The 132,375-nt window shown below is 32.8% G+C and overlaps 9 protein-coding genes and 2 long non-coding RNA genes across 28 annotated transcripts; 4 read left to right on the plus strand and 7 right to left on the minus strand.

Annotated features, from left to right (window-relative positions):
- Positions 1-9,808: 9,808 nt before the first annotated feature.
- LOC123916728 (putative receptor protein kinase ZmPK1) lies at positions 9,809-12,693 on the plus strand. The gene has a single exon (XM_045968249.1). The coding sequence runs from the start codon at positions 9,923-9,925 to the stop codon at positions 12,377-12,379; it is 2,457 nt and encodes an 818-aa protein (XP_045824205.1). The 5' UTR covers positions 9,809-9,922; the 3' UTR covers positions 12,380-12,693.
- A 900-nt stretch (positions 12,694-13,593) lies between these two features.
- Positions 13,594-39,597, minus strand: LOC123916725. Of its 3 annotated transcripts, XM_045968243.1 has the most exons (15): positions 39,236-39,510; positions 37,599-37,665; positions 22,031-24,671; positions 21,903-21,949; positions 17,086-17,577; positions 16,211-16,946; positions 15,854-16,039; positions 15,689-15,747; positions 15,506-15,574; positions 15,271-15,375; positions 15,023-15,121; positions 14,839-14,934; positions 14,620-14,724; positions 14,477-14,519; positions 13,594-14,367 (listed from the first exon to the last, which is right to left on the minus strand). In XM_045968243.1, exons 3-15 carry the CDS (start codon positions 24,669-24,671, stop codon positions 13,673-13,675), a joined length of 5,373 nt encoding a protein of 1,790 aa, XP_045824199.1. In that variant the 5' UTR covers positions 37,599-37,665; positions 39,236-39,510; the 3' UTR covers positions 13,594-13,672. The 3 variants fall into 3 exon arrangements, with proteins under 3 accessions (XP_045824199.1, XP_045824197.1, XP_045824198.1); XM_045968241.1 differs by having other exon boundaries at positions 21,903-24,671; positions 39,236-39,597; XM_045968242.1 differs by having other exon boundaries at positions 15,689-15,744; positions 21,903-24,671.
- LOC123915103 lies at positions 36,503-37,088 on the plus strand. Its single transcript, XM_045966253.1, has 2 exons — positions 36,503-36,851; positions 36,955-37,088. Exons 1-2 carry the CDS (start codon positions 36,503-36,505, stop codon positions 37,086-37,088), a joined length of 483 nt encoding a protein of 160 aa, XP_045822209.1.
- A 2,917-nt stretch (positions 39,598-42,514) lies between the features above and the next one.
- Positions 42,515-102,447, minus strand: LOC123916726. 3 transcript variants are annotated; one of them, XM_045968244.1, is made up of 20 exons: positions 101,937-102,447; positions 91,894-92,388; positions 91,015-91,750; positions 90,655-90,840; positions 90,468-90,526; positions 90,285-90,353; positions 90,050-90,154; positions 89,800-89,898; positions 89,616-89,711; positions 89,398-89,502; positions 89,227-89,298; positions 46,029-46,097; positions 45,814-45,921; positions 45,600-45,713; positions 45,247-45,367; positions 45,086-45,160; positions 44,973-44,998; positions 43,620-43,686; positions 43,399-43,524; positions 42,515-43,317 (listed from the first exon to the last, which is right to left on the minus strand). In XM_045968244.1, the coding sequence occupies exons 1-20, from the start codon at positions 102,354-102,356 to the stop codon at positions 42,788-42,790; spliced, it is 3,678 nt and encodes a 1,225-aa protein (XP_045824200.1). In that variant the 5' UTR covers positions 102,357-102,447; the 3' UTR covers positions 42,515-42,787. The 3 variants fall into 3 exon arrangements, with proteins under 3 accessions (XP_045824200.1, XP_045824202.1, XP_045824201.1); XM_045968245.1 differs by lacking the exons at positions 42,515-43,317; positions 43,399-43,524; positions 43,620-43,686; ... (4 more) ...; positions 45,814-45,921; positions 46,029-46,097 and adding exons at positions 87,922-88,910; positions 89,010-89,112; XM_045968246.1 differs by lacking the exons at positions 42,515-43,317; positions 43,399-43,524; positions 43,620-43,686; ... (5 more) ...; positions 46,029-46,097; positions 90,285-90,353 and adding exons at positions 87,921-88,910; positions 89,010-89,112.
- On the minus strand, positions 46,790-48,273 carry LOC123916729. The gene is made up of 2 exons (XM_045968251.1): positions 47,785-48,273; positions 46,790-47,641 (listed from the first exon to the last, which is right to left on the minus strand). The coding sequence occupies exons 1-2, from the start codon at positions 48,244-48,246 to the stop codon at positions 46,901-46,903; spliced, it is 1,203 nt and encodes a 400-aa protein (XP_045824207.1). The 5' UTR covers positions 48,247-48,273; the 3' UTR covers positions 46,790-46,900.
- On the minus strand, positions 53,351-69,700 carry LOC123916727 (disease resistance protein At4g27190-like). 2 transcript variants are annotated; one of them, XM_045968247.1, is made up of 4 exons: positions 69,425-69,700; positions 67,788-67,854; positions 60,873-60,947; positions 53,351-56,615 (listed from the first exon to the last, which is right to left on the minus strand). In XM_045968247.1, the coding sequence occupies exon 4, from the start codon at positions 56,613-56,615 to the stop codon at positions 53,637-53,639; it is 2,979 nt and encodes a 992-aa protein (XP_045824203.1). In that variant the 5' UTR covers positions 60,873-60,947; positions 67,788-67,854; positions 69,425-69,700; the 3' UTR covers positions 53,351-53,636. The 2 variants fall into 2 exon arrangements, with proteins under 2 accessions (XP_045824203.1, XP_045824204.1); XM_045968248.1 differs by lacking the exon at positions 69,425-69,700 and adding an exon at positions 68,336-68,738 and having other exon boundaries at positions 53,543-56,615.
- LOC123916732 lies at positions 78,011-81,173 on the minus strand. 12 transcript variants are annotated; one of them, XR_006812249.1, is made up of 7 exons: positions 80,869-81,112; positions 80,214-80,284; positions 79,742-79,880; positions 79,299-79,595; positions 78,873-79,047; positions 78,735-78,789; positions 78,011-78,174 (listed from the first exon to the last, which is right to left on the minus strand). It is a non-coding gene; the product is annotated as an uncharacterized LOC123916732 (long non-coding RNA). The 12 variants fall into 12 exon arrangements; XR_006812247.1 differs by lacking the exon at positions 80,869-81,112 and adding an exon at positions 80,436-80,840 and having other exon boundaries at positions 79,742-80,378; XR_006812250.1 differs by lacking the exon at positions 80,869-81,112 and having other exon boundaries at positions 79,299-79,417; positions 79,527-79,585; positions 79,742-80,838.
- Positions 93,567-97,803, plus strand: LOC123916734. Of its 2 annotated transcripts, none has more exons than XR_006812253.1 (7): positions 93,567-93,877; positions 95,204-95,272; positions 95,468-95,978; positions 96,812-96,933; positions 97,052-97,180; positions 97,269-97,389; positions 97,521-97,803. It is a non-coding gene; the product is annotated as an uncharacterized LOC123916734 (long non-coding RNA). The 2 variants fall into 2 exon arrangements; XR_006812254.1 differs by having other exon boundaries at positions 95,468-95,607.
- On the minus strand, positions 102,376-104,662 carry LOC123915104 (disease resistance protein SUMM2-like). Its single transcript, XM_045966254.1, has 2 exons — positions 102,500-104,662; positions 102,376-102,399 (listed from the first exon to the last, which is right to left on the minus strand). The coding sequence occupies exons 1-2, from the start codon at positions 104,660-104,662 to the stop codon at positions 102,376-102,378; spliced, it is 2,187 nt and encodes a 728-aa protein (XP_045822210.1).
- A 4,137-nt stretch (positions 104,663-108,799) lies between these two features.
- Positions 108,800-109,387, plus strand: LOC123915105. The gene is made up of 2 exons (XM_045966255.1): positions 108,800-109,148; positions 109,254-109,387. Exons 1-2 carry the CDS (start codon positions 108,800-108,802, stop codon positions 109,385-109,387), a joined length of 483 nt encoding a protein of 160 aa, XP_045822211.1.
- Positions 109,388-114,620: 5,233 nt separating this feature from the next.
- Positions 114,621-119,219, minus strand: LOC123915106. The gene is made up of 12 exons (XM_045966257.1): positions 118,685-119,219; positions 118,146-118,354; positions 117,998-118,058; positions 117,820-117,878; positions 117,661-117,729; positions 117,446-117,553; positions 117,232-117,345; positions 116,925-116,997; positions 116,769-116,794; positions 115,453-115,516; positions 115,232-115,357; positions 114,621-115,150 (listed from the first exon to the last, which is right to left on the minus strand). The coding sequence occupies exons 1-12, from the start codon at positions 119,217-119,219 to the stop codon at positions 114,621-114,623; spliced, it is 1,974 nt and encodes a 657-aa protein (XP_045822213.1).
- Positions 119,220-132,375: the final 13,156 nt, after the last annotated feature.

Below are 132,375 nucleotides of genomic sequence, written 5' to 3' on the forward strand. Positions count from 1 at the left end.
CATATTCAACTTCGGATTTCGGCTTCAGATTTTCATATTGTGAGTATTCCCTCACCGGATTCAAATATTCAGTTTGTGAGTATTCCCTCACCAGACAGATTGCGAGCTTTCGCTCACCAGATAGATTGTGAGTATTCCCTCACCGGATTCAGATTGTGAGTATTCCCTCACCAGATTCAAATTGTGAGTATTCCCTCATCGGATTCAGATTGTGAGTATTCCCTCACCGGATTCAGATTTTCAGATTGCGAGTATTTCCTCGCCGGATTCAGATTGTGAGTATTCTCTCACCAGATTCAACAGATTCAATGTGAGTATTCCCTCACCGGATTTAGATTGCGAGCTTTTGCTCACCAGACAGATTGCGAGCTTGTGAGTACTAAAACTATCATAACTCACCGGACATAACCAAATCAATTGGAATCAAATCAAATCAAATCAAACGAAACTAAACTAAACTAAACCGATGAAACCAAAACGATGAAACCAGACCAAACAGAACCAAACAAAATAAAATCAAAGAAACACAAGAGCAGCAACCGTACCTTCAAAATTCAAAGCAATCCACCTTAGCATAAAAATACCAATTTTACCTTTATACAATGCTAACTAATTAACCAAAGAAACCAATAATAGCTAGAAATAGTTTCAGTGTGAAACACAAATTGCCTTGCAAAGTCATAAAACTCAAGGCGTTTCACCTTCTCTTTTTTGTTTTTGGCATACAAGACTAGACGACATCATCAACACATCAACGGAACAGATTACAATCCAGAGACACAAGACTCAAAAGCACAGCAGCACGGACTCAACAAAACAAATTCATTCCCAAAGTTTTGGGAATTCAACAACGGAAGTGTTGAATAGTTCAAGGTGGATCGAAGATACCATGTTAAAGTTTAGAGAGAAACACAAAGTGACGGTTAGGATTTCAATAATATCAGAATGATATTGCTTAACAAAATAAGGATTACAATAGAATTTATAATAATTCCTAATGGACTACTATACTACTAACACATAAAGCTCATTACTTAAAGCATTAATAATACTATTATTTAACAGGCAAAATTACACGGCAGGTCCTTTATCTTATTTATTTGTAACATTTTGATTTTTTTTTTTTTTTAATATTTTAGTCCTTTATCTTTTAAAACATGTCCAAATTCATCATTTTGTCATTTTTTATTAAAAAATTGCTGACATATTGATGATTTGGCAGAAATGGACCGGTAGTAATGGACCGATAATGATGCTGTAAGAGTGCATTTAGATACAGTATCCGGTCAATAATTTTATGTTGAATTAAAATAAAAAGTATTTAAAGATCTGAATTGTCTAGTCTTAATTGAACATTAATTGAACAGTGCTGAGATACTGATTGCACCCATTCTGACCGAAAATGAATTGGGCACAGTTTACGTCTACATTGAATCATGGTCCATTCCGACCGCATGTAATCTAATTATGGTTGTGTGATAATTCCAAAAAGATGATCAGAATTTAGTGCAATCGATCACAAGTTAGTGACTGTATGCAGCCGAGAATCTCTTGACAATATGCAGTCACAACTTCTTTATATTAATCTTCATATTGATTTGCCTCTGCTACAAAATCAAAGTCATTTGTCACAATATTTTAAAACCTGGACCGGTGATCGACTCGGTCAAGGCACTGGGTCACTGGTTTACTGGTCTGACCAGTGGGTCATTGGTCAGACCGCACGACTATTGACCCGACTTATATAAAAAATTTAAAATATTAACTTAAATTTCATAACAATAAAATTTAATGAAAAAAAATTCCCTTCAAACTTTTTTTAATAAAATTTCATATATTTAAAAGAAAAACCACAAAAGCGTCTCATTTTATCGTTATTTATATTTTGATTCACATATCCAACCATATAATATTATAATTTAGTCAATAAAATTATTATTATATCATAATATTTAATTAGAACAACATTATTTAATATATTACATTAAAATAAAACAATGAATTAAATTAAATAATAAGAAAAAAAAATTATTAATGTATTTATTAATATATGCCATGGTGTTTTTTTTAAGGAATGTCATGGTTGTTTATAACTAGTGTAATAATATTAAATATATTTTAGTAATAATGGATATCACATAAATTCAAGTGGTCTAGTGGTGATTGTGATGTTGAAGTATAGAAAGGACCTGTGTTCGATTCCTATATCCAACATAATATGATTTTTTTGAATTAATTCATTTCCTCTCCAAACCGGTCCGGTTCGCGCGCGGGTTTACCCGGTTCCCGGTTCAACCATCGACCCGGCCGGTTCACAGCAGTTTTCGGCGGTTTAAAAGCAGAACCAGTTCTGCATGCTAACCGAGCCGGCCACCCCACCGGTTCCCGGACCGACCAGTCCGACCGGCCGGTCCGGTCCGGTTTTTAAAACATTGATTTGTCATCATACCCTCTCCTCCCCAAATTCCCTTTTAATCAGGTTTAACATAGTTTGTATCTGTTTGTCAAAAAAACATAGTTTGTATCTAAGTTTGTTACCTTCCCAACATAGAAGTTGCGGTGTACTCCCTCCGTCCCAAATTATAAGGGAAAATAAAAAAATCACACTTATTAAGAAAAAGTAAAACATGAGAATTTGAAGTATGATTTTGTGGGTTTTCCTTGGAATAAGTTGCATAGGAAGATGTAAAAATAATTTTTATTGGTTGTTGTTTATTGAGAAAATGAGAGAGAGAAGAAATTAAATGCAATTTGCATTTAATTTTATGAAAATAAGGAAAAAACATTCTTGAAAATGATTTTTTCTCTTATAATTTGGGACAAAAAAAATGGCCTTTTTTCCCTTATAATTTGAGACGGAGGAAGTAGTTCTTAAAATTAGGATAGGGGATCGATTTGGTCAAAGTATTGAGTTATTAGCCCTTTTTTTTACCAACAAAGTATAATATATATTAGATGACAAAAAAAATATAAAATAGTACTACGACCACAATTTGGGATTAAGTACAATGCGTACTAGGTCCAAGCCCCACAAGGAGAAAAAAGAAAGAAAAACCCAAGAATGAACTTAGAACAACAATCAGCCCTATACCGGCCACTTGGGTTTGGTCTGGTGGTATTAGCTTGGAACTTGAGAGTGTGCTCCTCCTTAAGGTTCTAGGTTTGATTCTCTCTGGTGCTAATTTGGGTGGGTTAATTTAGCTTCTTAAAAAAAAAAAACAATCGGCACTATCTAAATATACGATCCATTGGATTAATGTTCCATTCATAATAGATGCAAGTCCCTTTTTTTTTCCCCCACCAACCACTTCCAAGAATTCCTTTTAATGTTATTGGACTACAGGTTGGATCAGTGGGTCATTGATCTGATCATATGATCGTTGACCAAATCTGTATAAAAAAAGTTAAAGAATAATCATGATTTAAATTTGATGACTATAAAATTTGATGACATTTAGAAAATTTTGTCCCCCTGTTTTGATTAAATCGGAATTTTATCTCCTGTTTTAAAATGCGAACTTTTGCCCCCCTGTTTTATAATTTTTTGGATTTTGCCCCCAACCAAAATTCTGCACAATATCTGCTTTCGAGTCCCAATTTCAAATTTAGTGGGGTTTGATTCTGTGGAAAGCTAACTCGATTACGGTCATTTCAGTATCAGTTTGGTGAATTTTTTATCCAAATTAAGTTGTGTGAGAAGCATTGAAGTTGTGACTCGAAAGCCGATTTTGTGCAGAATTTTGAGGGACGTACCTTCACTAAAATGGTAATTAATCTCTCTTTGTAACTCCAAATTTAGTAGAGTTTGATTCTGTGGAAATCTAACTCGATTAAGGTCATTTTAGTATCAGTTTGGTGAATTATTGATTCAAATTGAGTTATGTGCGAAGCTCTGAAGTTGAGACCCGAAAGCAGAATTTTAGGGGGGGCAAAATCCAAAAAATTATAAAATGGGGGATAAAAGTCCGCATTTTAAAACAGGAGGGTAAAATTACGATTTAATCAAAACAAGGGGGTAAAACTGCATTTAAGCCAAAAAACATTCATATATTTAAAATAAAACACAAAAACTTCTCATTTCATTATTATTTTGATTTTGATTCAAATATTTATTACAAGTTTTTTTAAGCAACACAGTCACTCCCTCTAATATATAAGTGGACATTAAATTCCTTTAATTCTCGATCTAAATGAGGGAGGAGTTGTCACATTGATCGAGAATTAAAGGAGTTTAGTGTTCACTTACGTATTAGAGGGAGTGTCTGCGTTGCTTAAAAAAACTTGGGTAAATAGTGTTATACCCCCTGCAAAATAGGCGAGTTTTGCGTTACCCCCCTGCAAAATATTTTTTTGAGATTACCCCCCTGCAATGTCAAGATTCTTTGCGTTACCCCCCTGGCTCAACAAGTGGGCATATGACATGGAAGAATCTTGACGTGGCATGACACGTGGAAATTAATTTATTTTTTATTTATTTTTAATTGCCAACTCATTAATTAATGTGGGTTTTTAATTAAAAAAATGAAAAAAAACTTAAAAGTTGTTATATTTTTATGAACTTACTTAAAAGAATTTTTTTTTTTTTTGACTAAAAGTTGTTATTATATATATATAAAAAAATTCTTATATATATATAATAATTAATAATAGAGTAACCAAAAAAAAACGAAGATAAAAAAAACTAATAATAATAATAATAATAATAATAACTAATAATAATAGAGTAACCAAAAAAAAAAACTGCAATCACATAGTAACGCAAGAACAATCGCTTTGCCCTAACCCCCAAATTGAAATTGAAAACGAATAACAATCGCTGCATATGAACGGAACGAAAAAAAAAGTTTCTTTAAATAAAAAAATTTCTTTAAATAAAAAAGTTTCTTTAAAAAAAAGTTTTTTTTTTAAAAAAAAAGTTTCTTTAAAAAAAAAAGATTTCTTTAAAAATAAAGTTACCGTAAAAAAAAAGTTTTTTTCATTTTTTTTTAATTAAAAAATAAATAATTACTAAGTTGCCAATTAAAAATAAATAAAAAATAAATTAATTTCCACGTGTCATGCCACGTCAAGATTCGCCCATGTCATATGCCCACTTGTTGAGCCAGGGGGGTAACGCAAGGAATCTTGACATTGCAGGGGGGTAATCTCAAAAAAATATTTTGCAGGGGGTAACGCAAAACTCGCCTATTTTGCAGGGGGATATGACACTATTTACCCAAAAAACTTTAATAAATATTGTATAGGCTTAATTAGTAAAATGGTCCCTTAAAGACATTTTTGGTTTCAGATTGGTTCCTTAAAGAAAAAAAGGTCCAAATAGGTCCCTTAAAAAAAAAAAAAAAGTCCGAATAGGTCCCTTAAAAACATCTCCGTTAATCAGTTTGGTCCTATTTAAACCTCTTTTAGGTCAAACATTTTCAAACTTGTTTAATTATAAATTGTATTATAAAATGTGGATTATCTATTGTATTGAAAATATTTGCACCATCACTTGAAATCATTCAAGTAGACCTAAATAAAATTCACCTATGTTACCAAATGTGAGGATGTTTTCGCTTGATAATTTTTTTAGTAGACCTGATGAATTATATTATGAATATTGATTTGACAATAAAATCCGTTTTTAGCTGATATAAAGGATTCTGTTTTGATTTGTTTCAAAACTACATCCATTAAGAGATAAAATTTGTTTTAAATCTTCAAATAATTAGATTTGATCTTATTTAATTCTCCAAATAAATCTAGCTTATGAGGTAATCACCTCATATTCAAACGAATACAATCAAATGGATTATTACACCAGTCATGAAAAGCCACAAAATCATTGCTCCCTAAACGGCCTATAAACCAAAACCAAGCTCCTCTAAATAAAATATTATTACGCGTGCGCCAAATACTCCATGTCGTCGCCAACCAAATAATGTGCCGAAAACTCTTGCTATTATTACCAAATATTGAGTCTCCAAATAAATTAAAATGACATGAAGTACTAGTATCAATGAACAGAATCATCTTTTGGTTCCTATCCAATTGAAGACAATATTCCATACTTGTTTTGTGACGTCACATTTGAAGAAAATATAATGGGTATCTTTCACTTCCTTGAAACAAAACACACAACCTCTCTCATGGATGTTTGTGATGATGCCTTTGTTATATAGGGTCTCCCTAGTTGGTAATTTATCCAACAACAATCTCCACCCAAAAATGCTTACCTTCGATGGAACATTATTCAACCAAAGATTCTTCAACGCTTTCGTCGTGTTGAACTCTAAATCATTTGACCCAAACTTGTTTTGCAAGGCCATATACATTGTTTTAACAGTAAAAAGACCAGCAGTATGTGAAATCCATTTTCTCGTATCTAGCTTATGACGTGTTAACCTCTGCCTATTAGGTTTGATCTTAATTATATGCAAGTATTTTTGTTTTTTTGTTTATTGAACTGATGTATCCGGGTATAGATCACATGCATAAGTTTTTTTTTTATTTTTTTTTTTTATAGAATGGAGGGGCTAAGCCCCGAAAAAAAATTACAGATAAACTAATCTGGACACAGTAGTTCCAGCTGCATCCAATACAAATAAATGTCGAATTTGAGTCGGACACGAGTCATCTATTACTAATATATTAAAATCGATTACCACCAAAGTTACTAATTTATCCTTATTACTTTTAACCACGTTGCAAGTTTTATATACTTCATTGTAATTTCACTACAAAAAAATATAGAAAGATGATATTCTTAAAAATATGAACAAAACAGATTATAGATGAGAACAAAACAGAATAATCTATACATATAGGGAGGGAATAAAAAACAATTAAAAAACTTTAGAAATTTTAGTCGATAAAAAAATTATTGAAAGAATATAGAAAAAATAAGAAAAAATCGCCTAAAAATAAGAATATAGAACAAAAATACTATAAAAAAAAACATAAAAAATATTTTTCATCTAAAAAAGAAAATGAACATAAACAATTTTTTTTATAAACGAAACATAAAGAATATTACTACAAAGTTTACTACTAACCATTAATAATAATATAATAAACTTAATTAATATCAAACTTACTAAATTATTATAAATATTTCTAATAAAATTTATAGTTTTTGATTAAAAATATATACGGGACCATTATTTGTTCCTGAAACATAAAAAATTGAATAAATAAGTTTACAAGAAATAATTAACAAAATAATTCCACTTATATTTTAACAATATTATATAAAAAATTTAAATATTTAACTTTAAATACATTTTCTACATTAATATAGTGACAAACATAAATATCGAATAAAAGTCAATACCCGTGCGAATGCACGGGTCTTAAAACTAGTAAAAATCATAGTATCACCTAGTCCACACCCAATATTGGCAAGAAAATATGCGCACAAATTACCTCCCGATATGTATGTCGAATCTTTACTTCCCAATCGAATTGCAGAATTCTCCAAATTTTCTTGCATAAACTCCAACCTTCTGGATGCCCTCATTTCTTCTTAACCATCATATTCACTACCACCACAAAATCTAAATGAAGCTCAAAATGCCGAAAACCCAAACTCCAATTATATTGTACTTCCCCCATCCCAAATTATAACAGAAAAAACCTCATTTTTTTGTCTCAAATTATAAGAGAAAAACCATTTTAAAAAATGTTTTTTTTGCTTAATCTCATAAAATTAAATGCAAATTGCATTTTAGGACTCTTCAATTTATCAAAAAAAATAAAATTCAAATTACATTTAATTTTCTCTCTCTCATCTTTTCTCAATAAACAACAATCAATAAAAATTATTTTTACATCTTCACCTGCAACTTATTCTAAAAAAAACTCATAAAAACATAGTTCAAATTATCATGTTTTACTTTTTTTAATAAATGTAATTTTTGTTTGTTCCTTATAAATTGGGACGGAGAGAGTAAACCTTCCGTTGTTTAATAAATCTAAAAATAAAATATTTATTTATAATTAAATAAATAAATATAGACAACGGAAAGGAGTACTATTTTTCTATAATGTCAAAGTCTTTGTAGCTATCCAAATAATGTTGATATAGACAACGGTAGGGCTCTTGCTGACTTGCTTTTGAGGAAAAGCTTCCATTAAAAAATGTCAATTATTATGGAAAAATGAGATAGTAAAGGGAAAAATGGCTACTTGAGAAACCGAAATTCCATTTTCTAGTTTCTAGGAAAAAACTCAAAACTCTTTTTTGTAATGGGAAAACACTTTAACGGGCACTAGCTTCGATGTAGCCGTAGGTTAGGTGGAGAAGACAGACAGCTGCTAAAATTGACCACTAGAGTTGACACATATGATCAAAAACCAACGTGGGAAGGGAACAAAACAAACGAGAATGCTTCTAATTTTGACACAGTGTTCACAATTACATAATCAAATCAAGATTTATGAAGAAAAAAAAAACCTTAAAAAAATACTACTGTATGCATGTTGGACACAATTTTGGTTTTCAAATGATATATATTGAATTATAAACACGTGTAGACGTGATAATTGTTTGTTTACACTTTAAGTAACCTCTATTTTTTAAGTATTGCATTCACACATGAATAAATAAGAATAACATTAACCAAATACTTCTCCAATGTCAAAAAACAGCTCACATCTTGCAATTTGCATGGGATCTAGATTCTCTTCTTATTGTTTTTATTTTATTTTGTGTCTTATATTTATCTAAACCATTCATCAATTATATATAGTGTTCTAGATATTTATTAGGCAAATGCTAAATAGTGCCCCCGAGGCACTCTTTAAGCCCTTAAATAGTAAGCTTTTTATAGAATTTTTATCGGAATGCGTAAAGTCAACGCATTGAAAATTGTAGTGTTTAACTTTTTGAATAAAAAGTTTCTTTAAATGAAATGCTTAAAAAGTGCCCCGGGGGCACTAGTTAGCAAGACCCTATTTATTAATATCTAAAACCAAGATTTAATGTCTGTTTGAATTGAATTATTTTTAGTTTATACAAAATATTTTATACAAATAAATAAATTTTATATATTATCATAAACTTTTTAAATTAGTTTATAAAAAAACAACTTATAAAGTTTTCGTGAGTTTAGTTCAGTTAGTAGGGATATCGCACTTTATGTGTAGGAGTCCGGGTTCGAACCCAGGATACTCAACTTATTCACCATTGAGGTAGATTTTCTAGTTACTAGACTACTTGAAAAAAAAAACTTATAAAATATAATTTTTATTAGTGAAAATTTATATATTAACACAAAAAATTATTTATTTGTATAAACTATTTTCATAAACTTTATGGTCCATCTCTAGTAGTACTATTTGGTGGTGGGAGAAGATTGAAACCTCTTTGAATAGTAAATACATTATATAAGAGTATTTTAGTAAAATTATTATTATTATTATTATTATTTTTGACTAAATCATTCTCTATTATTTATACAAATATTTTAGAGTTAATATTAACTTATGTCTTAAGGACCACCTCATTTTAAAGATTTTATAAATAATAATTATGTCTTATTTATATTTTGAAAAATAAAATGTAATATAAAAATTCCTATTTTTAATATACTAATAAATATTTAAAAACAGATATTAATATTTTTTTATCAAGACAAATATTAATATTTTACTAAATAACTAATTTATCTGATATATAATAATAATAATATAATATAAAAAATAAAAATAAAATATAATTATTCAATAAATCAAAAAATAATTTTTTTATAAGATAAAATAACAATAATAATCTCATATAACTATAAAATATAAATAGTAATTAGAACACTTAAAATCTTTTAGAACCACAGTGTATTTATCCAACAATATAACACCCAAACAAATTCAACAATTAGACAAATTCAACAATTAGCACCAATCTTCTTCCCTCATCATCATCATCCACCATAGCACTCCAACAATGTCCTCTTCACCATCACCAATCTTCATCATCCTCATCACCATCCTCATCCATTTCCACCCCTCTTCCTCCACCTCATCATTCTCCCTCTCAGTAGAAAACCCAAAACAAAACACCATACTCTCACCCAACCAAACATTCACAGCAGGTTTTTACCCAGTAGGCCAAAATGCTTACACCTTTGCTATTTGGTTCACACATAAACACAAACACCTTAACAGCAACATCACAACCACCATTATTTGGATGGCGAATCGCGATGAACCGGTTAACGGTAAACACTCAACACTTTCCCTTCTTAAAACTGGTAACCTTGTCTTAACAGATGCAGCTCAATCCATTGTTTGGCAAACAAACACTGTCTCATCAAAACCATTAAAATTACTTTTACATGAAACTGGTAACCTTGTTCTTCAAGAACAAAACACAAACAGTTCAATCAATAACAATGTTATTATTCTTTGGCAAAGCTTTGATTTTCCAACAGATACACTTTTACCAGACCAACCCTTAACAAGATTCACCAATCTTGTTTCTTCAAGAAGCGAAACAAATTTTTCGTCGGGTTTTTATAAACTTTTCTTTGATAATGATAACATTTTGAGACTTCTTTATGAAGGTCCAAGTGTTTCAAGTATTTATTGGCCAGATCCTTGGACTACTAGCAATGGTGCTGTTGGTAGTGGTACAAGATCAACTTTCAACAGTAGTAGAATTGCTTTGTTGGATTCATTTGGTAGATTTAGTTCTTCTGATAATTTTGTTTATAATAATTCTGATTATGGAAGTTTTTTGCAACGTTTAATTAGACTTGATCATGATGGTAATGTTCGCATTTATAGTCGAAAAGATGAGGAACAAAGTTGGTTTGTTTCGGGTCAATTTCGTCAACAACCTTGTTTCATTCATGGGATTTGTGGACCCAATAGTACTTGTAGTAATGATCCATTAAATGGTAGAAAGTGTTCTTGTCTACCTGGTTATGTTTGGATTAATGATAAAGATAATAGTCAAGGTTGTAGACCCAATTTTCAGCTTTCTTGTAGTAACAAGAGTCATGATGAGTCAAGGTTTTTGGCTTTACCTCATGTTGATTTTTATGGATATGATTATGGATTCTTTCCTAATAAAACTTACAAAGAATGTGAGGATTTGTGCTTGAGTTTGTGTGGTTGTGCAGGATTTCAGTTTACTTTTAATGCTGATTATGGTGGTAATTTTTGGTGTTACCCGAAAATTCAGTTACTTAATGGCCATCATTCTCAGAGTTTTGTTGGATCATTCTACTTGAAATTGCCGAAAAGTAGTGGTTTTGTTGATGAGATTAGGATTCAAGAAAATGGAATGGGAATGGTTTGTGAGAGGAATGGAGTGGTAAAGCTTGAAAGAGATTACATGAAAAAGAAAGAAAATGGTTCATTGAAGTTCATGCTTTGGTTTGCTGGTGGTTTCGGAGGTGTTGAGCTTTTGGGATTTTTTCTGGTTTGGTTTTTCTTGTTTAGGAGTAGCAAAAATTCTGGTGAAGATCATCATGATTATGTTCTAGCAGCAACAGGGTTTAGGAAATTCAGTTACTCTGAATTGAAACAAGCTACAAAAGGTTTTAGTCAAGAGATTGGAAGGGGTGCTGGAGGATCTGTGTATAAGGGTGTTTTATCTGATAATCGAATCGCTGCGATAAAGCGTTTGCATGAAGCAAATCAAGGAGAGAGTGAGAGTGAGTTTCTTGCTGAAGTTAGCATCATTGGAAGGCTTAACCACATGAATTTGATTGGTATGTGGGGTTATTGTGCAGAAGGAAAGCATAGATTGTTGGTTTATGAGTACATGGAAAAGGGTACTTTAGCCGATAATCTCTCATCAAACGAACTTGATTGGGGTAAGAGGTATAACATTGCTATGGGAACCGCAAAGGGACTTGCTTATTTACACGAAGAGTGTTTGGAATGGATTTTGCACTGCGATATAAAACCTCAAAACATACTTGTTGACTCTGATTACCAACCCAAGGTAGCGGATTTTGGTCTCTCTAAACTGTTGAATAGGGATGACCTTGATAATTCAAATTTCTCAAGGATAAGAGGGACAAGAGGTTACATGGCACCGGAATGGGTTTTCAACTTGCAAATCACTTCTAAAGTCGATGTTTATAGTTACGGAGTTGTGGTGTTGGAGATGATTACTGGAAAGAGTCCAACAACAGGTATCCAAATCAAAGAAGAGTTGTGTCATGAGAGATTGGTAACATGGGTTAGGGAGAAAAAGAGAAAAGGATTAGAAGTTGGTTGTTGGGTGGAACAAATTGTTGATCCTAAACTGGGATCAAATTATGATGTAAAGAAAATGGAGACTCTGGCAAATGTGGCTTTGGATTGTGTAGCAGATGATAAAGATGTTAGACCCACCATGAGTCAAGTTGTTGAGAGGCTATTAAGTGATGAGCATAATTATTATTGATGGTTTCCACAATAAATAGTCATATCTCATGGGTATAAATTATTCCACTGTTCTAATTCCTGTTTTCTCTGTTATGTACTTCTACATGTAATTTGATTCATGAATTTATTTTGATTAGGATAATCTTTTCTTTTTTCAAGAGTTAAATTTGTACCACAATTTTGGTGGTTACATTTACATAATTTAGTGTGTTTAAAATGTGATCATAACTCATATCTGGGTCTAGTGCCAGTGGTTAATGTGCAGTGTGTGAGTGTTGTATACAATAGGGTACCAATTAAACTATATGAAATAAGATTTCTTAGTTTCTGATATCATGTTGCTCAAGAGTTTTGCTCAAATTTATATTTTTAAGGGAAAGCAGCCAGTACGAGAAGACTGATCATCTCCAGAAAACCATTTATGTTCAGAACACTCCATGTATATATCTTTACATTCATTTGAACCTATGACTTGATTAACAATCAGTTTCAGGATCTAACTGGCGAACATATGAACATATGCTCGGTGTAGTAATTTGCTTCTCATATCAATTATCAACTTGTTCCCCATTAATATACGATTCTCTATCACCTTCTCACTTTCACTCGTAGAAATTGCTTGAGTTCCAGCTGCAACTTTGCTCTGGTTCAAAGTGATTTGTTCTTCACCATGTGTGAAAGTGAAACTTGTACACTGGTGACTCATGATGGGATGTTTCTCTTTTCTTGTAGAAGCTACACTATGATCCTAGTTCTCCTCAGAACAAAATTTTAAGTCAGAAGGATGTACCATGCAGCACATGATTAATGAAATAGGACATCCACAATGCAGTTGGGCGAGCGGAAAGAGAAGGACGTTGACATACCGTGGAGTCAACTATATCCAATTTAGGTTAAATAATTAATGTGTGTGTATGAATTAATTAGGAACCTGTCATCATCCTGTTAAAAGCTACAGGTGGTTATATCATAGGATGTTATGAAGCAGGTGATTTTTCTTCTGCTAAAAACTGTATTATTGAGTAAGCCATGCTTTTAATCTTCAACTATGTATATGAGTTGAGAGTTTAGGGGACTAGACCAAAACTCAAACCAAGGAAATTATTCAATATCTGCCTCATTAAAAACCTTTTTAGGAGAACCCAACGGGATCAAACCTGACAAGGAAAAAAGAGTACAGAGCAACCAACAACAAAGATATGAAAAAATCGAGGAAATATGACAAACGTATCCTTCCACACAAAGTTCAAACTAAAAGATATTATTACATGCAACACACACATAAGAAAATATTGCAAGTTATTATTCCTTCCTAAAGTCTAGGAAATGATGATTTTAAATTTGCAAAGCCTTCTTTTGCCAAATTCCTCGCACGTTCAGCTTCTCTTATGTTGACCTCCAATGAAGCAAGTGCAGAAAGTAATTCTTTACTTTGTTGGGCCAACTCTGAGCATTCCGCTTTCAACTTCATCTTTTGAACATCGCGTGTGTTCGCCACCGACTTCAAACCCTCTATTTGATTCTCAAGATCTGCCAACTTTTTTCTAAGTTCATCAGTTTGTAAAGAGAGCTCATGTATCTGAGCATTGGTTGTTGAAGTTTCCCTATCAATGTCAGTTTGTGCACTCTTTGCACTCCTAAGCTTGTTCATGAGATCGGTTTTCGAATCAAGAACTTGGTTGTACTTCTTGAGTAATTGTTGAGAAGTGGTGTGTTTGATAATGTTGTCATTGAAGAAGTTCTGAACTTTCTCAACAAAGTCCTTCTCGTCCGAAGTTAACATCCCTTGGTGCTGATTCAATTGATGCAAAAGAGAAATCAATTTCGATTTAGACTCTTGATTAGACACAAGATGGTCAAGGTCTGATGATGAGTCCATCAAAGTCTTCAATTCTTGAAGTAAAACTCGAACAGAGGAAATCGAGACTTGTCCTGTAAGAAGATTCTCAAGTGCAACAAGTGCGAGAAGTGGGTCTTCTTCCATCAGATTGTTAATATCTTCCATAGCTACAAGAGTTAATTTATTTTCACTTGTATTCAGCATTATCAATGTAAGAAACTAAACACAAGGTGGGAGGAGAAACCTTCAAATTTAAAGAAGAAAAATAAAACTCACCAATAGTCAATGTAGTTCCTTCTTCAACACTTATCTCGATATCCTGCTTAAATTTAAGGATGTTTAAGATTGTATTATAATTCAATTCAATTCCTACATTGAAAAAAAATCAAAAAATAATACAAGCGAAATAGGGGAAATGCCTTTTGTTTAAGAGCAATATCTAAATGTATAGGTGGCTCATTCTTTGTTCTTGAACTGGTGAACAAAGTTCCTGCCGCTGTTTTTTCTGGCGTAGAACCCTCCAACTAATTTCATAGCATGAAAATGTAAATTAGTTGCAGCATATTTTTAAGTATAAGTTATTTATTTTAATATTTTATTTTTAGATTTATATGCACAATGAGGTGGTACTGTATTACATTATTTTCTAGAGAATGTTTGGCTGTAATATCGATTTCTGCATCTGACTGTTGTGTCTTCATTTGTTGATCCATTGATTGTTCATTCATTAATACCTGTAATAAGAACAATCACATTAGTGGTATGAAGCTATTAATTACACCCATTACTAACTAAAAGAATTTGACATGGTCTGCAAATTACTTTTGAGTCTGTTGGTAATATTGCTACTGGTGGTATCTCTAAATCAGGAACCTTTTCGACAAATTCATGCTTTGCCTCTGCTTCTTGTTTCATTTTTATCTACAAAATATCATGTGTTTGATTCATCGTCATGGTTATTGTATATTTGTGTTCATGTGTTATTAGCTAGAATAAATAAAGTTAAAAATTCAATTCAATTTCTGCAATGAAAAAAGTTAAAAAACAATAGAAGCAAAGTAGGGGAATGCCTTTTGTTTAGGAGCAATATCTATTTGTATAGTTGGCTCATTCTTTTTTCCTGAAATGGCAGGCAAAGTTCCTGCTGCTGTTTCTCCGGACGTTGAACCCTCCAACTAATTGCATATCACATAAATGTAAATCAGTTGCAGCATATTTTTAAGTACAGTAGTAGCCTAAGTAAAATTTATTGTCTTTAATATTTCTTTTTAGCTTTATATGCACAACGAGGTGGTACTATATTACATTATTTTCATGAGAAGGTTTGACATTAGTATCGATTTCTGCAACTGGCTGTTTTGGATTCATCAACTCCTGTAACAAGAACAAACACATTAGTAGTAATATGAAACAAATAACGTGTTTGATTCATTGACATAGAGATTATATTCAGGTGTGGTTAGCTTTAATAAATAGATTGATATTGACCTGTGTAGAAGTCAACTCGTGCCTTGATGTTGATTCAGACTCTTCTTTAGAAGGCTCTGCTGAAAGTATAAGATTGAATAAATATTTAAGCTTACTTTCATGAAAACATCGTCATTTAGAAAACCTAAACAACATGTGTACATTAAAAATCCAAAAATTATTCACCTTTATTATTAGTCTGAGTTTTTTCTTGAGAGCCACCATGATCAACATCTTCAATGGCATTTTCATTTCCAGATGTTGATGATTGAATCACAGTGCCATTTAGATTTCCGCCACTTGTATCTTCGGCTTTAAAATGTTCTTCTAATTCTTTCTTCACACTCCGCATATATCTTCCCAATTCATAATCTAAATAGCAAAAAGTTATAAATTAACATTTAACAACACCCATTAGGTAGTAACAAAACATAATTTTTATAGTGAATGTTATCAAACAAATAAAAAGAACATTAGTAATACATATATAGTTCCTCTCATATTTCCTTCAATAACAGCATGACATGCATTATTAATTTATACCTAATTCATGTTCATAAAAAGTCCCCATCAGAGTTGATAAAACGTCAGTTGATGTTGAAGTTGAATTCAAAGAGAGCTTTTGACAATTGTGTACAAGACGATGTTTTACAGTTTGAAATTGGATTCCCTGAAAAAAGCTTGGTAGTTCGACAAATACTACAATACGTAGGTTTGGAATCCCAACTTTTTGATCATTTTCTTCACTTCCTCCAAATATTTTCTGTAGCTTACATGCTTCTTGTATTACGAGAAACAGTAGCTCAGGTAGCTCTGTACAAATGGAGGCTGGAAATACATAGTTCAACTTGTTACACTTCCTGACAACAAGTGTTTTCAGTTTTGGAAAACATGTCCTAATTGGAAACATATGATCATTTGATATTTCTTTATTCTCCACATGATCTTCTTCAATGATATATTGCAACTCATCACATTCATCTATCATTAGATGAAGCAACTGTGGTAGACATTTTAAAACACATGTTGAGAATATCATTTCCAATTTTTCACATTGGACAATTTTTATCTTCAATAAGTTTTGGAGGGAAAAACAATTTTTGGGACCCACAAAAAGGTATGTCATCTGAGCCAAATTATCCAAGTCAATCTCTTTCAATCCTAAGTTCCTTTGTTGTCCATTTATTTCATCGAGATAAAAGAAGCATTGAAATTTAGAGTTTTTTGCCGTGAGTTGTTGCAAAGCAAGATGAGGTTCCAAGTCATATCCACTCAAATCCTACAATATATGAGAATTAGGAAATTATATCAAAGCATAAATAAATTTTATATATAATTCTTTATTCTAATGATATTCTTAAGATTGATTAATGATTTGACAAGCAATAAAATATATGGATGGAAAGAGGGGTACCTACCTTAATGGTTGTACTGTCCTGAGATTTTGACATTGAATAAACAAAATCACCAATAATAGATTCAACCTTGGGGCATCCATAGAGTCTAATTACCGCCAAGTGTGACAATATTGTGTGATAGTTTTTGGTACCCATGCCAATTAAACTTGGAAGATTGTTAAGATAGAGAGATCTCAAAGCTGGAAGATGAAGGTAGTTATGAAGATCACTAGCATTAATGTTTCCAAATATGTATTCCAATTTCTTACAGTTATTAACACAGAGCTCTTCTAATTTTGGGAAGACAATATTGACCCCAGTACTACTGCCATCTCCATTATCTACTACTATGTGCTCCATTTCATCACAACTATATATAGTCAAGCTCTCCAACAACAACATTTTTGATGCAACAGACAACGTAAACACTGATTTTATCCTTGGAATATTCCCCAGTGCTATCTCTTTAATATTGCACATGACATGTGATAGCCTTAAAAGACAATACGATTCCTGTAGTGTAATCCAAATATAATAAAGGAGTTAATTTAAATCAAACCAAACAATCCCTTTACGTGGGTGCATGGATTATTGACTTTTATTCGATATTTAAGTTTGTCATTATATTATGATACAAAATTTATTTAAAATAAAATATTTAAAACTTTGTTTTACAATATTGTTAAAATATAAGTGAAACTATTGTGCTATTTTTTGTAAAACTTATTAAATGGATAAATTTGATTATAATTATCAATAATAAAGTTATCCAAATTTTTATGTATCTGTCACAAATAATAGTCCCGTGTATATTTTTTAATAAAAAAAATTAGAAATTTGATTAGGAATATTTAGGATAATTTAGTAAATTTGTTAGTAATTAACTTTATTGTATTATTATTATTATTAATAGTTAATAGTAGTATTTTTTTTATATGAAAAATATTGTTTATGACTTTAAGTTTCTATTTCTATATTCATGATTTTATTTTATGAATATTCATCTTATTTTTTTACTGACTATTTAATTCTATTTTTTATTTTAATAGATTATTGAATTTAACGTATTAATTTGTTTTGTTGCTATTTTTATGAGTTTAGATTGTTCTATTTTGTTTCAATCTATAATCTGTTTTGTTTCTATTTTTAAGCATATTATTTTATTTTATTTTTTTATATTTATCTTATATTCTTTCTATATATATATATTTTATTATTTTTTTTAGTGAAATTACAATGAAAGATATAAAACTTGCAACGTGGTTAAAAGTAATAACGATAAATTAGTAACTTTGGTGGTAATCGATATATATATATATATATATATATATATATATATATATATATATATAGGCCAGGATCAAATGACACAAACTAGTTTGACACTAAATATTACACCTCTCAATAACGTTTTAAACGATATATATACTTCAGGAGTCAACAGATCCCTCCTCATATATATATATAAGAAAGTAAACTACAGATGAAATTCTCAAACTATTCTAAGCTATTCATTTTCTTTTATTGACACTTCATTAAATTAGGAGCTATTTAACTATATTTGTCTTTTCAATCTAATCATGTTAAGAAGTCCCACATCGGTTGAGAGATGACCTGACTAAATGTTTATAAACCAGGGGCAATCCTCACCTTACAAGCCGGTTTTGTAAGGATGAGTTAGGTCCAATACTCATTTCTAAGATGGTATCAGAGCCTCTCCAAGATTCGTTGGGCCACCCGATATCGGGTCACCTACCATTTATATCCGCGTACCAAGCCAATAGCGCTGGACGCGAGGGGGTGTGTTAAGAAGTCCCACATCGGTTGAGAGATGACTTGACTAAATGTTTATAAACCAGGGGCAATCCTCACCTTACAAGCCGGTTTTGTAAGGATGAGTTAGGTCCAATACTCATTTCTAAGAAATCATTATTAATTTTTATTTTTTCACACTAAATTATAATAAAATAATATTATTATAATTATTATCACATTACTTTTATATTTTTATTTATATAAGACTTATATTTTTACTCATATATTTACATGGTTGTCTATTTTTTGATAATTTCTACTGACCTATATTTATATTCATGTATTAATACGTGCGAGGATCTAATTTTTTTTGTGATTTCTATGAAACCTATATTTTTTCTCATATATTAATAAGGTTGTCTATTTTTTTATGATTTCTACGATACTTATATTTATACTCATATATTAATACTATGACATAATTTTTTTGGTGATTTCTACGAGAGACCTATACTATACTAGTAAGGTTGACTATTAAGATTCAACCATTACGATTCAAATTAATTTTTTCCTTCTCTAAAATTCCATCTTTCCATAACCAAAATCAACCGAACAAGATTCAAATTAATGTTTTTCTTCGCTCACTCTCCCTCTCAATCTCATATACTCTTCTCTTTGTTGTTTTTATTCATCTTTGATATAAGAGAGAAAAGTTATATTTTATAAAGCTTATACGTTATGTTCTACTTGATATTCTATTGTCTTTAGATCTACATATTTGAAACAAAGTAACTGTATCTCACCCTCTTTGTTTTTTAATTTAGTTCTTCTATCTTTTGTTGCATTGTGTACGAGGTATTAAACTATTTGAAAATTATGAATTTTTGGATAATGGAGGAGTTTTAGATGTAAACAAAGTTTCAATCTAACCCGTAATAACCGACTCATTCAACCCGCCACCTGTAAGCGACACCCGAACAAACCGAAGATATAAACAGTCGGAATTGAGTCCAAATTAAATGGTTGCAGTTTTTACCAATTTGGTAATTTTTGGCCCGAACTTGACCAAAACCGACCGATGCTCAGGCCTAAAAACAATTAATCCAACTATTTCTAAGAGACGAAGGTACCGGGTCAAGAGATTTAAAAGCAAGGACTACTAGAGATGGGTCACTTTCCAACCAAAAATTCGTCCAATTGTTATCAGCAGCTATCTCAATAGCTCTCATAGCACCACATAATTCAGTCATGAAAGTTGAGCTTAAACCAAGATTTTCAGCAAAAGCACACATAGTATCTATCTTTTATAAAATCTATGAGAACGTATTATTTATACTCATATAAATACAAGTGTCTATTTTTTTTATAATTTCTACGCATATCTATATTACTCCTCATATATTAATACGCATGCCTACTTTTTTATAATTTTTACTGGGACTTATATTTCTACTTATATATTAACGCACGTGTTTATTTTCTTTTATAATTTTTATGGAGCCCTAAATTTCTACTCATATATTTTGCATACATATTATTTTATAATTTCACTACAGACTTGTATTTTTACTCAAAAATTACCTATTTTTTCATAATCCCAAATATTTTTTGTCACAATTTTTGTCATGCTTTTAAATCAACTCATGTATAACATTTGAAATTTTGAATTTTTTTCCGCGATAATATTTAGTATATTATAGAAATCTCTCTAGCAAAAGGTTAACTTAGTTTGAAAATGATGAATTAAATATGAATTTTGATATATGTTTTTAAATAACTACTATACATAGGAAACAAGTTATGGTTGATAAAAAATTTCAATTAACTATTGTACACGATGACTAAATTGTTGCTGATGAAAATTTTAAATTAACTATTAAACACAGGTAATAATTTGTTGCTAATGAAAAAGTTATTTTAATTATTATAAGCGAGGAACAAGTTGTTGCAGTTGAAAATATTATACATAAGGAATATATTATTAACTATTATATACGGGGAACAAATTTTTGCTGATCAAAAATTTAAATAACTACCCATTGGGAATAAGATTTTGCTGATGAACAATTTAAGGGCCCGATTGGTTCGAGGTAGATGGAGGTGAGAGTGGTAATCTTGACAAAAAAAAATTTATTTTTATTAATTTTTTTTTTAAAAAAAAACAGTTTTTATTCTTGAAAAAAAAAATTCAAAACAAAAAATCTCAATTATTAGAGAGATTTGATTGGTTTAAAAAACGTTTTAAATTGGCAAAAAAAATATTTAAAATTCATATAACATTTTAAAAAAATTTGTTTTTAAATTTTGTTTGTTTCTTTCAAGAATAAAAAACTTTTTTTTTTAAAAAAATGATTTAGTAAAAAGAAATCTTTTTTGTCAAGATTACCCCCCCTCCCCTTCCCTCCCCTCTCCTCCATCTACCTCGAACCAATCGAGCCCTAAATAACTAATATATCAATTCTTTAAATATAAACAAAAATATTTTTAATCAAATTTATCAATTTTAATATTTAATACTCCCTCCGTTTCAAATTACTTGTCGTTTTAGAAAAAAAATTGTTTCAAATTACTTGTCGTTTTAATAATTTAAGATTATATTTTGTCTATTATACCTCATGTAAATTCCAAATATTTAGAAGTAGCTGTTGAAATCGTAAAAGATTTAATATATATTTAGAAAACTAAAGTATTTATTTTTTAAATTGTTTTTGGGACATAATATATTAAATTTTTTGTACATAATATATTAAATTTTTTGGAAAGAGAAAGTGTGTGCAAAAAAAAAATTATCAATGAATTAAAATAAGGATATAATAGGAAAATAAAGTGCAAAACTACACTTTCTTAGTTATTTGTTTTTTTTTTCTTTCTAAAATGACAAGTAATTTAAAACGGAGGGAGTAATATTTTTAACCGACTAATTTCGCACTATACAATATTCGTCCTATGATAAAAAAATCGCAACAATGTCACGACCCGTGCTCAATACTAGTAAAACATTAACAAGAAAAAGTATCAAAAGTTTTAGTCAAAAAAGAAAAAATATCAAAAGTTAACATTAAAAATATATGAGAGAATGTTACCAATGAGATTGAGCAATGTTGCGGTTGATCCTCATATACCGATGGGATTGGAATCTTAGTACTTGTGCTGCTACTGCTATCCCTCAATTTATTATTATATCCATAACAACACACATGACTCCATGGGAACTTATTGGATTTGATAGGCTCCACCTCCAATTGTGTTTGTGGCTTTGAAATGGAATGAGATGACCCTTCAAATAAATCATTTGATTCTGGAAATATGCCGATGAAATTTGGCACATCACCTAGCCCCAATTGTTTCAGCTTTGGAAACAATATGTTGCAACTCTTGTCATCTGATTTCCTTTCATTAGTAACTATGTTTTTCAATTGCTCACAATTTCTTATTACCAACCTTTCTAGCTGCAGCAGACTTTGAGAAGTTGACAAATCAAAAACAGAAACCAATGTTGAGCATGATTTTAGTGTCAGCTCCTTTAAATTGTTCAAAAAGTCAGAGGAGATGGGACCATTGCATAATTCTTTCAAATTATTCATTTTGATGAGCTTTAGTACATCCAATTTGGAAAACACATTTGGTACTGGAGAACCAATATGTTTAGTGTCTATGAGGCACTCTAGTTGTGAAAAATCTTTCAAACGAAGCTCAATTAGATCATTCATACCTTGATGTATAGGAACAATTTCCGGCATGAGATTTCTCCACCCCTTCTTAGTTCCTTCCAATCTAAGAATCTCTGCTGTTGGAATCACATGCTTAACTGTAGCTTCTGACAAATATTTATCTTGAAGAGACACACATTTTGATAGTGAAAAATCGTACATTTTACGAAAATTCTCAATGAGTTGATACCTTTCCAATGCAGGTAAGGTTATTTCTTGACAAGAATCATTAAAACTAACTCTGAAGTACAATTCCTCAAGTGATGGGCATCTTTGGATAACTTCAAATGGATTCTTATCTATAATTTCACACATTTCCAAGTTCAACAATCGAAGTTTCTTCAATTTAGCAATTTCTTGTGGAAGTTCTTCAATTGTACATTGATTCAAATCAAGTGTCTCAAGACTTTGCAGGCTTCCCAAAACAGATATGTCACCCAAATTGACACTTTCAATTAATAGAGAATGAATATTCGTCAATGACCGAATTGATTGTGGTAATGATATAGTACTTTGTTTACCTGCTCTTAAATTCAAAACTAGAAGCCCTGCAATACTTTTAAAGAATGAATCAACAAAGCAACCATTGTCCACAATGAAAATCAGAATCTTAAGTTTAGAACCATCAAACCCAGAGGAACACAAATCCATTGGATTTCCCTCAAATAACAAATATTTGTTAGAAAAATCTACTGCTAGTATCTCTTTATTTGCAATCCATTGGGCTACTTCACGAATCAAGTCATGCATTTTTACATCTCTTTTATTTGTACTCAACAGTAGACATGAATCAAGGAGATTATCTTTTGCTACAACTACAAGAGTTCGAGCATGGTTGTATTTTTTATAATCTTCCCCAAAGAGCCCGATTCCTATGCCAAGTCTGGTTAGAATTTCAGTAGAGATTTCTTCATCTTCTTGGAATATAGAACATAAGAGGAACAATTCCTTGGCTTTTTTATCCTTCAAATTATCATAGCTAAACTTCAAACATTTATAAATGTCAACCTTAGTGTCATCAACACCGGCCATGGGCATAGGATTTTGTAAGGAGTTTAAGGCAGCATCCCAATTTTCTTGACGTTTTTCTCCCTTCAAACTTCTGGCGATAAGAGCAATTGCAATTGGTAATCCTTTGCATTCAAGTGCAATTTTGGATCCCTGGTCAAGAATATTTTTGGAGGAAATATTACTTAGCTCAGCATGCCTTTTGAACATTTCCCATGCCTCTTCTTCAGATAAGAGGTCTAGTTGAATTGTTTTTGCACATGACATTTGTTTGCATACCTTCAAATATCGTGTGGTTACAAGAACTTTGCATCCTTTGTGATTATCACTATTTGGAATCCCTATGTCTTCAAAATTGAGATCATCCCAAACATCATCCAATATCACAAGAATTTTCTCACCTTTGGTGAGTCTGTCCCATAGCTGTGTAGGCCGGGTTGACTCATTGGTGGCCCTCCATTCCAATTCCAAGTGTCCAGCAATATCATCTTGAATCTTTTTTATATTAGGAGTATTGGACACTGTAGTAAAGCTGACACGATTAAATTGCATTGAAGTCTTAAGTTGTTTGCCCACTTCTTTTGCCATGGTAGTTTTTCCTGTGCCCCCCATCCCATGCAATCCAATTGTATAGTAACTGTCATCTTTTAGTGCATTCAAAAGCTCATTGTATTTCGACTCCCTAGTTTTAAAAGAAATGTAAGATTGAGAAGAATAACGCTCAACATCTGGAAGACTACGGGTGACTTCAACATTTTCAAGTTTCTCTCCCTTTACCATCAATTTTTTAATTTCCTCCGTTTTGTTTGCCAACTCCTCTCCCCTTTTATATAGCCATATGCAATCAGGGCAAAATCCAAAAAAACATCTTTGTTTTAACTTAGTGTCCTCTTGAATGAGCTTATTAGCTTGCTTTTCCCAAAATTGAGCATTAGATTGAATATCTTTACCTTTTTCCTTTGCCTTTGTAAAACGCTGTGTCATAGTTTCCCATTCTGCTTCCAATTTTTCCTTCTCTAATTCAAATTCGTTGGCAATGCACTTGTAGCAAAATAGATAACGTGATTTTCCTATTACACCGTTTATCAATTTCTCTACAAATGTCTTCCCCAAATCTGTCGAGATACCCTCCATCTAAATCAAGTTCCATAGATCAAAGTTAGACATAAAAAACTTACCATGTATTTGTTTATTTTTTTTTCTAATTAAGTTGAATGAGAAACAAATATAAAATTAAAGGTATATGTAGATGATCAAAATTATTTTCAGGTTGTTGTTATAGAAATGAGCCACAAAATCGTATCGTTGGGGCATACAACTAATGCATGGAAAAATTGTTAGTTACTAATGAATACGTAAAATTTAGTTTTTTTTTATATCTTCTATATTAAAATGAGAATAATTATAATATACTATAATTATAAAAAGTTATATATAGACCAAACATTTGTCTCTAAAAAAATCACTTAAATATATATATTTCATAATATTTTTAAAATATTTTTGAGAAAAAAAACAATTATAATACACCAATTATAATTTTTATAAACTTAAATGTTTTCACGTTTTTTTGTAAATGAGTTACTAAAGATTGTGATATAGCTTACGATTCATAAATGATAAAATTATTTTTCACTAATCAATTAGTTATAGTTAAATTTCTTTAAATCTTCTAAGTAAAAATGAGAATAAATATAGTATTCTAAGGAGGGTGTATTGGATTGTGATTTTATGAGATAATTTGGCAAAAAAAAGTCTTGATGATTTTATGAGATTTTGTTGGACTATATTGATTTTGTGAGATTTTAAAGACTTTTTTACAAAGACTTTTTTACAATCAAGATTTTTAACACATGATTTGAATGGATTTTGAGAGATTTTTTCAAAAGACTTTTTTACAATCAAAATTTCATAACACTTTATATATTAGGAAAATTTTAAAAGAATCAATAAATTTTAATAAAAGAAATAATATTTTTTTGGGAATCCAAAGATTTTGAAAAAAACCTGACATTTTTTTTACGTATATGTTTCTTTTTTTTTTGTACATTTTTACGTATATGTTTCTAATCACCAATAAAAACGTTATCACCACCACCACCATTGATGGAAAATAGAAGCAGATGAATGGGTGACGAAAAAAATTGTTTGCCGTTGTAATTAATCAAAACTTTGTAAAAAAATGTAGAATTTGTTAAAATATTTTTTTGCAAAAAAATATATTTGATAGGTAAAGAAGAAGAAGAAGAAAACCGGTATAATGATGATGAAAGTAAAAAGTCTTGAAGAGTTTGAAAAATTCTCAAGGCTTTTGGGGAGATTGTTGAAAAAGTGAACAAAGAAAAGAAGAAAAAACCGGGTGCAGTGATGATGAACTGTGAAAGTAATAAAGAAGAAGAAGAAATTTTATACAGATGAAAGTAAAAAGTCTTGGAGAGTTCAAAAAAGTCTCAAGGCTTTTGATGAGATTGTTGAAAAGTCTGTCAAGTGTATTTTCAACTAAAAAGTCTTTCAAAATCCATTCCAAACAAGAATCCATCAAAATCGGTAGACTTTTGAATACCAATGGACATTTTAAAAGTAGGAACAAATCTCAATTGAATACCAACGGATTTTGTTGCCCTGAAAAAAAATCTTATTTGTCTTGATTGAATACCACAAGATTTATTTAACTTTTTTAAAAGTCTTGATCGAATACCTCAAGATTTTTTTGTCATAAAAAAGTCTTTTAAAATCCCATGAAATCCCAATCTAATACACCCCCTTAATTATATTATAAAATTTACTATAAAAGTGAAACACATGATAAATGTGATTAAAACTTTAGTTAAATTTAGTATTTTTTTAATATCGTCACCGTATACATGGGCGGATCTATTGGTTTGACTGGTAATGGTTTGACTGGTAATCCAACCTCTGAAGCACTTCAGAGTCTGAAGCAACATAGCCTCTGAACCTCACAACCTCTGAAGCTGATATAAGTTCTGAAGCCCTGTTTTGGTTTTGATACGCGTTTCTGTTTTACTTAGCTTTTTAGCAATGTTTTAAGAACCGGACCGGACCGGCCGGTTCAACCGGGAACCGGACACAGCAGCGGTCCGGGCTAGTGTTGAGAACCGGTAGTCTGCAGAACCGGAAAAAAACCGCTTGAAACCGGTACGAACCGTCCGGAACCGTTCGAACCGGTGAACCAGGGGCGGTTTGAAAAAACCGGCCGGTTCGGAATCTTTTGAAAATTTTTTAAAAAAAAAAAAAAAAATTCAATTTTTTTTTTCGTTTTCTTTAATTAATATTTTTCTGAAGGAAACAAAGGAGTAGTAAGGAATTAATCCATAGCCTATATTGGAAAACCTATATTAAATACAATTTAATGCCTAGCTTATAATTTGAGTTTATTGGAAAACCTATTAAATACAATTGATACAATTTAATATAATTGATATACTTTTCTGATATGCATTGACCAGCATTGTTTACATGTCTACCTTATTGATATGCATTAATATGCATTCATTGATATCTTGATATTTGCCTTAATTGTATAATATATTCTTAATTCTTAACAAACAATTTTAAGTTTATATGATTATGTAAAGTTTATATGATTTTGTCCAATTTAAAGTTTAACAATTTCTATGAATTATGAATTTCGAATTTATGTATAATTATTTGGTATAAATTATGCATTTTGGATTTATGATTTCTTTATTTTAAGTTTCTAAATTTTCTATTTTGTTAATGTTACTTTATTAATTTGTTTATTAGTTGTGAAATAAGAAAGTTATATGAACGGTTCAATATAAACGGTTTAATAACGATTGAACCGGTCCGACCGGTTGACCCTTGAACCAGTAGCCACACCGGTTCGACCTCCGATCCGGTTCTTAAAACATTGCTTTTTAGAGTTAGTTAGTTAGTTTTGTACAATAGTAATTCAGTTACTTTTTGTTTGTCCTGGGTAGTTATGCAGTTACTTGCATTTGAAGTAACCACCTATTGTATATAAACAATTAAGGCCCTTTGTGGAAGAATAAGATTTTTACTTTTCCTTTATTCAATTTCTGCTTATTCTAAATTCATTCTTCATTCATCTTTCATCCTTCAGTGCTCTTTGTTTTGGGTTAATCCCCAACAAAGTGGTATCTAGAGCTTTCACGATCCAAGGGATCTTGATTCGGATCTTTCACCAAGAAAGAGCATCAAAGGTTGCAGTGATTCAATCATGGCTGGGAAGAGTAATTTCCATGCGAATTTGCCAATTCTTGATGGAAAGAACTGGGATACATGGGTCAAACAGATGAATGTGATATTCATTGTTCAAGAAGTGGATGAACAAGTGAAGACAGTTCTTGATCCATTACCAGCAAATGCAACAGCAGAACAGAGAGCAACGTTCAGAGAAGCACTGAAGAAAGATAGCAAAGCTCTATTTCTCATTCATCAATGTGTTGATGCCAAGGTATTTGAGAAGATTGCAGATTTCACAACGTCCAAAGAGGCTTGGGACACTTTGCAGAAGAGCTATGGTGGTGATGCAAAGGTCAAGAAAGTGAAATTGCAAGCCTTGAAGAGACAATATGAGCTGCTGGAGATGAAGAATGATGAGACAATTGCAGATTACTTCACAAGAGTGGTGACTCTCACCAATCAGATGAAGAATTGTGGAAGTAATCTTGCTGAACAGGAAACAGTGGAAAAGGTACTTAGAACTTTAACTTCAAAATTTGAGCACATTGTGGTGACAATTGAAGAAACAAAAGACTTAAGTGAAATCAAGATTGAAGACTTACAGAGTACACTTGAGGCTCATGAGATGAAGCATGGTGGAAGAAACCATGGCAAAGAAGATGAGCAAGCTTTGTTTCTAAAGTTCAAAAAGTACCAAGATGACAAAAAGAAATGGCAGAAAAAGAAAGAGTTCAAGAAAGGGAAAGAAAGTGTTGAAGACAAGCCTGAATCCTCAAAAGAAGGAGGAGGGAAAAAGAAGAATTATCAAAAGAAGGATAAGAGCACCATTCAGTGTTACAATTGTGACAAATATGGTCACTATGCTAAAGAATGTAAGGCTCCTAAGAAGAACCAAAGTCAAAACAGTGGAGAAGAAGCAAATGTGGCACAGGATGATTCAACATCAGAAAATGATGTGAATTTCATGGTGACAATTACTGATGAAGCAGCAGATTCCATGGTTTGGTACTTTGATACAGGGTGCTCAAATCATATGACAGGGAATAGAAGCATCTTAACTGATTTTGACAAGTGTTTCAACACAAAGATCAGGCTAGCAGATAGCAATTCCATTGCAGCTGAAGGCATTGGAAATGTAGTGATACAGAGAAATAATGGAAGGAAAGCAGTGATTGAGAAAGTTCTATATGTGCTTGGTATGAAATGTAACTTGATGAATGTAGGTCAGTTACTTGAGAAAGGGTTCAGGGTAGTGCTAGAAGATGAAGCACTGAAACTCTTTGATTCAAAGAACAGATTAATTCTGAAAACAGCACAAAGCAAGAATAGAACCTTCAAGAGTCAAATCAAAGCAATTGAAGCTGAATGCTTAGTTACAACTGTTGAAAGTAAAGACAGTGACTTATGGCACAAGAGGTATGGTCATTTGAATTTCTAAAGCTTGTCTATGCTTAATTCAAAGAACATGGTGTTAGGACTGCCTAGTGTTATACCTCCAGTCGATACATGCACTGTATGTTTGTTAGGAAAACATCCTAGATCATCTTTTAAAAGTAACTTGCCTATGAGATCTAGTGAAGTGCTAAATGTTGTGCATTCTGATATTTGTGGACCAATTGATGTGTTATCAACTGGTGGAAACAAATATTTTATCACATTTGTTGATGAGTATTCAAGGATGATATGGCTATATCATATAAAGGCTAAAAGTGATGCATTTGAAGTGTTTAAGAAATTTAAAACACTGGTTGAAAAACAAAGTGATAAGTCAATAAAAGTGTTGAGAACTGATGGTGGAGGAGAATATACATCAAAGGAGTTTGAGAATTATTGCAAAGAGCAAGGCATAATTCATGAAATTACAGCACCATACACTCCTCAACACAATGGTCTTGCTGAGAGAAGGAATAGAACTATCCTGGATATGGCTAGAAGCATGGTAAAGCAGAAGGGTTTGCCACATAGATTTTGGGGTGAGGCAGTTTCTACTGCAGTATATATCCTAAACAGATGTCCTACCAAATGCTTAGACAAAGTGCCAGAAGCTATATGGAGTGGTTCAATTCCATCTGTGAAACACTTGAAGGTGTTTGGTTCCTTGAGTTACAAGCATGTGCCAGATGCAAAGAGAAAGAAGCTAGATGACAAAAGTGAACATGTGATATTTGTTGGATATCATAGAACTGGTGCATATAGACTGTATAATCCCACATCAGACAAGATAGAGATCAGCAGAGATGTGAAAGTACTTGAGAATGAAAGCTGGGATTGGAAACAGAAATCTGTATCTAAGAAAACTTGTGAAGTAGACTTGGATGATGGATTGAGCAACATAGATGAACCAGTTACTTTTGTTAATCCAAATCAAGGTACTAATCATGAAGAAGATATGCACACCTCAAGTGATGATGATGATAGAGTTCATCTGACATCAAGACCTCACAGAGTTACTCAGATTCCAAGAAGGTTAGCAGATTGTGAAATGGTTCCAGATAATGCTGTAGACAATGAGGGTGACATTGTGCATTATGCTATGCTTGCAGACACTGAACCTTTAGATGTCAAGAGTGCACTAAAGAGTAAAGTGTGGTTAGAAGCAATGATTGATGAGCTGAAGTCAATTGAAAAGAATAAGACATGGGACCTGTGCAAGCTACCTTCAGAGAAAAGAGCAATTGATGTGAAGTGGGTGTACAAAGTGAAGCAAAATCTTGAGGGCCAAGTAGTCAAGTACAAGGCAAGACTTGTGGCCAAAGGTTTTCTGCAAAAGCAAGGCCTAGACTATGATGAAGTATTCTCTCCTATTGCAAGGCATGAAACTATAAGGCTGGTTATTGCACTAGCTTGTAGCAGAAGATGGCCTTTATTCCATTTAGATGTAAAGTCAGCATTCTTAAATGGACCACTGGAAGAAGATGTATATGTCAAGCAACCACCTGGTTTTGAATTGAAAGGTAAAGAAGATAAAGTGCGGAAACTGAACAAAGCCTTGTATGGTTTGAAACAAGCTCCAAGAGCTTGGAACAAGAGAATTGACCAATTCTTTGTTGTACAAGGATTTGTGAAATGTAGTATGGAATATGGTGTGTATGTTAAACACAGTGAGAACAAGCATATGTTAATCATATGTTTGTATGTTGATGACTTGTTAGTGACTGGTAGCTCACTAGCAGAGATTGAAGATTTCAAATCACAGATGAAGAGTGAATTTGAAATGACCGACTTGGGAAAGCTCACCTATTTCTTAGGAATGGAGCTGTTATATACTGCAAAGGGGGTGATACTGCATCAAGCAAAATATGCCACTGAGATTTTGAGAAAGTTTGAAATGCTTGATTGCAATTCATCAGTCACACCTGCAGACACAAGACTTAAGCTGGAAATAGATGAAAATAGTGATACTATGGACTCTACTATATTCAGACAATTGATTGGTTCACTAAGGTACTTGTGTCAAACTAGACCTAATATTAGCTATGCAGTTGGCTATGTAAGCAGGTTTATGAGCAAACCACTGAAGCCTCATCTACTGGCTGCCAAGAGGATACTCAGATACATCAATGGCACAATACACTATGGTGTGTTATTTCCATATTCAAAAGATAGTGTGAAACTTGAATTATATGGATTCTCTGATGCTGATTGGTGTGGAGACAAAGTAGACAGGAGGAGTACTAGTGGTTATTTGTTTAAATTCCAAAATGCACCAGTCTCATGGTGTTCTAAGAAGCAGTCAGTGATTGCTCTCTCTAGCTGTGAAGCAGAATACGTTGCAGGATCTTTGGCTGCTTGTCAAGCTAATTGGCTACAATCACTTCTTAATGAAATGAAGATCATTGACAACATCACGGTAATGCTGAAGATTGACAACAAATCAGCAATTAACTTGGCTAAAAATCCTGTTAGTCATGGTAAAAGTAAACACATTGAGACAAGATTTCACTTCCTTAGGGACCAAGTCAACAAAGGAAAGTTAAGCTTGGAGTATTGTTCCACTGACAATCAACAAGCTGATATAATGACTAAGGCTGTGAAGAGAGATCAGTTCCTCAAGCTCAGGAGGGAAATAGGGATTGTATGCTTCGATAGCTTGTCTTAAGGAGGAGTATTGGTTTGACTGGTAATGGTTTGACTGGTAATCCAAGCTCTGAAGCACTTCAGAGTCTGAAGCAACATAGCCTCTGAACCTCACAACCTCTGAAGCTGATATAAGTTCTGAAGCTTTGTTTTGGTTCTGATACGCGTTTCTGTTTTACTTAGCTTTTTAGAGTTAGTTAGTTAGTTTTGTACGGTAGTAATTCAGTTACTTTTTGTTTGTCCTAGGTAGTTATGCAGTTACTTACATTTGAAGTAACCACCTATTGTATATAAACAATTAAGGCCCTTTGTGGAAGAATAAGATTTTTACTTTTCCTTTATTCAATTTCTGCTTATTCTAAATTCATTCTTCATTCATCTTTCATCCTTCAGTGCTCTTTGTTTTGGGTTAATCCCCAACAGGATCGACATACAGTTGAGGGTGTGCAGCTGCACACCCTGAACTTTTAAAATTTGTACCTATAATCTTGTATTTTTGTTGTTTGCACACCCTGAAATTTTCTTTTTGCACCCATGATTCACTATTGCTATCACAAAGGAATAACAATTGCAGAAAAAGAAGTAAAGTAACGTATAACAGTAGATGGAAAAAGAAGAAGAATGGAAGAAGTCACTGGAAAAGAAGAAGAGTGGAAGAAGACGAGAAATAAAATGTGACGGCTCCTTTCTTTGAAAAGATACAATTAGGGTTTTGTGTGTGTGTCATGGGCTTGGGCCACTAAATGATCCGTAAACTAAATATGACTTTGTGTTAAGAGGTGGTCACAAAGAGAGTTTAATCGCGGTAAATGACTTTGGACAATTTGGAGCAAAAAGATAATTAATTAAAACTCTGGAAAAGTTATACCACTACATGCTATTCATGATAAATATTATATATATTGGTTTTTTTTTCTCTACGAAGATTATCTTGTTATATTTTTTTTTATAAAAAAATTATCTCTTTTTATTTAAATTTAAATAATTTTATTTAATCTCAATTTCCTAATTCTAATATATATTGTGTGTTATAAAAAATATTGATGAAATAAAAAATTTGTTCTTGCAATCATAATTCAGTTGGTATGAACATTGTAATATAAGGGCCGAAATTTGAATTTGAAATTCTTCACGTATTTAGCTTAAGGTACTAAAAAATTTGACAAAGAAAAAAAATTCACCGGTAAAGTCTGCACCTCCTGATACAGGGTCCTGGATCCGCCACTGACCGTATAAATGAGAATAAATATACTAAACAAAACTACAAATGAGAACTTTGCATTCTTTAACGTTATTTTTTTTTTTGGAAATGGATCGCTAAAGAAGTTTTTTTTTTTTTGAGTTACGCTAAAGAAGTTGTTGGCATATACGAGTTGAGATCCTCTTCATTTTCTATAATTTCCATTTCTTCTATTATCAAAGTTTTTAAATGTTTTTGGGTGTATAAAAAATATTTGGACTAACTTAATATCATATTTTTGCATTTATATTCCCAAAACTATATAATAATGGAGGAAATGGAAATAATGAGAAATGAAGAGGATCCTAACTCCTGAAATGTACAATTTATACACGATATAAATATTTGTCATTAACCAATAAATAAAATTTTGCATTTTTTATTTAATAGTGTCGATATAAAAATGAGAATAATTATAATACACTAATTATAATTTTATTTTTCCGAATTTTTTTTTATACTTTAATTTTTTAATGTTGCTTTTTTAAAAATGATTACTAAAGAAATCATTGATGCATACAATTTAAACACTATTTAGAGGCTGTTTGTTACAATTTAAAAAAAAATCAGAATCTAAAAATAATCAGAAAACAATTAAAAAAGAGAAGCTGCTAAGAGTAGCTAAAAATTGAGGTTATTTAATAATTAAAAAAAAACATTTTTACATTTTTTTTATAAGCAACGTTTTTACATGTTGTATCCAAACAAATTAAAAATTATATTATTAAAAAAAGTGATTTTTATTACAATAAACAAACACAAAGTAAATTTTACTTTTCTTCTATTATTAATATATTAAAATCGATTATCACCAAAGTTACTAATTTATCCTAATTACTTTTAACCGCGTTGCAAGTTTTATATCATTCATTGTAATTTCACTAAAAAATATTAAAAAAATATAGAAATAATATAAGATAAATACATAAAAAAAAAGAAGATGATATGCTTAAAAATAGAAACAAAACATATATTATAGATTGAAACAAAACAAAACGAATATATTCTCATAAAAATAGCAACAAAACAGATTAATACGATCAACTCAATAATTTATTAAAAGAAGACAAAAAAAAGTCAATAAAAAAATGATAGGAAAAATAAGATTAATATGCATAAAATTAAGAATATATAAATAGAAATAGAAACATAAACAATATTTTTCATTAAAAAAATACACTATTAACTATTAATAATAATATAATACTTAATAAAATAAAGTTAATCACTATCAAATTTACTAAATTATCCTAAATATTCCTAATCAAATTTCTAATTTTTTATTAAAAAATATACACGGGACTATTATTTGTGACAAATACATAAAAAAATTTGTGACAGATACATAAAAAATTGGATAATTTATCATCGATAATTATAATCAAATTTATTCATTTAATAAGTTTTACAAAAAAATAGCACAATAGTTTCACTTATATTTTCACAATATTATATAACAAATTATTAAATATTTTATTCTAAATAAATTTTCTACCTTAATATAAATGACAAACTTAAATATCGAATAAAAGTCAATGACACGTGCGAATGTACGGGTCTTTAAACTAGTTTCTATAAAATCTCTAAAAAATAATCTCTAAATTGTACCGGTCATATTTGTCTTTTAACTACATGTTGAGAGTAGGATTTTGTTGTAATTATTGTTGTCAAAATCGCATTTTAACTCGTAAAATAAAAAAATGTTAAATCGGATGTAAAATCGTTTTTGGTAAACTCGAAGAAAAAATGAGTTTAGATCACATGACACGTACTTTCCCTCCTTTCAATTTTTTTAAATTATTTTCTTCCTTCAAACTCAAGGAAACAAATTTGTGAGCCAAAAAAGTCATCTCCCTCTCATTTTGTTTAAGTGGGACAAAAATGAAGTTAAAGAAGAGGGGTTTAGTTTTCAATTTTTTTCCTCATTTCTTTTATTAATATTATTATAGAGTGAGTTTATGTGATTAATTATATATTCAAAAGAAATTGCGAAAGTGTCATAAAATCATTTTCTGTATATGAGTAGACTTGTAATGAAATGATCCTTAGTTGTTTTGAAAAGATTTTTGAAAATTCCTATTTAGGTACTCTCCAAACTGAAACAAGCTTTTTCTTCATTTCCGAAACGACGAAAAGGGATATATGGTTTGAGTCGTGTTAATTTTATAGCTGATTAGTGTCGCTTTATAGACTGTATAATTTGTCTATCGACTGAAACAAATGGTAAGACAAAACTAGCAACCAGATAATATTATGTCTCCAAATCAGTTGCTAAGTTGATCGCTAAAAGTAGATAAAATTAATTTAATAAAATGGTCACAAAATAAATCGCCAAACTCCGTCTCTATACATTCATGTGATTAGAGATGTTTTGGAAATCAAAGTTTAAGAGGATGCCCTATGTTTATTAATTCTCAGAAGCTTAAGGCTCTAAATATTTGTGTAATTACTTGTAGAGCTTCATTATTATATCTTTTATGTGGTCATGAAATGGTAAGACTTTGTTATGAAAGAAATAACTAAGGAGAATGAGAATGATGACTCAGCAAAGTTGGTTACAAGTTGTGGAGAGGGAATGAGAAAAGGGAACAGAGAAGCGACTAATCGCTAATTGCGTAACAATCAAACTTGCTACTAATGCAGATTGCTTCCATCTCCTTCATGAAGCTCTTGAGGCACTCATTCAAAAGCAAACCATGCCAACTCAACAGAGTCTTCCCATGGTGCAATGAACTTGATCGAACAACCATTTTAGATATGATCTGTTAAGCTCGATTTTTCCCGATTCGACGAGGCAATGTATTGCACTGGATTTTTAAGGGGGAACAATTTTTCGAGTATCATAACACACCATATTCCGAGGTTAGTGATTTTGACGGTACATTTGGATCGCGACCTTGTTCTGTGGCTTCAAATGAATCAACGATCACACCCATTTCGTTCATGGCATGAATTTATGAGGTCATTAGAAATGGATTTTGGCTAGTCAGCTTTCGATTGCCACAGAGCAGCTCTATTTAAGCTGAATCAATCCGGATATATTGGCGAATATTGTAAGAGTTTAACAAACTAGGAAACAGGGTGTACAGTGTAAGTTCAGAAGTGCCCTCAGACAGTTTATTTAGTTGAGCTCACCAATGGATATGAATAAAATTTTCCAAAGTGCATTGAGAAAATTTATTCTAGTATTTTTCGATGATATCTTCAAATATAGCTCTTCATGGTCATTCCTTCTGCAATACTTTGAATGGGTTTTACAAGTATCACAACAATATGAACTATTTGCAAAACTGTAAAAATGCTCCTTTGGAGAGAAAGAAGTGGACTAACTAGGTCATGTGGTATCTAGAAAAGGAGTTTCCAAGGATGCTAATAAGATCAAGGATGTGTTAGCATGACCTCCTCCAACAAATTTGAAGCAAGTTAGAGGCTTTTTGGGATTAACAGGATATCATAAGAGATGAAAGTGATAGAGCAGCTCAAGCGTCATCTGATGAGGGCACAACAAGTGATGAAAAACCAAGCTGATAACAAACGAAAAGATGGAATTTTCAACGTAGGAGACATAGTTTTGGTCAAGCTGCAACCTTATTGGCAACATTCTGTTGACTTAAGGAAGAATAAGAAATTATCAACGAGGCAGTTTGGACCATTAACAGTCATTGAAAAGATAGGAAATCTGGCCTATAAGCTAAAGTTACTTGCAACTACCAAGATACATCCAGTATTTCACATATCTCAGTTGAAGGAATTTAAGAGCAGTAACGAAGAGCCTTATTTTCGTTTACCTCTCACAACATCTGAGACAGGTCCAATGTTGTAGCCTACTGCTGTGTTAGATGCTCGAATACAACTTCAAGGCAATCAACATATTCCACAAGTGTTGATACAATGCTAGTGCGAAGACTTCAGGGAAATTTGTGACAACTATCCAGCTTTCAACCTTTGAGGACAAGGTTGAGTTTAAAGAGGGGGGTATTTTTATGAAAGAAATGACTAAGGAGAATGATGACTCTGCAAAGTTGGCTACAAGTAGTGGAGAGTGAATGAGAAAAGAGAGCAGAGCACGTGTAACAAACGTTAGGCTCAAGGACTATAAAATAGGCATGTGATGAGTGTGATTGTTAGGCAATTTGTGATTATTGGTCTCTCTAAAATTCTGTTATTCCCTCTGTACTTCCTTTCTGCACTGAAATAGATCCATCTTTTCAAAAGAGGATCCGTCTTCATTAATAACATTATCTTTGTGAGTATACTGTTAACAGACTCTCCTATGAGTATTTCCTAGTGGACATCAAACTTTGTTATTTACTTAAATTGGTATCAATCCAGTGTTATTTTCCACTTTTAAACAAATATTTGAGAAAGTTCAAACATTGCATTCCATCCAATATCTAAGTTTGAGATCCATTAAGCAGATTTCTAAATATCCAATTTATCTTTGATAATGATAAACCAAGTTAATCATGTAGAAAAGTGAAGTGCAGATCGAAAATGGAAATCATATGCAAATAGAAAATCTGAGAAAGTAACAAAATGATAAAGTACTCATTTACCTCAACCAATGTTTGTCTTTTGACCAGTATAGAGTTCCTTTCTCCCCAGCAGCTAACATCTACTCATCTATAGAATATGAAGTAATATAAACTATCATTCATGTTCTGAACAAACAATAGAAGCAATTCATTTATAGATTCAAATTATGCTTTAAATTTATCAACATTCTACATACTCTAAGGAGTATAGCTAGCTATTCATTTAAAGCTTAATTATTGGTCACAAATTTATCATCCATTAATTTCACACTTTTGGTCTTTCTTTTACAATCATTCTTAAACGACATAAATTCTATCTGATAATTTATCTAAGTGACAACAATCATTCAAGATAAATAAACGATATATATAGTTTTGCTATATTGTCTATGTAACTATATGAATCATAATTACAGATAGCTTCACTCATTTTGATTGTTGTGACTACATAGATTATACTCAAAATAAGTACTAAATTTACTTTTCTTTCTAAGGTGACATTGATTAGATATAGGTTATGAGGAATAACATCTTTATTTTAAAAAGGGAACCATATGATTGTTTGTTACTTTATTTCAGCACATGCTCAAATAGTATGAACAATGAAGGTGTAGTGTTCACTGCAATTCAAGTTCTGCAGCATAAGGTGTACTCCTCCTACTGTGCCAATGATTTAAAGCTTCAATTGGAATAGGTCAATGTAATGATGATGAGATATGAAGAAAACATGACATGGAGAAACTATGAAGGGAGTACTTTGTTCGGGTTTCAAGTGTGAGTTGTTAAGTCTCACATTGAGTATATGAAGCTAAGATTTTGGGTTGAGATGTGGCGTCTATCTCTTGTGATCTTGGAGCATTTGACTTGACGCTCCCCTAGACGTCCCAACAAGGGGTATCAAATTCAGATCAACAAGAGAGATGACCCGATGCTCCACCGGACTCTCCCCAACATGCTTACTATAACTAATAACCCTTTGTAGGCTCTATTTAAAGAAATAGTCTCGCCTGGCCTGAGCCTATGCAGTTTACTACCGAAAAGGTTAATAAATTTATAATTTAATCAAAGTACAAATTAGTTTTTTTTTATCAAGTAGCCTAATGGCTAGAAAATCTACCCTTAAGGCGGATAAGTAGAATAACCGGTGTACAAAAGTACAAATTTTAATATATAAAAATAATAATAGCAGTAAAAATATTATTAATATTTACTTAAATAGGTTGACCTAGTAATATAAAAGGGTTTTTTAATAGTGTGCAGCCTGACCTTTTTACTTACATAGGCCGATAAAAAAGCTCTGGCATGGTCAATTTAAAGAAATAGTCTGGCCTGAGCCTATGTAGGCTAGGCTATAGGCCCCTGTAGGCCGGTCTGGCCCATTCCCACCCCTAGTTGAGATGTGGTATCTCTCTTGTGGTTTTGGAGCATTTAGCTTGACGCTTCCCCAGATTTCCCAACAAGAGAGGTGACCTGACGCTCCACCGGGACTCTCCCCAACATGCTTATTATAACTAACAACCGTTTGTAACTAAATAGCTTATTTCTAACTAATAGATAATAATTGATTATTACTAGTTTCAGTTAAATTGAGTATGTCAAAATAAACATGAAGGTGTATTGATAAATAAATAAAAAGAAGTGGAAAAGCTGTAGCTTACAAACAACATGAGTAGAAGCTTCTTCGATTATTATTTGCAGTATGAATGAACAATGAATCTTCTTGCTTCCTTTTTAAATTTGTGGAATAAATTTTGTAGTAGCAAATGTATTTGAAGTTCTGTTGCGTTGTTGTGTAGAGATTATATATATAATAACAGCTTTGAAGGAATGGAAATAGAATCAGTAAAGGAAGTAATCGAAGGAAGGCACAAAGCAAAGCACACATTCATTGATTGATTGAGTGAGTGAATCGTATGATGATACCAAACTAAGCAACCAAGCAAAGCACAAACAAAATGGAATTTACCAAGAAAAGAATTGTACCATTATACCTCAAAAAAAATTGTACCATTATCCTCAATTAATAAAAGGAATTTTTTTACTAAACTTATTTTATCCTCTATTAATAAACTATTTTTATAAAAAATATTATTTTTAAAACAATTTTTTTAATTCTATAGACTTTTTTTAAAATTTCAGATAAGCAACCGGTAGTAAAAAAATAAATAATGGGGGGCAAATGTTAAATGGGGTAAAGTTGGGGGAAAATTGTGGGGTTAAAGTTGTGAAACTTAAATAGTTAAAATTAAGAAATTGAAACTTGAATGGCCATAATCAGATAATGGTGATATTTGAAGGGTTAAAACTGCATTTGAGTAGATCGAGTTTTAGATTAAATTCTTCTCTTTTACCACTTTTTTTTTAAGAAACTAAATTAACCCACCCAAATTGGTATCAGGGAGAATCTAAGACTTAAGACCTTAAAGAGGAGCACAATTCTAAGTCTCGAATCAATACATTTACCACTTTCTGCAAACTATCATCTGCAAATAAATGTCTAATCCGACTCAGACAAACATTAAAATACTCAATATTACACTCCATCTCACGGTCTGTATTGGCCAACACATCCAGACACTTGTTAGCTTCACCGTAGGCATAAGAAATGTACACCTCTCAATCGTTAGTTGGTTCAGTGGTGATTGACGCTGAACTTGGTAGGGAGATCCACGATTCGATCCCCCGCAACTGCGATCGGGGGGGGGGGGGGGGGGGGGGGGGGGGGGGGGGGGGGGGGGGGGTGGGGGCTGGAACCACTTGATGCCAGAACTGACCCCCGAATCAGATTAAACTGGTGGTGAAAGCCAAAAAAAATAAAAAATTCCAATAACATTGACAATTGCTAGGAATTAATATTCAATTCAACATCTCATAACCCCAACATTCCATGTGTACTTCAAACCCTCACACACCAACCCTCACAACTCAGCCACAATCGCAATACAACTACCAAAAAACTTGGCAAATTCACCACACCATCCACCACAACTATCTCTAACAATCCCACCACACCCCGCCTTATGTTCATCTTTACATATTAAGTTCAAATAACAACATTTCTCTCATCAATATTACTAATATCAATTGAAAAGAAGACTCTAACAATATAAAAAATGACATAAAACTCTCCATAAATATAATATATATAGAAGTGACCAGCGGGTGTTACTTAACCAAAACAGCTACTCTGCAGACCAATAAAATAACCACTAAAATCAAATTACAATTTTTCAAGAATCAAATCTAGGTAGCCATACTAGGTAAATTCTAATATGGACCACTTTATCAAGTGGTTTATGGTGGACCAGTCATGAATAACATTATAACGAATACGAATTTTACAAAATCCACTGTTTGATTGAAAATTTATATCATATAGATTATCCATAGACAAATTTAGAAATATTGAAAATCATTTGATATGTTATTGAGACACATCAAGATTAACGGTTTATTAAATAACGTAAATCTTGATGGGTCTCAATAACATATCAAATGATTTTCAAAAAAATTTAAAAAATTTATGGATGATCTATACGATATAAACTTTCAATCTAATAGTGAATTTCGTAAAATTTATATTCGATAGATCAGTTATCCACGATGGACCACTTGTAAAGGTAGTCTACCGTAGCATACTGAAGCTTTTTTATGTGTGAACTGAATGAATGAACTTACTAAGTATACAAACTTTTTCATATTACATACTAGTAAGTGTAAAACTTAATTAGAGTGGCCTTTTCCTGTAATATATATATATATATATATATATATATATATATATATATATATATATATATATATATATATGAGTCAGGATCCGTTGACACCAACTAGTTTGACACCAAATGTTACACCTCTCAATAACGTTTTAACCGATATAAATTTTATAAAATCCACCGTTGGATTGAAAGTTTACGTCATATAGATCATTTGTGTAAAATTTCAAATAAATCCAAAATCATTTGATATGTTATTGAGATACATCAAAATTAACGGTTTTTGTATTTTTTTAAATGCCGTTAATCTTTATGTGTCTCAATAGCATATCAAATGATTTTGGATTTGTCTGAAATTTTACACAAATGATCTATATGATGTAAACTTTCAATCCAACGGTGGATTTTATAAAATTTATATCGGTTAAAACGTTATTGAGAGGTGTAACATTTGGTGTCAAACTAGTTGGTGTCAACGGATCCTGACTCTATATATATATATATATATATATATATGGAAATTTTCAAGTGAGAGTGATTTTGAAATGAGAGGGTGAGAGGACTCATTAACAACCGTTGGATGTAAATAATTGAAGTTTGTTAAAGATTAGCGCGCACACCCTATTCTTTTTCCCTTTCATCTTGTTCTCCGATTTCATTCGCATCCACTACACTTCTCTGATTATTTTTCTATTCACAACCTTCCTTCTTCCTAAGCTCTTCTCTGGTAACACGGCAACTATTTCTACTCCATGATTCTTCCATGTATTTCTCTTAACAAGTTGGACTAATCAACAAAAAACTACTATCCTGCAAAATATTGCTTTGGTTTTGTTACATTAATCTATGTCAATTAAAAACCCCTTGTTTTTCAATTTTGCAATTTGGGATTTTAGAAACCCTTGTTTTGAGATTTTTGCAATTTGGGGATAACACATTTTAATCTTCCTTCACACGATTTGTCTTCCTTCACTAAAACTCAATAGTTTTTCTTCAGAGTTTTTACTACACTCATTGTCAGAATTTGTACAAGTCATCCTCATCTCAGTCGCCCTCGCCGCTGTAACAACATCCCGTCACTTGGTTGAAATTTCGCTGCTACTAAATACCTCGTCAGTGCGCTATGGGAGAATCATGAAGAATCATAATTTGAGTATTGCACCAAAGGTTCTTGAAGTCTAACAAAACTAAATCATAATTTGAGTAGTGCATTGTTTAATGACCGATTTAATCTTATCCATTGATATGAATTTAACGGTCGACAATTGATCCTCTCATCTCTCACAATAATAAGTCCTCTTACTTGTGTGTATACAAACAATCAATAATAGTTTTAAATATACAAACATAATAAGACGGTTTAGTTCATTTCAGATGAGAAATGACGAAACTTCATATCCAAGGAATAATCAATACTGAAGGATAAAAGTTTACGAAGTGAAATTCGTATGGTGTTATCAATGAAGAAATGAAAATACAAGAAAATATAGTCTAGTATCCAATAGGGGCGCTTAAAGATGCCTCTTGTTGAATGATATTCTCCAAAACAGCTTCAGAGGATGTTAGTTGATGTTTAAGATCCTCTATCTTCAAACGCAGTACTTCAACATCCTTTGTAACTTGTTGCTTAGAAACTGATAGATTTTTTAGTACATCTTGAGAGACTTGTAAATCAGGAAACAAAGTGCGCCTCTCAATACCATCAAACCAATCCTTATCAAAAGCAAAGCTGCGTGCATCTTGTAATAATTCCACAAATTCAGTTTTGCATGAGCCCAATACTTCCAACACGCTATGAGTTTTGAGGAATTTCAATAGCTCAGCAAGGCAGTTGTAAGCATAGCCCTTGTATTTATTACTAAGTGAAGTGTCCCTTAAAAGAACTGAAGGATGATTTACAAGGAAATCATTCAACAAAGACAAGTTCTCATAATCCAAATGCTTCTTGGTGACCAGTTGCTCAAGCTCCCTCATCACAAGCAAAGAAGAACTTAATTCTTCTACTTTTTGAGAAGGGTCTCCTGAAATCATAGAAAAGAATAACTAAACCTATTTGCACACAACAAAGTTAATAAATAATCAAAATTCATGCAATAAAATACCTTTAGAAGGAACCAAGGGAAATTGAGATGGAACATGAGATTTGGAAACTGTTTCTTCATTATTCTTAGGAAACTGGTCCTTGATATTTGAGCTTACTTTCTTCAAAGCATCATCATTCCGAGAAACTAAACCAATTGTGAGACGAAAAAGTTCAAAATCAAAAGGGTGATGGATTGTGAAGTAACATAAGAATGAAAAAACATATTCAAAGCATTTTCACCTTGATTATTGGTCTCTGTAGTGGCAATGGAAAAAGAAGTTGTGGCTATTTGGTCATCACCATCTTCCTACATATTTAGTTCAAACCAACAAATCCTATTATCATATCTTTAAGTCTGAATATGATCAACCTTACGATATTTAACACAATATTTTTAGTTTGGAAGAGCCTTCACAACAGATAAGATTTAAAATTGTAAACGAAAGAATGTCAATGGTAAGTCTCAACAATTATTGAGCAAAAATTCCTTTTACTTTGGGTACAAGCTTTTTAAGCAACAGACTTCTTAGATTTGAGAGTTGGTCTAACTCAACCCTACAAAAACCGGCTTGTAAGGTGAAGATTGTCCTTACTTATAAACACACATTCAGACCATCTCGCAACCGAAGTGAGACTTCTTAACACACCCACTCACGCCAAGCACTATTGGGCTCGGTGTGTGGATATAAACGGTGGGTGGCCCGATTATAGAAATCTGATAACAGGTAGCCCAACGGATCGTGGAGGATGCTCTGATACGATCATATAATTGAGAGTTGGAACTAACTCAACCCTACAAAATCGGATTGTAAGGTGAAGATTGTCTCTACTTTATAAACACATTTTCAGGTCATCTCGCAAATAATGTGAGACTTCTTAACAAAACAAAAAAAGATATTCTTTATATCAAAATTAGTTTGAGTTTTGATTCATAGGAATTCAATTACATGGAAATTATAGGTGGTTGGGTGTTGAGTGGGTGTCTCCTCGTGGTATCCTAGGGTGTTTTGAGGTTTTCTTAGACATGGGTATAGGAAAAACAAATTCGGGTGGATGTTAATTTGGCAAACTATTGTGTGGACTATCTAGAACTCCCGAAATGATGTTTTTTGTTCTGAAGGAACTTTTTTTGCTAAGTGTCTGGTCTATAGGATGAAACTTTCATCTTGAAAATGGTGCCTAGGTAAAAACTCTGGCTCCCCCTGTTCCTTTTACGAGTGGGGTATGCACCTTATTTTATGCTGTAACCGGTAGAGTCTGTAGGGGTGTTGAGTTGGGTCTTCGTGAGGTCTGGTTGATTGAAGGTCTCTTGTGACTGTCCTTCTTGGTGGTTGATCCTTGCCCCTCTCTCTGAGGGGTCCTTAGATCTTCTTGTGGTGGTGGGTTAGAAGTGTTCTAGCTTTCGGTGTGCCTTCTTGTAGGACTGTATGTGTTTTTCAGAGGTTGTTAGGTGTTTAATGGGTGTACTTCTTTTGTATTATGAACTTTCTCTTATTCCTTTTGCAAATTATATATAATACTATTATTTGCCATTAAAAAAAATCACATGGCAATTACTAATCAAATAATGGACCATGATGATGAACTTACTACCTTTTCATCTATTTGAGAAGGGTCCCCTGAAAGTATAAGAAAGAATAATTAGTCTTTTAGAGCACCATATAATTTTTTAAAATATAAATTGAATGGAGAAAAAAAAAATATACCTTTGGGTAGCATAGAAGGAGTTTGATGCTCAACAGTTGAGCTTACTTTCATGACAGCATCATCATTTAAAGAAACTGAACAAAATAAGAGAGTTCAACTTCAAAATGAAAAGGGTGATGAGGTAACTAAAGAAGATAAAATTGACCCAAAGATCCTTCACCTTGATCATCATTAGTCTTACTAGTTTCCTTCCTGTTTTTAACATCAACATCTTCAGTGGTAAGAGTCTTTGTCAAGGAAATTGGAGGAGAAGCTACAACTATTTGGCCATCACCATATTCCTACATAAAGTTTTAATTGTTTGTAGGATCAGCCACACTATATATTTTTGTTTGGTTCACTATATAAAGATAATTAAGAAAATAGAAAACAAAAGAATCCAAGTTTCAAAAGCAGACTCCATTTTTTTCCTCTTTATATCAAAATTGGTTTAAAGGTTTGATTCTTATAAACACAACAAGTAAGAAAAATACCATGTTAATTTTAAGACTTTGATACATAAAATAAACTCACAAGTGAAGATGTAGCCGTCGGACCTAACGAATTAGCTGATTTTGAATGAGTTGACGATGTTATTGTCTTGGCACTAGCTGATGTAATTCCATCTTCAGAACTTAACTTTATACCCTGAATCAAATTAAAAGGATGTTTAAGTTGATAGTATAATTCAACACCTGCATTGATGAAGAGTCAAAAAGATAATACAAACAAAATAGAGGAAAAATGCCTTTTGTTTAGGAGCAACGTCTGATTGTATAGGTGGTTCATTCTTTGTTTCAAAAATGGTGGACAAAGAAGGTTCTGCGGCTGTTTTTCCTGATGTAGAACCCTCCAACTAATTGCATAGCATGAAAATGTAAATTAGTTGCAGCATATTTTTAAATACTAGTTGAAGTAAAAATTTATTTATTTTAATAATTTCTTTGGTACTATATATATTACATTATTTTCCTGAGAAGGTTTGAAGGCAGTATCGATTTCTGCAACTGACAGTTGTGGATTCATCAACTCCTGTAATAAGAACAGACACATTAGTGATATGAATCTATTAATTACATCCATTACTAAGTAAAGGAAATTGACTAATATTCAGGTGTTGACCTGTGAAGAAGTCAACTTGTGTCTTGATGTTGATTCGGACTCTTCTTTAGAAGGGTCCACTGAAAGTATAAGAATGAAAACATTGTCATTTAGAGAAACTGAACAACATGTATAAATTCAAAATCAATAGGGTGATGAGGTAGCATAAGAAAAGAAAATTAATCCAAAAAGTATTCACCTTTATTATTAGTCTGAGTTTTTTCTTTAAGATCAACATCTTCAAAACTTAACTTGGTATCCTGCATAAAATGAAAAAGATGTTTCAGTGGGTAGCAAAATTCATTTCCAATGTTGAAAAAGAGTCAAAAGAATGAATAGGGGAATGCCTTTTGTTTAAGATCAGCAACTAATTGCATAGGTGAAGTAGAATCCTCTTCAATAGTTGAATCAATTTCATTTCTAGATGTTGATGATTGAATCTCGGTGCCAATTTTATTTCCGCCACTTGTACCTTTGGTTTTAGAATGTTCTTTTACTATTTGTAGACTCACTATCCAAATATATCTTACCAATTCATAACCTAAATAGCAAAAAGTTATAAATTAACATTTAACAACACCCATTTTAGTCAAAAAAAAACATTTAACAACACCCATTAGGTAGTAACAAAACATAATTTTTATAGTGAATGTTATCAAACAAATAAAAAGAACATTAGTAATACATATATAGTTCCTCTCATATTTCCTTCAATAACAGCATGATATGCATTATTAATTTATACCTAATTTATGTTCATCACAAGTGGACTCGAGAGTTGATAAAACGTCAGTTGATGTTGAAGTCAAAGAGAGTTTTTGACAATTGTGTACAAAACGATGTTTTATAGTTTGAGATTGGATTTCCTGGAAAAAGCTTGGTAGTTCGACAAATACTACAATACGTAGATTTGGAATCCCAACTTTTTGATCAATTTCTTCACTTCCTCCAAATATTTTCTGTAGCTTACATGCTTCTTGTATCATGAGAAACTGTAACTCAGGTAGCTCTGTGCAAATGGAGGCTGGAAATACATAGTTCAACTTGTTACACTTCCTGACAACAAGTGCTTTCAGTTTTGGAAAGCATGTCCTAATTGGAGACATATGACAATTTAATATTTCTTTATTCTCCACATCATCATCTTCAATGATATACTTCAAGTTATCACATTCATCTATTATTAGATGATGCAACTGTGGTAGACATTTTAAAACACATGTGGAGAATATGATTTCCAATTTTTCACATCGGACAATTTTTATCTTCAATAAGTTTTGGAGGGAAAAATAATTTCTGGGACCCACAAAAAGGTATGTCATCTGAGCCAAATTATCCAACTCAATCTCTTTCAATCCTAATTTCCTTTGTTGTCCATTTATTTCATCGAGATAAAAGATGCATTGAAATTCAGAGTTTATTGCCGTGAGTTGTTGCAAAGCAAGATGAGGTTCCAAGTCATATCCACTCAAATCCTACAATATATGAGAATTAGGAAATTACATCAAATCATAAATAAATTTTATATATAATTCTTTATTCCAATGATGTTAATTCTTAAGATTGATTAATGATTTGACAAGCAATAAAATATATGGATGGAAAGAGGGGTACCTACCTTAATGGTTGTACTGTCCTGAGATTTTGACATTGAATAAACAAAATCACCAATAGATTTATTATCAACCTTGGGGCATCTATCGATTGTAATTTCCGCCAAGTGTGACAATATTGTGTGATAGTTTTTGGTACCCATGCCAATTAAACTTGGAAGACCGGAAAGATAGAGAGATCTCAAAGCTGGAAGATGAAGGTAGTTATGAAGATCACTAGCATTAATGTTTCCAAATATGTATTCCAATTTCTTACAGTTAAAAACACGGAGCTCTTCTAATTTTGGGAAGACAATATTGACCCCAGTACTACTGCCATCTCCATTATCTACTACTATGTGCTCCATTTCATCACAATTATATATAGCCAAGATCTCCAACAACAACATTTTTGATGCAACAGACAACGTAAACACTGATTTTATCCTTGGAATATTCCCCAGTACTATCACTTTAATATTGCACATGACATGTGATAGCCTTAAAAGACAAATCGATTGCTGTAGTGTAATCCAAATATAATAAAGGAGTTAATTTAAATCAAACCAAACAATCCCTTTACGTGCGTGCATGGGTCATTGACTTTTATTTGATATTTAAGTTTGTCATTATATTTGTTAAGATAATATATTAGTGATTTAATAATGTAATGGACTTTTGGTTGTAATTGGGCTTTGGGCATAATAGTAATTTAGTTTATTTATGTTTTTTATATATTCCTAAGACAACTCATTGTATTCTAAGCCATTGTAATATAAATCCTAGCCTCTTTTGTCTCTTTCTATTTCTCTCTTTGATTGATTATGTTGTTAACAATATTATGGTATAAAATTTATTTAAAATAAAATATTTAAAACTTTGTTTTACAATATTGTTAAAATATAAGTGAAACTATTGTGCTATTTTTTGTAAAACTTATTAAATGAATAAATTTGATTATAATTATCAATGATAAAGTTATCCAATTTTTTATGTATCCGCCACAAATAATAGTCCAGTGTATATTTTTTAATAAAAAAAAATTAGAAATTTGATTAGGAATATTTAGGATAATTTAGTAAATTTGTTAGTAATTAACTTTATTGTATTATTATTATATTATTATTATTATTATTATTAATAGTTAATACTAGTATTTTTTTTTATGAAAAATATTGTTTATGACTTTATGTTTCTATTTATATATTCATGATTTTATTTTATGAATATTCATCTTATTTTTTTACGGACTATTTAATTCTATTTTTTATTTTAATAGATTGTTGAATTTATCGTATTAATCTATTTTGTTGCTATTTTTATGAGTTTAGACTGTTCTATTTTTTATATTTATCTTATATTCTTTCTATATATATATATTTTTTTGGGTAAATGATCATTTACCCCCCTGCAAAATAAGGAAATTTTCGTTTACCCCCCCTGCACAGATTTTTTTTCTGTTTACCCCCCTGCAAAAAATAGATTCTCTCATTTCGCCCCCTGGGTGTACAGCAGGACAAGTGACTGTGCAAATTTGCTGACGTGGCTTGTACACATGGAAAAAAATCATTTATATTTATTTTTAAATTCCACGTCAAATAATATTTTTTTAAAAAAATTAAAATTAAAATTATTTTTCCTACAAAATTTAGAAAACGAATTTTTTTTTTTTCAAAATTTTAAAAAACATTTCCTAGAAATAACTTTTTTTTTCATACAAAATTATTGAGTATTTTTTTCCTAAAATAAAATAAAAAACGAATTTTCTTATTTTACTCCAAAAATAAAGATTTATTTTCAAATCTTTTTGAATTAAAAAAAACAGAATCTTCGCCGTAATCGTTTGCTTCCACCGTCATGATTGTATTCGTCGTCGTCGTCTTCAGTCGCCGAAATCATCTTCTACTTCATTATTGTCTTCTGCTTCTTTATATTTTTCTAGTTTTAGGGCAAATGGTTTTGATAGAAGAAGAAAACACCAATAAAACTTGTTTTTCTATTTTATATTTTTTTTGAAAATCTTTTTCTATTTTTTTTAATTCAAAGAGAATAACAAAAAATAAAGTTTTGTTTTTAAAAAATAAAGATTATGTTTTTTTTAATTCAAAAAGTTTGAAAATAAATCTTTAAAATTTTTATTTCGGAAATAAACTTTATTTCGGAGTAAATCTTTATTTTGGGAGCAAAATAAGAAAATTCTTTTTTTTTTTTTTATTTTGGGAGGAAATTTTTTTTTTGTTGGAAATTTTTTTAAAATCATTTGTATGAAAAAAAATTAATTTTTTTTGTAGGAATTTTTTAAAAAAATTTTGGGGAAACAAAACAAATTTTTTTTTTTATTTTGTAGGAAAAAAATATTTTTTATTTTTTAAAAAAATATTATCTGACGTGGAATTTAAAAAATAAATATAAATGATTTTTTCCACATGTACAAGCCACGTCAAATAGGTTTGCATAGTCACTTGTCCTGCTGTACACCCAGGGGGCGAAATGAGGGAATCTATTTTTTGCAAGGGGGTAAACAGAAAAAAAATCTGTGCAGGGGGGTAAACGAAAATTTGCTTATTTTGCAGGGGGGTAAATGATCATTTACCCTATTTTTTTTTAGTGAAATTACAATGAAGGATATAAAACTTGCAACGTGGTTAAAAGTAATAAGGATAAATTAGTAACTTTCGTGGTAATTGATATATATATATATATATATATATATATATATATATATATATATATATATATATATATATATATGGGTCAGGATCAAATGACACCAACTAGTTTGACACTAAATATTACACCTCTCAATGTTTTAACCGATATATATATACTCCTGGAGTCAACGAATCACTCATATATATATATATATATATAAGAAAGTAAACTATATATGAAATTCTCAAACTATTCTAAGCTATTCATTTTCTTTTATTGACACTTCATTAAATTAGGAGCTATTTAACTATTTTTGTCTTTTCAATCTAATCATTATTAATTTTTATTTTTTCACACTAAATTATAATAAAATAATATTATTATAATTATTATCACATTACTTTTATATTTTTATTTATATAAGACTTATATTTTTACTCATATATTTACAAGGTTGTCTATTTTTTGATCATTTCTACGGACCTATATTTATATTCATATATTAATACGCGTGAGGGCCTAATTTTTTTGTGATTTCTATGAAACCTATATTTTTTCTCATATATTAATAAGGTTGTCTATTTTTTTTTATGATTTCTACTATACTTATATTTATACTCATATATTAATACTATGACCTAATTTTTTTGGTGATTTCTACGAGAGACCTATACTATACTAGTAAGGTTGACTATTAAGATTCAAATTAATTTTTCCCTTCTCTAAAATTTCATCTCTCCATAACCAAAATCGACCAAACAACCATTAAGATTCAAATTAATTTTTTCCTTCTTTCCCTCTCAATCTCATATACTCTTCTCTTTGTTGTTTTTATTAATCTTTGATTTTTTTTTTGAAGCATTTATTCATCTTTGATATAAGAGAGAAATGTTATATTTTATAAAGCTTATACATTATAATACGTTGATGAAGGAGGTGTGAATGATATTCTAATATATATATATATATATTGTAGATCTATTTTAATTTCTACATATGTTCTACTTGATATTCTATTGTCTTTAGATCTACATATTTGAAACAAAGTAACTGTATCTCATCCTCTTTCTTTTTTAATTTAGTTCTTCCATCTTTTGTTGCATTGTGTACGAGGTATTAAACTATTCGAAAATTAGGAATTTTTGGATAATGGAGGAGTTTTAGATGTAAACAAAGTTTCAATCTAACCCGTAATAACGGACTCATTCAACCCGCCGCCTGTAAGCGACACCCGAACAAACCAAAGATATAGATGGTCGGAATTGAGTCCAAATTAAATGGTTGCAGTTTTTACCGATTTGGTGATTTTCGGTCCGAACTTGACCAAAACCAACCAATGCTCAAGCCTAGAAACAATTAATCCACCTATTTCTAAGAGAAGAAGGTGTCAAGAGATTTAAAAGCAAGGATTACTAGAGATGGGTCACTTTCCAACCAAAAATTCGTCCAATTGTTATCAACGACTATCTCAATTGCTCTCATAGCATCACATAATTCAGCCATGAAAGTTGAGCTTAAACCAAGATTTTCAGCAAAAGCACACAGAGTATCTATTTTTTATAATTTCTACGCAAACCTATATTACTCCTCATATATTAATATGCATACCTACTTTTTTATAATTTTTACTAGGACTTATATTTCTACTTATATATTAACGCACATGTTTATTTTCTTTTATAATTTTTATGGAGACCTAAATTTCTACTCATATATTTTGCATACATATTATTTTATAATTTCACTACAGACTTATATTTTTACTCAAATATTACCTATTTTTTCATAACCCCAAAATTTTTTTGTCATATTTTCACTACAGACTTGTATAACATTTGAAATTTTGAATTTTTTTCCGTGATCATATTTAGTACATTATAGAAATCTCTCTAGCAAAAGGTTAACTTAGTTTGAAAATGATGAATTAAATATGAATTTTGATATTTTTTTTAAATAACTACTATACATAGGAAACAGGTTATGGTTGATAAAAAAAATTTAATTAACTATTGTACACAATGACTAAATTGTTGCTGATGAAAAATTTAAATTAACTGTTATACACAGGTAATAAGTTGTTACTAATGAAAAAGTTATTTTAATTATTATAAGCGAGGAACAAGTTGTTGCAGTTGAAAATATTATACATAAGGAATATATTATTAACTGTTATATACGAGGAACAAATTTTTGCTGATAAAAAATTTAAATAACTACCCATTAGGAATAAGATTTTGCTGATGAACAATTTAAGGGCCCGATTGGTTCGAGGTAGATGGAGGTGTAGGGGGTAATCTTGACAAAAAAAGATTTATTTTTATTAAATCTTTTTTTAAAAAAAAAAAAATTTATTCTTGAAAAAAAAATTTAAAAACAAACACAAAAATGTTAAAAAACGCTTTAAATTGGTTAAAAAATTTATCCAATTATCAGAGAGATTTGATTGGTTAAAAAAACGTTTTAAATTGGCAAAAAGAATATTTTAAATTCATATAACATTTTAAAAAAATTTGTTTTTAAATTTTTTACTTTTTTTCAAGAATAAAAAACGTTTTTTTTTTTTTTTTTTGAAAAAATGATTTAGTAAAAAGAAATCTTTTTTGTCAAGATTACCCCCCTCCCCTCCATCTACCTCGAACCAATCGAACCCTAAATAAGTAATATATCGATTCTTTAAATATAAACAAAAATATTTTTAATCAAAGTTATCAACTTTAATATTTAATACTCCCTCCGTTTCAAATTACTTGTCGTTTTAGAAGAAAAAAATTGTTTCAAATTACTTGTCGTTTTAATAATTTAAGGTTATATTTTGTCTATTATACCTCATGTAAATTCCAAATATTTATGAGTAACTCTTGAAACCGTAAAAGATTTAATATATATTTAGAAAACTAAAGTATTAATTTTTTAAATTCTTTTTGGGACATAACATATTAATTTTTTTTTTGGAACATAATATATTAAATTTATTGGAAAGAGAAAGTGTGTGCAAAAAAAAAATTATCAATGAATTAAAATAAGGGTATAATAGGAAAATAAAGTGCAAAACTACACTTTCTTAGTTATTTTTTTTTCTTTCTAAAATGACAAGTAATTTAAAACGGAGGGAGTTATATTTTTAACCGACTAATTTCGCACTATACAATATTCGTCCTATGATAAAAAAATCGCAACAATGTCGCGACCCGTGCTTACGCAAGCACGGTATTATACTAGTAAAACATTAACAAGAAAAAGTATCAAAAGTTTTAGTCAAAAAAGAAAAAATATCAAAAGTTAACATTAAAAATATATGAGAGAATGTTACCAATGAGATTGAGCAATGTTGCGGTTGATCCTCATATACCGATGGGATTGGAATCTTAGTACTTGTGCTGCTACTGCTATCCCTCAATTTATTATTATATCCATAACAACACACATGACTCCATGGGAACTTATTGGATTTGATAGGCTCCACCTCCAATTGTGTTTGTGGCTTTGAAATGGAATGAGATGACCCTTCAAATAAATCATTTGATTCTGGAAATATGCCGATGAAATTTGGCACATAACGTAGCTGCAATGTTTTCAGTGAAGCAAGTTCCACATCTTGGTGTTGGCCAAATATGTGTTTCAGATTACGACAACTTGCTATTTCGATAGTTTCCAATAACAAAAGGTCTTCCACAGAAAAAAGTGGAAATATAAATTGTAATTGCTGACATCTCTCAATATCGACAACTTTCAGCTTTGGAAACAATATGTTGCAACTCTTGTCATCTGATTTCCTTTCATTAGTAACTATGTTTTTCAATTGCTCACAATCCCATATTACCAACCTTTCTAGCTGCAACAGACTTTGAGAAGTTGACAAATCAAAAACAAAAACCAATGTTGAGCATGATTTTAGTGTCAGCTCCTTTAAATTGGAAAACACATTTGGTACTGGAGAACCAATATGTTTAGTGTCTATGAGGCACTCTAGTTGTGAAAAATCTGTCAAACGAAGCTCAATTAGATCATTCATACCTTGATCCATAGGAACAATTTCCGGCATGAGATTTCTCCACCCCTTCTTAGTTCCTTCCAATCCAAGAATCTCTGCTGTTGGAATCACTTGCTTAACTGTAGCTTCTGACAAATAATTATGTTGAAGAGACACATATTTTGATAGTGAAAAATCGTACATATCACTAAAAACATCAATGAGTTGATACCTTTCCAATGCAGGTAAGGTTATTTCCTGACAAAAACTATTAAAACTAAGCCTGAAGTACAATTCCTCAAGTGATGGGCATCTTTGGATAACTTCAAATGGATTCTTATCTATAATTTTACACTTTTCCAAGTTCAACAATCGAAGTTTCTTCAATTTAGCAATTTCTTGTGGAAGTTCTTCAATTGTACATTGATTCAAATCAAGTGTCTCAAGACTTTGCAGGCTTCCCAAAACAGAGATGTCACCCAAATCGACACTTTTAATTAATAGAGAATGAATATTCGTCAATGACCGAATTGATTGTGGTAATGATAAAGTAACTTGTTCATCTACTATCAAATTCAAAACTCGAAGCCCTGCAATATTTTCAAAGAAAGAATCCACAAAGCCAGCTGTGACCATGATTAGAATCAGAATCTGAAGTTTAGAACCATCAAACCTAGAGGAACACAAGTCCATTGGATTTCCATCAAATAACAAATATCTGATATTATCTCTTCCAGCCAATGATGACTTTTGATTTTTGTTAGAAGAATCTACCACTAGAATCTCTTGGTTCGCAATCCATTGGGCTACTTCACGAATCAAGTCATGCATTTTAACATCTCTTGTCTTAAAAAATGAACATGAATCAAGGAGTAAACATGAATCAATGAGTTTATTTTTGGCTACAACTACTAGATTTCGAGCATCGTTGTATTTGTCATAACCTTGCCCAAAGAGGCCGACTCCTATGCCAAGTCTAGTTAATATTTCAGTAGAGATCACTTCATCTTCTTGGAATACAGAACATAAGAGGAACAATTCCTTGGCTGTTTTGTCCTTCAAATTTTCATAGCTAAACTTCAAACATTTATAAATGTCAACCAAATTTTCATCAACATCACCCATGGACATTGGCCTTTGTAAGGACTTTAAGGCAACATCCCACTCTTCTCGACCTTTTTGTCCCTTCAAACTGCTGGCGATGGTAGAAATTGCAACAGGTAATCTTTTGCATTCAAGTGAAATTTTGCGTCCCTGTTTGAGAAGACCTTTGGAGGAAATATTACTTAGCTCAGCATACCTTTGGAACATGGCCCATGCGTCTTCTTCGGATAAGAGCTCTAGTTGAATTGTTATTCCACATGCCATTTTGTTGCATACCCACAAATATCGTGTGGTTACAAGAACTTTGCATCCTTTGTGATTATCACTATTTGGAATCCCTATGTCATCAAAATTGAGATATCCCCACACATCATCCAATATCACAAGAATTTTCTCACCATTGGTTAATCGGTTCCATAGCTTTTCAGGCCTGTTTGACTCATTGTTGTCCTCCCATACCAATCCCAAGGGTCCGGCGATATCATCTTGAATCTTTTTTATATTAGGAGTATTTGACACTGTAGTAATGATAACACGATTGAATTGCATCGAAGCCTTAAGTTGTTTGCCCACTTCTTTTGCCAATGTAGTTTTACCTGTGCCCCCCATCCCATGCAATCCAATTGTATAGTATCTGTCATCTTTTAGTGCATCCAAAAGCTCTTTGTATCTCAACTCCCTACTTTTAAAAGAAATGTAATATTGAGAAGAATAACGCTCAACATCTGGTAGACGACGAGCGAGTTCAATATTTTCAAGTTTCTCTGCCTTTTCAACCAATTTTTTAGTTTCCTCTATCTTGTTTGCCAACTCCTCTCCCCTTTTATATTGCCATATGCAATCAGGACAAATTCCAAAAAAACATCTTTGTTTTGTCTTAGTGTCCTCTTGAATGAGCTTCTCAGCATGCTCTTCCCAAAATTGAGCATTAAATTGAATATCTTTATCTTTGTCAATAGCCACTTCAAAACGTTGTCTCATAGTTTTCCTTTCTGCTTCCAACTTATCCTTTTCGTCATTGAATTCCTTAGCAATGCACTTGAAGCAAAATAGATAACGTGATTTTTCTATTGCACCGATTATACATTTCTCTACAAATGTCTTCCCCACATCTAATAGGAAACCCTCCATCTAAATCCAGTTCAATAGATCAATGTTAGTCATAAAAAGGTATATTTTTAAGTATACATTATTTAATTTTTTTTCTAATTAAGTTAAATGAGAAATACATATAACATTAAAGGTATATGTAGATCAAAATAAAAATAAAATGCTAACTACTATTTTTATATAGAAAAGAAAAATTACTATTATTTCGATAGAGAGATACATTAGGAACTGTTCATATTTTTGTCATTTAACTGCTTGTTGACAGTAGGGTTTTTTGTTATCATGCTTGTACTCTTAAATATTGTAATAAAATTTGGTTTGATACTTGCTTGTGTTTCTTTACATTTTTTGCATTTTAAGCTTCTGTCAATTTACATTCATACAATATATTTCCCAATCCTAGATATACCCCAAAAAGCTCTCAATCATTGGTTATTAATGACCCAATGATTCCAACTTTTTGCCTCTCTAAGATCCCCAAAACCGTAGCACACATCCCAAGAATGAAAGAACTGGAGTAGCTTGAGAATGAGTTCTTAAAGGAGTTAGCAAGAAGAGAAGAACTAATATGTTTATGAAGAAGACATTGGTCAAACATCTCTCTCAAGATGAAGACGTCAGAAATGAAGAAAAGGAAATGGAAATCATTAATATTGACTCATAAATCAGAACCAAGGGATTAAAATCAAGGTTCAGATCAATACATCAAAATGATATTTCAGATCAACACTTCAAAATGGTAATTCAGAGCAGTACATCAGAGTGGTACTTTCGGTACATGTACTTCAGATCAGTACATCATAATGGTACTTCAGAATGGTACATCAAAATAGTACTTCAGAACAGTCTTTAGAATGGTGCTTCAGACTCATGACTTCATAATTGTGATTTTGACTATGTTTTGATCTTCAATAATGTGTGTTTATGTTATATGATGTCAAAATTAGTGTTTGAATTTAGAAAAAAACGAATATTAAAAAACTTGTAATATTTTGAAAAACAGTTTTAGAAAATCTATTTTAAAAAATACAAAGAAAAAATCTATTTTTTTAAAGCTGAACAAACAGGCCCATAATGACTTGAAGAAATGAAGCACATCAGAACATGTGAAATAATGTCAGAAGAGTTGAGAACAATCATGAGAATGACTTGAGAATGCCCCAAAATGGAGGAAACACTTATCTCAATCATCAGAAGCAAAGATGAGATCAATACTCAAAGAATCAAAACTTTCTTAGAACAAGTATCAATCTTCAAAAAGATGGAACATAGTATTATCAATTCATTGAAGTCAGAATTCAAAGCTCTACATACATGAGAATGCAGGTCAAGATAAAGGGCTAAACATTGAAGTTGAGAATAGACATGAGAATGGACTTCAGATTGACCAAGGTTCCAACATGACAAAGTCAAGAATCATAATTTTATGATTGATGGAACAATCTTCAAATTTGATTTAACTTCATCAGATTGGACTTGATAATGATGATCAAATCATTCAAGTTCATAAGAGAATGAAGAACTCAAATATGAGAATAGCTTACTCAAGAAGCCACAATTTCTCATCACTAAAGGATAAAATAACGGCTTTATTTTGTCTTGGGCTCCAAGGATTTCAAATCTCTCATTTACCTATATAGAGAGATAACATTCAGCACATAAAAATTAAGAGAATGCACTACAACTCTAATTCACCTCTTTAGGTGCAAGAATCATATTCTCTTCTATACACATGATAATGGAATCTGATGTGAAAATCACACATTCATAGTGTGTTCATTATCATTCTCAGCTACAAAGATGAGAAGCTTCAAACCTTTGAAGCCAAGGGAGACTACACTCAAATGGACGCTACATCAAACTCTCTTCATCAACAAACATCTCTCAAGACACTACATCAGATTCATATATTGTTGAGAGAAAATCAGACTACAAGAGATTTCCCATTCTCAGGTACTAACTAAGTTCAAAATTAGAAAACACATTCTCAAAGTACACAAGATCAAAATCATATTCTCATCTTAGGCAAACCGCAAAGATATACTCACTCACACGCAGTATATCTTCGTATAAATCTTCAACTGTATCTAAAAGAACAGACTCACACTCTATGTGATCTATATTAGTCTCAAAGTGATATCAATCACTAAAATCATCATCAGTTGATTGTAAAAACACCACTAATCTTCTTTGAGCTGTAAAGAAGGATTAAGTGTGTGTTTGTGTAAAGTCGGAAGAGGCTGTCCAAAACTTGTGTGTGTCTATTGAGGCAAAGAAAATAAAGTTTATAGGTCAGTTGACTAGAAGCTAAAGGTGCAGGATTTGATATGGGATCCCAAGCACCAAAGTGTAAAGGTCAGGTGACCAAAAGATTGAAATGTGCAGTTTTGAGAAGGGTTCTCAAAAGTGCCATATTGAAAAGCTTACAGGACTGTGAGGATTGGACTAACCCACATTGGATGAACAAGTATAAATCTTTGTATGATATCTCTAAACCCTACTTGTTATTTCAGCATACACATACCATACTACACTTACACTTAAGTACTATCAATTTATTTTACTAAGTGTATTTAGAACATTCTCTACAAGAGAAGGTTCTCTAACAAATCATTAGTTTCCACTTAACACTTGAAAAGGTATTTACAAAGTGCAGGTTCAAATTTTAAAATGGTCACGATTCAAATCCCCGGATTTCTCATGACAATTATTTTCACTTTAGTTTGATGTGGATAGAGTTAGGAAAAATGCAGAGGCAATGACACTTTCTAACGATCTCATATATGTTCAAATGCACGTGTGCTGTGTTGAGTTATTTTTGTATTTATCAAAGCGTTGTTGTACTTGATAAATGTCTGCTTTCATATGATTCGATGAAATATATGAATTGCCTGTCACTATTGATTTGTCTCACTTATGACTGAATTTATAAGTGTTGACATTAGAGTTGTCAGAATGGGCTTAGCCTGTATGAGCTGGCCCACAAAACTCGATAAAATATAGGGTTGAGTTAATAATTTGAGCCTGAATTATTTTAGTGCTTTTCACAAAAGCCCGTTGAAAAACGGGCTATCCTGTATGAGCCACGAGTTCCCCACATAAACTTAAAACATGGAAAAAGAAAACCAAAATTTATCTTAGGTCTACATAACAAGACGATTCAAGGTTTAAGTTTTATGCATCACTAATAGATTTTTTTTTTCTTGTGTGTATTCTTATATTTTGTTAAACATATTATCATATTTATTATGTATCACAATGGCACGATGTCTGAATTCAAACCTAACTCACAATTAGCATGTGATGAGAATTTCTCATGGTGCATTAGTAGTAGCTAAAGGGTCTAAAATACAAGGTTTATATATTTTAGAAGGTTCCACTATTATAGCTCATCAGTAGCTAGTGTAGACACTCCAGATATAACTAAACTGTGGTATTTGAGATTAGGTCATGTCAGTGAAAAAAGTATAGTTGAGCTAGCTAAACAAGGTTTGCTAGGAAGTGAAAAATTGAACAAACTAGAATTATGTGATAATTGCACACTAGTCATACAACACAAGGTTGACTTTGGGGTGGGTGTGCGCAATTCTAGTAGGCCTTTTGAGTATGTTCACTCAGATCTTTGGGGTCCACCATCAGTTACCCCTCATGTGGGGGTTCATATTTTCTTACTCTTATCGATGATTATTCTAGAATAGTATGGGTTCACATTTTAAAATATAATAGTGACGCAATTGAAAAGTTCAAGGAATGACATACTCTTATAGAAAATCAAACTGGAACTAAACTGAAAGTTTTGAGAACTGACAATAGCCTGGAGTTTGTTTCAGAGCAATTTAACGAGACTTGCAGAAAGAAAGGTACTAAGAGGCAATTTAATGAGGGGATCACAATACCAATTTTTTCCACAAAATGGCTAAAGTTAGATATACTAATAAAATTTTATTTATCACCAGACATGCTGGGGACCTTATAACCGATCATATGGTTCAACAGTTTGAGTCCATTTTTAGTAAGATGGTAAAATAGGACTAAATATTTGTGTTAATTGCTTGGAGTTTTGTATTCAAGATAAACAAAAGTTAGAGTTTTGCTATATTGTCAATATACCTAGATGAATCATAATTGCTCATAGAGCTTCATTATTATATTTTTTTATGTGGTCATCATGAAATGGTAAGGCAAGCTAAGGCTCTACTGTAAGTGTTTCATAGTGGATATCAAACTGTTATTTAATCAATGTAGAGGAAATAACATGAGATTGAGATTGTATTGTACCTCAATCAATGTTTCTTGACCACTCAGTTCCCTTCTGGGCAGCAGCAGCTAACATTCACTATGATTCATGTTCTTCTGCAACAAACAATAAAAGCAGAGAAAATAACATTTATAAGCAGTTGGCCATATGCATAAACTTTATAGCTACTCCTTTAAAGTTTAATTATTTCCATAAGCAGTTGGTCACACATGTATAGTCTATTTTTATTTATTTCCATAAAGTGACAGCTATGACTGTGAATACAATATAACTAACTAACATGTGAACTACAATATAAAGTAACTAAACAAGCAAGCGTGTGTAAATTGTGCCTAAAGCAATGTTCAGATTTAGTAAAATGGTAAAATATCATATGACTAAATATTTGTGTAATTGCTTGGAGTTATGCATTCAAGATAAATAAACGATATAAATAGTTTTGCTATATTGTCTATGTAATATGGTTCATAAATTTTCATACAGCTAGCTTCACTCATTTTGATTGTTGTAATTAACTAGATGAATTATGATGACGTCTCGTCAAATGTAGTTTTTAGAGTCTTTTTAATTAAGTTTTAGTTTATTGTTATTAGTTTAATAATTAATTTAAAGGAAATTTGAATAAATTGTGGTTTTGAAATATTTGTGTGACTTATATATCTTTTCTTTAGACTAATCTCTAATCCGCCAAAGTTTAGTGTTTTATTTGAATTGTCAGCAGGTAAGAAAGTTTGAATGAAAAAATAGTCAATTTAAAGTCCCATAATTTTGTACAAAACAAGTATATATCATAAGTGCAAAGTCTTTGTGGGGTGAGAATAGAAAATGTGAGCCTGGCCCATGTCACAAAGTGAAAAACATTGGGTTGATTATTGAAAAAAAGCACTACACTGAACTTGAGAGAAAAATATAGGTCTTGGCTACTTGTGTTGATATATAAGGGACGAGTACAGCAAACTAAGGAGATCACGCAGGGAGAGAAAGAAGTGACGCAGCACACAGTACGAGAAAGACACTTTGGTGATTCAAGTGGCTCTCTACACATTCAATCACAATTTTATGTGTAATTCTTTACTCTTTTTATCTCTGATCAGTAGCTAATTTCTCAATTGTTAGGGATGAGTAAACCTAGATGACTATTCTTGTTTTATGATTTGATTTATGACTATTGAAGAAGTTTATTGAATTATTTTTCTTATATCTGTGCTTAATGCTTTTATCGATTGATCACCGTTAAATTGATTTACGATTCATATTGTGATACGGGAGTTGAATTTATGAATGCTTTCATATAAGAAATTCTTGCCTTTGTAATTTAGGAATAGATGCAAACCCTTGAAACCAATTTAGAATTCTTGTTCATTCATGCTTAATTCTAATCTTAAATTCACTAAGGAATTAGGAATTATTTTAGAATTAACGACTCTGTCACTAAGGAATTAGGGCACGAATACTTTAGGAAATTCGGTAATAATTTGATAAATAGCTTCAATAGTCATAACCAAGTCCCTACATTAAAATAGTAGTCTAGTGAAACTCATCCCTGATTCTTTTTTATTATTATCAAATACAAAGTAATTTTCGTTGTTATTATTATTATTGCCATTGCAACCAATCAAACTGAAACCTTTTGTTCAATCGAGTAAAAATCACAATTCAACAATATAACGCGATCCTTGAGTTCGATACTCGGTCTTACCGTTTTAAATATATTACATTCACGATTTCGTACACTTGCGAAAATCGCCATCAAGTTTTTGGCGCCGTTGCTGGGGATTGCCAAATCACTGTTGAATTTTTATTTTTGCTTAATTGAAATTTTTTGCTCTGCAACAAAATTCTAGTTTGTCTTTTATTTTTATATTTTTTTTATTTGTTGAGTTTACTAATGTTGCGTGCTAGTGGTGTTTTTCTTTTGTTTGAGATACTTATCCACCATATAGCATGAAAGACTTTGATGATTCTGTCCTACGACAAATATTGGAAGTGCTTGATACTTGTCTTCTAACTGCTCAATGTCGTATACTTGAGGGACAAATCACGAGAGATGAACTTGAACAAGAGCTTCTTCAGGTGCGATTTGTTAAGGATGATTTTTATGATGAAGAATATAGGGATGATATTGTTGATTATAATGTCCCACCACAAGAAGAGGAGGAGTGTTACATGAAAAAGATCAATTGGGAACAAATGTTACCTCCTCAAGTGTTACCGAAAGATTCATATGACAAGAACTCTCACATCAAAGATGTTTTGATTGAATTCATGAATATTAATCAAGGTTCAATTGACAAATTTGAAAGCCAATGTGAAAGGTTATCTGAACAAATTGTGGAATTTGAAAAGATGAATGAGAAGTTGGAGATTGAAGATGACCTCATTGATGTGAAAAAGAAAGATGAGGAGGAAGAATTAATAAAAGTTGAGGATGATCTAGTTTGGAAGGAAACTCAAAAGTCTCAATTTTTGAGAAGTGAATATGTCGAACAAGAAATTTCTCGACATAAAAACATTCCTCAAATTTTTTTTAGCAACAAGGTAGAGAAAAGAGAGGAGATTGATGAAGTTTTGGATGCCATTTATGTTTTGTTCATTAATTTCCACTTGAAAAAGTTATGGAAGAAACATCATCTATATCTCAAGTTCATGGAGTTCCTACCCAACAAAATGAAGAAGAAGGATGATGTGTTCTTTGTGTCTTATATGCCACCTTAATAGTGGTTGAAGCGTCAAGCTAATGACGTTAAAGAAGCACTGCATGGGAGGCAACCCATGAGAGGTAACTTAGCTTTATTTCAATTTCATTTTCTTATTTTTATGTCAATTTTGAAATTTTTCTTTTGAGTCGGAATAAATACTTTTGAGAGAGTTTGTCACTTCCCGAATTTGATCTATTTGAAATATTAATTTTCTTGTGTGGTTTGATTTTGAACACTTGACTTGACTGAACTGTTAGTTTGTATCTACATTAGAAGAAATTGTTCGCTTGCACAGTTGATTGCTTTTTGATTATATTAGTCTGCCGATGATTTTGATGGAATAATATCTTTTGTAAGACTTTGTTATGAAAGAAATAACTAAGGAGAATGAGAATGATGACTCGGCAAAGTTGGTTACAAGTTGTGGAGAGGGAATGACAAAAGGGAACAGAGAAGCGACTAATCGCCAATTGCATAACAATCACACTTACTACTAATGCAGATTGCTTCCATCTCCTTCATGAAGCTCTTGAGGCACTCATTCAAAAGCAAACCATGCCAACTCAACAGAGTCTTCCCATGGTGCAATGAACTTGATCGAACAACCATTTTAGATACGATCTGTTAAGCTCGATTTTTCCCGATTCGACGGGGCAATGTATTGCACTGGATTTTTAAGGCGGAACAATTTTTCGAGTATCATAACACACCATATTCCGAGGTTAGTGATTTTGACGGTAGATTTGGATCGCGACCTTGTTCTGTGGCTTCAAATGAATCAACGATCACACCCATTTCGTTCATGGCATGAATTTATGAGGTCATTAGAAATGGATTTTGGCTAGTCAGCTTTCGATTGCCACAGAGCAGCTCTATTTAAGCTGAATCAATCTGGATATATTGGCGAATATTGTAAGAGTTTAACAAACTAGGAAACAGGGTGTACAGTGTAAGTTCAGAAGTGCCCTCAGACAGTTTTTTGAGTTGAGCTCACCAATGGATATGAAAAAAAATTTCCAAAGTGCATTGAGAAAATTAATTCTAGTATTTTTCAATGATATCTTCAAATATAGCTCTTCATGGTCATTCCTTCTGCAATACTTTGAATGGGTTTTACAAGTATCACAACAATATGAACTATTTGCAAAACTGTCAAAATGCTCCTTTGGAGAGAAAGAAGTGGACTAACTAGGTCATGTGGTATCTAGAAATGGAGTTTCCATGGATGCTAATAAGATCAAGGATGTGTTAGCATGGCCTCCAACAAATTTGAAGAAACTTAGAGGCTTTTTGGGATTAACTGGATATCATAAGAGATCTATCAAAGCATGTGCTCGGATTGCAGGGCCCTTGACTGATCTTCTGAAAAAAGATGTATTCAAATGGAGTTCAACAACTCAAGAGACATTTGATAAACTCGAACACGCCATCACAATACTCTGTTTGCCTGATTTTTCTAAACCCTTTACTTTGGAAACCGATGCTTCAAGTACAGGGGTAGGGGCAGTATTGGGGCCAGAATGGCCACCCAATTGCTTATTTTTCTAAGAAGCTGTCATTCCCAACAAGCTGAACTGATACACAAGTTATTAACTGAATACCATACATCTCATATTGGGGGCCATTCAGGGATCTCGAGAACAACAGCGAGAACTCAAGCCCAGTTTTATTGGAAGGGAATGAGGGAGGATATCAAAATAAATTTATGTGCAACACTGCACTATCTGTCAGTAAGTTAATACTAGTACTCCGTTGCCAACTGATGGCAAATCAGAAGCTCTCATTAAATGCCTAAGATGTATTTGAGATGATTTACTTTCAACAATCCTTAGGGATGGTATAAGATACTACACCTAGCTGAGTACTAGTTCAACACTTCATTCCATACAAGTGAAGGCACGACACTATTTAAAGCATGGTATGAAAGAGAAGCACCAACTTTAGTTAGGTACTATGCTCAACCAACTGATCCTCCAACAGTCAGCGAACAATATATTGTTACAGAGAGATGAAAGTGATAGAGCAGCTCAAGCGTCATCTGATGAGGGCACAACAAGTGATGAAAAACCAGGCTGATAACAAACGAAAAGATGGAATTTTCAACGTATGAGACATAGTTTTGGTCAAGCTGCAACCTTATTGGCAACATTCTGTTGAATTAAGGATGAATAAGAAATTATCAACGAGGCAGTTTGGACCATTAACAGTCATTGAAAAGATAGGAAATCTGGCCTATAAGCTAAAGTTACTTGCAACTGCCAAGATACATCCAGTATTTCACATATCTCAGTTGAAGGAATTTAAGAGCAGTAACGAAGAGCCTTATTTTCGTTTACCTCTCACAACATCTGAGACAGGTCCAATGTTGTAGCCTACTGCTGTGTTAGATACTCGAATGCAACTTCAAGGCAATCAACATATTCCACAAGTGTTGATACAATGCTAGTGGGAAGACTTCAAGGAAATTTGTGACAACTATCCAGCTTTCAACCTTTGAGGACAAGGTTGAGTTTAAAGAGAGGGGTATTTTTATGAAAGAAATGACTAAGGATGATGACTCTGCAAAGTTGGCTACAAGTGGTGGAGAGTGAATGAGAAAAGGGAGCAGAGCACGTGTAACAAACGTTAGGCTCAAGGACTATAAAATAGGCATGTGATGAGTGTGATTGTTAGGCAATTTGTGATTATTGGCCTCTCTAAAATTCTGTTATTCCCTCTGTACTTCCTTTCTGCACTGAAATAGATCCATCTTTTCAAAAGAGGATCCGTCTTCAATAATAACATTCTCTTTTCTACATCTTTGTGAGTATACTGTTAACAGACTCTCTTATGAGTATTTCCTAGTGGATATCAAACTTTGTTATTTACTTAAATTGGTATCAATCCAGTGTTATTTTCCACTTTTCAACAAATATTTGAGAAATCAACTCAGAAGCAAGGTTACTTGGAATGCAAGAAAGCAGGAAATTATGCAGGAAATGTTGCATTTTAACTACGCTAGGGGCGTGAGCCATCACGCGCCGCGTAATACACATCACAGAGAAGACCAAAACCTGCTATAATTACGCGCGGCGTGGGGACCTGTCCACGCGCGGCGTAATACCCTGATCAGAAGAAGGTTTGCCACTGACATCATCACGCGCAGCGTGAGAAGGACCACGCGCGGCGTGATAGAGGAATTGAACTACGCCGGGGGCGTGGAACCAATCACGCGCGGCGTAATAAGCTGTATTGAAGACCAGTTCGCCTCTGCCTTGATCACGCGTGGCGTGGTGCAGTTACACGTGCGGCGTAGTATGAAGAAACGCAACCACGCGCGGCGTGGTTGCAATCACTATATATAGAAAAGTCAGTTTTCTGGACAGAGGTTTGAAAATTTAGAGTCTATTCTTGATCCTGAGAGTTCTTGTGCACGAATTGAAGACTGATCCTGTGTTCCAGAAGTTAGGAGTGGCTAGATTTGAAGCACACAACATCATGGGAGCTGATCCTTTGGAGTTGGAGCAAGAATTGAGCTACTTCACCATGAGAGGTTAGACCTCCATAGAGGTTGGATCATGATTAGGAACTAGATTAATGTAATCCATGTAATCATTTGTATCAGTACTGAATCTCTCTTCTGATAGTGTTATTCAATGAAATTCTGTTTTTAATGCTTTACAATTTCTGATCAATCTTGCAATGATCTTAGATTTTAATTATGTATGAGAGTATGAGTTAAAATCCGAACTGAATTCATTGTGCATTTGAGTGTTTCCGGTCGAGAGATTGAAACATAGAGTGTAACATACGATCAACACGTTTTCAAATACTCCACTACCGGTAGCTTCCATCCAAGAGATTGGAGAAGTATCGGTAAAGGATAGGGTGGATTTATCAAGAGATTGAGATTCACTATAATGTTGATCTAGTTGTAACATTCGAGTGGTTCATTACGATACAATTGAATTGCATGCGATTACTATTGTTTAGGGATTTGTCGACGATCCAACCTCACTCTTTTATCAATTGATTTCTAAACGTTTTCTTACAAACCAATTACTCAAACCAAACCCTCAAAATGTGTGTTATTTTTAGTATGTTTATAGACACGATTTCTTTGTTACAATCGCGCAATCCCTGAGGATCGATAACTTTTTATTACTCAATTGACGGATTTGTACACTTGCAAATAGTCAATCACATATGCAAATAGAAAATCTGAGAAAGTAACAAAATGATAAAGTACACATTTACCTCAATCAATGTTTGTCTTTTGACCAGTATAGTGTTCCTTTCTCCCCAGCAGCTAACATCTACTCATCTATAGAATATGAAGTAATATAAACTATCATTCATGTTCTGAACAAACAATAGAAGCAATTCATTTATAGATTCAATTTATGCTTTAAATTTATCAACATTCTACATACTCTAAGGAGTATAGCTAGCTATTCATTTAAAGCTTAATTATTGGTCACAAATTTATAGTCCATTAATTTCAAACTTTTGGTCTTTCTTTTACAATCATTCCTAAACGACGTAAATTCTATCTAATAATTTATCTAAGTGACAACAATCATTCAAGATAAATAAACGATATATATAGTTTTGCTATATTGTCTATGTAACTATATGAATCATAATTACAGATAGCTTCACTCATTTTGATTGTTGTGACTACATAGATTATAATCAAAATAAGTACTAAATTTACTTTTCTTTCTAAGGTGACATTGATTAGATATAGGTTATGAGGAATAACATCTTTATTTTAAAAAGGAAACCATATGATTGTTTGTTACTTTATTTCAGCACATGCTCAAATAGTATGAACAATGAAGGTGTAGTGTTCACTGCAATTCAAGTTCTGCAGCATAAGGTGTACTCCTCCTACTGTGCCAATGATTTAAAGCTTCAATTGGAATAGGTCAATGTAATGATGATGAGATATGAAGAAAACATGACATGGAGAAACTATGAAGGGAGTACTTTGTTCGGGTTTCAAGTGTGAGTTGTTAAGTCTCACATTGAGTATATGAAGCTAAGATTTTGGGTTGAGATGTGGCGTCTATCTCTTGTGGTCTTGGAGCATTTGACTTGACGCTCCCCTAGACGTCCCAACAAGGGGTATCAGATTCAGATCAACAAGAGAGATGACCCGATGCTCCACCGGACTCTCCCCAACATGCTTACTATAACTAATAACCCTTTGTAGGCTCTATTTAAAGAAATAGTCTCGCCTGGCCTGAGCCTATGCAGTTTACTACCGAAAAGGTTAATAAATTTATAATTTAATCAAAGTACAAATTAGTCTTTTTTTATCAAGTAGCCTAATGGCTAGAAAATCTACCCTTAAGACGGATAAGTAGAATAACCGGTGTACAAAAGTACAAATTTTAATATATAAAAATAATAATAGCAGTAAAAATATTATTGATATTTACTTAAATAGGTTGACCTAGTAATACAAAAGGGTTTTTTAATAGTGTGCAGCCTGACCTTTTTACTTACATAGGCCGATAAAAAAGCTCTGGCATGGTCAATTTAAAGAAATAGTCTGGCCTGAGCCTATGTAGGCTAGGCTATAGGCCCCTGTAGGCCGGTCTGGCCCATTCCCACCCCTAGTTGAGATGTGGTATCTCTTTTGTGGTTTTGGAGCATTTAGCTTGACGCTTCCCCAGATTTCCCAACAAGAGAGGTGACCTGACGCTCCACCGGGACTCTCCCCAACATGCTTATTATAACTAACAACCGTTTGTAACTAAATAGCTTATTTCTAACTAATAGATAATAATTGATTATTACTAGTTTCAGTTAAATTGAGTATGTCAAAATAAACATGAAGGTGTATTGATAAATAAATAAAAAGAAGTGGAAAAGCTGTAGCTTACAAACAACATGAGTAGACGCTTCTTCGATTATTATTTGCAGTATGAATGAACAATGAATCTTCTTCCTTCCTTTTTAAATTTGTGGAATAAATTTGTAGTAGCAAATGTATTTGAAGTTCTGTTGCGTTGTTGTGTAGAGATTATATATATAATAACAGCTTTGAAGGAATGGAAATAGAATCAGTAAAGTAAGTAATCGAAGGAAGGAAGGAAGGAAGGCACAAAGCAAAGCACACATTCATTGATTGAGTGAGTGAGTGAGTCGTATGATGATACCAAACTAAGCAACCAAGCAAAGCACAAACAAAATGGAATTTACCAAGAAAAGAATTGTACCATTATACCTCAAAAAAATTTGTACCATTATCCTCAATTAATAAAAGGAATTTTTTTACTAAACTTATTTTATCCTCTATTAATAAACTATTTTTATAAAAAATATTATTTTTAAAACAATTTTTTTAATTCTATAGACTTTTTTTAAAATTTCAGATAAGCAACTGGTAGTAAAAAAATAAATAATGGGGGGCAAATGTTAAATGGGGTAAAGTTGGGGGAAAATTGTGGGGTTAAAATTGTGAAACTTAAATAGTTAAAATTAAGAAATTGAAACTTGAATGGCCATAATCAGATAATGGTGATATTTGAAAAGTTAAAACTGCATTTGAGTAGATCGAGTTTTAGACTAAATCCTCCTCCTTTACCACTTTTTTTTTTAAGAAGCTAAATTAATCCACCCAAATTGGTACCAGGGAGAATCTAAGACTTAGACCTTAAAGAGGAGCACAATTCTAAGTCTCGAATCAATACATTTACCACTTTCTGCAAACTATCATCTGCAAATAAATGTCTAATCCGACTCAGACAAACATTAAAATACTCAATATTACACTCCATCTCACGACCTGTATTGGCCAACACATCCAAACACTTGTTAGCTTCACTGTAGGCGTAAGAAATGTACACCTCTCAATCGTTAGTTGGTTCAGTGGTGATTGACGCTGAACTTGGTAGGGAGAATCACGGTTTGATCCCCCGCAACTGCGATCGGGAAGGGGCTGGAACCACTTGATGCCAGAACTGACCCCGAACCAGATTAAACTGGTGGTGAAAGCCAAAAAAAAAATAAAAAATTCCAATAACATTGACAATTGCTAAGAATTAATATTCAATTCAACATCTCATAACCCCAACATTCATGTGTACTTCAAACCCTCACACACCAACCCTCACAACACAGCCACAATCGCAATACAACTACCAAAAAACTTGGCAAATTCACCACACCATCCACCACAACTATCTCTAACAATCCCACCACACCCCACCTTATGTTCATCTTTACGTATTAAGTTCAAATAACAACATTTCTCTCATCAATATTACTAATATCAATTGAAAAGAAGACTCTAACAATATAAAAAATGACATAAAACTCTCCATATATATAATATATATAGAAGTGACCAGCGTGTTACTTAACCAAAACAGCTACTTTGCAGACCAATAAAATAACCACTAAAATCAAATTACAACTTTTCAAGAATCAAATCTAGTTAGCCATACTAGGTAAATTCTAATATGGACCACTTCATCAAGTGGTTCATGGTGGACTAGTCATGAATAACATTATAACGAATACGAATTTTACAAAATCCACTGTTGGATTGAAAGTTTATATCATATAGATTATCCATAGAAAAATTTAGAAAAATTGAAAATCATTTGATATGTTATTGAGACACATCAAGATTAACGGTTTATTAAATAACGTAAATCTTGATGGGTCTCAATAACATATCAAATGATTTTTCAAAAAAATTTAAAAAATTTATGGATGATCTATACGATATAAACTTTCAATCCAATAGTGAATTTCGTAAAATTCATATTCGATAGATCACTTGTCCACGGTGGACCACTTGTGAAGGTAGTCCACCGTAGCCTACTGAAGCTTTTTTAGGTGTGAACTGAATGAATGAACTTACTAAGTATACAAACTTTTTCATATTACGTACTACTAAGTGTAAAACTTAATTAGAGTGGCCTTTTACTGTAATATATATATATATATATATATATATATATATATATATATATATATATATATATATGTGAATTTTCAAGTGAGAGTGATTTTAAAATGAGAGGGTGAGAGGACTTGTAAACAACCGTTGGATGTAAATAATTGAAGTTTGTTAAAGATTAGCGCGCACACCCTATTCTTTTTTCCCTTTCATCTTGTTCTCCGATTTCATTAGCATCCACTACACATCTCTGATTATTTTTCTATTCACAACCTTCCTTCTTCCTAAGCTCTTCTCTGGTAACACGGCAACTATTTCTACTCCATGATTCTTCCATGTATTTCTCTTAACAAGTTGGACTAATCAACAAAAAACTACTATCCTGCAAAATATTGCTTTGGTTTTGTTACATTAATCTATGTCAATTAAAAACCCCTTGTTTTTCAATTTTGCAATTTGGGATTTTAGAAACCCTTGTTTTGAGATTTTTGCAATTTGGGGATAACACATTTTAATCTTCCTTCACACGATTTGTCTTCCTTCACTAAAACTTAATAGTTTTTCTTCAGAGTTTTTACGACACTCATTGTCGGAATTTGTACAAGTCATCCTCATCTCAGTCGCCCTCGCCGCTGTAACAACATCCCGTCACTTGGTTGAAATTTCGCTGCTACTAAATACCTCGTCAGTGCGCTATGGGAGAATCATGAAGAATCATAATTTGAGTATTGCACCAAAGGTTCTTGAAGTCTAACAAAACTAAATCATAATTTGAGTAGTGCATTGTTTAATGACCGATTTAATCTTATCCATTGATATGAATTTAACGGTCGACAATTGATCCTCTCATCTCTCACAATAATAAGTCCTCTTACTTGTATGTATACAAACAATCAATAATAGTTTTAAATATACAAACATAATAAGACGGTTTAGTTCATTTCAGATGAGAAATGACGAAACTTCATATCCAAGGAATAATCAATACTGAAGGATAAAAGTTTACGAAGTGAAATTCGTATGGTGTTATCAATGAAGAAATGAAAATACAAGAAAATATAGTCTAGTATCCAATAGGGGCGCTTAAAGCTGCCTCTTGTTGAATGATATTCTCCAAAACAGCTTCAGAGGATGTTAGTTGATGTTTAAGATCCTCTATCTTCAAACGCAGTACTTCAACATCCTTTGTAACTTGTTGCTTAGAAACTGATAGATTTTTTAGTACATCTTGAGAGACTTGTAAATCAGGAAACAAAGTGCGCCTCTCGATACCATCAATCCAATCCTTATCAAAAGCAAAGCTGCGTGCATCTTGTAATAATTCCACAAATTCAGTTTTGCATGAGCCCAATACTTCCAACACGCTATGAGTTTTGAGGAATTTCAATAGCTCAGCAAGGCAGTTATAAGCATAGCCCTTGTATTTATTACTAAGTGAAGTGTCCCTTAAAAGAACTGAAGGATGATTTACAAGGAAATTATTCAACAAAGGCAAGTTCTCATAATCCAAATGCTTCTTGGTGACCAGTTGCTCAAGCTCCCTCATCACAAGCAAAGAAGAACTTAATTCTTCTACTTTTTGATAAGGGTCTCCTGAAATCATAGGAAAGAATAACTAAACCTATTTGCGCACAACAAAGTTAATAAATAATCAAAATTCATGCAATAAAATACCTTTAGAAGGAACCATGGGAAATTGAGATGGAACAGGAGATTTGGAAACTGTTTCTTCATTATTCTTAGGAAACTGGTCCTTGATATTTGAGCTTACTATCTTCAAAGCATCACCATTCCGAGAAACTAAACCAATTGTGAGACGAAAAAGTTCAAAATCAAAAGGGTGATGGATTGTGAAGTAACATAAGAATGAAAAAACATATTCAAAGCATTTTCACCATGATTATTGGTCTCTGTAGTGGCAATGGAAAAAGAAGTTGTGGCTATTTGGTCATCACCATCTTCCTACATATTTAGTTCAAACCAACAAATCATATTATCATATCTTAAGTCTGAATATGATCAACCTTACAATATTTAACACGATATTTTTAGTTTGGAAGAGCCTAATTTCACAACAGATAAGATTTAAAATTGTAAAAGAATGTTAATGTTAAGTCTCAACAATTATTGAGCAACAATTCCTTTTACTTTGGGTGCAAGCTTTTTAAGCAACAGACTTCTTAGAATTGAGAGTTGGCCTAACTCAACCCTACAAAAACCGGCTTGTAAGGTGAGGATTGTCCTTTCTTATAAACACACATTCCGACCATCTCGCAACCGAAGTGAGACTTCTTAACACACTCACTCACACCAAGCACTATTGGGCTCGGTGTGTGGATATAAACGGTGGGTGGCCCGATTATGGAAATCTGATAACAGGTAGCCTAACGGATCGTGGAGGATGCTCTGATACGATCATATAATTGAGAGTTGGGACTAACTCAACCCTACAAAATCAGATTGTAAGGTGAAGATTGTCTCTACTTTATAAACACATTTTCAGGTCATCTCGCAATTGATGTGAGACTTCTTAACAAAACAAAAAAAAGATATTCTTTATATCAAAATTAGTTTGAATTTTGATTCATAGGAATTCAATCACATGGCAATTATAGTTGGTTGGGTGTTGAGTGGGTGTCTCCTCCTGGTATCCTAGGGTGTTTTGAGGTTTTCTTAGACATGGGTATAGGAAAAACAAATTCGGGTGGATGTTAATTTGGCAAACTATTGTGTGGACTATCTAGAACTCCCGAAATGATGTTTTTGTTCTGAAGGAACTTTTTTTGCTAAGTGTTTGGTCGATAGGGTAAAACTTTCATCTTGAAAATGGTGCTAGGTAAAAACTCTGGCTCCGCCTGTTCCTTTTACGAGTGGGGTATGCACCCTATTTTTTGCTGGAACCGGTAGAGTCTGTAGGGGTGTTGAGTTGGGTCTTCGTGAGGTCTGATTGATTGAAGGTCTCTTGTGACTGTCCTTCTTGATGGTTGATCCTTGCCCCTCTCTCTGGGGGGTCCTTAGATCTTCTTGTGGTGGTGGGTTTTCGGTTTGCCTTCTTGTAGAATGTATGTGTTTTTTAGAGGTTGAATGAGTGTACTTCTTTTGTATTATGAACTTTCTCTTATTCCTTTTGCAAATTATACATAATACTATTATTTGCCATTAAAAAAAAATCACATGGCAATTACTAATCAAATAATGGACCATGATGATGAACTTGCTACCTTTTCATCTATTTGAGAAGGGTCCCCTGAAAGTATAAGAAAGAATAATTTATCAAGCATAATTAGTATTTAATTATTATCATTATTATTTTAGGATTTGTATAAATTCTATAGAGTTAATCACCTTAATTGTTGGAGATATTTGTTCCTTAATTTACTCCAATTAGGTTACTATACTTGTGTATATATACACCTCTTGTAAACTCTCAAAAGTAATGCAATATACAACTTTATTCATTCCTTTATATAATTAGTCTTTTAGAGCACCATATAATTTTTTTAAAAATAAATTGAATGGGGAAAAAAAAAACCTTTGGGTAGCATAGAAGGAGTTTGATGCTCAACAGTTGAGCTTACTTTCATAACAGCATCATCATTTAAAGAAACTGAACAAAATAAGAGAGTTCAACTTGAAAATGAAAAGGGTGATGAGGTAACTAAAGAAGATAAAATTGAATCACCATATTCCTACATAAAGTTTTAATTGTTTGTAGGATCAGCCACACTATATATTTTTGTTTGGTTCGCTATATAAAGATAATTAAGAAAATAGAAAACAAAAGAATCCAAGTTTCAAAAGAAGACTCCATTTTTTCCTCTTTATATCAAAATTGATTTAAAGGTTTGATTCTTATAAACACACAAGTAAGAAAAATACCATGTTAATTTTAAGACTTTGATACATAAAATAAACTCACTAGTGAAGATGTAGCCGTTGGACCTAACGAATTAGCTGATTTTGAATGAGTTGACGATGTTATTGTCTTGGCATTAGCTGATGTAATTCCATCTTCAGAACTTAACTTTATACCCTGAATCAAATTAAAAGGATGTTTAAGTTGATAGTATAATTCAAAACCTGCATTGATGAAGAGTCAAAAAGATAATACAAACAAAATAGAGGAAAAATGCCTTTTGTTTAGGAGCAACGTCTGATTGTATAGGTGGTTCATTCTTTGTTTCAAAAATGGTGGACAAAGAAGGTTCTGCGGCTGTTTTTCCTGATGTAGAACCCTCCAACTAATTGCATAGCATGAAAATGTAAATTAGTTGCAGCATATTTTTAAATACTAGTTGAAGTAAAAATTTATTTATTTTAATAATTTCTTTGGTACTATATATATTACATTATTTTCCTGAGAAGGTTTGAAGGCAGTATCGATTTCTGCAACTGACCGTTGTGGATTCATCAACTCCTGTAATAAGAACAGACACATTAGTGATATTAATCTATTAATTACATCCATTACTAAGTAAAGGAAATTGACTAATATTCAGGTGTTGACCTGTGAAGAAGTCAACTTGTGTCTTGATGTTGATTCGGACTCTTCTTTAGAAGGGTCCACTGAAAGTATAAGAATGAAAACATTGTCATTTAGAGAAACTGAACAACATGTGTAAATTCAAAATCAATAGGGTGATGAGGTAGCATAAGAAAAGAAAATTGATCCAAAAAGTATTCACCTTTATTATTAGTCTGAGTTTTTTCTTTAAGATCAACATCTTCAAAACTTAACTTGGTATCCTGCATAAAATGAAAAAGATGTTTCAGTGGGTAGCAAAATTCATTTCCAATGTTGAAAAAGAGTCAAAAGAATGAATAGGGGAATGCCTTTTGTTTAAGATCAGCAACTAATTGCATAGGTGAAGTAGAATCCTCTGAAGTAGAATCCTCTTCAATAGTTGAATCAATTTCATTTCTAGATGTTGATGATTGAATCTCGGTGCCAATTTTATTTCCGCCACTTGTACCTTTGGTTTTAGAATGTTCTTTTACTATTTGTAGACTCACTATCCAAATATATCTTACCAATTCATAACCTAAATAGCAAAAAGTTATAAATTAACATTTAACAACACCCATTAGGTAGTAACAAAACATAATTTTTATAGTGAATGTTATCAAACAAATAAAAAGAACATTAGTAATACATATATAGTTCCTCTCATATTTCCTTCAATAGCAGCATGACATGCATTATTAATTTATACCTAATTTATGTTCATCACAAGTGGACTCGAGAGTTGATAAAACGTCAGTTGATGTTGAAGTCAAAGAGAGTTTTTGACAATTGTGTACAAAACGATGTTTTATAATTTGAGATTGGATTTCCTGGAAAAAGCTTGGTAGTTCGGCAAATACTACAATACGTAGATTTGGAATCCCAACTTTTAGATCAATTTCTTCACTTCCTCCAAATATTTTCTGTAGCTTACATGTTTCTGGTATCATGAGAAACAGTAGCTCAGGAAGCTCTGTACAAATGGAGGCTGGAAATACATAGTTCAACTTGTTACACTTCCTGACAACAAGTGTTTTCAGTTTTGGAAAGCATGTCCTAATTGGAGACATATGATAATTTGATGTTTCTTTATTCTCCACATCATCATCTTCAATGATATACTTCAAGTTTTCACATTCATCTATTATTAGATGAAGCAACTGTGCTAGACATTTTAAAACACATGTTGAGAATATCATTTCCAATTTTTCACATCGGACAATTTTTATCTTCAATAAGTTTTGGAGGGAAAAACAATTTCCGGGACCCACAAAAAGGTATGTCATCTGAGCCAAATTATCCAACTCAATCTCTTTCCCTCCTCTTTCACCCTTTCCTCTTCCACTATCGTCCACTACTAGAAAACTCGGCTTTAGCGACCGATTTAGAGACTGATTTTCATCAAAATCGGTCTCTAAATCTGTTAGCGACCGATTTTGCGACCATAAAAAATCAGTATCAACAACCCTGGTCGCTACTCCGTTGTGACCAACCCAGCGACCGATTTGGCAGCGACCGAAGTAGTGACCGATTTTAGAGACCAAAATAGTGACCAATTTTAGAGACCGAAATAGAGACTGAATTTGTGTCGCTGGTTGCGACGCGTTTTGCGACGCTATAGCGACTAATTTAGTGACTGATTTTAGCGACTAATTTAGTGACTGATTTTAAACTAATTTCTCAATTTGTTGCGACCGAATTAGCGACGCTATGTGAAAAATTCAGTCTCTATTTCAGTCACTAATGATATTTTTTTTTTTTTAATTATTAGAAAAGCAATTTTTGAATCTAATTTAATATCTCAAAGTATTTCATACACACCAAGCAATTAAACTATGCACACAACAATATGAACATAATATATTTATATTTAAGTAATAAGTATTACAAATCAACCAAAACATAACCAAGACTAAGGGGGAATAAATCCCTTTCAATTATTGCATACAAAAAGTCAATATCCTAACTCAAAAAACTACAAAAAGTAAGCCACACTACTACACCATCATCAGACATATCATCATCATCATCATCATCATCATCATCATCATCATCATCATCATCATCAATTTATCATCTGCCACATCATTTTCATGAACTTGATCATCATCATCAGACATACATCATTATCATCTGCCACACTCAAGTTTATTCTTGCGATGTTGGTGTGTGTGAACAAACAAATCTGAAGGAGCGGGGGGAGTGCCATTCAGTTCCGTCTATAACAAAACAAAGAATATGAATTATAACTAGAAGTCAAAAATTGTGGAGTATGTATGCTACTACAGTTAGTGTAGATGGCTTACAAATATTTTATATCAGTATTTGTGCTCCATAATCCGAGCCATGTTATGCAGGAAACCATAACTAATCCATCACATGCTACTGAATAAAAGAGATAAAAAAAAATGCACTGCACCTGCAGTGCCTATGCGTTGATATATTAAACTAGCTAGTTAGCTCTAAAAAATGAATTGACTTCCATTTTCCTTCATCATTAATTTCCCTGATATATTAAACTAGTTAGCTCTAAAAAAACTGATTTCCAAGTTACTTGTGTCAAATCTATTTCTGCATTGATCTAAACATCTAACAGATCTGCTATAAGGTGAGGGCTCAACTTCAGTATTTCAGAATCCAAAACTTCGAGGTACATACAAACATAAAGCAATTGAACATCTAGAATTCAGAGGTGAAAATTAAAATCTCTTACTCTACAAGGGTGCATATGAAAATCTAGAATTCAGTTTAAAAGACAGATATTTGAAAGATAACATACCCACTTCCTCCTTGCTGCAATGTCCACATCATAATGTTAACTCGAGGCCTTCGTCCTATATACACTATGATGTATTGATCATGAGAAATCACAAATAATTATAAATTCATCCAAAATATGGAAACAAGGAATATATACCTGCTTAAAAGTGCTTACAACAATGCTTGATTCCGAAGACTTTTACAAAACTTCTGGAAGTTTATGAAGATAAACAATAGGAAATCTGTAAAAAGTAAGATATGATATAGAACTTAGAAAGCTCTCAACAAACTAGCTCCCCTAAATTATTCAAATTCATTCATGGCTTCAAAATCTGCAAGTCAAAGAATAAAATGAATGCTTATAGTCCTATTAAGCCTATTCCTCAAAGGACTGCAAAATACATAACCTGTAATTTGCTATTAATGGGTGCAACTAATACTAATATATATGACATATTAATCTATATTTTTGGGTTAAAAAACAAGAATAGACTAAGATAAAATAAAGATACTGTTGGTCAAGACACTACAATGATTTCATGAAAGAAGAATTTTTTAAATATGTGCTTCAAAGTGAGCCTACCATCATGACTAATATGGCACGATGTATGATTTGAGGTTCCAGCCGAACTTCCCTTTCTTCAAGTACACCAAATATCGTAAAAACCATGAAGAATCAATCAAATCATGAAGAAGATAAAACTGAAATGGATAAACACAATACACACAAAAATAATCATTCAAATAAAAAACTAGAAACTTAATAAACATAAAATAAGCTAATTGATACACCTATAGTCTATAGACCTACTCGATACATGAGTGATGCTATCTCCATTAGTCAATTGATATTTCAAACATACAATCTACCTGCAAAAATCTATGCAAAGAGCAAAGCAATTGAGTACCTAGATTGATTATATTAAATTCAAGAGCATGAAATACGTGAAATTTGAGCAAAAAAATATGAACATTTGGTACTCTATCTACGAAATTTTAATTGATCGAGACAAATATTAGACAAACCTTTGTAAGAGAACTTCTTATTGTATATATTTGTACAATAATTCCCTCTTGTGTATAAATTACTTGTTCAATGAACTTCAATGTGTGACTGGGACTCAAATTACTTGTTCAATAATTCCCTCTATCTTTACATTGTTACCTGGTAGGTCAGTACTGTTATAAAAACATATAAACTGAATTGTGACTGACAGTTCACAAATTGGAGCGAACTGAAACGATTCGGTTTGGTTAAGTTCATGAACAATTCAATTCAGTTCACAAAGAAGCAGTTCAATTTGAAAAAAATACGATTCGATTTTCTAAAAAGGGAGTTTGGTTTGGAACCACAAAATCGATGCACCGAACCTTTATACCAGTTCAGTTTGGGATAACCGTTAACAAATTGATTCAGTTTTACCGAACTATTCTAATGGTTCAGTTTGGTTTTTCTTCTTGAACCGAAAGATCTAATCTGACTATAGTATATACATACTTGTGTCCCAAATTGTAAGTTTTAATCTTTTTCCACCTACGCGGTGAGTCTTTTGATCTTGAAATCAACACCTACAAATCATAACAACAATATTATAATTTTCTTTAATTCTCTGCTCATTGCTATAAACAACAGAAAAACTCTCTGCTTCCTCAGCTTGGCAACCTCTACTTATTCATACTCTTTTGTCCCCCAGTTGTTGACACTACAAACATGCATTACTTTATAACATTTCCTTCTTAAACGCATTGAGATATGAGTCGACATTTGAAAACTTATACATTCCCCCTAAACATGTCAACAACTTACACCAAAAACCCTGATTCTTTCATTTCAAGTTCCAATTCTACCAAGCACTTACAGACTTACACTGTGTTTATCATAATTATAATTTACAAAAAAAAAAAAACAATGAGGGTATTTTCAAATACTGCTATTATTATTACACAAATTCACCTCTAAAGGCCATTTTAGATACTAAAATAAATAAATAAAAAAATCAATTTCAGTGGGAGTTCAATTCAATTATTCGAAATCTCAATTCAACCAATTAAGAAAACTCGATTACCTGTGAAGTTATAGGTATGAATTTGTGAATGAAATAGTGATGTTGAGATGATAAAAGAAGTTATAGGTATGAATTCGGAAATAATACCTTTGAAGAAAAGGAGCTTTGTTGAAACTGATTTGAATCGAGGAGCCGTGGGTTTGGACGATTTGATGATGAAAAACCTCAGCAACACAGTATTATTGGACGATTTGGAACTCATAGAGAGAGGGAGAGAAGAGATGTTCGGTGTCCCGTGGAGAAGAAGAGAAGAGTTGTACGAGAGAGAGGTGAAGCGGTGGTGTGGAAAATTTGATTTAGGGTTCAATGAGTGAGGTATTTGCAAAGTTGGTTTAGGGTTCAGTGAAGCAGTGACAATTTATCTGAGAAAAAGTTTGAAGAGAAATTGATTTGAAAAGAAAACAATGAGGAAACGTGTTGACTAATAATAATATTGGATTAATTTGTTGTTTTTCTTTTCTATTTTTTAAAAGATAATAATTTGATTAATTTTTTTACTGATTTCTAAAAAATATATATATATATATATATGCGACGGATATAGCGACCGAACTTCTGGTCGCTAAAGATCAGTCTCCAATTCGGTCTCTATAATTACATAGCGACCGATTTAGCGACCGATTTTTTTTTAATTTGACGCTCAAAATATTGGTCTCTAATTCGGTCTCTATAGCGACCGAATTATTTCGGTCGCTAAATCGGTCTCTAAAAGCGAATTTTCTAGTAGTGGTCATTTGCGCCAATTTCAGGTATACTAACCACCGTTCCTTCTTCGTTTACCATCATCACTGTTTCCCCAATCTCCACCTTTTATCACCGCTTCTTTTTTCTCAATTTATTTGGATTCTATGTTCTTCTTCGTCTTCATTTCTGATTTTGCACTTAATTTTCATTTTCATTCTTGTAAGAAAAAACAAAGGCTATTGTAAAGTGGTGGAGAAGAAGGTTAGAGAAACTAGAAAACTAGAAAGACAATAAAGTTTTGGAGGAAGATGTTATGTTACTAATTGTTTGATGATACAAGGTACATTGTGAACTCCTATTTATAGTAGAAGGAGCAACTACATAGCTTACATGCATGAAGGCAAGTGTCAAGAGAAATACATGCAACATGACAAGTGGTAAAGAAAATACATGCATCTATACAAGTGGTAAGGGAAACTACATGCAATAATACAAGTGTGATACTTGCAACAAGCCAAGTGTATCACATACAAAATGTTATGGAGGGATCCTACAATGGATGGGCTTGGATCACAATGGATATGGGCTTAAGAAGAACATCAATTTCTAACACTCCTCCTTGATGTTTTTCTTGAATACTCCAAGCATTGACCTCAACTCTTCAAACTTTCCCTTGGAAAGAGCTTTAGTCATTATATCTGCAATTTGATTTTCTGAATTGCAATGCTCCAAACTGATTTCCTTTGACTTTTCAGCTTCTCTAATAGCATGATATTTAACCTTGATGTGTTTGGTTCTTCCATGTTGGACTGGATTCTTTGCTATGGCAATAGCAGATTTGTTATCCACCCATATGACAGTAGCTTTGCTTTGAAATTGTCCCACATCTGATAAAATCTTCCTTAGCCAAATAGTTTGATTTGTTGCTGCAGCAGCAGAAATATACTCAGCTTCAGCTGATGATTGGGCGACCACTTCTTGCTTCTTTGAATTCCATGAGAACACAGCACTGCCAAATGAGAAAACATAACCAGAGGTACTTTTGGCATCATCTACACTTCCAGCCCAGTCACTATCTGTATATCCTTGGAGGTCTCCACTTTCATTTTTCAAGAAATGCAAACCATAATCAGTTGTACCCTTTATATACCTCAAAACTCTCTTAGTTGCACCAAGATGAACTTGACTTGGAGAATGCATAAACCTGGAAAGTAAGCTAGCAGCAAACATTATATCAGGTCTGGTTGCTGAAAGATACAATAAACTTCCAATTATACTTCTATAAATAGAAGCATCTGCACTATTATCACCATCATCCTTTGATAATTTGTCATTCACAACCAGAGGTGTGGAAACAGGCTTGCACTTATCCATATGAAACTTCTTTAATACCTCCAAAGCATATTTCTTTTGTGAAATGAAGATTCCAACACTTGACTGAAAAATCTCCATACCAAGAAAATATTTCATTTCACCCAAATCTGTCATCTCAAATTCATTCTCCATAGCTTGCTTGAATTGACTTAGAGAATTGGATTCATTCCCTATAACCAACAAATCATCAACATACAGGGACACTATTAGCTTCACTTCATTCTTCGACCACTTAACATACAAAGTAGCTTCATTTTCACTTCTTTTAAAACCACTTTGCAGAAGATAGCCATCAATTCTACTATACCATGCTCTTGGTGCTTGTTTTAAGCCATAGAGGGCTTTATGAAGCTTGTAAACTTTATTTTCACTTCCTGCAACCTTAAAACCTTCAGGTTGGTCGACATAAATGTCTTCATCAAGCAACCCATTTAAAAAAGCTGATTTAACATCAAAATGATAAATTTTCCAGCCCAATTTTGCTGCTAAGGCAACCAACAGCCTAATTGTATCATGCCTTGCAACAGGTGCAAAAGTGTCTGAAAAATCAACACCATGTTGTTGAAAATAACCTTTTACCACCAATCTGGCCTTAAGTTTATTTATAGAACCATCAGGATTGAGTTTGGTTCTATAAACCCACTTAACACCAATAATCTTTTGATTTTCTGGTTTGTCTACAAGCTGCCAAGTTTGATTTTTCTCTATCATCTTCATCTCCTCCTGCATGGCAACTTTCCATCCTTCAACATTAGCAGCTTCAGCATATCGTGTAGGCTCTAATGTAGCTATATTGCACCTTGCATAAATATCATCCAAGGTTCTAGTACCTCGGATTGGAAAATCATCATCACTATCATAGTTTGAATTTTCATCTTCCAAACTATCTTCAGCAGGCAATACCTTACTTGAACCTTCTGCTTGACTTTTCTCCCAATTCCATTTAGAGTACTCATCAAACTTCACATCTCTGCTAACCAGAATTTTATTGGTCTCCAAATTATAAATTCGATACCCTTTGGAGTTACTGTTGTACCCCAAAAAGATACCAACCACAGATTTGGTTTCCAATTTATCTCTTTTCACACTTGGAACGTGAACATAACACACGCATCCAAATATTCTTAAATGTTCAACAGATGGCTTTCTTTCATACCATGCTTCAAACGGTGTTTTTCCCTTCAAGGCTTTGGTAGGCAACAAATTCAACAAGTAAACTGAGGTGTTTACAGCCTCAGCCCAAAAAGTTTTAGGAATACCTTTCTCAAAGAGCAAACACCGGGCCATCTCCATGACTGTCCTGTTCTTCCTTTCGCTCACTCCATTTTGTTGAGGAGTGTATGGAACAGTAAATTGATGTTGAATTCCAGCTTGCTCACAAAAGGTTTTAAATTCCCCTGCTGTATACTCAGTTCCATTATCAGATCTGAGCTTTTTAATCTGACAATCAGTCTCTTTTTCAACCATAAGTTTGAAACTCTGAAATGCAGGAAACACATCTGACTTCTGCTTAAGAAAAAATACCCAGCTCATCCTTGTAAAATCATCTATAAATAGCAGAAAATACTTGTTGCCATTTAAAGATGTCGTTGGCATCGGACCACACACATCAGTGTGTATCAGCTGTAACTTTTCAGAAGCTCTCCAGGTTGACGCAGCGGGAAATGGCAATCTAATTTGTTTTCCATATTGACATATATATACATCACACATGTCAACAACATCTTCAATGATTGGTAAATTTTCAACCAAATCATGAGAACACATTTGTTTCAAGGTTGAGTAACTAAAGTGACCCAACCTTTTATGCCACAAGGAGGAATCATTAACACTACTTGGAAAAGCATGCATGGTTGTTTGTTTCCACTCTATTGGAAAACTTTTACCCCTCATTTCAACAGTCATTAACTTAGATCCAGAAGGATCTAGAATAGTGCATCTCTTATCTTTGAAATGCAATGAATAGTTTTTCTCCATCATTTGCCCCACACTTAAAAGACTTTGATTTATTTCAGGTACAAATAAAACATCTGAGATATATTTGATACCTGAGGGAGTTTCAACAGCTACAACACCTTTTCCTTTGACATCAACATTTTCTCCATTGCCAATAGTAACTTTAGAGAAGAAGGACTTATCAAGTTCCTTAAAAATGCCAACATTATGAGTCATGTGATTGGTGCACCCGCTATCTATTAGCCATGTTTCTTTGCTACTTCCGGTTGAATAGCAAGAAGCCATGAATAATTGCTCCTCTTGTTGGTGGTGTTCGACAACTTGGGCTTGTTGTCTCTGCTGGTTTGCTTTGTTTTTGCAAACCTTCTCCACATGACCAAGTTGATTGCAGGCTCTGCATTTAACATCTGGTCTATACCAACAATGCTTCTCTAAATGAGTATCTTTTTTGCAATGTTGACAAGTTGGAAACTTCTTTTTCCAGCTCTCTCCTTTGTTGTTGACATCCTCCTTTTTTCCTTTCCCTTTCTTCTCACCAAAATGTTTTTTCCCAAAACTATTGTAGCTTTGGTTTTTGCCTTTTGTGTTTGCCACAAAAGCACCTTCAACACTTTCTTCCAACCTTAAAGATCTTCTCTGCTCAGTAGCTTGCAAAACATTAACAAGCTCTGCAAGTGTGATTTGAGAAAAGTCCTTAGTTTCTTCGAGAGAGGATATTTTTGCTTCAAACCTCTCTGGAAGACACACTAAAATTTTTTCCACAACTCTTTGATCACTGAGATCCTCTCCTAGCAATCTGATTTGTGAAACCACCTTCGAAATTTTGTCAGAAAATTCTCTAACAGTTTCGGTTTCTTTCATTTTTAGTGCTTCAAACTCTCTTCTCAAGTTCAACACTTGCATCTTCTTTGTTCTTTCACTCCCTTGGAACTCTTCCTTCAGCTTGTCCCAAGCTTCTTTTGCAGTCTCAAGATTCAAGATCTTGATAAATATATCATCATGTAAAGCTGCATGTATTATGGCAAGTGCTCTTCCTTCTTTTGCCACTTCCTCATTGTGATTTCTTATTTGAGCTACCGTTGGGTTGTTTGGAAGAACCGGTGGGGTGCTTCCATTTTCCACAACATCCCATAAACTTTGAGCTCTCAAATAAGTTTTCATTTTTGCAGCCCACAAATGATAGTTTTCTCCTACAAACATAGGAGGTGGAGGTAAAGAACTATTGTTGGAAGCCATTTATGGTGTATAAAGGTTTTTTTTGTGAATGTTTTCTTGCTGGTTTTGTTTCCTCACAGACCCGTTAAGATCAATGAAGCTCTGATACCATGTAAGAAAAAACAAAGGCTATTGTAAAGTGGTGGAGAAGAAGGTTAGAGAAACTAGAAAACTAGAAAGACAATAAAGTTTTGGAGGAAGATGTTATGTTACTAATTGTTTGATGATACAAGGTACATTGTGAACTCCTATTTATAGTAGAAGGAGCAACTACATAGCTTACATGCATGAAGGCAAGTGTCAAGAGAAATACATGCAACATGACAAGTGGTAAAGAAAATACATGCATCTATACAAGTGGTAAGGGAAACTACATGCAATAATACAAGTGTGATACTTGCAACAAGCCAAGTGTATCACATACAAAATGTTATGGAGGGATCCTACAATGGATGGGCTTGGATCACAATGGATATGGGCTTAAGAAGAACATCAATTTCTAACAATTCTGATTCGGATTATTTTCTCCTTGCACTTAATTTTCATTTCTGCGAATAAGATTTCCATAAAGAGTTGTTCTTTATGATGAAGGAATATGGTATGGTTCCTAATCTTTTGACTCGTGCTGTTGTATTCGATGGTTTAGATCTTGATATTGATATTACAATGTTATGATTGATGGTTTGTGTAAAGATGGAAAGTTGAGTGATGCAAGGAAGGTTCTTGCGCGTCTGCTTGTTAAAGGGTTGAAATTTGATTCACATACTTATAATATTCAAGGACCAAGGCGAGCTTGCTATGATGTTTGTATATGAAAATCCAAACTCAATTATGACAATGATGGTGTTCTAAATGGTAATTGATTGAAGTGTTCAGAGCCGACTTTTTTGGCCAAGAGATCAGTACAATTCAATCTTAACAAAATGAAGGTATGCTTTTATTCAGAATACTATAATTATTGTAATTCCTTATATATCTTTTACTTATAATTCTATATAAATTTTAATTCATTTTTAAGTCATCGAGACATAAGAAGACAGAAACTCTAAAATGAAAGGACATAAAGGAAAAAATAAAGGTGAGATTCTCTGAATTTTTACGAAAAGGAATATTGGATTGAACCGTTGCGGCCGTTGCAGTCAAAACTCCGTTGTGTTGCGGTGAAATGCTGTTGCGTTGCGGTTGCGTTGCGGCATCACGTGTGATTTGAGTTCACACCGCAATTGCGGTCCGATGCGGTTGCAGTGCCTACCGCATCCGCAATATTGCGGCCGCATCAGGTGATGCGGTCCGCAATTTAAAACCTTGCTTATTCTCACTTCTCTCAGACAATATTTACTATTTGCAATTTTACCTTCTGAACTCATTAGTATCCTCTGTTTTCCTTCACCATGTAAAGTGACTCATTAGTGGACTCTTAACGTTATACTTTTCTATTTTAATTACGGTTTTTCATATCTTCCATTTCGGCTATCATGAAATTGAACATCTATGATTTCAAATGAATGATTTTACAACCTTATAGACACAATTAGATCAAGGAAGCAAACTGGATCTCATGTTATGAAAAAATACAGCTAGCTCATGCTCATATACATAGTGAGTTTAATACAATTTCACAGTCAGATCATACTCCAATATTAACAAAGCTAATGATGTTTGATGTTGAAGTTATTGGAGCCAGCCACTGAGTTTAGAAGATCAACTAAATTAGCAGTAAAAAGAAAAATAAATCCAGTGCATTCACATTAAGTATTATCATTTTTGTTTTTATCAAAGATAATAATTATACAAAGAAAGAACACCTAATCCACATCCAGAACATTCACATTAGCATAAATAGTGTAAAAACATCACATCACAAACTCAGACATCCCAATTAAGTTGGCACCCCTTAGCCGCCACTTATCATTTGGAGCACTTTAGAAATATTATTAAATAAAAAGGAAGATACAAAAGTATTTGGGCGGACTAGACCAAAACCCAAACCAAAATAATCAAGAGAATTCAACATCTGCCTCATTAAAAACCTTTTCAGGAAAAAAGAGTACAGAGCAACAAATAACAAAGCATGGAAATATCGAAGTCTCAACCACCATAACTTTCGAGGAAATATAACACACATATCATTTCACACAAAGTTCAAACTAAAAGATATCACTACAAGCAATACACACACATAAGAAAATATTGCAACTTATTATTCTTATTCTTTTCGACTCAACTTATTGTTCCTTCCTAAAATATAGGAAACGGTGATTTTAAATTTGCAAAACCTTTTTTTGCCAAATTCCTTGCACGGTCAGCTTCTCTTACTTCGACCTCTGATGAAGCAAGTTCCGAAAGTAATTCTCTACTTTGTTGAGCCCACTCAGTGCATTCAGCCTTCAACTTCATCTTCTGAACATCACATTTGTTCACCAAGGACTTCAAACCATCTCTTTGATTCTCAAGATCTTCAATTTGTAAAGAGAGCTCATGTATCTTAGCATTGGCAGTTGAAGTTTCACTGTCAATGTGGGCTTGTGTACTCTTTGCACTCCTAAGCTTGTTCATGAGATCGGTTTTCAAATCAAGAAGTTGGTTGTGCTTCTTGAGTACTTGTTGATAAGTAGCGTGTTTGATCATGTTATCATTGAAGAAGCTCTGTACTTTCTCAACAAAATCCTTCACATCAGAAGGTAGGAGTCTTTGATGCTGATTCAATCCATGAAAAAGAGAAATCAGTTTTGACTTGGACTCTTGGTTCGATACAAGATGGTCAATGTCTGATGACGAGTCCATCAAAGTCTTCAATTCTTGAAGTAAAGTTCCAATTGAAAAACTTTGCACTCCAGTAAGAAGCTTCTCAAGTGCAAGAAGTGGGTCTTCTTCGATCAGCTTGTTAATGTCTTTCATTGCTACAAGTGTTCATTTATTCACTTATATTCAGCAAACTAAACAAATTAAAGGTGGGAGGAGAAACCTTAATATTTAAAGAAATAAAAAACAAAACTCACCAATAGTTTCCTTAGAGGCTCCAATATCAACATCTTTTGTAGCAGGAGGCTTTGTATTGACAATTGAAAAAGAGGGTATACATATTTTTCCATCTCCATCTTCCTAGAAATTGAAATTAATAAACAAATGTAAACGATAATTTAGTCTGCGATGTAAAAGAAAATTTAAATAAAATATATTAAGCCTCAATATGTATCGGGCCGGCCATTAACTTACTGGATGAGTTGATAATGTTATGTTTTTATCATGAATTGATGTAGTTCCTTCTTCAACACTTATCATGGTACCCTGCTTAAAATTAAAAGCATGTTTAAGATTGTAATATAATTCAACTCCTGCATTGGAAAATAGTAAAAACAAAAAATACAAGCGAAATAGGGGAAATGCCTTTTGTTTAAGACCAATATCTAAATGTATAGGTGGCTCATTCTTTGTTCTTGAACTGGTGAACAAAGTTCCTGCCGCTGTTTTTTCTGGCGTAGAACCCTCCAACTAATTTCATAGCATGAAAATGTAAATTAGTTGCAGCATATTTTTTAGTATAAGTTATTTATTTTAATATTTTATTTTTAGATTATATTCACAATGAGGTGGTACTATATTACATTATTTTCTAGAGAATGTTTGGCTGTAATATCGATTTCTGCATCTGACTGTTGTGTCTTCATTTGTTGATCCATTGATTGTTCATTCATTAATACCTGTAATAAGAACAATCACATTAGTGGTATGAAGCTATTAATTACACCCATTACTAACTAAAAGAATTTGACATGGTCTGCAAATTACTTTTGAGTCTGTTGGTAATATTGCTACTGGTGGTATCTCTAAATCAGGAACCTTTTCGACAAATTCATGCTTTGCCTCTGCTTCTTGTTTCATTTTTATCTACAAAATATCATGTGTTTGATTCATCGTCATGGTTATTGTATATTTGTGTTCATGTGTTATTAGCTAGAATAAATAAAGTTAAAAATTCAATTCAATTTCTGCAATGAAAAAAGTTAAAAAAACAATAGAAGCAAAGTAGGGGAAATGCCTTTTGTTTAGGAGCAATATCTATTTGTATAGTTGGCTCATTCTTTTTTCCTGAAATGGCAGGCAAAGTTCCTGCTGCTGTTTCTCCGGACGTTGAACCCTCCAACTAATTGCATATCACGTAAATGTAAATCAGTTGCAGCATATTTTTAAGTACAGTAGTAGGCTAAGTAAAATTTATTTTCTTTAATATTTCTTTTTAGCTTTATATGCACAACGAGGTGGTACTATATTACATTATTTTCATGAGAAGGTTTGACATTAGTATCAATTTCTGCAACTGACTGTTTTGGATTCATCAACTCCTGTAACAAGAACAAACACATTAGTAGTAATATGAAACAAATAACGTGTTTGATTCATTGACATAGAGATTATATTCAGGTGTGGTTAGCTTTAATAAATAGATTGATATTGACCTGTGTAGAAGTCAACTCGTGCCTTGATGTTGATTCAGACTCTTCTTTAGAAGGCTCCGCTGAAAGTATAAGAATGAATAAATATTTAAGCTTACTTTCATGAAAACCTAAACAACATGTGTAAATTCAAAATCAATAGGGTGATGAGGTAGCATAAGAAAAGAAAATTGATCCAAAAAGTATTCACCTTTATTATTAGTCTGAGTTTTTTCTTGAGAGCCACCATGATCAACATCTTCAATGGCATTTTCATTTCCAGATGTTGATGATTGAATCACAGTGCCATTTAGATTTCCGCCACTTGTATCTTCGGCTTTAAAATGTTCTTCTAATTCTTCCTTCACGCTCCCCATATATGCCATCAAATCATAATCTAAATAGCAAAAAGTTATAAATTAACAATTAATAACACCATTAGGTAGTAACAAAACATAACTTTTATCATGAATATGCTCCCAAACAAATAAAAAGAACATTAGTAATACATATATATAGTTCCTCTCATATTTCCTTCAATAAAAGCATGACATGCATTATTAATTTATACCTAATTTATGTTCATCACAAGTGGACTCGAGAGTTGATAAAACGTCAGTTGATGTTGAAGTTGAAGTCAAAGAGAGTTTTTGACAATTGTGTACAAAACGATGTTTTATAGTTTGAGATTGGATTTCCTGGAAAACGCTTGGTAGTTCGACAAATACTACAATACGTAGATTTGGAATCCCAACTTTTTGATCATTTTCTTCACTTCCTCCAAATATTTTCTGTAGCTTACATGCTTCTTGTATTACGAGAAACAGTAGCTCAGGTAGCTCTGTACAAATGGAGGATGGAAATACATAGTTCAACTTGTTACACTTCCTGACAACAAGTGTTTTCAGTTTTGGAAAGCATGTCCTAATTGGAGACATATGATAATTTGATATTTCTTTATTCTCCACATCATCATCTTCAATGATATACTTCAAGTTATCACATTCATCTATTATTAGATGAAGCAACTGTGGTAGACATTTTAAAACACATGTGGAGAATATCATTTCCAATTTTTCACATCGGACAATTTTTATCTTCAATAAGTTTTGGAGGGAAAAACAATTTCTGGGACCCACAAAAAGGTATGTCATCTGAGCCAAATTATCCAACTCAATCTCTTTCAATCCTAAGTTCCTTTGTTGTCCATTTATTTCATCGAGATAAAAGATGCATTGAAATTTAGAGTTTGTTGCCGTGAGTTGTTGCAAAGCAAGATGAAGTTCCAAGTCATATCCACTAAAATCCTACAATATATGAGAATTAGGAAATTATATCAAAGCATAAATAAATTTTATATATAATTCTTTATTCCAATGATGTTAATTCTTAAGATTGATTAATGATTTCACAAGCAATAAAATATATGGATGGAAAGAGGGGTACCTACCTTAATGGTTGTACTGTCCTGAGATTTTGACATTGAATAAACAAAATCACCAATAGATTTATTATCAACCTTGGGGCATCTATTGATTGTAATTTCCGCCAAGTGTGACAATATTGTGTGATAGTTTTTGGTACCCATGCCAATTAAACTTGGAAGATTGTCAAGATCGAGAGATATCAAAGCTGGAAGATGAAGGTAGTTATGAAGATCACTAGCATTAATGTTTCCAAATATGTATTCCAATTTCTTACAGTTAAAAACACGGAGCCCTTTTAATTTTGGGAAGACAATATTGACCCCAGTACTACTGCCATCTCCATTATCTACTACTATGTGCTCCATTTCATCACATTCAAATATAGACAAGCTCTCCAACAACAACATTTTTGATGCAACAGACAACGTAAACACTGATTTTATCCTTGGAATATTCCCCAGTTCTATCCGTTTAAAATTGCACATGACATGTGATAGCCTTAAAAGACAATACGATTCCTGTAGTGTAATCCAAATATAATAAAGGAGTTAATTTAAATCAAACCAAACAATCCCTTTTAAGTGGGTGCATGGATTATTGACTTTTATTCGATATTTAAGTTTGTCATTATATTATGATATAAAATTTATTTAAAATAAAATATTTAAAACTTTGTTTTACAATATTGTTAAAATATAAGTGAAACTATTGTGCTATTTTTTGTAAAACTTATTAAATGGATAAATTTGATTATAATTATCAATGATAAAGTTATCCAATTTTTTATATATCCGTCACAAATAATAGTCCCGTGTATATTTTTTAATAAAAAAAATTAGAAATTTGATTAGGAATATTTAGGATAATTTAGTAAATTTGTTAGTAATATAACTTTATTGTATTATTATTATTATATTATTATTATTAATAGTTAATAGTAGTATTTTTTTTATATGAAAAATATTGTTTATGACTTTAAGTTTCTATTTCTATATTCATGATTTTATTTTATGAATATTCATCTTATTTTTTTACTGACTATTTAATTCTATTTTTTATTTTAATAGATTATTGAATTTAACGTATTAATTTGTTTTGTTGCTATTTTTATGAGTTTAGATTGTTCTATTTTGTTTCAATCTATAATCTGTTTTGTTTCTATTTTTAAGCATATTATTTTATTTTTTTTGTTTATATTTATCTTATATTCTTTCTATATATATATATATATATATATATATATATATATATATATATATATATATATATATATATATTTTATTATTTTTTTTTAGTGAAATTACAATGAAAGATATAAAACTTGCAACGTGGTTAAAAGTAACACTACTACAAAAATGAGTTTTAATAGCGCCCTTTTAATAGCGCTTATTTAAAAAACGCTATTAAAACACAAACTGTAGCCTTTATAATAGCGCTTTTAGGAAAACCGCTATTAAAGCCTTCGACCAATGAACTCTATAATAGCGCTTTGTAGATAAACCGCTATTAAAACCCGAAACGCATAGCATTATAATAACGCTTTTAAAAAAATGCTATTAAAGCTTATAACGCGCGCTGGAAAATTAATAAAAAAGTGTGGTGGGTGGGTGTCGAACCCATGACCCCTTGAACTTTTTTTTTTGTTTTAAAAAATATTAAAAATTAAAACAAAAATTATAGAAAAACAAAATCAAAACTGAGATCAAAACTTCAGCGCACTAAAATCAGTTCTTCCACAAAAATCTTGAGCACACGATCTCATCTATAAACCCTAATATCCAAAGGTAACAAAATTATCTTCTTCAATCGAATTCCTTCAAACCCTAAGAATCGAACTCATCTTCCTGCAATCGAATTTTGCAATCGAATCCCTAACCCATAACCCATAAATTATCTTCTCTCCACCATATACGCATCAATTAATCTTTCACAATTCGTACTCTTTTGTCACCGTGCTCGTCACAACGTTCGCGTTGTGCTGTCACAACTCAAACCGTCGTTATTAAGGTATGCTTACATTATAGATGTCTGAGAAAATTTAATTTGCAAAATTGATTCAAGTTAGAAGACATTGTTTTTGTGGGCTGGCTATTTAACTATGACTTTTTCAACTAATATTATATTGGGTGCAATTTTTCTCCCAATTTTGTATCTATCATGTTCTGTTTGTGTTGGGTTCTTGTTTTTTGTGTTATTTAGCTGCTATATGGAATATATTTATGTGCTATTTGGCTTGTTGTTTAGGCATGTTGTATGTAATTAGGGGATATAATGTTCAAGAATTAACAAGGTTCTAAAACAAAGAGAGATTTGGCAGAGAAGCATGTCGAGGCCATCACCGTAGTAGCACGACCGATTGAGGTTGGAGAAGCTATTGAAAAGGTAACGGAGGAAACATACTGTTGGATTACATATAGTGAGTAAGAATTGAAGACAATTGGTGATGGATAGAAATTGTTGTTTGTGAAGAAGAAGAAGAAGATTTGAGAGTTTATTGTTCTCTTCCTTCTCATTGTGAATACATCGAGTGCCGTCAGCGGTTGTTGTCAAAGCAGGGGTTAAGTACTTACTTAGGTTCAGTTATTAAATAAATTAGATTAGTGAGAAAACAAGGTTAGACATGAGGGATTAATGGATTATTAAGTGCACCCAAAAACTGGATTACAGTATTATTATAGTGAAAGTTGAAATTTCTGCCAAACAAAAATAAATGCAAGTGACCTTAGCTTCCAGATGAAAGTGTTAGTTCATCATAGAATAAAACTTACCTGAAACTTTCTTTTGATGCTACTAAAGTTGCTGTAGATGCTAGTAGTCAATGATTCATGGTGATTAAATAATGGTAGATATGGAAGACAAATGGACAATGACTATAATAGTTGTGTTGAAATATAGTTTTCTTACCATCTCTCGACACTGGTGGTGTTTATTTTTATAAGCAATCCATTTAGTGGTGCAAGCTTTTCAAGCAATTACGAATATGATTTCCATTTATTGAATTTCATGGTATTTTATTATTATAAATGTTATGAAAGTATGATACTGTTTTCTTGTGCCTAGTTAAGTTAGAAATGGTTACTTACAACTTATCAACCGTTGAAAAGGAAAATTTATATGCCATGGAATGACCACTTAATTTATTTCTAGAGTATTTATTTGGTTTATGACATCTCCTACCTTGCGTTTACCCGCAATTGCGCCACCATTATGCTCACAGATTCATAGTCTCACACAATATCACTATCATCTCTATTTAGCTCTCCTCACAGTCTCGCTCGCAATGTTTGTATTTTTTCTAATTTTAAGTTAATTTGCTTTAACAATTTTTTGTAGATTTGTGTTGTGTGTCTCTTGTGAAAGCAAATCAACAAGATAGAAGGGTTGCAACTCATTTTTCCAAAGGTATGTTGTGTAACTAATCTTAATATTTGGTTTATGAATAAAGAATAATCTGAAAATAAGTGTGTTGGTTATATAATTGTAGTAAAGAAATGAAAAATACAGCTAGCTAGCTGTATTTTTTTGTTCCTTGAAATTGGATATTATTCTTCTTCCTCCTTTTGCTCTAATTCACCAATTTTTTTTTGCTCTTTGTAGAATTGAAGGTAATTCATTGATAGAGTGATTTTCCAACAATTTAATTAGTTGCTTTTGTGTTGAGTGTATTTTGAACATCTCTGTCAAATAATATAAGTGTTGATGCAGTAAAGAACCGCCTCAATCTTGTATTAAACAAGGTAACAATGGATATAGTAGATTTGCATGACATGATATATATTGATATAGCCTTTTTGTTATATTTGCAATTAGTTGTAGATCCTACGATCATTTTGTCTTTACTAATTACTCCCCATAATTAAGGAAAATATTGTAGCTAAGGCAATTCCTTTCTCAATTGGGGCAACAAATGGTCTTCCACTTTAGAGGTTACAGGATAGTTCATAGTAGTCTATGATATATTTTCTATATATCTGCATATATGATATTATTGAATGCACCTTTTTTTGTGAACTGTTAAGATTTGACATTTCATCACTTGTCTCTTTCTGCCCTGCTGGGAGAAAACATCTACAACTATAATTTTAGAGAGCTACTTGCCCATCCTATTGTGAGTATTTGCTGATTTGTTTTTGGAATGCCTGCTCTTTCAAGTTATCTTTACTCCACTCATCTATTTAAGTTACTATATACTGATGTAGGAATGAGCTGAAGTTATTAATCTAGACATATTTTAGTTACACTGCACATGTCCTAAATTGATTAAGTTAATGCACTTCATTCATCATTTTCTGTATATCATAAGTTTCTCATTAAATTTATGTGTTGTTATAAATTTCAAGTGTTTGATTTGGACTTATTTATTGTAGGATAAAATTTGTTTGTCCACTTTTAGTTGATCATTTCCTCTAATCATAAGTGAGGCCAAATGTATGTAGGGGCTTTAGATAACCCTGTCTATTTTGAGCCTTTTTTTAATGTACATCAGTGATTCAATTTGTGTTAGAAATGATGATTTCTCTTTTAATATCCACATAGCTAGTCTTTTACTCCAGGGTTATTATTATATTCAAAGAACTCTTTAGTCAAGGTATACTCTCTAATGATTGGACTTCTTTAGTCATGGAAACAAAGTATCACTCACTTATGTATGCTGGATGTTTTGTTTTTAGTAAATTAAGAGAAGTCTCAGAACATAACCATGTTCAATTGTGAGAAAAACAATAAACAAGAGATACAGAAGCAATCAAAGTTTTCACGTATTGTCTTCTAGCAGAGACTGATGGGTGTATCTTATGTCTTGAATATATTTGGCACATCCTAAACGCTCACAAGTTTTTCTTTAATTGTCAAATGCCTCGATAGGACCTGTTATATTCATATCACATGAGTAATTTCATAATAATAGTAATAACTTCATGTTCTCATTCATGTTCATTGTAGTCTTTGTTTCAAGACATTTGAAAGTCTTGTTATGATTAAGCCCTGCATTTGAGGGTTGTGGATTCAAAATGACATCAATATCTACTCAGCAACAGTTCTGATATGCCCAGCCACCATCGAAGGTGCTTCATTCGAACCAATAAGTCATTGCAATGATATCATAATAAAGCTTATAATTTATCTAGTTTGAATTTCTCCTATATTTCTGGTTTTGAGCTGGCTTCTTGATTTTCTTGTCAGCCTATTAGAGCATTCACATGGCAAGGTCATTGAGAACTTATATTTTGGTTGGTGTCTCCTGGTATTAAAGTTTATCATGCTTCTTTTTAATTGTGAAACTTCTCAATATTACTCCCAAAGACATGACTTGTGAGTAGCTTATTTTCTTGTTAGTGTTATTTGTTATGTTTCATTCAAGTTTGAACACTAACTGATGGATTTTATGGTTCTTTGGTAGTAATTTTTTTAAAGAGTTACAAGCTTGTCTTATAGCTTTCAAAGAATTAGCTTGATGTGGTGAAGGTCAAATGACATTTGATGTAATTCTGTATGGGTAGTTCAATGACAATTTCCTAGAGGTATGTCAAATTTGTTTACATTTCGTGCTTTAGCATATTATGAGCCAATGATTTTTCTTCAATTATAACCCCTGGGGAGTCATTGAATTTAAATTCTTTCTTGTATCTTGTATACTATGAATAATTTTCAGGTTAAGAAGCTCTACATCCAGAGGAAAGATTAAATCAAATAGTCGAAAAAGATCTAATGACAGAGTGTCTTAGTTAAATGAGAAGAAATGGTCCACGTTGCACTCATCTGTAGACATTTTAGGTGACTCTGTTGATTATGTGTAATTGCATATGCCTCTAAGCATTAGTACTCAGGCACCACATGAGCTAAACTAAGGCTTTTCTCTTGTACTAAAGATCAACGATTTAGAAACTGAGTGGTGTCATTCATACATGCTATATAATTTTGAGTTGTATTTTGTTGTTGGATTATTTTATATCCCATACTTGGTGATGTTGTAGGGCACGTCACTTATTTTTTATGTGTTGTTGATTAATAAAATTTGTTTATTTTTTTTTTTTTTTTTTGTCATCAAAGTATAGTATATTACAAAATTTAGACAAAAAAGGATTTTTTTTTTTTTTAATTTGAAAAAGGACTTATAATAGCGCTTCTGGGCACGGGCGCTATTAAAAGTTGCTTGCTGGAAGGACTATAATAGCGCTTTACACAAGGGCGCTATTAAATAACTGACATATAATATCGCTTTTAGAATAAAACGCTATTAAAACTCGCTTCCAAAGTCCTAGTAGATGGCGCCAACTTACATACGATAGCGGTTTTTGCAAGAAGCGCTATTAAAAGTGGACATTTGATAGCGCTTATAAAACGCTATTGTAGGCACCGAACTTATAATAGCGGTATCAGTAATAGCACTTTAAAGCGCTATTAAAAGCTAAAAAAGTGCTATTAAACGCCTTAATTTGTTGTAGTGTAATAAGGATAAATTAGTAACTTTGGTGGTAATCGATATATATATATATATATATATATATATATATATGGGCCAGGATCAAATGACACAAACTAGTTTGACACTAAATATTACACCTCTCAATAAACGTTTTAAACGATATGTATACTTCTAAAGTCAACAGATCCCTCCTGATATATATATATATATATATATATATATATATATATATATATATATATATATATTTAAGAAAGTAAACTACAGATGAAATTCTCAAACTATTCTAAGCTATTCATTTTCTTTTATTGACACTTCATTAAATTAGGAGCTATTTAACTATTTTTGTCTTTTCAATCTAATCATGTTAAGAAGTCCCACATCGGTTGAGAGATGACCTGACTAAATGTTTATAAACCAGGGGCAATCCTCACCTTACAAGCCGGTTTTGTAAGGATGAGTTAGGTCTATACTCATTTCTAAGATGGTATCAGAGCCTCTCCAAGATCCGTTGGGCCACCCGATATCGGGTCACCTACCATTTATATCCGCGTACCAAGCCAATAGCGCTGGACGCGAGGGGGTGTGTTAAGAAGTCTCACATCGGTTGAGAGATGACCTGACTAAATGTTTATAAACCCAGGGGCAATCCTCACCTTACAAGCCGGTTTTGTAAGGATGAGTTAGGTCCAATACTCATTTCTAAGAAATCATTATTAATTTTTATTTTTTCACACTAAATTATAATAAAATAATATTATTATAATTATTATCACATTACTTTTATATTTTTATTTATATAAGACTTATATTTTTACTCATATATTTACAAGGTTGTTTATTTTTTGATAATTTCTACTGACCTATATTTATATTCATGTATTAATACATGCGAGAATCTAATTTTTTTTGTGATTTCTATGAAACCTATATTTTTTCTCATATATTAATAAGGTTGTCTATTTTTTTATGATTTCTACGATACTTATATTTATACTCATATATTAATACTATGACATAATTTTTTTGGTGATTTCTACGAGAGACCTATACTATACTAGTAAGGTTGACTATTAAGATTCAACCATTACGATTCAAATTAATTTTTTCCTTCTCTAAAATTCCATCTTTCCATAACCAAAATCGACCGAACAAGATTCAAATTAATTTTTTTCTTCGCTCACTCTCCCTCTCAATCTCATATACTCTTCTCTTTGTTGTTTTTATTCATCTTTGATATAAGAGAGAAAAGTTATATTTTATAAAGCTTATACGTTATGTTCTACTTGATATTCTATTGTCTTTAGATCTACATATTTGAAACAAAGTAACTGTATCTCACCCTCTTTGTTTTTTAATTTAGTTCTTCTATCTTTTGTTGCATTGTGTACGAGGTATTAAACTATTCGAAAATTATGAATTTTTGGATAATGGAGGAGTTTTAGATGTAAACAAAGTTTCAATCTAACCTGTAATAACCAACTCATTCAACCCGCCACCTGTAAGCTACACCCGAACAAACCGAAGATATAAACGGTCGGAATTGAGTCCAAATTAAATGGTTGCAGTTTTTACCAATTTGGTAATTTTCGGCCCGAACTTGACCAAAACCGACCGATGCTCAGGCCTAAAAACAATTAATCCAACTATTTCTAAGAGACGAAGGTACCGGGTCAAGAGATTTAAAAGCAAGGACTACTAGAGATGGGTCACTTTCCAACCAAAAATTCGTCCAATTGTTATCAGCAACTATCTCAATAGCTCTCATAGCACCACATAATTCAGTCATGAAAGTTGAGCTTAAACCAAGATTTTCAGCAAAAGCACACATAGTATCTATCTTTTATAATTTCTATGAGAACGTATTATTTATACTCATATAAATACAAGTGTCTATTTTTTTTATAATTTCTACGCATACCTATATTACTCCTCATATATTAATACGCATGCCTACTTTTTTATAATTTTTACTGGGACTTATATTTTTACTTATATATTAACGCACGTGTTTATTTTCTTTTATAATTTTTATGGAGCCCTAAATTTCTACTCATATTTTGCATACATATTATTTTATAATTTCACTACAGACTTGTAATTTTACTCAAAAATTACCTATTTTTTCATAATCCCAAATATTTTTTGTCACAATTTTTTGTCATGCTTTTAAATCAACTCATATATAACATTTGAAATTTTGAATTTTTTTCCGCGATAATATTTAGTACATTATAGAAATCTCTCTAGCAAAAGGTTAACTTAGTTTGAAAATGATGAATTAAATATGAATTTTGATATATGTTTTTAAATAACTACTATACATAGGAAACAAGTTATGGTTGATAAAAAATTTCAATTAACTATTGTACACGATGACTAAATTGTTGCTGATGAAAATTTTAAATTAACTATTAAACATAGGTAATAATTTGTTGCTAATGAAAAAGTTATTTTAATTATTATAAGCGAGGAACAAGTTGTTGCAGTTGAAAATATTATGCATAAGGAATATATTATTAACTATTATATACGGGGAACAAATTTTTGCCGATCAAAAATTTAAATAACTACCCATTGGGAATAAGATTTTGCTGATGAACAATTTAAGGGCCCGATTGGTTCGAGGTAGATGGAGGTGAGGGTGGTAATCTTGACAAAAAAAATATTTATTTTTATTAATTTTTTTTTAAAAAAAAAACAGTTTTTATTTTTGAAAAAAAAAATTCAAAACAAAAAATCTCAATTATTAGAGAGATTTGATTGGTTTAAAAAACGTTTTAAATTGGCAAAAAAAAATATTTTAAATTCATATAACATTTTAAAAAAATTTGTTTTTAAATTTTGTTTCTTTCTTTCAAGAATAAAAAACTTTTTTTTTGAAAAAATGATTTAGTAAAAAGAAATCTTTTTTGTCAAGATTACCCCCCCTCCCCTTCCCTCCCCTCTCCTCCATCTACCTCGAACCAATCGAGCCCTAAATAACTAATATATCAATTCTTTAAATATAAACAAAAATATTTTTAATCAAATTTATCAACTTTAATATTTAATACTCCCTCCGTTTCAAATTACTTGTCGTTTTAGAAAAAAAATTGTTTCAAATTACTTGTCGTTTTAATAATTTAAGATTATATTTTGTCTATTATACCTCATGTAAATTCCAAATATTTAGAAGTAGCTGTTGAAATCGTAAAAGATTTAATATATATTTAGAAAACTAAAGTATTTATTTTTTAAATTCTTTTTGGGACATAACTTATTAATTATTTTTTTCGTACATAATATATTAAATTTTTTGGAAAGAGAAAGTGTGTGCAAAAAAAAAAATTATCAATGAATTAAAATAAGGATATAATAGAAAAATAAAGTGCAAAAATACACTTTCTTAATTATTTGTTTTTTTTTTCTTTCTAAAATTACAAGTAATTTGAAACGGAGGGAGTAATATTTGTAACCGACTAATTTCGCACTATACAATATTCGTCCTATGATAAAAAAATCGCAACAATGTCGCGACCCAGGCTTACGCAAGCACGGTATTATACTAGTAAAACATTAACAAGAAAAAGTATCAAAAGTTTTAGTCAAAAAAGAAAAAATATCAAAAGTTAACATTAAAAATATATGAGAGAATGTTACCAATGAGATTGAGCAATGTTGCGGTTGATCCTCATATACCGATGGGATTGGAATCTTAGTACTTGTGCTGCTACTGCTATCCCTCAATTTATTATTATATCCATAACAACACACATGACTCCATGGGAACTTATTGGATTTGATAGGCTCCACCTCCAATTGTGTTTGTGGCTTTGAAATGGAATGAGATGACCCTTCAAATAAATCATTTGATTCTGGAAATATGCCGATGAAATTTGGCACATAAAATAGCCCCAATTGTTTCAGCTTTGGAAACAATATGTTGCAACTCTTGTCATCTGATTTCCTTTCATTAGTAACTATGTTTTTCAATTGCTCACAACGATATATTACCAACCTTTCTAGCTGCAGCAGACTTTGAGAAGTTGACAAATCAAAAACAGAACCAATGTTGAGCATAATTTTAGTGTCAGCTCCTTTAAATTGGAAAACACATTTGGTACTGGAGAACCAATATGTTCAGTGTCTATGAGGCACTCTAGTTGTGAAATTTTTTCCAAACGAAGCTCAATTAGATCATTCATACATTGATGTATAGGAACAATTTCCGGCATGAGATTTCTCCACCCCTTCTTAGTTCCTTCCAATCTAAGAATCTCTGCTGTTGGAATCACATGCTTAACTGTAGCTTCTGACAAACAATCATATTGAAGAGAAACACATTTTGAAAGTGAAAAATCGTACATTTCACCAATATCATCAATGAGTTGATACCTTTCCAATGCAGGTAAGGTTATTTCTTGACAAGAATCATTGAAACTATTCAAGAAGTACAATTCCTCAAGTGATGGGCATCTTTGGATAACTTCAAATGGATTCTTATCTATAATTTCACACATTTCCAAGTTCAACAATCGAAGTTTCTTCAATTTAGCAATTTCTTGTGGAAGTTCTTCAATTATACATTGATTCAAATCAAGTGTCTCAAGACTTTGCAGGCTTCCCAAAACAGATATGTCACCCAAATAGACACTTTCAATTAATAGAGAATGAATATTCGTCAATGACCGAATTGATTGTGGTAATGATATAGTACTTTGTTTACCTGCTCTTAAATTCAAAACTAGAAGCCCTGCAATACTTTTAAAGAATGAATCAACAAAGCAACCATTGTCCACAATGAAAATCAGAATCTTAAGTTTAGAACCATCAAACCCAGAGGAACACAAATCCATTGGATTTCCCTCAAATAACAAATATTTGATATTGTTATCCCTTCCAACTAATGACTTTTGAGTTTTGTTAGAAAAATCTACTGCTAGTATCTCTTTATTTGCAATCCATTGGGCTACTTCACGAATCAAGTCATGCATTTTTACATCTCTTTTATTTGTACTCAACAGTAGACATGAATCAAGGAGATTATCTTTTGCTACAACTACAAGAGTTCGAGCATGGTTGTATTTTTTATAATCTTCCCCAAAGAGCCCGATTCCTATGCCAAGTCTGGTTAGAATTTCAGTAGAGATTTCTTCATCTTCTTGGAATATAGAACATAAGAGGAACAATTCCTTGGCTTCTTTATCCTTCAAATTATCATAGCTAAACTTCAAACATTTATAAATGTCAACCTTAGTGTCATCAACACCGGCCATGAGCATAGGATTTTGTAAGGAGTTTAAGGCAGCATCCCAATTTTCTTGACGTTTTTCTCCCTTCAAACTTCTGGCGATAGTAGCAATTGCAATTGGTAATCCTTTGCATTCAAGTGCAATTTTGGATCCCTGGTCAAGAATATTTTTGGAGGAAATATTACTTAGCTCAGCATGCCTTTTGAACATTTCCCATGCCTCTTCTTCAGATAAGAGCTCTATTTGAATTGTTGTTGCACATGACATTTTGTTGCATACCTTCAAATATCGTGTGGTTACAAGAACTTTGCATCCTTTGTGATTATCACTATTTGGAATCCCTATGTCTTCAAAATTGAGATAATCCCAAACATCATCCAATATCACAAGAATTTTCTCACCATTGATGAGTCTGTCCCATAGCTGTGTAGGCCGGGTTGACTCATTGGTGTCCCTCCATTCCAATTCCAAGTGTCCAGCAATATCATCTTGAATCTTTTTTATATTAGGAGTACTGGACACTGTAGTAAAGATGACACGATTAAATTGCATTGAAGTCTTAAGTTGTTTGCCCACTTCTTTTGCCATGGTAGTTTTTCCTGTGCCCCCCATCCCATGCAATCCAATTGTATAGTAACTGTCATCTTTTAGTGCATTCAAAAGCTCATTGTATTTCGACTCCCTAGTTTTAAAAGAAATGTAAGATTGAGAAGAATAACGCTCAACATCTGGAAGACTACGGGTGACTTCAACATTTTCAAGTTTCTCTCCCTTTACCATCAATTTTTTAATTTCCTCCGTTTTGTTTGCCAACTCCTCTCCCCTTTTATATAGCCATATGCAATCAGGGCAAAATCCAAAAAAACATCTTTGTTTTAACTTAGTGTTCTCTTGAATGAGCTTATTAGCTTGCTTTTCCCAAAATTGAGCATTAGATTGAATATCTTTACCTTTTTCCTTTGCCTTTGTAAAACGCAGTGTCATAGTTTCCCATTCTGCTTCCAATTTTTCCTTCTCTAATTCAAATTCGTTGGCAATGCACTTGTAGCAAAATAGATAACGTGATTTTCCTATTACACCGTTTATCAATTTCTCTACAAATGTCTTCCCCAAATCTGTCGAGATACCCTCCATCTAAATCAAGTTCCATAGATCAAAGTTAGACATAAAAAACTTACCATGTATTTGTTTATTTTTTTTTCTAATTAAGTTGAATGAGAAACAAATATAAAATTAAAGGTATATGTAGATGATCAAAATAAAAACAAAATGCTAACTGTATTTTTTTTTAGAGAGATACATGGGGCCAAAAACTCTCATCAAAATAGGGGTGGAAATAGGTCGTGCAGCCTATAGCCTAACCTACTCGTTTAGTAAAAAAGCTAGGATAAAGCTTCTTAAAATCATATTGTATTTATTTAGTTAAGTATGTTAACTGTTAAGCATAGGCTTTTTAAACGAAACAATCATATCAGGCTTTTAAAAATCCCAATAATTAAACAGTTTCTAGAAAAATAAAAATAAATTAAATGAAACTTTAACATAAAGTTTATGCTATCCATTTGGCATATTAGCATTTTTAGAAGTAGTATAAATGTTTTTTCCAGAAGACAAAATACAAGATATGCTATTAAACTTAGCCAACTTATTCGTCTTTTTTGGGTATGTCACTTCATTGTTTATTTTTTTATGAAAATGTCACTTCATTATTGTCACACCAAAATATACGAATTAATATATTTTTAGATAAAATTATTTTCAGGTTGTTGTTTTAGAAATGAGCCACAAAATCGTATCGTTGGGGCATACAACTCACGCATGGAAAAATTTAGTTTTTTTTTTATATCTTCTATATTAAAATGAGAATAATTATAATATACTATAATTATAAAAAGTTATATATAGACCAAACATTTGTCTCTAAAAAAATCACTTAAATATATATATTTCATAATATTTTTAAAATATTTTTGAGAAAAAAAACAATTATAATACACCAATTATAATTTTTATAAACTTATTGTTTTCACGTTTTTTTGTAAATGACTTACTAAAGATTGTGATAGAGCTTACGATTCATAAATGATAAAATTATTTTTCACTAATCAATTAGTTATAGTTAAATTTCTTTAAATCTTCTATCTAAGTAAAAATGAGAATAAATATAGTAATCTAATTATATTATAAAATTTACTATAAAAGTGAAACACATGATAAGTGTGACTAAAAATTTAGTTAAATTTAGTATTTTTTTAATATCGTCACCATATAAATGAGAATAAATATACTAAACAAAACTACAAATGAGAACTTTGCATTCTTTAACGTTATTTTTTTTCTTGGGTATATTTTTTTTTTACTTACCCTAAAGAAGTTGTTGGCATATACGAGTTGAGATCCTCTCCATTTTCTATAATTTCCATTTCTTTCATTACCAAAGTTTTTAAATGTTTTTGGGTGTATAAAAAATATTTGGACTCACTTAATATCATATTTTTGCATTTATATTCCCAAAACTATATAATAATGGAGGAAATGGAAATAATGAGAAATGAAGAGGATCCTAACTCCTGAAACTGAAATGTACAATTTATACACGATATAAATATTTGTCATTAACCAATTAATAAAATTTTGCATTTTTGTTTTAATAGCGTCGATATAAAAATGAGAATAATTATAATACACTAATTATAATTTTATTTTTCCGAATTTTTTTTATACTTTAATTTTTTAATGTTGCTTTTTTAAAAATGATTACTAAAGAAATCATTGATGCATACAATTTAATGTTACAGTTTTTTTAGAAAAAAATATTTTTTATAAAAATAATCACTTATGGAAATATTGCATCTGTTTGTTACAATTTTTAAAAAAAAAAATCAGAATCTAAAAATAATCATAAAACAATTAAAAATGAGAAGCTGCTAAGAGTAGCTAAAAATTGAGGTTATTTAATAATTAAAAAAAACATTTTTAAATTTTTTTTATAGGCAACATTTTTACATGTTGTATCCAAACAAATTAAAAATTATATTATTAAAAAAAAGTGATTTTTATTACAATAAACAAACACAAAGTAAATTTTACTTTTCTTCTATTACTAATATATTAAAATCGATTACCACCAAAGTTACTAATTTATCCTTATTACTTTTAACCACGTTGCAAGTTTTATATCCTTCATTGTAATTTCACTAAAAAAAATATAAAAAAAAAATATAGAAATAATATAAGATAAATACATAAAAAAAAATATGATATGCTTAAAAATAGAAACAAAACATATATTATAGATTGAAACAAAACAAAACGAATATATTCTCATAAAAATAGCAACAAAACAGATTAATACGATCAACTCAATAATTTATTAAAAGAAGAAAAAAAAGTCAATAAAAAAATGATAGGAAAAATAAGATTAATATGCATAAAATTAAGAATATATAAATAGAAATAGAAACATAAACAATATTTTTCATTAAAAAAATACACTATTAACTATTAATAATAATATAATACTAATAAAATAAAATTAATCACTATCAAATTTACTAAATTATCCTAAATATTCCTAATCAAATTTCTAATTTTTATTAAAAAATATACACGGGACAAACTCAAGGAAACAAATTTGTGGGCCAAAAAAGTCATCTCCCTCTCATTTTGTTTAACTGGGACAAAAATGAAGTTAAAGAAGAGGGGTTTAGTTTTCAATTTTTTTCCTCATTTCTTTTATTAATATTATTATAGAGTGAGTTTATGTGATTAATTATATATTCAAAAGAAATTGCGAAAGTGTCGTAAAATCATTTTCTGTATATGAGTAGACTTGTAATGAAATGATCCTTAGTTGTTTTGAAAAGATTTTTGAAAAATCCTATTTAGGTACTCTCCAAACTGAAACAAGCGTTTTCTTCATTTTTAGAATAGAATTTTTGTCCTAAAATGTGAATCATTGCATTCGGCTTTCCGAAACGAAGAAAAGGGATACATGGTTTGAGTCGTGTTAATTTTATAGCTGATTAGTGTCGCTTTATAGACAGTATAATTTATCTATCGACTGAAACAAATGGTAAGACAAAACTAGCAACCAGATAATATTATGTCTCCAAATCAGTTGCTAAGTTGATCGCTAAAAGTAGATAAAATTAATTTAATAAAATGGTCACAAAATAAATCGCCAAACTCCGTCTCTATACATTCATGTGATTAGAGATGTTTTGGAAATCGAAGTTTAAGAGGATGCCCTATGTTTATTAATTCTCAGAAGCTTAAGGCTCTAAATATTTGTGTAATTACTTGTAGAGCTTCATTATTATATCTTTTATGTGGTCATGAAATGGTAAGACTTTGTTATGAAAGAAATAACTAAGGAGAATGAGAATGATGACTCAGCAAAGTTGGTTACAAGTTGTGGAGAGGGAATGAGAAAAGGGAACAGAGAAGCGACTAATCGCCAATTGCGTAACAATCACACTTACTACTAATGCAGATTGCTTCCATCTCCTTCATGAAGCTCTTGAGGCACTCATTCAAAAGCAAACCATGCCAACTCAACAGAGTCTTCCCATGGTGCAATGAACTTGATCGAACAACCATTTTAGATACGATCTGTTAAGCTCGATTTTTCCCGATTCGACGGGGCAATGTATTGCACTGGATTTTTAAGGCGGAACAATTTTTCGAGTATCATAACACACCATATTCCGAGGTTAGTGATTTTGACGGTACATTTGGATCACGACCTTGTTCTGTGGCTTCAAATGAATCAACGATCACACCCATTTCGTTCATGGCATGAATTTATGAGGTCATTAGAAATGGTTTTTGGCTAGTCAGCTTTCGATTGCCACAGAGCGGCTATTTTTAAGCTGAATCAATCCGGATATATTGGTGAATATTGTAAGAGTTTAACAAACTAGCAAACAGGGTGTACAGTGTAAGTTCAGAAGTGCCCTCAGACAGTTTTTTGAGTTGAGCTCACCAATGGATATGAATAAAATTTTCCAAAGTGCATTGAGAAAATTAATTCTAGTATTTTTCGATGATATCTTCAAATATAGCTCTTCATGGTCATTCCTTCTGCAATACTTTGAATGGGTTTTACAAGTATCACAACAATATGAACTATTTGCAAAACTGTCATGTGGTATCTAGAAAAGGAGTTTCCATGGATGCTAATAAGATCAAAGATGTGTTAGCATGGCCTCCTCCAACAAATTTGAAGCAACTTAGAGGCTTTTTGGGATTAACTGGATATCATAAGAGATGAAAGTGATAGAGCAGCTCAAGCGTCATCTGATGATGGCACAACAAGTGATGAAAAACCAAGCTGATAACAAACGAAAAGATGGAATTTTCAACGTAGGAGACATAGTTTTGGTCAAGCTGCAACCTTATTGTCAACATTCTGTTGAATTAAGGAAGAATAAGAAATTATCAACGAGGCAGTTTGGACCATTAACAGTCATTGAAAAGATAGGAAATCTGGCCTATAAGCTAAAGTTACTTGCAACTGCCAAGATACATCCAGTATTTCACATATCTCAGTTGAAGGAATTTAAGAGCAGTAACGAAGAGCCTTATTTTCGTTTACCTCTCACAACATCTGAGACAGGTCCAATATGTTGTAGCCTACTGCTGTGTTAGATGCTCGAATGCAACTTCAAGGCAATCAACATATTCCACAAGTGTTGATACAATGCTAGTGGGAAGACTTCAGGGAAATTTGTGACAACTATCCAGCTTTCAACCTTTGAGGACAAGGTTGAGTTTAAAGAGGGGGGTATTTTTATTAAAGAAATGACTAAGGAGAATGATGACTCTGCAAAGTTGGCTACAAGTGGTGGAGAGTGAATGAGAAAGGGAGCAGAGCACGTGTAACAAACGTTAGGCTCAAGGATTATAAAATAGGCATGTGATGAGTGTGATTGTTAGGCAATTTGTGATTATTGGTCTCTCTAAATTTCTGTTATTCCCTCTGTACTTCCTTTCTGCAGTGAAATAGATCCATCTTTTCAAAAGAGGATCCGTCTTCATTAATAACATTATCTTTGTGAGTATACTGTTAACAGACTCTCCTATGAGTATTTCCTAGTGGATATCAAACTTTGTTATTTACTTAAATTGGTATCAATTCAGTGTTATTTTCCACTTTTAAACAAATATTTGAGAAAGTTCAAACATTGCATTCCATCCAATATCTAAGTTTGAGATCCATTAAGCAGATTTCTAAATATCCAATTTATCTTTGATAATGATAAACCAAGTTAATCATGTAGAAAAGTGAAGTGCAGATCGAAAATGGAAATCATATGCAAATAGAAAATCTGAGAAAGTAACAAAATGATAAAGTACTCATTTACCTCAACCAATGTTTGTCTTTTGACCAGTATAGAGTTCCTTTCTCCCCAGCAGCTAACATCTACTCATCTATAGAATATGAAGTAATATAAACTATCATTCATGTTCTGAAAAAACAATAGAAGCAATTCATTTATAGATTCAAATTATGCTTTAAATTTATCAACATTCTACATACTCTAAGGAGTATAGCTAGCTATTCATTTAAAGCTTAATTATTGGTCACAAATTTATAGTCCATTAATTTCAAACTTTTGGTCTTTCTTTTACAATCATTCTTAAACGACATAAATTCTATCTGATAATTTATCTAAGTGACAACAATCATTCAAGATAAATAAACGATATATATAGTTTTGCTATATTGTCTATGTAACTATATGAATCATAATTACAGATAGCTTCACTCATTTTGATTGTTGTGACTACATAGATTATACTCAAAATAAGTACTAAATTTACTTTTCTTTCTAAGGTGACATTGATTAGATATAGGTTATGAGGAATAACATCTTTATTTTAAAAAGGGAACCATATGATTGTTTGTTACTTTATTTCAGCACATGCTCAAATAGTATGAACAATGAAGGTGTAGTGTTCACTGCAATTCAAGTTCTGCAGCATAAGGTGTACTCCTCCTACTGTGCCAATGATTTAAAGCTTCAATTGGAATAGGTCAATGTAATGATGATGAGATATGAAGAAAACATGACATGGAGAAACTATGAAGGGAGTACTTTGTTCGGGTTTCAAGTGTGAGTTGTTAAGTCTCACATTGAGTATATGAAGCTAAGATTTTGGGTTGAGATGTGGCGTCTATCTCTTGTGGTCTTGGAGCATTTGACTTGACGCTCCCCTAGACGTCCCAACAAGGGGTATCAGATTCAGATCAACAAGAGAGATGACCCGATGCTCCACCGGACTCTCCCCAACATGCTTACTATAACTAATAACCCTTTGTAGGCTCTATTTAAAGAAATAGTCTCGCCTGGCCTGAGCCTATGCAGTTTACTACCGAAAAGGTTAATAAATTTATAATTTAATCAAAGTACAAATTAGTTTTTTTTTATCAAGTAGCCTAATGGCTAGAAAATCTACCATTAAGGCGGATAAGTAGAATAACCGGTGTACAAAAGTACAAATTTTAATATATAAAAATAATAATAGCAGTAAAAATATTATTGATATTTACTTAAATAGGTTGACCTAGTAATACAAAAGGGTTTTTTAATAGTGTGCAGCCTGACCTTTTTACTTACATAGGCCGATAAAAAAGCTCTGGCATGGTCAATTTAAAGAAATAGTCTAGCCTGAGCCTATGTAGGCTAGGCTATAGGCCCCTGTAGGCCGGTCTGGCCCATTCCCACCCCTAGTTGAGATGTGGTATCTCTCTTGTGGTTTTGGAGCATTTAGCTTGACGCTTCCCCAAATTTCCCAACAAGAGAGGTGACCTGACGCTCCACCGGGACTCTCCCCAACATGCTTATTATAACTAACAACCGTTTGTAACTAAATAGCTTATTTCTAACTAATAGATAATAATTGATTATTACTAGTTTCAGTTAAATTGAGTATGTCAAAATAAACATGAAGGTGTATTGATAAATAAATAAAAAGAAGTGGAAAAGCTGTAGCTTACAAACAACATGAGTAGACGCTTCTTCGATTATTATTTGCAGTATGAATGAACAATGAATCTTCTTCCTTCCTTTTTAAATTTGTGGAATAAATTTTGTAGTAGCAAATGTATTTGAAGTTCTGTTGCGTTGTTGTGTAGAGATTATATATATAATAACAGCTTTGAAGGAATGGAAATAGAATCAGTAAAGGAAGTAATCAAAGGAAGGAAGGAAGGCACAAAGCAAAGCACACATTCATTGATTGATTGAGTGAGTGAATCGTATGATGATACCAAACTAAGCAACCAAGCAAAGCACAAACAAAATGGAATTTACCAAGAAAAGAATTGTACCATTATACCTCAAAAAAAATTGTACCATTATCCTCAATTAATAAAAGGAATTTTTTTACTAAACTTATTTTATCCTCTATTAATAAACTATTTTTATAAAAAATATTATTTTTAAAACAATTTTTTTAATTCTATAGACTTTTTTTAAAATTTCAGATAAGCAACTGGTAGTAAAAAAATAAATAATGGGGGGCAAATGTTAAATGGGGTAAAGTTGGGGGAAAATTGTGGGGTTAAAATTGTGAAACTTAAATAGTTAAAATTAAGAAATTGAAACTTGAATGGCCGTAATCAGATAATGGTGATATTTGAAGGGTTAAAACTGCATTTGAGTAGATCGAGTTTTAGATTAAATTCTTCTCTTTTACCACTAATTTTTTTTTAAGAAGCTAAATTAACCAACCCAAATTGGTACCAGGGAGAATCTAAGACTTAATTAAGACCTTAAAGAGGAGCACAATTCTAAGTCTCGAATCAATACATTTACCACTTTCTGCAAACTATCATCTACAAATAAATGTCTAATCCGACTCAGACAAACATTAAAATACTCAATATTACACTCCATCTCACGGCCTGTATTGGCCAACACATCCAGACACTTGTTAGCTTCACCGTAGGCATAAGAAATGTACACCTCTCAATCGTTAGTTGGTTCAGTGGTGATTGACGCTGAACTTGGTAGGGAGAACCACGATTCGATCCCCCGCAACTGCGATCGGGGGGGGCTGGAACCACTTGATGCCAGAACTGACCCCCGAATCAGATTAAACTGGTGGTGAAAGCCAAAAAAAATAAAAAATTCCAATAACATTGACAATTGCTAGGAATTAATATTCAATTCAACATCTCATAACCCCAACATTCCATGTGTACTTCAAACCCTCACACACCAACCCTCACAACTCAGCCACAATCGCAATACAACTACCAAAAAACTTGGCAAATTCACCACACCATCCACCACAACTATCTCTAACAATCCCACCACACCCCGCCTTATGTTCATCTTTACATATTAAGTTCAAATAACAACATTTCTCTCATCAATATTACTAATATCAATTGAAAAGAAGACTCTAACAATATAAAAAATGACATAAAACTCTCCATAAATATAATATATATAGAAGTGACCAGCGGGTGTTACTTAACCAAAACAGCTACTTTGCAGACCAATAAAATAACCACTAAAATCAAATTACAACTTTTCAAGAATCAAATCTAGGTAGCCATACTAGGTAAATTCTAATATGGACCACTTCATCAAGTGGTTCATGGTGGACCAGTCATGAATAACATTATAACGAATACGAATTTTACAAAATCCACTATTTGATTGAAAATTTATATCATATAGATTATCCATAGAAAAATTTAGAAATATTGAAAATCATTTGATATGTTATTGAGACACATCAAGATTAACGATTTATTAAATAACGTAAATCTTGATGGGTCTCAATAACATATCAAATGATTTTCAAAAAAATTTAAAAAATTTATGGATGATCTATACGATATAAACTTTCAATCTAATAGTGAATTTCGTAAAATTCATATTCGATAGATCACTTATCCACGATGGACCACTTGTAAAGGTAGTCTACCGTAGCATACTGAAGCTTTTTTATGTGTGAACTGAATGAATGAACTTACTAAGTATACAAACTTTTTCATATTACATACTAGTAAGTGTAAAACTTAATTAGAGTGGCCTTTTCCTGTAATATATATATATATATATATATATATATATATATATATATATATATATATGGAAATTTTCAAGTGAGAGTGATTTTGAAATGAGAGGGTGAGAGGACTCATTAACAACCGTTGGATGTAAATAATTGAAGTTTGTTAAAGATTAGCGCGCACACCCTATTCTTTTTCCCTTTCATCTTGTTCTCCGATTTCATTCGCATCCACTACACTTCTCTGATTATTTTTCTATTCACAACCTTCCTTCTTCCTAAGCTCTTCTCTGGTAACACGGCAACTATTTCTACTCCATGATTCTTCCATGTATTTCTCTTAACAAGTTGGACTAATCAACAAAAAACTACTATCCTGCAAAATATTGCTTTGGTTTTGTTACATTAATCTATGTCAATTAAAAACCCCTTGTTTTTCAATTTTGCAATTTGGGATTTTAGAAACCCTTGTTTTGAGATTTTTGCAATTTGGGGATAACACATTTTAATCTTCCTTCACACGATTTGTCTTCCTTCACTAAAACTCAATAGTTTTTCTTCAGAGTTTTTACTACACTCATTGTCAGAATTTGTACAAGTCATCCTCATCTCAGTCGCCCTCGCCGCTGTAACAACATCCCGTCACTTGGTTGAAATTTCGCTGCTACTAAATACCTCGTCAGTGCGCTATGGGAGAATCATGAAGAATCATAATTTGAGTATTGCACCAAAGGTTCTTGAAGTCTAACAAAACTAAATCATAATTTGAGTAGTGCATTGTTTAATGACCGATTTAATCTTATCCATTGATATGAATTTAACGGTCGACAATTGATCCTCTCATCTCTCACAATAATAAGTCCTCTTACTTGTGTGTATACAAACAATCAATAATAGTTTTAAATATACAAACATAATAAGACGGTTTAGTTCATTTCAGATGAGAAATGACGAAACTTCATATCCAAGGAATAATCAATACTGAAGGATAAAAGTTTACGAAGTGAAATTCGTATGGTGTTATCAATGAAGAAATGAAAATACAAGAAAATATAGTCTAGTATCCAATAGGGGCGCTTAAAGCTGCCTCTTGTTGAATGATATTCTCCAAAACAGCTTCAGAGGATGTTAGTTGATGTTTAAGATCCTCTATCTTCAAACGCAGTACTTCAACATCCTTTGTAACTTGTTGCTTAGAAACTGATAGATTTTTTAGTACATCTTGAGAGACTTGTAAATCAGGAAACAAAGTGCGCCTCTCGATACCATCAAACCAATCTTTATCAAAAGCAAAGCTGCGTGCATCTTGTAATAATTCCACAAATTCAGTTTTGCATGAGCCCAATACTTCCAACACGCTATGAGTTTTGAGGAATTTCAATAGCTCAGCAAGGCAGTTGTAAGCATAGCCCTTGTATTTATTACTAAGTGAAGTGTCCCTTAAAAGAACTGAAGGATGATTTACAAGGAAATCATTCAACAAACACAAGTTCTCATCATCCAAATGCTTCTTGGTGACCAGTTGCTCAAGCTCCCTCATCACAAGCAAAGAAGAACTTAATTCTTCTACTTTTTGAGAAGGGTCTCCTGAAATCATATGAAAGAATAACTAAACCTATTTGCGCACAACAAAGTTAATAAATAATCAAAATTCATCCAATAAAATACCTTTAGAAGGAACCAAGGGAAATTGAGATGGAACAGGAGATTTGGAAATTGTTTCTTCATTATTCTTAGGAAACTGGTCCTTGATATTTGAGTTTACTTTCTTCAAAGCATCATCATTCCGAGAAACTAAACCAATTGTGAGACGAAAAAGTTCAAAATCAAAAGGGTGATGGATTGTGAAGTAACATAAGAGTGAAAAAACATATTCAAAGCATTTTCACCTTGATTATTGGTCTCTGTAGTGGCAATGAAAAAAGCTGTGGCTATTTGGTCATCACCATCTTCCTACATATTTAGTTCAAACCAACAAATCATATTATCATATCTTAAGTCTGATCAACCTTACAATATTTAACACGATATTTTTAGTTTGGAAGAGCCTAATTTCACAACAGATAAGATTTAAAATTGTAAAAGAATGTCAATGTTAAGTCTCAACAATTATTGAGCAACAATTCCTTTTACTTTGGGTGCAAGCTTTTTAAGCAACAGACTTCTTAGAATTGAGAGTTGGCCTAACTCAACCCTACAAAAACCGGCTTGTAAGGTGAGGATTGTCCTTACTTATAAACACACATTCCGACCATCTCGCAACCGAAGTGAGACTTCTTAACACACTCACTCACGCCAAGCACTATTGGGCTCGGTGTGTGGATATAAACGGTGGGTGGCCCGATTATGGAAATCTGATAACAGGTAGCCTAACGGATCGTGGAGGATGCTCTGATACGATCATATAATTGAGAGTTGGGACTAACTCAACCCTACAAAATCAGATTGTAAGGTGAAGATTGTCTCTACTTTATAAACACATTTTCAGGTCATCTCGCAATTGATGTGGGACTTCTTAACAAAACAAAAAAAGATATTCTTTATATCAAAATTAGTTTGAATTTTGATTCATAGGAATTCAATCACATGGCAATTATAGTTGGTTGGGTGTTGAGTGGGTGTCTCCTCCTGGTATCCTAGGGTGTTTTGAGGTTTTCTTAGACATGGGTATAGGAAAAACAAATTCGGGTAGATGTTAATTTGGCAAACTATTGTGTGGACTATCTAGAACTCCCGAAATGATGTTTTTGTTCTGAAGGAACTTTTTTTGCTAAGTGTTTGGTCGATAGGGTGAAACTTTCATCTTGAAAATGGTGCTAGGTAAAAACTCTGGCTCCGCCTGTTCCTTTTACGAGTGGGGTATGCACCCTATTTTTTGCTGGAACCGGTAGAGTCTGTAGGGGTGTTGAGTTGGGTCTTCGTGAGGTCTGATTGATTGAAGGTCTCTTGTGACTGTCCTTCTTGATGGTTGATCCTTGCCCCTCTCTCTGAGGGGTCCTTAGATCTTCTTGTGGTGGTGGGTTTTCAGTTTGCCTTCTTGTAGAATGTATGTGTTTTTTAGAGGTTGAATGAGTGTACTTCTTTTGTATTATGAACTTTCTCTTATTCCTTTTGCAAATTATATATAATACTATTATTTGCCATTAAAAAAAAATCACATGGCAATTACTAATCAAATAATGGACCATGATGATGAACTTGCTACCTTTTCATCTATTTGAGAAGGGTCCCCTGAAAGTATAAGAAAGAATAATTAGTCTTTTAGAGCACCATATAATTTTTTAAAAAATAAATTGAAGATAAAATTGAAAAGGGTGATGAGGTAACTAAAGAAGATAAAATTGACCCAAAGATCCTTCACCTTGATCATCATTAAGAGTCTTTGTCAAGGAAATTGGAGGAGAAGCTACAACTATTTGGCCATCACCATATTCCTACATAAAGTTTTAATTGTTTGTAGGATCAGCCACACTATATATATGTTTGTTTGGTTCACTATATAAAGATAATTAAGAAAATAGAAAACAAAAGAATCCAAGTTTCAAAAGCAGACTCCATTTTTTTACTCTTTATATCAAAATTGGTTTAAAGGTTTGATTCTTATAAACACAACAAGTAAGAAAAATACCATGTTAATTTTAAGACTTTGATACATAAAATAAACTCACAAGTGAAGATGTAGCCGTTGGACCTAACGAATTAGCTGATTTTGAATGAGTTGACGATGTTATTGTCTTGGCATTAGCTGATGTAATTCCATCTTCAGAACTTAACTTTATACCCTGAATCAAATTAAAAGGATGTTTAAGTTGATAGTATAATTCAAAACCTGCATTGATGAAGAGTCAAAAAGATAATACAAACAAAATAGAGGAAAAATGCCTTTTGTTTAGGAGCAACGTCTGATTGTATAGGTGGTTCATTCTTTGTTTCAAAAATGGTGGACAAAGAAGGTTCTGCGGCTGTTTTTCCTGATGTAGAACCCTCCAACTAATTGCATAGCATGAAAATGTAAATTAGTTGCAGCATATTTTTAAATACTAGTTGAAGTAAAAATTTATTTATTTTAATAATTTCTTTGGTACTATATATATTACATTATTTTCCTGAGAAGGTTTGAAGGCAGTATCGATTTCTGCAACTGACCGTTGTGGATTCATCAACTCCTGTAATAAGAACAGACACATTAGTGATATTAATCTATTAATTACATCCATTACTAAGTAAAGGAAATTGACTAATATTCAGGTGTTGACCTGTGAAGAAGTCAACTTGTGTCTTGATGTTGATTCGGACTCTTCTTTAGAAGGGTCCACTGAAAGTATAAGAATGAAAACATTGTCATTTAGAGAAACTGAACAACATGTGTAAATTCAAAATCAATAGGGTGATGAGGTAGCATAAGAAAAGAAAATTGATCCAAAAAGTATTCACCTTTATTATTAGTCTGAGTTTTTTCTTTAAGATCAACATCTTCAAAACTTAACTTGGTATCCTGCATAAAATGAAAAAGATGTTTCAGTGGGTAGCAAAATTCATTTCCAATGTTGAAAAAGAGTCAAAAGAATGAATAGGGGAATGCCTTTTGTTTAAGATCAGCAACTAATTGCATAGGTGAAGTAGAATCCTCTGAAGTAGAATCCTCTTCAATAGTTGAATCAATTTCATTTCTAGATGTTGATGATTGAATCTCGGTGCCAATTTTATTTCCGCCACTTGTACCTTTGGTTTTAGAATGTTCTTTTACTATTTGTAGACTCACTATCCAAATATATCTTACCAATTCATAACCTAAATAGCAAAAAGTTATAAATTAACATTTAACAACACCCATTAGGTAGTAACAAAACATAATTTTTATAGTGAATGTTATCAAACAAATAAAAAGAACATTAGTAATACATATATAGTTCCTCTCATATTTCCTTCAATAGCAGCATGACATGCATTATTAATTTATACCTAATTTATGTTCATCACAAGTGGACTCGAGAGTTGATAAAACGTCAGTTGATGTTGAAGTCAAAGAGAGTTTTTGACAATTGTGTACAAAACGATGTTTTATAATTTGAGATTGGATTTCCTGGAAAAAGCTTGGTAGTTCGGCAAATACTACAATACGTAGATTTGGAATCCCAACTTTTAGATCAATTTCTTCACTTCCTCCAAATATTTTCTGTAGCTTACATGTTTCTTGTATCATGAGAAACAGTAGCTCAGGAAGCTCTGTACAAATGGAGGCTGGAAATACATAGTTCAACTTGTTACACTTCCTGACAACAAGTGTTTTCAGTTTTGGAAAGCATGTCCTAATTGGAGACATATGATAATTTGATGTTTCTTTATTCTCCACATCATCATCTTCAATGATATACTTCAAGTTTTCACATTCATCTATTATTAGATGAAGCAACTGTGCTAGACATTTTAAAACACATGTTGAGAATATCATTTCCAATTTTTCACATCGGACAATTTTTATCTTCAATAAGTTTTGGAGGGAAAAACAATTTCCGGGACCCACAAAAAGGTATGTCATCTGAGCCAAATTATCCAACTCAATCTCTTTCCCTCCTCTTTCACCCTTTCCTCTTCCACTATCGTCATTTGCGCCAATTTCAGGTATACTAACCACCGTTCCTTCTTCGTTTACCATCATCACTGTTTCCCCAATCTCCACCTTTTATCACCGCTTCTTTTTTCTCAATTTATTTGGATTCTATGTTCTTCTTCGTCTTCATTTCTGATTTTGCACTTAATTTTCATTTTCATTCTTGTAAGAAAAAACAAAGGCTATTGTAAAGTGGTGGAGAAGAAGGTTAGAGAAACTAGAAAACTAGAAAGACAATAAAGTTTTGGAGGAAGATGTTATGTTACTAATTGTTTGATGATACAAAGTACATTGTGAACTCCTATTTATAGTAGAAGGAGCAACTACATAGCTTACATGCATGAAGGCAAGTGTCAAGAGAAATACATGCAACATGACAAGTGGTAAAGAAAATACATGCATCTATACAAGTGGTAAGGGAAACTACATGCAATAATACAAGTGTGATACTTGCAACAAGCCAAGTGTATCACATACAAAATGTTATGGAGGGATCCTACAATGGATGGGCTTGGATCACAATGGATATGGGCTTAAGAAGAACATCAATTTCTAACACTCCTCCTTGATGTTTTTCTTGAATACTCCAAGCATTGACCTCAACTCTTCAAACTTTCCCTTGGAAAGAGCTTTAGTCATTATATCTGCAATTTGATTTTCTGAATTGCAATGCTCCAAACTGATTTCCTTTGACTTTTCAGCTTCTCTAATAGCATGATATTTAACCTTGATGTGTTTGGTTCTTCCATGTTGGACTGGATTCTTTGCTATGGCAATAGCAGATTTGTTATCCACCCATATGACAGTAGCTTTGCTTTGAAATTGTCCCACATCTGATAAAATCTTCCTTAGCCAAATAGTTTGATTTGTTGCTGCAGCAGCAGAAATATACTCAGCTTCAGCTGATGATTGGGCGACCACTTCTTGCTTCTTTGAATTCCATGAGAACACAGCACTGCCAAATGAGAAAACATAACCAGAGGTACTTTTGGCATCATCTACACTTCCAGCCCAGTCACTATCTGTATATCCTTGGAGGTCTCCACTTTCATTTTTCAAGAAATGCAAACCATAATCAGTTGTACCCTTTATATACCTCAAAACTCTCTTAGTTGCACCAAGATGAACTTGACTTGGAGAATGCATAAACCTGGAAAGTAAGCTAGCAGCAAACATTATATCAGGTCTGGTTGCTGAAAGATACAATAAACTTCCAATTATACTTCTATAAATAGAAGCATCTGCACTATTATCACCATCATCCTTTGATAATTTGTCATTCACAACCAGAGGTGTGGAAACAGGCTTGCACTTATTCATATGAAACTTCTTTAATACCTCCAAAGCATATTTCTTTTGTGAAATGAAGATTCCAACACTTGACTGAAAAATCTCCATACCAAGAAAATATTTCATTTCACCCAAATCTGTCATCTCAAATTCATTCTCCATAGCTTGCTTGAATTGACTTAGAGAATTGGATTCATTCCCTATAACCAACAAATCATCAACATACAGGGACACTATTAGCTTCACTTCATTCTTCGACCACTTAACATACAAAGTAGCTTCATTTTCACTTCTTTTAAAACCACTTTGCAGAAGATAGCCATCAATTCTACTATACCATGCTCTTGGTGCTTGTTTTAAGCCATAGAGGGCTTTATGAAGCTTGTAAACTTTATTTTCACTTCCTGCAACCTTAAAACCTTCAGGTTGGTCGACATAAATGTCTTCATCAAGCAACCCATTTAAAAAAGCTGATTTAACATCAAAATGATAAATTTTCCAGCCCAATTTTGCTGCTAAGGCAACCAACAGCCTAATTGTATCATGCCTTGCAACAGGTGCAAAAGTGTCTGAAAAATCAACACCATGTTGTTGAAAATAACCTTTTACCACCAATCTGGCCTTAAGTTTATTTATAGAACCATCAGGATTGAGTTTGGTTCTATAAACCCACTTAACACCAATAATCTTTTGATTTTCTGGTTTGTCTACAAGCTGCCAAGTTTGATTTTTCTCTATCATCTTCATCTCCTCCTGCATGGCAACTTTCCATCCTTCAACATTAGCAGCTTCAGCATATCGTGTAGGCTCTAATGTAGCTATATTGCACCTTGCATAAATATCATCCAAGGTTCTAGTACCTCGGATTGGAAAATCATCATCACTATCATAGTTTGAATTTTCATCTTCCAAACTATCTTCAGCAGGCAATACCTTACTTGAACCTTCTGCTTGACTTTTCTCCCAATTCCATTTAGAGTACTCATCAAACTTCACATCTCTGCTAACCAGAATTTTATTGGTCTCCAAATTATAAATTCGATACCCTTTGGAGTTACTGTTGTACCCCAAAAAGATACCAACCACAGATTTGGTTTCCAATTTATCTCTTTTCACACTTGGAACGTGAACATAACACACGCATCCAAATATTCTTAAATGTTCAACAGATGGCTTTCTTTCATACCATGCTTCAAACGGTGTTTTTCCCTTCAAGGCTTTGGTAGGCAACAAATTCAACAAGTAAACTGAGGTGTTTACAGCCTCAGCCCAAAAAGTTTTAGGAATACCTTTCTCAAAGAGCAAACACCGGGCCATCTCCATGACTGTCCTGTTCTTCCTTTCGCTCACTCCATTTTGTTGAGGAGTGTATGGAACAGTAAATTGATGTTGAATTCCAGCTTGCTCACAAAAGGTTTTAAATTCCCCTGCTGTATACTCAGTTCCATTATCAGATCTGAGCTTTTTAATCTGACAATCAGTCTCTTTTTCAACCATAAGTTTGAAACTCTGAAATGCAGGAAACACATCTGACTTCTGCTTAAGAAAAAATACCCAGCTCATCCTTGTAAAATCATCTATAAATAGCAGAAAATACTTGTTGCCATTTAAAGATGTCGTTGGCATCGGACCACACACATCAGTGTGTATCAGCTGTAACTTTTCAGAAGCTCTCCAGGTTGACGCAGCGGGAAATGGCAATCTAATTTGTTTTCCATATTGACATATATATACATCACACATGTCAACAACATCTTCAATGATTGGTAAATTTTCAACCAAATCATGAGAACACATTTGTTTCAAGGTTGAGTAACTAAAGTGACCCAACCTTTTATGCCACAAGGAGGAATCATTAACACTACTTGGAAAAGCATGCATGGTTGTTTGTTTCCACTCTATTGGAAAACTTTTACCCCTCATTTCAACAGTCATTAACTTAGATCCAGAAGGATCTAGAATAGTGCATCTCTTATCTTTGAAATGCAATGAATAGTTTTTCTCCATCATTTGCCCCACACTTAAAAGACTTTGATTTATTTCAGGTACAAATAAAACATCTGAGATATATTTGATACCTGAGGGAGTTTCAACAGCTACAACACCTTTTCCTTTGACATCAACATTTTCTCCATTGCCAATAGTAACTTTAGAGAACAAGGACTTATCAAGTTCCTTAAAAATGCCAACATTATGAGTCATGTGATTGGTGCACCCGCTATCTATTAGCCATGTTTCTTTGCTACTTCCGGTTGAATAGCAAGAAGCCATGAATAATTGCTCCTCTTGTTGGTGGTGTTCGACAACTTGGGCTTGTTGTCTCTGCTGGTTTGCTTTGTTTTTGCAAACCTTCTCCACATGACCAAGTTGATTGCAGGCTCTGCATTTAACATCTGGTCTATACCAACAATGCTTCTCTAAATGAGTATCTTTTTTGCAATGTTGACAAGTTGGAAACTTCTTTTTCCAGCTCTCTCCTTTGTTGTTGACATCCTCCTTTTTTCCTTTCCCTTTCTGTTGGCGCACCAGTGACAACATCTGTCTACAACAGACAAGTGTTGCTACACCTTGAGCAACACCTGTCCACTGTGTGCCAGGAATTTCAATTGGCATCAGAGCAGGCACCCTGTTCTGAATTTTAGGGTGAGCTCCAGGGAAATCGTTTCTGGCAAGGATGGACAAAGAAGGAGGTTTTGTTACCAGACCACCTCTTTTGGTTGGCGCTTCAAACTATGACTATTGGAAGTCCCGCATGATGGCCTTCCTAAAACAAATTGATAGCAAGACATGGAAGGCAATTCTGAGAGGATGGACCCCACCTGTGAAGATGGACAAAGATGGTAAACCAACTCTTGAGTTGAAATCTGCTGAAGAATGGTCCAAAGAAGAGGATGAGCTTGCTCTTGCAAACTCAAAAGCATTATATGCACTATATAATGGTGTTGACAAACACATATTCAGACTCATCAAAAAGTGTGTTTGTGCTAAGGAAGCTTGGACAATTCTTGAGACTGTTCATGAAGGTACCTCTAAAGTGAAGTTGTCTAAGCTACAACTCCTAACAACTAAGTTTGAAAATCTTAGAATGAATGATGATGAAACCATTCAGGATTTTCACATGACCATACTTGATTTTGACAATCAATTTGATGCCTTGGGTGAAAAGATACCTGAAGAAAAGCTGGTAAGAAAAATGCTCAGGTCTCTACCTAAAAAGTTTGATATGAAAGTCACAGCTATAGAAGAAGCAAAGGATATCACAGATATGAAGCTAGATGAACTGGTTGGTTCACTACAAACCTATGAGGTAGCTGCAAATGAAAAGATGGATAAGAAAAACAAAAGTATTGCCTTTGTTTCAAATGCTGAGGAAGAAGATCAACTGAGTGACACAGAGTCTGAACAAAGCATCTCTGATGCAATGGTTCTTTTGGGAAAACAATTTAATAAAGTACTGAAGAGAATGGACAAACGCTCTAAGACAGGTGCAGCTGACATTGGGCGCAACACTTACAGGAACTTCAGAAAACCTGTAACAGATGAAAAATCAGCTCCAAATAAAGGTGTTCAATGCCATGAATGTGAGGGGTTTGGTCACATTAGAAGTGAATGTGGTACCTTTCTGAAGAAACAAAAGAAGGGGTTAACTGTAACTTGGTCAGATGAAGATTCTGAAGGAGAAACTGATACTGCAAAGGCTATACATGTATTGACAAGTGTTTGCACATCTGACACTGAATCATGTGAAGAAGAACTGACCTTTGATGAACTTGCTGAATCATATAAAAAGCTGTGTCTGAAGAGTGCAGAAGTCTGCAGAGTCTCTGAAGAGCAAAAAGAGACAATCACTAAATTGCAAACTGAGAAAGCTGCTAATTTGTCAAGAATCTCTGAATTTGGTACTAAATGGGAAGATAGTTTAAAAATCATTGAGCAACAGAAGGCAACTATCATCAACTTAGAAGCTGACAAGATCAAACAACTGACTGAGATAGCCCATCTGAATGAAGAGGTAACTGAATTAAACTCTCATCTTGAGAATTTAAAGAAGCATGTTCTTAGGCTATTCAAAGGAAGTGATCTAGATGAAATCCTGGAAACTTTGCCTGCCCCCAGTAGATCCAAAACAGGCATTGGGTATGAATACAAAAATGTTAACAGGATTATGGATTACAACAAAGAAGGGAAATTTTCGCCTGAGTTGAATAAACAACCATCTCCAAAAGGGCATGACAGGATGTCGCCACACCTGTCTCCTAGACAGCAGAGACAAGTGTTGCCACATGTGGCACCACATCAGCAAAGATGGCAGAGACCTAGGTTTATACCTAGACCAAGAAGCAGGTACCATTCATGGAGATGTCATCACTGTGGAAGAAAGGGGCACATAAGGCCTTATTGCTACAAACTGTATGGTTATCCAAGTGAAATTCCACAAGAACCTGATCAATCCATCACTAAAACAAAGATGGAATGGAAGCAAAAAGATGATGCAACCAATACCAAGGAGTATACAGCTGAAAGCAGTGGGAAAGGTTTGATTGCCCATACGTCTCTCAGAGCCTCATCAAAAGAAGATTGGTACTTTGATAGTGGTTGTTCTAGACACATGACTGGTGTTGAAAAATATTTAAAGGAAGTAAAATCCTATGCCACAAGTTTTGTGACATTTGGAGATGGAGCAAAGGGGGAAATCAGAGGTATTGGAAGACTGATTGACCATGGTCTACCAAAACTTGAAAATGTTCTCCTTGTAAAAGGACTAACTGCCAATCTAATCAGTATAAGCCAACTATGTGATCAAGGCATGAAAGTCAACTTTACAAAAAATGAATGTCTGGTCAGCAATAATGAAGGAGACATCCTTATGAGGGGTGTTAGATCAAAAGACAACTGCTACTTGTGGATCCCTCTTGAAGAAGGTAATGTATCTACATGTCTCTTAACTAAAAATGAAGAGGTTAAGCTGTGGCATCAAAAATTAGGACACCTTAACCTGAAGAGCATGAAGAGAGTCATATCAGAGGAAGCTGTCAGAGGACTACCAATCTTACAGATACAGGAAGGCAATATCTGTGGTGAATGTCAGATTGGGAAGCAAACCAAAGTGTCGCACCAAAAGTTGCAACACTTGTCCACCTCTAGAGTTCTTGAGTTACTACATATGGATCTGATGGGGCCCATACAAGTTGAGAGTCTTGGAGGTAAGAAATATGTTCTTGTTATTGTTGATGACTTCTCTAGGTATACTTGGGTGAATTTCATTAGGGAAAAATCTGAGACTTTTGAAGAATTCAAAAACCTTTGTGTACAACTTCAAAAAGAGAAAGACTGTGGTATTGTAAGAATCAGAAGTGACCATGGTAAGGAATTTGAAAACTCTAAATTTGCTGATTTTTGTGCTGCTGAAGGAATAATTCATGAATTCTCCTCACCAATTACACCCCAACAAAATGGTGTGGTTGAAAGAAAGAATAGAACCTTACAGGAATCTGCTAGAGTAATGTTGCATGCCAAAAATGTTCCTTACAAGTTCTGGGCTGAAGCCATGAATACAGCATGTTACATTCACAATAGAGTAACATTAAGGAAAGGTACTGCTACAACATTGTATGAACTATGGAAGAATAGGAAGCCTACTGTGAAGTACTTCCATGTGTTTGGGTCAAAATGTTATATTTTGGCAGATAGAGAACCTAGGAGAAAATTGGATCCCAAAAGTGATGAGGGGATATTTTTAGGTTACTCAACCAACAGCAGAGCGTACAGGGTTTTTAACTCCAGAACAAGAACTATGATGGAATCAATTAATGTTGTTGTTGATGACAGTGATACAACAAGTGCAGATCCAGCTGAAGAGACAGATGTCATAACACCTGTCCCAACACCTGATGATGATCAAACTGAACCTGAACCTGATCAACATTCTGAGTCTACTACAGAGGTTCCTAGACCAAACAAGGGACCATCTACTAGAACACAGAAGAATCATCCTCTGGAACTTGTCATTGGAAATCCAAATCAAGGAATTGCAACAAGAAGATCAAAAGAAGCAATCTCCAATTCATGTTTCATATCAAAGATTGAACCAAAGAATGTTAAAGAAGCTTTGACTGATGAATACTGGATCAATGCTATGCAGGAGGAACTAACTCAGTTCAAAAGAAGTGAGGTATGGGATCTAGTACCTAGACCAGATGGTATAAATGTTATTGGTACAAAGTGGGTGTACAAGAACAAAACTGATGAAAATGGTGATATTACTAGAAATAAAGCCAGACTTGTAGCACAAGGATACACCCAGATAGAAGGAGTAGATTTTGATGAGACTTTTGCTCCAGTTGCTCGCTTGGAGTCCATAAGATTACTCTTGGCTGTGGCATGCATTTTGAAATTCAAGCTATATCAAATGGATGTAAAAAGTGCATTCCTAAATGGCTATCTAAATGAAGAGGTATATGTTGAGCAACCAAAAGGGTTTGTAGATCCAAGCTTTCCTAACCATGTTTACAAACTAAAGAAAGCACTTTATGGATTGAAACAAGCCCCTAGAGCATGGTATGAAAGATTGACTGAATTTCTTGTCAGCCATGGATACAAGAAGGGTGGTAATGATAAAACCCTGTTTGTAAGAGAAGAAAAAGGGAAGCTAATGATAGCTCAGATATATGTGGATGATATTGTATTTGGTGGAATGTCGCGACAAATGGTGGAACATTTTGTGCATCAAATGCAATCTGAATTTGAAATGAGTCTTGTAGGTGAGCTAACTTATTTTTTAGGTCTTCAGGTCAAACAAATGGAAGACACCATATTTATCTCTCAAGAAAAATATGCAAGAAACATTGTGAAGAAATTTGGTATGGAAGGTGGGAGTCACAAAAGGACACCTGCACCTACACACTTGAAGCTCACCAAAGATGAGAAAGGGGTTGATGTGGATCAAAGTCTCTATAGAAGTATGATTGGGAGCTTACTATATCTCACAGCTAGCAGGCCTGATATCATGTTTGCAGTTGGTGTTTGTGATAGATACCAATCTGAGCCTAAGATGAGTCATCTGACTCAAGTAAAGAGGATCTTCAAATATGTCAATGGAACATGTGGCTATGGTATTCTATACACTCATGGTAATGATTCTACCTTAATTGGATATTGTGATGCAGATTGGGCTGGAAGTGCTGATGATAGAAAGAGCACCTCTGGTGCTTGTTTCTTCTTGGGAAACAATCTAGTATCTTGGTTTAGTAAGAAGCAAAATAGTGTGTCTCTATCAACAGCTGAGGCAGAATATATAGCAGCTGGGAGTAGTTGCTCTCAATTGTTATGGATGAGACAAATGTTGAAGGAGTATAGTGTGGAGCAAGATGTCATGACACTTTACTGTGACAATCTGAGTGCTATAAACATTTCTAAAAATCCTATTCAACATAGTAGGACTAAGCACATTGATATACGTCATCATTTTATAAGGGAGCTTGTAGAAGAAAAAATTGTTACACTTGAGCACATTGCATCGGAAGAACAATTAGCAGACATTTTTACTAAAGCGTTGGATGCAAGTCAATTTGAAAATTTAAGAGGCAAACTTGGAATTTGCCTTTTTGAAGACAAATAGCAGTTACAGCAGGCAATGCGTGTAACTACCTCTCATCACTTTAAGTTACACGCAAATCAAGGAAGTTCTCATTCAACTTCCCACAACCTCCATCAACCACAATCATTACTCCTCATTCATTCTCTCTCTCACGCTCAAAAACTATCCATCTTCCGCATCAACATTTCTCCAACCTTGTCTTTTCTCAGAAAACTTCAATTCCAAATCATGTCGAACTCTGTCAAATCTTCACCAACAAAGTCAGATGCTACTCCATCACTACAAAAGGTGGTAATCGATGCTGTTCCTCTAACCACCATACCTTCCACAAGTCCAACGATGAGGAGAAAATCTGTTGCAAAGAAGGATAAATCATCTCGAACAAATACAAATCCTTCATCTCCCTCCGCTTCGATTAAAGTCTCAAAGCGTAAGAGCAAGAAATCGAAGTCTGAATCAAGAAGAAGTTTTACAATGTCTGAACTGCATGTTGATCCACTTCCATCGAGTGGTGTTGCTACTCCTGTCGTAAAGGCTGCAGAGGTTAATGTTGACACATCTGGTAAGAACTCACTTAATCAAAACTCTGATGCTCCAAATTCTGTTGAAAACCTAGGTTTAGAGAAACCTACTGTGTCTGAAAATTTGGGGAAAAGTGTTCCTAACTCCCCTGTTGCTGATGATGATAATATTGGTGCTTCTACTGAGACCAATAATCCTGTTGCTAATGAGTCCATTAAGAAAACTGCTCCTGAGACTCATGTTGCGCCGAATGTTGCAACACATGGCGCTGCGCCAAATGTGGTGCCAGATGTTCCCACATCTTTGGCACAAGAGAACCTTGTGGACTATTCTGAGTCTGATGAGAGTCCCCCACCTAAGGATACTGATAAAGAAGCTGGTTCTGATAAAGTTGTGAATGAAACTCCTGAGGTGATAATTGTTAATGAAAATGAAACTACTGTTAGTGATAAGGCTATTCCTGCACATTCTGAAGCAAGTGTGGCTAGGAGGACTAGAAGTAGGGCTGGTAAAGCTGTAGAGGCTACTAACACACCTGTCCAAACACCCAAACCCTCTAAGGCTGGAAAGGCTACTGGTAAAAAGCCTGTGTATGGACCTCCAAAACCTGTCAGTAAAGTGGTCCCTAGGTCAGAGACCAAGAAAAGAAAGGCCCCTCCAACTAGTGATTCTGATTTTGAACCGGAGACAGATGTTGCTGCATCTGGCAGCACATCTAGGAAAAGTGTAGGAAGGAAGAAGGTTCCTCAATCTGTTCCATCTGCTCCATTAGATAATGTTTCATTTCATCTGGAAAATGGGTCTGCAAGGTGGAAGTTTGTGTATCATAGAAGGTTAGCTCTGGAAAGAAATTTGAAAGCTGATATTCTTGAATGTCCTAGTGTTGTTGAAGCTCTTGAGTATGCTGGTTTGATGAAAACTGTTGTAGGTTTGGACAAGTGCTATGACAGGCTTGTCAAAGAATTTTTGATTAATGTAGCTGCAGATTGTAATGATCCAGCAAGTCCTGAATACAGGCAAGTGTTTGTTCGTGGAAAGTGTGTTCAATTCTCCCCTATTGTGATAAACCAATATCTCCAAAGAAGCTCTGATGAAGTGGCTCCTCTGAAAGCCACAGATAATGAAATCTGCAAGGTCCTCACTGGTGGAAAAATTAAAGTGTGGCCAAGCAAGGCAAAGTTGTCTGCAACTTCCCTCTCACCATTCTATGCTGTTTTAAATAGGATTGCTGCCCATAATTGGGTACCAACCACTCACTCAGGTGATATTGCAAGAGGATTGGGCAAGTTCATTTATGCTGTGGGTACCAAGGCTAATTTTGACTATGGAGCTTATTTCTTTCAAGAAACTTTGAGCCATGCTTTAACATATGCTGTTGAGAAACCAGTTGCTCTTCCCACTCTGCTATGCAATATAATACTCGAGCAACACCCAGATATTTTGAGAAGTTCTGATGTTCCTTGCAAAAGGAAAGGGGTGTTGGTGATTGAGCAGAGGCTGCTGGATGGGACAAATGCTGCAGCAGGTGTTGGCACATCTGTCCAGGGTGGTGTACTTTCAAGGAAGCATATGATTGCAGACTTGACTGAGACCAGCAGAGCTCTTGAGGCCAGGAAGCTGAAAATAGACCGTGTGATTGAGGCACTCAAAGCTGAGGAAGCTGCTGAGATGGCTGAGGGTGAGCCAAATGGACAAGAAGGAGAAGAGGCTAGTGAGTCTGAGGATGGTTCTGAGGATGTGATGGAGGACTCTGATGAAAGCTCTTCAATTTGATTGCTGGTGTTTTCCTTATATTTGTTTCTGATGTACTTTTGTTGTTTTTCTTTGTTGTTCCTTGTAACGACCCGATTTTTAGTAAATCGATATTTTATATATTTGCATATATTTTGGGTTAGTGTTAAATATTTATTTACGCGACCTATTATTATTTATCGCGAACATAAGTTTGTGAGCGAAACCTTTGCCGTGTTAGTGGGCTTGGGGCGTGTGATAGGGCTTAATGGGCTTAGGCTATTGGGCTTGGTTCATGACCATTGGAGAGTAGTATAAGTAGCAAGTCAAAACCATGAATAGTTTCATAATTCACTTTTCATGAGAAGTAGAAGTTAGCAAGAGCAAGAACCCTAGGAGAGCAAGGAGAAGAACTTGAGCAAGGAGAAGAGGTTTAGAGGCCAAGAATCATCCTTCAATCTAAGGTGAGAGTGGTTAAGCATAAGCTTGGGTGATCCAAGAGAGGGGAGGTGTCTAGCCTCCATTCCTGAACTCTCTCATCCAATTTCTTTGGGGTTTGGGTGAAGTTTCTTTATCATAAACATGTCTTTTCATCTTAGTATGCTTAATGAACATCTAGGAGGGAATATGTATATGTTTGATGATGGTTTTGCATGTTTATGCAACTTTGCTTATTTTGCAAGAAATTGACATGATTTTGTATGTGTGATGTGTTTTGGTGTTTTTGATTGTTGATACATGTATATATGTATGGTATATACATGATTGATCACTTGTTATGCATTTATAACATGTCTAGATGTATTTTTGAGTTGATTTGAGGTTAAACCGCCTTAGATAACTCAAGAACAGATATTCTGTTCTGGTGTGGTTCGCTAAGCGACCAGGGGTTCGCTGTAGCGAACAGGTTCGCTGGATCTCGCCGAAGCTCGCTATGAGCAGGTGGTTCCCGGGTGAGGTTCGCTTAGGCTCGCCAAGCCTTCGCTCAGCGAATAGTTCGTTGAAGCTCGCCAAGTCTCGCCAAGTCTCGCCATGAGCAGGTGACTCCCTGGTGTGGTTCGCTATGTCTCGCTAAGCCCTCGCTTAGCGAAGGCCTCAGTGACAGCAATGTTTGCTAATGTTTGTAAAGTGTGTATATCCATGTATTTGGTTTTGTTTTGGTTTGGAATTATTATATGTTTAATAATTGTGTTGTGTGATGGCATTTATATAAAATGTCAAAGAAGTATATGTATTTTTGTATATCGGATTGTCCGATAAAGAAGAATATCAGTTTGTCTGATAAAGAAGTTTAATGGATTATGTTATCCATGTAATGAGCAGTAGCTTCGTGCTAAGTGATTATCATATGTTTGGTAAATGCATGGCATTCATAAACTCATGCATTACTTAGGGATATCAGACTTGTCTGATAAAGAAGGATATTGGACTTGTCCAATAAAGAAGGATATCAATGGTAAGTTCCTTGATAAAGAAGATGGTACCACATGCATTAGTCGTGTCTAGGTTGGCATGACATTGAATGTTTGGCTTTAGTCGCATTTGAGTAAATGTGCAATTATGTGTTATGTGTTATGTGAGTTCTTTGTGTTGTCCGAAACGACGTGAAACTATCTGGTTGTGTATTTGTGAGTATGTGTTATCTGGTGTATTGCTTATTGAGGCATGTGTGTGAGTTAGTATTACGTGATAGGTTGAATATAGGTGCGTTTCTATATTCGTATGTATGTGATTATGTTTACTAACTCTCTACCTATTTGTTATGTGCTGGACCTTTGGGGGTTCAGGTATTCAGGTCGAGGTTTTCGACGAGTTTAGCTGCCGATCGTTTTGGTGAGGAGCACTTTTGGTGAGGAGCTAGTGTAGGCTACCTTTGTATAGTTTTGTTAAGTTTAGTTTGGTTGAGATGTATATTAGTGCTCTGGTATGTTGTAACATCGAGTCGGGGATCGTTTGTATTCTGTCGTATATCGATGTGAACATCTTGACTTATGTTTTATGTTAATGATTTATCTTTTGAACTATTTTGTTCATTGCTTTGAAAATCCTTTATTAATGTTT

The sequence above is a fragment of the Trifolium pratense genome, linkage group LG3 (assembly GCF_020283565.1).
Source record: "Trifolium pratense cultivar HEN17-A07 linkage group LG3, ARS_RC_1.1, whole genome shotgun sequence".
NCBI lineage: Eukaryota > Viridiplantae > Streptophyta > Magnoliopsida > Fabales > Fabaceae > Trifolium > Trifolium pratense.

What these genes read in the sequence shown, in the direction of transcription:
- LOC123916728 (XM_045968249.1), top strand. Translation starts at nt 9,923, where the DNA reads ATGTCCTCTTCACCATCACCAATCTTCATCATCCTCATCACCATCCTC.
- LOC123916725 (XM_045968241.1), bottom strand. Translation starts at nt 24,671, where the DNA reads ATGGAGGGTATCTCGACAGATTTGGGGAAGACATTTGTAGAGAAATTG. An exon ending in AACTCAGACTAATAATAAAG is followed by an intron (nt 15,748 to 15,853) that starts GTGAATAATTTT and finishes TTATACTTTCAG; the next exon opens with CAGAGCCTTCTAAAGAAGAG. An exon ending in AGGAACTACATTGACTATTG is followed by an intron (nt 14,368 to 14,476) that starts GTGAGTTTTATT and finishes TAACTCTTGTAG; the next exon opens with CTATGGAAGATATTAACAAT.
- LOC123915103 (XM_045966253.1), top strand. Translation starts at nt 36,503, where the DNA reads ATGAAAGTGATAGAGCAGCTCAAGCGTCATCTGATGAGGGCACAACAA. An exon ending in TCTCACAACATCTGAGACAG is followed by an intron (nt 36,852 to 36,954) that starts GTCCAATGTTGT and finishes CGAAGACTTCAG; the next exon opens with GGAAATTTGTGACAACTATC.
- LOC123916729 (XM_045968251.1), bottom strand. Translation starts at nt 48,246, where the DNA reads ATGTGCAATATTAAAGTGATAGTACTGGGGAATATTCCAAGGATAAAA. An exon ending in AGGACAGTACAACCATTAAG is followed by an intron (nt 47,642 to 47,784) that starts GTAGGTACCCCT and finishes CATATATTGTAG; the next exon opens with GATTTGAGTGGATATGACTT.
- LOC123916727 (XM_045968247.1), bottom strand. Translation starts at nt 56,615, where the DNA reads ATGGAGGGTTTCCTATTAGATGTGGGGAAGACATTTGTAGAGAAATGT.
- LOC123916726 (XM_045968244.1), bottom strand. Translation starts at nt 102,356, where the DNA reads ATGCTCAACATTGGTTCTGTTTTTGATTTGTCAACTTCTCAAAGTCTG. An exon ending in TATTACCAACAGACTCAAAA is followed by an intron (nt 89,712 to 89,799) that starts GTAATTTGCAGA and finishes TTCTTATTACAG; the next exon opens with GTATTAATGAATGAACAATC. An exon ending in ATATTGGTCTTAAACAAAAG is followed by an intron (nt 89,299 to 89,397) that starts GCATTTCCCCTA and finishes AATTTTAAGCAG; the next exon opens with GGTACCATGATAAGTGTTGA.
- LOC123915104 (XM_045966254.1), bottom strand. Translation starts at nt 104,662, where the DNA reads ATGGAGGGTATCTCGACAGATTTGGGGAAGACATTTGTAGAGAAATTG. An exon ending in GAAATCTCATGCCGGAAATT is followed by an intron (nt 102,400 to 102,499) that starts GTTCCTATACAT and finishes TTGGTTCTCCAG; the next exon opens with TACCAAATGTGTTTTCCAAT.
- LOC123915105 (XM_045966255.1), top strand. Translation starts at nt 108,800, where the DNA reads ATGAAAGTGATAGAGCAGCTCAAGCGTCATCTGATGATGGCACAACAA. An exon ending in TCTCACAACATCTGAGACAG is followed by an intron (nt 109,149 to 109,253) that starts GTCCAATATGTT and finishes GGAAGACTTCAG; the next exon opens with GGAAATTTGTGACAACTATC.
- LOC123915106 (XM_045966257.1), bottom strand. Translation starts at nt 119,219, where the DNA reads ATGGTAAACGAAGAAGGAACGGTGGTTAGTATACCTGAAATTGGCGCA. An exon ending in AGTTGGGATTCCAAATCTAC is followed by an intron (nt 118,355 to 118,684) that starts GTATTGTAGTAT and finishes TTTGCTATTTAG; the next exon opens with GTTATGAATTGGTAAGATAT. An exon ending in CTTCTCAAATAGATGAAAAG is followed by an intron (nt 115,517 to 116,768) that starts GTAGCAAGTTCA and finishes CTAAATATGTAG; the next exon opens with GAAGATGGTGATGACCAAAT.